The sequence below is a fragment of the Daldinia childiae genome (assembly GCF_008694065.1).
Source record: "Daldinia childiae strain JS-1345 chromosome Unknown Scaffold16, whole genome shotgun sequence".
Taxonomy (NCBI): Eukaryota; Fungi; Ascomycota; class Sordariomycetes; order Xylariales; family Hypoxylaceae; genus Daldinia; species Daldinia childiae.
This window is the reverse complement of record NW_022984657.1, coordinates 263803-388429: the sequence shown is the minus strand read 5'-3', so window position 1 is coordinate 388429 and position 124627 is coordinate 263803. Positions and strand designations below refer to the sequence as shown.

At 43.8% G+C, this 124627-nt stretch overlaps 39 protein-coding genes across 39 annotated transcripts; 15 read left to right on the top strand and 24 right to left on the bottom strand.

Annotated features, from left to right (window-relative positions):
- Positions 1 to 3770: 3770 nt before the first annotated feature.
- On the top strand, positions 3771 to 5900 carry GL218_09204 (uncharacterized protein; the record flags this gene model as incomplete). Its single annotated transcript, XM_033586030.1, has 1 exon — positions 3771 to 5900. One exon carries the CDS (start codon positions 3771 to 3773, stop codon positions 5898 to 5900), a length of 2130 nt encoding a protein of 709 aa, XP_033439943.1.
- Positions 5901 to 16088: 10188 nt separating this feature from the next.
- Positions 16089 to 18280, bottom strand: GL218_09203 (Aorsin; the record flags this gene model as incomplete). Its single annotated transcript, XM_033586029.1, has 5 exons — positions 16089 to 16620; positions 16683 to 16805; positions 16875 to 17107; positions 17184 to 17742; positions 17802 to 18280. 5 exons carry the CDS (start codon positions 18278 to 18280, stop codon positions 16089 to 16091), a joined length of 1926 nt encoding a protein of 641 aa, XP_033439941.1.
- A 1163-nt stretch (positions 18281 to 19443) lies between these two features.
- GL218_09202 (Tannase) lies at positions 19444 to 21177 on the top strand (the record flags this gene model as incomplete). Its single annotated transcript, XM_033586028.1, has 1 exon — positions 19444 to 21177. The coding sequence occupies one exon, from the start codon at positions 19444 to 19446 to the stop codon at positions 21175 to 21177; it is 1734 nt and encodes a 577-aa protein (XP_033439942.1).
- A 649-nt stretch (positions 21178 to 21826) lies between these two features.
- Positions 21827 to 22800, bottom strand: GL218_09201 (Protein RTA1; the record flags this gene model as incomplete). The annotated part of the gene is made up of 3 exons (XM_033586027.1): positions 21827 to 22254; positions 22314 to 22562; positions 22638 to 22800. The coding sequence occupies 3 exons, from the start codon at positions 22798 to 22800 to the stop codon at positions 21827 to 21829; spliced, it is 840 nt and encodes a 279-aa protein (XP_033439939.1).
- Positions 22801 to 27201: 4401 nt separating this feature from the next.
- Positions 27202 to 27551, bottom strand: GL218_09200 (uncharacterized protein; the record flags this gene model as incomplete). Its single annotated transcript, XM_033586026.1, has 2 exons — positions 27202 to 27447; positions 27498 to 27551. The coding sequence occupies 2 exons, from the start codon at positions 27549 to 27551 to the stop codon at positions 27202 to 27204; spliced, it is 300 nt and encodes a 99-aa protein (XP_033439940.1).
- Positions 27552 to 29158: 1607 nt separating this feature from the next.
- GL218_09199 (uncharacterized protein) lies at positions 29159 to 30300 on the bottom strand (the record flags this gene model as incomplete). Its single annotated transcript, XM_033586025.1, has 4 exons — positions 29159 to 29184; positions 29241 to 29635; positions 29685 to 29845; positions 29899 to 30300. 4 exons carry the CDS (start codon positions 30298 to 30300, stop codon positions 29159 to 29161), a joined length of 984 nt encoding a protein of 327 aa, XP_033439951.1.
- Positions 30301 to 32831: 2531 nt separating this feature from the next.
- GL218_09198 (putative ca2+-modulated nonselective cation channel polycystin protein) lies at positions 32832 to 33866 on the bottom strand (the record flags this gene model as incomplete). The annotated part of the gene is made up of 1 exon (XM_033586024.1): positions 32832 to 33866. The coding sequence occupies one exon, from the start codon at positions 33864 to 33866 to the stop codon at positions 32832 to 32834; it is 1035 nt and encodes a 344-aa protein (XP_033439952.1).
- Positions 33867 to 34649: 783 nt separating this feature from the next.
- On the bottom strand, positions 34650 to 36217 carry GL218_09197 (Demethylsterigmatocystin 6-O-methyltransferase; the record flags this gene model as incomplete). The annotated part of the gene is made up of 6 exons (XM_033586023.1): positions 34650 to 34715; positions 34772 to 35034; positions 35101 to 35558; positions 35613 to 35736; positions 35787 to 35916; positions 35972 to 36217. 6 exons carry the CDS (start codon positions 36215 to 36217, stop codon positions 34650 to 34652), a joined length of 1287 nt encoding a protein of 428 aa, XP_033439953.1.
- A 4736-nt stretch (positions 36218 to 40953) lies between these two features.
- GL218_09196 (uncharacterized protein) lies at positions 40954 to 41919 on the bottom strand (the record flags this gene model as incomplete). The annotated part of the gene is made up of 1 exon (XM_033586022.1): positions 40954 to 41919. The coding sequence occupies one exon, from the start codon at positions 41917 to 41919 to the stop codon at positions 40954 to 40956; it is 966 nt and encodes a 321-aa protein (XP_033439950.1).
- Positions 41920 to 42929: 1010 nt separating this feature from the next.
- GL218_09195 (uncharacterized protein) lies at positions 42930 to 43990 on the bottom strand (the record flags this gene model as incomplete). The annotated part of the gene is made up of 5 exons (XM_033586021.1): positions 42930 to 43016; positions 43075 to 43380; positions 43434 to 43490; positions 43559 to 43681; positions 43739 to 43990. The coding sequence occupies 5 exons, from the start codon at positions 43988 to 43990 to the stop codon at positions 42930 to 42932; spliced, it is 825 nt and encodes a 274-aa protein (XP_033439948.1).
- Positions 43991 to 44837: 847 nt separating this feature from the next.
- On the bottom strand, positions 44838 to 45392 carry GL218_09194 (uncharacterized protein; the record flags this gene model as incomplete). Its single annotated transcript, XM_033586020.1, has 1 exon — positions 44838 to 45392. One exon carries the CDS (start codon positions 45390 to 45392, stop codon positions 44838 to 44840), a length of 555 nt encoding a protein of 184 aa, XP_033439949.1.
- Positions 45393 to 47142: 1750 nt separating this feature from the next.
- GL218_09193 (Transmembrane protein 19) lies at positions 47143 to 48315 on the bottom strand (the record flags this gene model as incomplete). The annotated part of the gene is made up of 1 exon (XM_033586019.1): positions 47143 to 48315. One exon carries the CDS (start codon positions 48313 to 48315, stop codon positions 47143 to 47145), a length of 1173 nt encoding a protein of 390 aa, XP_033439946.1.
- Positions 48316 to 48782: 467 nt separating this feature from the next.
- Positions 48783 to 49855, bottom strand: GL218_09192 (Cutinase; the record flags this gene model as incomplete). Its single annotated transcript, XM_033586018.1, has 3 exons — positions 48783 to 49263; positions 49341 to 49565; positions 49623 to 49855. The coding sequence occupies 3 exons, from the start codon at positions 49853 to 49855 to the stop codon at positions 48783 to 48785; spliced, it is 939 nt and encodes a 312-aa protein (XP_033439947.1).
- Positions 49856 to 50732: 877 nt separating this feature from the next.
- Positions 50733 to 54527, bottom strand: GL218_09191 (uncharacterized protein; the record flags this gene model as incomplete). The annotated part of the gene is made up of 7 exons (XM_033586017.1): positions 50733 to 51408; positions 51467 to 51780; positions 51892 to 52194; positions 52286 to 52987; positions 53075 to 53326; positions 53380 to 53496; positions 53682 to 54527. 7 exons carry the CDS (start codon positions 54525 to 54527, stop codon positions 50733 to 50735), a joined length of 3210 nt encoding a protein of 1069 aa, XP_033439944.1.
- Positions 54528 to 56717: 2190 nt separating this feature from the next.
- GL218_09190 (C6 zinc finger domain-containing protein) lies at positions 56718 to 58527 on the top strand (the record flags this gene model as incomplete). Its single annotated transcript, XM_033586016.1, has 2 exons — positions 56718 to 56774; positions 56836 to 58527. The coding sequence occupies 2 exons, from the start codon at positions 56718 to 56720 to the stop codon at positions 58525 to 58527; spliced, it is 1749 nt and encodes a 582-aa protein (XP_033439945.1).
- Positions 58528 to 59623: 1096 nt separating this feature from the next.
- GL218_09189 (NAD/NADP-dependent betaine aldehyde dehydrogenase) lies at positions 59624 to 61325 on the bottom strand (the record flags this gene model as incomplete). The annotated part of the gene is made up of 3 exons (XM_033586015.1): positions 59624 to 61076; positions 61148 to 61189; positions 61267 to 61325. The coding sequence occupies 3 exons, from the start codon at positions 61323 to 61325 to the stop codon at positions 59624 to 59626; spliced, it is 1554 nt and encodes a 517-aa protein (XP_033439897.1).
- Positions 61326 to 64667: 3342 nt separating this feature from the next.
- GL218_09188 (Ankyrin-1) lies at positions 64668 to 67823 on the top strand (the record flags this gene model as incomplete). Its single annotated transcript, XM_033586014.1, has 6 exons — positions 64668 to 65905; positions 66035 to 66377; positions 66443 to 66686; positions 66815 to 67074; positions 67140 to 67424; positions 67503 to 67823. 6 exons carry the CDS (start codon positions 64668 to 64670, stop codon positions 67821 to 67823), a joined length of 2691 nt encoding a protein of 896 aa, XP_033439896.1.
- An 815-nt stretch (positions 67824 to 68638) lies between these two features.
- GL218_09187 (putative oxidoreductase DltE) lies at positions 68639 to 69524 on the top strand (the record flags this gene model as incomplete). Its single annotated transcript, XM_033586013.1, has 2 exons — positions 68639 to 68806; positions 68865 to 69524. The coding sequence occupies 2 exons, from the start codon at positions 68639 to 68641 to the stop codon at positions 69522 to 69524; spliced, it is 828 nt and encodes a 275-aa protein (XP_033439893.1).
- Positions 69525 to 70704: 1180 nt separating this feature from the next.
- GL218_09186 (Peroxiredoxin-1) lies at positions 70705 to 71490 on the bottom strand (the record flags this gene model as incomplete). The annotated part of the gene is made up of 2 exons (XM_033586012.1): positions 70705 to 71257; positions 71384 to 71490. 2 exons carry the CDS (start codon positions 71488 to 71490, stop codon positions 70705 to 70707), a joined length of 660 nt encoding a protein of 219 aa, XP_033439892.1.
- A 1444-nt stretch (positions 71491 to 72934) lies between these two features.
- GL218_09185 (uncharacterized protein) lies at positions 72935 to 74014 on the top strand (the record flags this gene model as incomplete). Its single annotated transcript, XM_033586011.1, has 1 exon — positions 72935 to 74014. The coding sequence occupies one exon, from the start codon at positions 72935 to 72937 to the stop codon at positions 74012 to 74014; it is 1080 nt and encodes a 359-aa protein (XP_033439895.1).
- A 1383-nt stretch (positions 74015 to 75397) lies between these two features.
- Positions 75398 to 77635, bottom strand: GL218_09184 (uncharacterized protein; the record flags this gene model as incomplete). Its single annotated transcript, XM_033586010.1, has 3 exons — positions 75398 to 76951; positions 77033 to 77242; positions 77306 to 77635. 3 exons carry the CDS (start codon positions 77633 to 77635, stop codon positions 75398 to 75400), a joined length of 2094 nt encoding a protein of 697 aa, XP_033439894.1.
- Positions 77636 to 78705: 1070 nt separating this feature from the next.
- On the top strand, positions 78706 to 79993 carry GL218_09183 (Mannose-6-phosphate isomerase; the record flags this gene model as incomplete). Its single annotated transcript, XM_033586009.1, has 2 exons — positions 78706 to 78999; positions 79070 to 79993. The coding sequence occupies 2 exons, from the start codon at positions 78706 to 78708 to the stop codon at positions 79991 to 79993; spliced, it is 1218 nt and encodes a 405-aa protein (XP_033439889.1).
- Positions 79994 to 80762: 769 nt separating this feature from the next.
- GL218_09182 (uncharacterized protein) lies at positions 80763 to 81651 on the top strand (the record flags this gene model as incomplete). Its single annotated transcript, XM_033586008.1, has 2 exons — positions 80763 to 81304; positions 81366 to 81651. 2 exons carry the CDS (start codon positions 80763 to 80765, stop codon positions 81649 to 81651), a joined length of 828 nt encoding a protein of 275 aa, XP_033439954.1.
- A 200-nt stretch (positions 81652 to 81851) lies between these two features.
- GL218_09181 (Purine-cytosine permease fcyB) lies at positions 81852 to 83506 on the bottom strand (the record flags this gene model as incomplete). Its single annotated transcript, XM_033586007.1, has 3 exons — positions 81852 to 82545; positions 82603 to 83166; positions 83247 to 83506. 3 exons carry the CDS (start codon positions 83504 to 83506, stop codon positions 81852 to 81854), a joined length of 1518 nt encoding a protein of 505 aa, XP_033439891.1.
- Positions 83507 to 84140: 634 nt separating this feature from the next.
- GL218_09180 (Fumarate reductase flavoprotein subunit) lies at positions 84141 to 85853 on the bottom strand (the record flags this gene model as incomplete). Its single annotated transcript, XM_033586006.1, has 3 exons — positions 84141 to 85249; positions 85323 to 85509; positions 85563 to 85853. 3 exons carry the CDS (start codon positions 85851 to 85853, stop codon positions 84141 to 84143), a joined length of 1587 nt encoding a protein of 528 aa, XP_033439890.1.
- A 623-nt stretch (positions 85854 to 86476) lies between these two features.
- On the bottom strand, positions 86477 to 87709 carry GL218_09179 (uncharacterized protein; the record flags this gene model as incomplete). The annotated part of the gene is made up of 1 exon (XM_033586005.1): positions 86477 to 87709. One exon carries the CDS (start codon positions 87707 to 87709, stop codon positions 86477 to 86479), a length of 1233 nt encoding a protein of 410 aa, XP_033439899.1.
- A 639-nt stretch (positions 87710 to 88348) lies between these two features.
- On the top strand, positions 88349 to 90001 carry GL218_09178 (DNA damage-binding protein cmr1; the record flags this gene model as incomplete). The annotated part of the gene is made up of 3 exons (XM_033586004.1): positions 88349 to 88844; positions 88904 to 89889; positions 89960 to 90001. 3 exons carry the CDS (start codon positions 88349 to 88351, stop codon positions 89999 to 90001), a joined length of 1524 nt encoding a protein of 507 aa, XP_033439900.1.
- Positions 90002 to 91018: 1017 nt separating this feature from the next.
- Positions 91019 to 92524, bottom strand: GL218_09177 (Cell cycle serine/threonine-protein kinase hsk1; the record flags this gene model as incomplete). Its single annotated transcript, XM_033586003.1, has 1 exon — positions 91019 to 92524. One exon carries the CDS (start codon positions 92522 to 92524, stop codon positions 91019 to 91021), a length of 1506 nt encoding a protein of 501 aa, XP_033439937.1.
- A 792-nt stretch (positions 92525 to 93316) lies between these two features.
- On the top strand, positions 93317 to 97230 carry GL218_09176 (Condensin complex subunit 1; the record flags this gene model as incomplete). The annotated part of the gene is made up of 4 exons (XM_033586002.1): positions 93317 to 94172; positions 94228 to 94493; positions 94541 to 97009; positions 97060 to 97230. 4 exons carry the CDS (start codon positions 93317 to 93319, stop codon positions 97228 to 97230), a joined length of 3762 nt encoding a protein of 1253 aa, XP_033439938.1.
- Positions 97231 to 98017: 787 nt separating this feature from the next.
- Positions 98018 to 98713, bottom strand: GL218_09175 (NADH dehydrogenase [ubiquinone] 1 alpha subcomplex subunit 13; the record flags this gene model as incomplete). Its single annotated transcript, XM_033586001.1, has 4 exons — positions 98018 to 98066; positions 98183 to 98335; positions 98424 to 98530; positions 98663 to 98713. 4 exons carry the CDS (start codon positions 98711 to 98713, stop codon positions 98018 to 98020), a joined length of 360 nt encoding a protein of 119 aa, XP_033439901.1.
- Positions 98714 to 99475: 762 nt separating this feature from the next.
- GL218_09174 (RNA polymerase II subunit A C-terminal domain phosphatase) lies at positions 99476 to 101995 on the bottom strand (the record flags this gene model as incomplete). Its single annotated transcript, XM_033586000.1, has 1 exon — positions 99476 to 101995. One exon carries the CDS (start codon positions 101993 to 101995, stop codon positions 99476 to 99478), a length of 2520 nt encoding a protein of 839 aa, XP_033439902.1.
- Positions 101996 to 104786: 2791 nt separating this feature from the next.
- GL218_09173 (Sterol 3-beta-glucosyltransferase) lies at positions 104787 to 109390 on the bottom strand (the record flags this gene model as incomplete). The annotated part of the gene is made up of 5 exons (XM_033585999.1): positions 104787 to 105116; positions 105178 to 107901; positions 107953 to 108390; positions 108445 to 108542; positions 108625 to 109390. 5 exons carry the CDS (start codon positions 109388 to 109390, stop codon positions 104787 to 104789), a joined length of 4356 nt encoding a protein of 1451 aa, XP_033439933.1.
- A 1823-nt stretch (positions 109391 to 111213) lies between these two features.
- Positions 111214 to 112098, bottom strand: GL218_09172 (60S ribosomal protein L27a; the record flags this gene model as incomplete). Its single annotated transcript, XM_033585998.1, has 3 exons — positions 111214 to 111432; positions 111578 to 111776; positions 112067 to 112098. 3 exons carry the CDS (start codon positions 112096 to 112098, stop codon positions 111214 to 111216), a joined length of 450 nt encoding a protein of 149 aa, XP_033439934.1.
- A 713-nt stretch (positions 112099 to 112811) lies between these two features.
- Positions 112812 to 115597, top strand: GL218_09171 (ATP-dependent RNA helicase chl1; the record flags this gene model as incomplete). The annotated part of the gene is made up of 4 exons (XM_033585997.1): positions 112812 to 112961; positions 113009 to 113470; positions 113520 to 114227; positions 114293 to 115597. The coding sequence occupies 4 exons, from the start codon at positions 112812 to 112814 to the stop codon at positions 115595 to 115597; spliced, it is 2625 nt and encodes an 874-aa protein (XP_033439935.1).
- Positions 115598 to 115994: 397 nt separating this feature from the next.
- Positions 115995 to 117026, top strand: GL218_09170 (Thymidylate synthase; the record flags this gene model as incomplete). The annotated part of the gene is made up of 2 exons (XM_033585996.1): positions 115995 to 116080; positions 116168 to 117026. 2 exons carry the CDS (start codon positions 115995 to 115997, stop codon positions 117024 to 117026), a joined length of 945 nt encoding a protein of 314 aa, XP_033439936.1.
- Positions 117027 to 117498: 472 nt separating this feature from the next.
- On the top strand, positions 117499 to 118746 carry GL218_09169 (uncharacterized protein; the record flags this gene model as incomplete). Its single annotated transcript, XM_033585995.1, has 1 exon — positions 117499 to 118746. One exon carries the CDS (start codon positions 117499 to 117501, stop codon positions 118744 to 118746), a length of 1248 nt encoding a protein of 415 aa, XP_033439879.1.
- A 961-nt stretch (positions 118747 to 119707) lies between these two features.
- GL218_09168 (uncharacterized protein) lies at positions 119708 to 120370 on the top strand (the record flags this gene model as incomplete). The annotated part of the gene is made up of 1 exon (XM_033585994.1): positions 119708 to 120370. The coding sequence occupies one exon, from the start codon at positions 119708 to 119710 to the stop codon at positions 120368 to 120370; it is 663 nt and encodes a 220-aa protein (XP_033439878.1).
- Positions 120371 to 120654: 284 nt separating this feature from the next.
- On the bottom strand, positions 120655 to 122212 carry GL218_09167 (Polyamine transporter TPO5; the record flags this gene model as incomplete). Its single annotated transcript, XM_033585993.1, has 2 exons — positions 120655 to 121460; positions 121537 to 122212. The coding sequence occupies 2 exons, from the start codon at positions 122210 to 122212 to the stop codon at positions 120655 to 120657; spliced, it is 1482 nt and encodes a 493-aa protein (XP_033439883.1).
- A 1166-nt stretch (positions 122213 to 123378) lies between these two features.
- On the top strand, positions 123379 to 124231 carry GL218_09166 (4-formylbenzenesulfonate dehydrogenase TsaC1/TsaC2; the record flags this gene model as incomplete). Its single annotated transcript, XM_033585992.1, has 2 exons — positions 123379 to 123879; positions 123974 to 124231. 2 exons carry the CDS (start codon positions 123379 to 123381, stop codon positions 124229 to 124231), a joined length of 759 nt encoding a protein of 252 aa, XP_033439882.1.
- Positions 124232 to 124627: the final 396 nt, after the last annotated feature.

Below are 124627 nucleotides of genomic sequence, written 5' to 3'. Positions count from 1 at the left end.
ATGACATTAAATTTTTTTTTTTTTTTTTTTTTATATTTTTATATGTTTCGATTTTTTTCTTTTTTATTTTTTGATATTTATTTTTTTCAATTTTACATCCTGGTTCGTTGAAAAATGACTAAAATTATGCATTAGTCCGGATTTGGTCTAATCTAACGGTTGTGGTGTACGGGTTGATGGTACGTGCGACCCCATCAAAATGAAAACCACCAAAAAACCTCTTTTGTATTTTCATCGATGCACCTTTCAATTTAAGTCGTATAAGGAATCCGAGTATACTGTTAGAATCGTCTTTTCGAGGGCTTTATTTCAATATATTTTAGGTCTAAATTGAATCTGATATATGGGTAGAAAGTATTTAAAATAGTCGTAAACGCTTTCTACCCCCGGCATTTTTAAAATGGGGCAAAACCCTCACCAAATTTAAATGCTTTCTATGTAAAAAGCTAAAAGACTAATAGTTAGGTTAATTCATTAATAAAAAAATAAAATAATATTAAAAATTATAAAAATATTAATAATAAATATTATAATAAAAAAAAGAAAAATACTAATATAATTATAAATAATTTTAAAAATCTTATTATATAATATTTATAAAAAGTTAACTTATATTAAATTTATTATTATTAAAATAAATATTTTATAAAGGTTATTTAATATATTTTTTTTATTATATTATATAATTAAAATAATAAGGTTATTTAAATAGAAATAATATTTTATTTTATATTAATATTTTACCTTTTATAAAATTTTATTATTTTTATTTTTAAATAATTAAAATTATTTTTTATTAAGTTTTTTATTTTTTTAACTTTTTTTTTTTTCCTTCCCAACCTTTTTTTCTTTTTATACCTTATCTTTATCCCCTTTTCTTTAACCTTTTCTTTTTCCTATACCCTTTTTTCTTTTCTATTTTTTCCTTTATTTATTAAAATTTTCTACTTTACTTTTTTTTTTTATTGGTTTCTTATATTTTTCTTATTTTTTACTTTATTTTTCGTAACCTACCAATTTCTTACCCTACCTACCCTTTATATCTACTAACTTCCTATATTTTTTATAATTTTACCTCTTTTATATTTTATTTTATTTATATTATATATTTATTATTTTATTTATAATTATAATATTTTTATATTAATAAACTTTTTTATATTTATAATATTAAATACGTATAATATTATTAGGTTTATTATTACGTAAACAATTTTTATTTATGTATAATTTATAAAAATTATATAATATAATCTTATTTTATTATTAATTATATTAAAAATTTTAAAATTAATAAAATTTTAACGTTTAAAATATTATTAAATTAAATTTACTATTTATTAATTATTAATAATTTTAAAATTATTAAAATTATTGGCGTTTAAATTTGAAATATTATAAATTATAATTATTAATTGTTAATAATTTTAAAAATTAAGTATATGGTAAAATGTTAAATAGATTTAAACTAAAAATTAAAGGTTTAAATTTAAAATAAAAATTTAAAATAAGAAAATAAAATAAATATTTTATATAAAAAAATTACATAAAACAAAAGCAATAAATAATTTTTTTTTTTTTTTATAAAAGGTTTAATATATATAACATTTATTGTAATTATAAATAAAAATTAATAATAATTTTTACCTTTATTTAAAGATTTCCTTTTACAACTATAAACTTTTGGAAGTAAATTTATATTTTAATTAATTTTAATTAATTTTCTATTTGAAATTAAACCTATTTTTATTACTTTATATTAAAAATAGATTTATTTACTTTTAACGTTTAATTAATTATTACTAATATACGTTATATTAAAACAATATACCAACAAATCATTTTCCAACTTTTTATAACAATTATAATTATTAATATTAAATTTAATAAATTAAAATTTATTAAAGCTTTTATTAAAAGAAATATATAATATATATTATTTATCTATTATATTACATATATTTATATTAATTATATTAAAGTTATTAATAAAAAATATAATAAACATATACCAATATATTAACCTCGATTTAATTAATAATATAACCAATACCGCCGGTTTTATTTTTGGCAAATTTAACCTTTACTAATTCTGGCTTAAAAACGAAAAAATGTTTAATATTTATAAAGTTATAATAAAACTTAATTACGTTAGCTTACATTTTACTAGCAAATCTATTACCCCCATTATAATAAAACATTTAATTTAAGTTATATAAGCTTAAAATTTACAATTAAAAAAATTATACGCATACTTAAAAATAAACGAAAAAATATATATACCGGTAATAGAAAAATATACTAAAAACAAATTTACTTAATATTTGCCAATTATAGAAAACCAAAATAATAATAACAATTTCGATAAAATTGTTAAAGATATATATAAGACTATTTTTTGCCCTTTTATTAAGATATAACTACGTAAAAATAAGTAAGTAATAAAACGTAATGGAATTTACAATAGTTTTTATATTTAAATTAAAGCCATAATTAAATAAAAAACATTCAAATATTATTTAAATTTGCAATATAATCTATTATATTTTATTAAAAATATATATTATATAATTAAAAATAATTTATAAAACATACTACGTAATTTATATATAATATAAAAATTACATAAATAATAAATTGCAATAAATTATATAGGTTATATAAATTAGAAAATAATTTCGAAATAAAAAATAATTACTTTATAAAAAATAATTTTTTACATTATATTTCCTTATATAAATTTAAAATTTAGGAAAACGCATGCACTCGCAAGCTCGCGCAAGCGTTTTCACGTGCTCGCAGGCTCGCACGGTAGAATCCGTCGGAAACTTTTATCAATTTCTTATCATTTATTGAACATTTATTTATCAATTATTTATCAATTACTTATCAATTACTTATCAATTACTTATCAGTTTCCCATAATAATTTCCAAAAGTTTGAGCGTAAAAAATGTCTCCGACGGATTAATGCGCTATTTTAAAAAAAAGAATAATTATTATAAAATAAATGGTAATTGTAGAAAATATTATTCTACCTCTTAAATATTATATCTCAAAACCACATTTTGCCGATATGGTAGGTATACAAATAAGAAGTTATCGCCTATTATTTGAGCCAAATGTTATCAGAGGTCCAAGTAGAGGGTTGGTACTGCTTCGACTACGTGTGTCAGTACGGCGTACGTGACGATAGGAGCAGGGCCGTTGAAGGGTCCTGCAAACATCATCAAAGCTGTCTACTAATCCGAAGACCGCTAGTACAGGTAAATTATAACATCCTCTGTTGTGGTATCAAGCAGTCGGAAACAAAGTAAATATAGCAAAACGTAGCCCTACTTAGCCCAGTATCAAGAGGGAGATAGATACCTAGGTAATTAATAAAGTATCTACTTACCAAAGTTAACCTTGTGCATGTTTCCTGATGTAATTGTGATCGACGCCATAAGTTGGTCTTAGGTAGTGTCTAACTCTACCGATGAGTCGGCGGTGCTCTCTAAACGGATAGGTATGTCAAAGTAGGCAGTTCATAGGCGTTGTTAAAATGAAAGGTACGAAGATATACTTAGTATTCAGGTACACAACAGACAAGTCTACCTGGGTTACCCAGCAGCTGTATTCCACCCCGCCAGCACGACCTACATCTTCGTTCTGTTTGCCATCTGACAACTTTACAATTCTCTATTTCTCACACATACATATACCACAAAACATTACAAATTTCCGATTCTCTTCTCTCTACATTCTACTTTCATCGACCACACTTCCAAGATGTCAAACTATCAAAGCCATATCCTACCTACTCTTCAGGACCTATCATCTTCCACTTCCGAATCCATCAGAGTTGCCTACGTTACGGCAGAATCAGTCGGTAAAAGTACTAGACTTGTTCCTGATCTTTGGAATCACGTCAAGGCTACTCGAGCCGATGCGCAAGGCCTATACATCTTATTCGACCAAGAGGAAATCAAAGTAACAAGCTATAATATCAGATACCGCGAAGATACTGATATCACCAACGGGATTCCCAGCATTGAAAATGCGAGAAAACTAGGTCTCATCTCGTACGAGAGTTTCAATACGCTCATGGAGGATACGGCTGATCCGTCAACCTTGCTACGCCACCAGGACATGATACTATTTATCGACGTCGAGCATATCCCGACAGTGGACGGAGAATTGAGTATAGGTATTGTCGTAGATTGGATTCGCGGCCTAAAGAAACTACAAGAAGTTAACCTTACCGTCGTCCTCCTCGGCGGTAAAATTAGAGAGGACATCGGAAATATATTACATTTCTACGATATTCATCCTTTCCATCTCGTATGGGAGGAAGAAAGGAAATACAAGCAGGAGACCCTCGAGGATACAGACAAAGTCATAGAGGTTATTCGCTTATCTCTATTCGAATCTCCGCAGTGTGGTTTAGCACCTTACGTGGTCATCTGCACCCCAATCGCGGAAGCCTACGATATATTCATCAAACCTATCAATAATATCACAGGCCGTAATATACGTTGCCTATCCATCGGGAGAGATAGCAATATGGAGAATATCACAAGATCCATCATCCAGAGCGAGCCTACAGTCATCTTTCTCGAAGAAAATCTAAGCAGCTACGTATCAATACCTAACTTGAGATGCGTCATCTCCATCGACCATAAGCGGACGAGGATATTCGACCCTTCTACCAGCCAATTTCCTATTGCAGCTATCCCTATATCAGAAGGCGATATCTTTCGCCAGAAAGCCTGGGTCGGTAAAGGTGATAGGGCGGATAGCGAGCGTCCTACATTTTACACCTCATGGGATGACGAATGGTTACAAAACAACAAGTCAAAAGACGATACGCATATCGAAAGCGATTCCGCACATCTTCTCCTCGCGGTCAGCAAAATATTCAAATGTCTCGCATATCCCGAGGTACCGGTACCAGCGCTGAATGGAAGCTTATCTGTTCTAAGGGAGGTTCGTCGTCGGCTTGTCATATTGGGATGCTTAGCTGACGACGCTCCTACATCTCAGATCACTCCTCTGGGTATTAGAACACTTTATTATATTAAGCACAAGACATTTAATGGCTTAGGAAACTTCCACGTCGCTTACCTTCTCGCCCGGATCGAGAACGACACTACGCTTTCGATCCCCTCAAAAAGAGTACTTATTCGGATGGTAGCGTTATCAATCTATAGAAATGATAACAATTTGTACACTTTCACAGAAGAGGCTGCGCAGAGTCTCAAGGAGGATGATGGGTTGGCCTTTGATGTCATAACAGAAGACTGCGCCGGAATCGGGAAGCAGAACTCACACTACGGTCAGCTATGGTGCGAACTTGGTATCTTGGATAAGATGAACGTTGAGAACTCCGTCGGACACGCACTATTTGGTGGTAAAACCATTATCGAGAGAGGAAAAGGGTCTATGCGAGTTAAAGCAGCAGTTTTACTAAAGGTTCAAATCTATATTCGCGGATTAGAAACATTATTCGGCATAGAGCCTTCTAAAAACCTCATCGAGGAGACGATGCTTAACCAGGATGAAATACGTGACGTATTTCACATACTCGCGCTGACGTATTTGTTCCAAATGGTTTTCTTCAAAAAGTGGTTCTCCACATCCTTCACTACAGCATCGCCTTATGATATGATCTCATTGCAGCCTGTCCGCTTAGAACTGGAACCGACGCTCGGCGAGCTCACTCCGCATATGGCGACAGGAGACCAAGAGAATGGTGGAGTCTTCGCCATCTACCAGGAGAGCTTCATATACAATGAGAAGTTCTCACCGGTGTACCTCACAATCCTTCCGGTAGGGACCTTACAAAGGATAGTCGACAGCTTTGGGGCGCCAAACCTTTGGGCTCTCGTCTCAACACAGTATCCCGTACCTACCGCGTAGGAAGTGTAAGAGAGGACATTGAGAAACGAAGAATAGTTCACGATGATAGATAGGTACCAATACCATCGTTGTAGATAGCTTAGGAATCCGTTGGCAGGGTATCATAAATATTCATCATCCGTATTGAACAAGGTCATAAAATTTCATCTCGTATCTGATACCATAAAGCGATCTATCCTAATGTATTCTACAGGTAGGTCTATTTAACCTTCTTCGGTATGACGAATTGGGGCCAAGGTGAAAGTATACAGAAAGTTATGGGGGTTTATGGGTTAATATGTTTATCGTTCTCCTCCAATTTTTCGTATTTATAGTTCCTTGCTTCCTCTTAGAAGAAGTAGAGAGGCTGAATATTATATATCATAATTCCAATGTCTATCTGCGATGTCCTTTCTAGTATTACTAGCGAGGAGGAGGATAGTCGAGATATATTTAATATTAATAAACAATACTAGCTGGTAGGAGAGTCGAATATCCTCGCCCACTCATAGGAGATGGAGATGTGTTTTAAGTTAGGTATTGGTATATAATGATTCAGACTTTTTTCCAGAAACTAGAAAGAGTACAGTAGGTTTACCTTGGATAATAGATCTTTCAATATCCCCTATATTATCATTTCTCTTGATGGATAGGTTGGATAAATACTTCGTAAGCTTTTCGCAGCCTCTATCTATATGATTCCAGGACGCTTAGTCGTCCTTCTCTAAGCTGTGTTGAACTGAGCGGTCAAAGGACTCTCAAGTACCGTACATGGTATCTTGGAATGGAATATATACCTATATAGGAAGGACCCCCCTCCTCACTCATACAGTTGGTGGGTTAAGTCAATTTATAACTATAGCTCATATACCTTATCTTTCAGGAATACTCTTAGTTCAATCATGATGATATGAACTTGGAATATTCCCATTCTGCAACCAAATAGTATGGAAACAGTGTTTTTATTCCGCGGGATATTCTAACCATTCTACGGAAGCCTACGACTACACATACTAAACATATTCCTTCTTTTAGATATCTCGGCTATGATTCTTGACCTAACGTCTTTAGATAGAATGTAGATATGCTTCTTAGGTCTAATAGTAAAACAGAATATTACCATTTTCTTGGAAGCCTCACCTGACTGTTCAACTTGAAAATATATTGTCGAGAATATATTGATATCATAAACATCGGTATGATGAATCATCCCTATACGGTGTTACTGAATATGGAATTATTCACTCCCGAAAGATGAGCCAAGTATAAGTAGATATCGAAAGCTAACTGTCATCAAGTCTTTAGGAAAGTCCAATGCCTCGATTCCAGAATGCTCTACATTAAGTACTGATCCTATCTCAATGTTTAAGTCGAATCTAAACCTAATGCGTTTGGTACTCTACAAGTCTGGTATCCTGTACTATCTCAGTAAGCTCAGATCCCATGCTACGAAAGTCCTTTGTAGTTTGAGTCAGCTGTAAAGAGTTATGGTAAAAGTAAAAAAGCCTGATGTACACTCAGCAATGATTTCGTGGGAAATGACTTTAACACAAATCTAAAAGTTCTCGAAGCTAGAATGAGGGATTCTCGACCTCCGAGGACTTTTAGATTTGTCTTGCGGCCATTATTCGGAAATCTATTGAAGAGTGTACATTGAAGAGGGGGTTTCCTTTTTTTTCTACTTCATTTAAACTGGCTTGCAATTGACGGCCGCGCTTCATACCACAGTTCTGATGAATTATTGAATAGCGCGGTCTAAGCTTTTCAAGATAACTACTCGTAAGTTAGATATAGATTCCCAGTAATAGGTACGGAGTTGAGATCCTTCTCCTATTAGCAAGCGTAACCGATAGACGTACTGATCCGTCTTCCACTACGCGGGCAACGAAGCCAAGACCCTTGGACTTTAAGAATAGAAATCTAAACAACATGGCAATAGAATTCATAATGCTGAAATGAACATACGTCCATTCTCACATTGTGATATGAGGTCAGAATAGCCCTCAGACCAAATACGAATTATTAACGAAATATAAGCTCTGCCCCGAGCCCTATTCTCTTCTCTCATCTACGGGATATAAGGTTGAATGTAAGTACACTCGGACTTAGCCAATAGGGAACACACGAGAGCTATCTAAAGTTTGAATCTATGACTTGGAAATTAAAGAGGACTTATGTCAGGAGGTTTACAACCTTACCCACTAGTACACTGACAGCTTAGCTGGGTTGGAAGTTATATACATGATCAATTTCGCGAGATTGAACCGATAAAATATTAAAATAATTTCGTATCCGACTTTTCGAGATTCCTAAGTCCAGGATCCTCACAGTTCTTTCTATTTCTAATAGTAACCAACTCGCTAGACCTATAGATCCATTTCTTCTCCTTAGCTACGGTAACTTCAGTATCTGATAAGTATCTCTCATAGAATAGAATGAGTTATTATATCAGGTTCATACTGTAATATATAAGAAATCATGTCCGTAAGGTTGGTTGCGGCTAATTTCGACATTCAGAACTGGCACGTAGACGTAGGTAAAGTGACCGCCGAGCATTCAAGCAGGGTATTTGTGAATTGAAAATAATCGCAGACGTATATATATGTATGTATCTATATCTGAGGCGCTGTTTCTAAATATATAATGCTTTGTTCGTTCATATTTTCAATATCATCTGGCCTTTGCGTAACGATGATAACCTCGCTTCGTAGCATTCGTACGTGGCATAACTTGATTAGGTGACTATGACTAACTACTGTAAGCTATCATTCTTAAAAGGTCACCTTCTCTTGATATTTTAAAGATTATATCAAAATATCCCGACTCTTTGATGCACGGGAAGACATCTCATCTTGGCGAAATTTACATTCGTCATATCAAGCCTTGAGAAATGTATCCCAGCTATTACTCGCAGTTTTGAGATATCCATCTATGGATGTACCTATTGATAAACCTTGATGCGATCCATCTTGATAGAGAGGCATTCTGTTCCTAAACCCCTTGTCAGCTGCGTAGGACATCAACATCGATTATCAATTTGTCCTGTGGTAAAACTTCACATCAATACCGGTCTAATGCTCCTGGAATTCAATCTCACGATGCCGCGAATTATTTTATCTATTAAAATAGTCTTCTTTGGTATGTCAGGGTTGTAGGGAATGTCATCGTCAGGTATCTAACCTTAGAACTACATGCGCGTACTTACATCAGTTCTATTAATGATATTCTTAACAGTAAGCTATTTTACGTATTAGGTATCAATAGTTCTTAGATGCGTATCTACTCAATTTATGTTTGGGTTACTATCCTGGGTGCGCAATCGAAGGCTTCTAGAAAACAGAGTCAAAAAGACTTGACAAGACAATGCCTAAAAGCCTACCAATCCAACTCCCTCCGAAAAGGGCTGGCGATAATATTTCTCTAAAAAACGACAGAGATATTGGACGAAGCTGCAAAGGTCGATACAACCCTATCGAGCGACTAGGACAATGAATCAAATGAGTCAATAGCATATCTACAAGATACTTGAAAAGTACACAGCGCCTTCGCGAGAATAGGAGGACAGGCGTTGAGACAGGCGTTGACAGTTTAATTCAATTCAATCCAGTTCAATTATCTTGACATCTACTCTACGTATAGCCTCCGTCGCGGATGTCAATCTGACAGAAGACCACGGTCGGGGAGAAGTAATATCACACATAAGGCAGGACTGATTCCAAATCTATCTTAATCTACTGTAAAACAAGATCTCGACTCAATTTCGCAGACAAGTGTTTGCGCGCATGTACATCTAATGCATACGTATGGGAATGGTTCTAAAGTTAGGGCCTTCTGTGTTAGACTGCTTGCCATAGCTAAGTGATACTGTTTTACTGTGTAAACGATATTCCTCTGCGACACCAATTATAAATATAATGGGATGACTTAATATTCAATTGCCCGTCAGAATTCAATTGCCATTTGGCATGTGTTCTCGCTATCTGCTTCGCGCTCGCCGACAAGTTCTGTATACGAGTTAGTCGATGGCCTCGACAATTGAAAAAGGCCGAGACACTTAGTGAGTGAATCCCCCTGTAACGCCAATTCTAATATATTTCGATATCTCCCGAATGACTAGCTCGTAATATGAGACCTGTATTATACCGGACGGTTGGTCGGTTGGTCGGTGTATTGGTTGGTGTGTCGGTCGATATGACATGACGGTTGGTTCGTGTGTGGTACGTCGGTATATGTGTTGGTTAGGGTAGCAAGATAGCAAAATAGCAAAGTAAAGAGAGCGACGCAAATTTGGAAACCTAAAAACCCCCAAAGGATTAGCAAAGGCGCCAAGTAAGACTCGGAAAAATTACAAACCAAATGCCCTCTTCCTTACCCGTTTCTCTGCGCATCAACCCGTGGAAGGCCCAGATGAGCTGAACAGTCCATCACTTCGCCTAGAGCCTTCGCCTAGAGCCCAGTTGGAGGACAGCTAATTAAACCTCTGTTTTTCCCGCAAACCGGAAACCTAACTCCGTTAGGATATTAGAATTTCGAGTTTACGAGAGGGTCAGAGTATCGTGGTCCCAGCCAACAAACTCTGGCAAACGCAAAGGGTGTTCAACCAGCGACGAAATCCAAAGAGTGGATGTGATGTGGAGAGAAACATGATTGCTCAGATGTAAGAAGACAAAAAGATGCGGGGTTATGGAAATAGATTGTACATAAGAGAGGTGCTTTAGGAGGTATGTACCTATTATGTAATAACCTTATTTCTATGCCAATGTCCAGCCCAGCCACTCGCACCATAATCTATAAGCCACAATCCACAATGCATGTCTTTGAGTTAGCCCCAGAGATACATATTCTCACAAGGTTTACGCCGTGGGCGGTTTTGACTTTTAGGGATATTTCAAACCAAGATACTCTTAGAGACACTGCATGGATAATATTGAAATGTAGCATACCTATACATCGATTCCAAATAACATCTTGCGTTTTAGATGATTCGAGAAAATAGCAAGCATTAAGCATCGTAGCTATCTATGCGTATGAACCTGCTATTCATTCTCTTTCACGCCATTATTGATGTTCTAGTATTTCGTCGGATGATAGCTGTTATCGTCATCGAAAGTCTTAGAAGTTATATAGCTACCTATCATTTCAGTTTTCCATGTCGCATACATCATACTGAATGACTGGATATCTGAGATTCGTGATAGAGGCGGAGAGGCGGAGAGGCGGCAATGTAGATATCTCTGGGTAGAAGATAGTTATGGACGGTCCATTAAAAGGTTTAGAATATATTCGTCATTGTCACTGTTAGGGTATAATTGTGTCGGGAACTCCTCTATGGCGATATTATTTTTCTGGTTTCGAAAATCTCTTGTGCTAACGTATCTTTCTTAGTTTCACCGTTGACTAGCCTCTGTAAGATGTCTGTAGCTTTCTGTCATTTTGAATTCTCTCTCGTTAATTTATCTTTTGGTAGTTACCTGGTCTTATTTCTGTTTGAAGTGTTTCCAACTCGTATTCTCGATAGCCTCGTTGAATTGTTTTCAGTCTTTTTATCTGCGAGACTTGCTCCTACATGATTCATCTTTGATACCTTTTTTTGTCACTGATAAAAATGATGGTAATATGGATGACAATTCCACAACGTACACTGAAGCTGACTTGAAGATGGTTCTGAATTTTCATACCAGCTTGTTATGTTCGTTAAGGGCTTCATTCGTATCATCTTTGGGGTCTACGCTTATCTTTACGAAATCCACTACTGCTCAGCTTTGATCGAACTTGACGGAAGTTTAACCTTGGATTTAAAGCATTTCTTCATTTTCTGTTTGGTCAAACCAAGGTAATGAACTGGCCTTGAAGAATTCATATTAGAACTAGCGGTTTGATAGTTGTTGTCAGGGGGTTTATACCCAGGTGATTGATGTCATACACAGAGTGAATATCTAGGATAGGTAGACCAAAAGGACGATATATTGAACTAGTAACGCCTGATTCTACTCTCTTTCGAGGGCGCGTAGCGCCCTTATATAGTAGATAGACCCCTGTAGGCCTCCGTACCCACTTATACCCTGACAGTTGTAGTTGGTCTTTTACTTCTTGATCCTGTTTAAGGACCTGACTTGAACCAATCCTTATGGTTTCCTGATATATTCGTGTCTTAATCCTCAGTCATCCCGAGTAATTCCTACGAGCGAGCCTTTTCAGGAAGCTATGATCATCGTAGATGATGACAATCTATTAGTGAAAATGAAAATATCGAAATAAAATCATCAAGGTACAACTTAACGACCGAATTCAAAATCATGGTTTAACTATATTCAAACAATTCAATATGCCTAAGGCTTACCTTAGGATATTCTGTCAAACACGACTCAACATCTCCTATTTGGGATATATGCGTTATAAGAAGTAGTAAGAAAACACAAATGACAAGGGAGGTAGGATTCTATTTAGGTATAAATAATTTAGGGGTAGATTTAGGGTTAGATCTACTAGGAATGGGTATATAAGATCTGTGCAGAGCTCTCGTGAGAGGCATTCATAGTTTAAGCTATCTTAATATTCACTAAAGCTACAATACCTGATAAATATCAAATATCAGGTATGGTGAGGTGTAATCCTTAGGCTTCTATGTTCCCCAGGGGGTAACCTCAAGTGTATTCTATTCGTTTTCTCTTTATCCTTCTCAGGTCTAGCATATTACATTTCGGAAACCGATCCATTTCGAGGCTCAGGAAGATATGAATACCTTATTATATACATCCGAACCGCCCGGTACATCTAAGACGTTGAAAAGCCTTCCCAAAATCAACACCACGATGGTATTATTATTGACCGGAACTTATGGATCTATTTAATCCACGATAAATACCGTGAAACAAATCTCTCCATATCCGTTGACAGATATATCTCGCTTCGTCTTGGTTGTCTTCTCTATTAAGCGGTACAAGAGGTTAATTTTCTTGTACTCTCCCTCGGATGCTCTCAATATTGGAAGATGATACTTCTGGGATTTCAAATAGTCCCAGCCGAGTCTCTGACTATGATGGACAAATCCGATCTGGGGATATGCTCCGGTTTCCTATTCTCGTCAACCTTGGAGGGACTTATGATTGCCACGGGAATGAATTATCCATAGATATCTAAGCAGTCGAGTTTAGAGTCGGACTTTATGATATTTCAAAGATCTCTCAGCATTATGACTTTGGATCGTTAAGCAGCATAATGCAAAAGGGGCGCAAGTAAGCACATCTATTCTAATTGATGCAGGTAGCCTATGTAAGACCCTATTGAAAATGATACGAGCGGTCATAGAGGAGAAATGCTGTGGCTAGAAGTGATCTCATATGCTCAATTTCTTGGATATATCGCCCGACGTATGATTTTCATCAGAAATCACAATCGGTTCCAACTTGATTGGTGAGGCTACGGAATCAGATCCTACGACAGACGATACGCCTAGAAGAAAAGTCAATTATCGCGAGCGAGGGGGGTGTATTCTAATAACGCTGTGCCAGAAAAGAGGACTGATGTACGGGAGTCTGTTTCCAATGATTTGATTATGATGCTCTTAGATCAGATTTAGCAGGCCAGTCTATCAAAGGCGTGTCTCTGAATTCAAAGAGACAAGTTACCAACAAGGCTACAGCAAAGGAGTATGCAAATTCTGACGAGTTTCCCTTGATGGACTTCTATATAATTGGTTACTCGACGATATTAGATTGCACCTCAAGCCTCAGCAGACGAAACTTGAATAACGTAGATACGCGGTAGAACCCCAACAACTCGTTGCCACGAAGATCCTGCCGTGCGTCTATGTCTGGATTGATGTTCTGAATGGGAAAATGTATCCTCAGTAATGGAAAGTCGCACTTGCGAAACAATCATCTATAAACCTGCATTCGAAAGTTCTTCAGACCATGTATGCTGCGAGAAGCCTGCGACAAGCCTGCGACGGGAAGTATGGGGAGGCTGTGTATCCAAAGCAATTGAAGAACTGATCTGTATTCTCAAGACATTTGAATAGATATATTCGGACCTTACCGGAGGAGGTATGCGGGAGGTTATGTATCTAAAACAATTCAAGAACTGATTTGGATTCCAAAATCCTTCATGTAGAGATATCCAGGCCTTGCCAGAAGTATGGGGAGATCGTGTATCTAAATCAATTGAAGGATTGATTTGGATTTCAAAGACCTTTGAATAGAGATGTTCAGACCTTACAAGAAGTATGCGTGAGGTTATGTATCCAAAGCAGTTGAAGAACTCGTCTGTATTCCAAGGGCCTTGGGGTTCTTCAGACCATGTATTATGGAAGAGCGACGGGGAGGTACGCGTTTCGAAATAAAAATGTATGTATTGAAATGGAATCCTCGAATTGAACTTCTCACGAGAAGCCTGCGACGGGAAGTGTATTAAAGGCTACGTATCGAAACGATCGACAGGATAATCTTTATTCCAAAGGCCTTCAAATAGGGTTCTTCGCATCGTGTCTCGTTGGAAAAAACCTCGAACGCTAGGCTTGGTCTTTCGGTCGCGATGGAGATTCGAGAGTGGGAGTTGGATGATTGAAGAGGCAATATATGCGGTGGCTGCGAAACGTATGTCGGGGAAACTAGGACGTAGGGAATTTGGGTACGAATCTGTCTGTCAATGATGAATTTGTATGGGGTGGTAAGAGCCTTGATACTACCTCATATGCTGGTTAGTATGTGATGGAGATTGAATGATAGACAAGGTGCCAGTAGTTCTCAAGTTGGTTTGTTGTATCCTATTGAATTGCGTAATAAAAATTAGGAGGGGACAGATTCCTTTTGCTGCCAAGCTTAAAATAAAATAAAGTTTAGGCTTGAAAGCCAGTGACGTATGCCCTCATGAATTTAGCCCTCGGTTGCAAATCAATCAAAGTCGGAAAATACGTAAATGAAATCGATGGCGCCCTTCCTATTAACAATGGCGAATATGTCCAACCAGCTCAAAAGGCAACGCGCTCGGTATTTGGTTTCAGCTTCAGCTATCTGATTGACGGCCCATCAATTCCAATCAATTCAACAAAAAGCTACATAACATGCGACACAGGTTACAGAAGCTGGAAAAGAACTTCGGACTTAGTGTAATAGACAAAGCATTCGTTGGGATATTGAAATAGTTTCAGCTTGCGCAGGTATCATTGAAATTTCCTATTTACAATACTAACAGAGCTTCCATATGTTCCTCGAATAGAACGGCAAGGCGACCGGCAATCGCAACGGCAACCTATTACCTATTGCGTTCAATGACACGTAACACATCTCGAGCATTTCGATTCGTATGCAGCAATCCGAGATCCCGCCCGTCTGACAATTCTTAAATTATACTCGGTGAATTGAAGTGTGAAGGGGTTAGCTTTGATTCCTGTTGGGGACCTCTGGCGATTTGGCTTACACTTCACGTCGACGAAGGTAAACTTCTCTGCGACATCACCACGAGCGAGGATATCATAGGAGGAATATTTTATGCGGCATGAAGGGTCAACATTGCGGATTCTCAAGAATTGGCGCTCCGTAGCTGTTTTTCACGAGCTTTTGAGGGAGCTTAAAATATAATGTAGCTATTTTCGTCTCGACGTCAGGCCCAGGTAATCAGATAATTTATATTATACACCATGCTATTGGCAGGCATACACGTTATTTTTGATGCAAGTTTATCTCGTAGGCTATTGTATTGGTTTTAGCTTGGTCGTTAATCAGTTACCTTGTTAAAAAGGGTTGGACGTAATACCTATTCCTTCGGAAAGATTATGGTACGTCAATCTATCTATGTACATTGGAGCTTGCCCTGAAATAAGCTTTGCGGCTCTTTCACAAGCGTTCAATATGGATACCCAATCTCTAAGATGCACGCCTTTTTATTGGCCAACCTCACCTGACACACAGGTTAAAGATCACTCAACGACCTCATTTTCAGCCCTTTTACCTCGACCTTTTACCTCAAAACAGATGCATGTGACCAAGTAAATTCATGCATCTAATAAAAATAGAAGGCCTTGCATCGTCATTTGAGTTGATTAAATAGAAATTGATAAGATGTTGTATGAAAAAGAAAAAGATAAGGATAAGGATGCTGCCAGGTGGTGGGTACGTATCTAAAGCTTGTATCTATACCTTCTTTAAGTGTATGTAACTACCGATATGTACTTTCTAACATGAATATTTCAGTGATATGCATTTATCAATATCACTGCAAGGCCATAAAAGTCTCCAGTAACTTCGGATAGTTTGGTGTTCCCAATCCACTCGCTGGATCCCACCCTTCCACAGCTTTGAAGGCTTCCATATCGCATATAGAATTGTCGCCGGTTACAATATCATCGAAGATTTCGGGATTGGAATAGAGAACAGGATTGACAAATCCCACAGTCGATTTACCGACCGCGAGCCTCTCCTCGTTGATACGATTAAACATGGCACCAACCAGCGGAGTAGCGGCCGAAGTCCCATCGGCGACGTCAAGCTCGCCCAGAACAGCGACTGCAACATTCTTACCTAGAGCCGAGATATCGGGAAACCCACGACCAGAGCTATTATACATACTTGAGCGACCTGGGTTATGTTCTGCGAAGTAGGTGGAAACGGCAGATTGTTGGTATGCTGGTGTTGGATAATACCATGAGAACCCACCAGAGGAGGCCCAATTAGTATCTTTGGCTACGGTCTGGCTATTATTTGACAGCAGCATCGTGGCACCGACTGACGTGACGTACGGACAACTATTCACCGGGTCAGCCTCCAAGTATCTTCAAAAAAATCAAAAAGCCAACGCTATACATACTTTCCGGGATGAGAAGCATAAAATGAACCAAAATTAGACGCCATACACTGGCGGGTTGCGAGAGGACCGCTGTTTCCGGCAGAACCCACGACAGTGACGCCTTGGAGGCCTAGTTTCATCCACCTAAGTATTGCAGTTAGTTCCCCGTTTTTTTCTTTTTTTCACAAGATGGGTTTATTCTGAATGACTAACTCATTGCATTGTCGCATTTGGTAGTTTGTACTAAAAGTTGACTCGGCTCTCGAATACGATATTGAGATGACGTGTGTCGGTTTGTATGTACCACACATGCGTTCCCCCTTATAGGTCCCCGGATCGAAAGGCTCTGGCCGGCCGGGAGCGGTAACATTTCGGTGATTGGGGTAGCTGGGATCGTACTGAGAGTTATCACCTGTTTCGCCATAGGCCGAGTAGTTGCAATATGTCTATCCATCACGGAATACTCTTAGTAAGTTCCCCTTAAAGAATATATACTGCATATAAAAAGCGACAAGGACTTACTCCATCTATAGCATCAAGGAAAGTGTTGAAAAGGCCAAAATACGCATTCGAAGAGTGGAGCGTGTAATAGTCATCGTCTGTCTGATAGACTGTGGTGGTTTGAGGATAGATGATTGGATACGCAATATCAAGATCCAGGTCCGCTTCGTCAGGCTGACTAACATACCGATCGTCTTCGTTGTAATGCCAGACGGCTTGGTTAATGCTCAAATTCAGAGGCCGAGTACCCTGTGGTATATGAGGAGCGTACGATTTGAAGAACAGATCGAGATCCCCCTCCTGATACCAGGATCCCTTTTGGAAGAACCCCATGGAGTTGTTGGGGTGTGCCTTATCAGCAGGTGGGATATCATAGAGTTTAGCGATGCATTCTGGCGTTGCTATTTCGGAGCAATTGGATTGTTGACGCCTCTCGTTTATATAACGGGGTGTTGATCTTGTCTTTCTGTCCTGGAGTCCAGATCGCCTCCTCTCCCTACGTGGCCCCTTACTCTCGGCCATGACAACCCCTGGGTATATAAAGTCGATGTGTTCACTAAGCTGAGCTGGGACATGATATCTGTTCGATTTCGTATAAGCATAACCGAACGCAGGGATGGTTTTATAAAAGCTTCTCACTTATCGCAACCGATCGAAACTCCCTCAGAATCGTCCTCGTATAGCCAGTAGTTCGTCTCAAGCAGCTTCTCGGCTTCCCTAACTGTCGCGTTAAAGACTAGCCACCCACCACTCGAGGCGAGCCCAACGCGCTCGTTATCAATTCCCGACGATATGATCCAGTCCCGAGTTTCTTCCACTGTTTTCCGATCCGGTTGGAACATGTTGGTAACATCTTTAGGTTCCCAATACTTTCCATATCTAGGGGACTTCGGATCTGATACATCCATGAGAAGCTCGTAACCTCGATCTAAATTCTGCTGCTTTAGGCCAATGCGCATCTCAAAAACGTCATCCGGAGGCGCTCTTTTCCGCTTATTCCAGGTATCTTCCTGATTAAAATTACGTCGTTCATGAACCACTGTCCGGCGAGTTGGCGCGGGGGACGCAAGTACAAGACTCGCGCCCAATATGGCAACAATCGCCCTTTTCAACGACATGGTAAAAGAATTCAAATCCAATCCAATCCAATCCCAGGTCTTAAAGACTTACATAGACTATAGAGTCGAATAGACTGCTAGCTACTTTATATAGTTATATTATCTAGTCATCTATATATTCTCAATGTTTATATGTATGCACAATCGTATTCATTGGGAATACGGGATCATGCTCGTATTGAATGTCTTGGCGGGATGGCCAGACGGTTAACTGGTAGTTTGAGGTTATGGCTCCGGATCGCTAACAAGGGTCTGCGTGAAGGTATCAATCCTAATGAAACCCCGTAAAGATGTCCTGCATTAGTATCTACCTAAATAATTACCTAATTATGCAGAAACATGCATTATAATCAAAGATGATTGCAAGGATTCCTCAATCTTAGGAACTAATAATTATCATTGGTGGATTATGTAATTCCATGTTTACATACAATAACTAATGGCTCCACGATCAGCGCACGTCAGGCATTACACCATTAAACAATGCGATCATCAATTAAAATCGATAATATTCCAGGTCTAAGATATAATTGAACTAGAAAGGCTTCCGTTATAACCACTTTTAGATCTATCGTCTTAGTACGTAGTACGTACTTCTCAAACGGTCGTTGGGTGTGTTAGATTAGATGCGATCAGATTAGATTAGATTAGGTTGGATCTTGATAGAATTGAAAATGTATGACCTACAGTACCTAGGTACCTAACCTAAAGCACAGGTACCTACTAATATCCTTAGAATACCTACTTCGTGCCAATGCATCCTTTTCTTCAATGGGAACCCTGAACTGCACCATGAAGAGTTATCATTTATTATCCTTAACGAAGTATTATATGATGAACTCGCTACCTATTCGATGATCTCATTCTCATTTTAGCGGTCAAGTACTTGGGTACAAAACCCCACCGGCTACTACGTCGATGTCCCAGCGTCTCCATCAGAGAACATGGATGGGGAAAGTGAAGTTCTAAAGGACGCGCGGCTCATTATAACGGTAGTGGTATATCGCTAAGGATGTAGCATATTTCATATTTATTTATATTAGGCGGAATGGCCCCTGATGTTTGTTGCCCTCAATCAGAATCCGTTCTCATAATCTGATGGCCTTCTAATACCAATCCTCCCTAACACCTCGCATCTAGTCTCACGTCTAGTCTCGCTTCTAATGATTTCTCCACGAAAATTATTAGGCTTAACCGCCTTAATAGGTGCTGCGAGAGCTGCCTCGCTATCCGAATACTGCACACCTGCTTTTGCTGCGAGCGTATTGCCGGTTCAGGACCTTGGACTAGGTGTCACTATCGACGTCTCATCGGTATCAGCCATTCTTACATCTAACAAATCAGTTAGCTCCGAATGGTTTGGGACTACTGCGATTGATTACTGCAATATCACCTTCGCCTATTCTCACGATGGAATTGCGAACGATATCGTCCACGTGTCGTATCTTGTCCCGCCACCCGACAAGTTCTTAAATCGATACGTCTCTACCGGAGGAGGCGGGCTTGCTATTAATTCGGGATTATCGTTCAGTCCCGTCGGCATCATTTCCGGTGCTGTGTCAGGCATTACGGATGGAGGATTTGGCAACTTCAATACTCAGTATGATAAAGTATTCCTCTTGGCGAATAATACGGTCAATTGGCAAGCGACATATATGTTTGGATACGAGGCGCATCACGAGCTTGCTACACTTGGAAAACAATTCACCAGAAACTTGTTCAACATATCTGATGGCGAAAAGATTTATTCTTACTATCAAGGGTGTTCCGAAGGTGGCCGTGAGGGATGGAGCCAAATTCAACGCTTCGCAGATCAATTCGACGGACTTGTAACTGGTGCACCTGCTTTCCGATTCAGCCATCTGCAGACCAACCATCTGTCAGGAGCGGTTATAGAAAAGGCAATCGGTTACTTTCCGCCACCTTGCGAGCTCGAGAAAATCGCCAACTTAACAATAGCCGCTTGCGATGGCTTAGATGGTAAAGTAGACGGAGTAGTTGCGCGGTCCGATCTCTGCAAGCTAAACTTTGACTACAATTCGACAATAGGTCAGCCGTACTATTGTGCGGCATCTAATGGTCCGTCTCTGCGCCGGCGCCAGTTTCCGGGCTCCAGCCCTACGCCTGAACAGAATGGTACCATCACTGCCGAAGGTGTAGCAGTGGCCTCCGCGTTTACGAACGGTCTGATAGACTCCAAAGGGAAACGCATCTATATTAATCCCCAACCCGGCTCTTCCTTCACCGACGCTACGACTCAATTCAATGAGAATACAGGCGAATGGGGGCCCAATCTCTCCGGCTTAGGGCCACAGTGGATAACACGTTACTTGTATCTCCAACAGAAGGATTCGCTTGATAATCTCGAGAATGTGACCGCCGATACTCTGCGGGATTGGATGGCGCTTGGCATGCAAAAGTATCAGGACTCACTTCAGACGACCTGGCCCGATCTTAACCCCTTTAAAGCGGCCGGGGGTAAAGTTATTCACGTCCACGGAGAAGCAGACTCTTCAATCCCAGCTGGATCTTCAATTCATTATTACGATTCTGTTAGGAACACCATGTATGACGATCTAAACTACGAGGAAAGTATATCCGCAATGGATGACTTTTACCGCTTATATATCGTTCCTGGCGGATCTCATTGCGGAAGCAACCAAAATCAACCAGGCGGTGGTTGGCCCGCAACTACACTTCAAGCAGTTATCGAATGGGCCGAGAACGGAGTTACCCCTGATACACTCGATAATACGGGGGATATTGATGTATTGTGCAAATGGCCTCTCCGCCCGCTATGGTCTGGTAATGGGACCCATTTCGATTGCGTATATGATTCCAGATCGACAGAGTCCTGGACTTATACGTTTGATGCTTTCAAGTACCCCGTCTATTAGAAATGAGAGCCTTGCTCTGTGCTGTAGCTAGAGTACTGTACTTATGTAGGTACGTATGTTAATAAAACTATAGCTCTGATGGCCACATTCATAATATCCCGTATGCTTAGAATTTAGTAAAGAAATAACATTGCATATCAGCACCAGCAGACATTAATCACATCCAAGGATGATAGCCCCGGAAGCTAGAGTGATAGAACCTATTGAATCCAGTGAGGTACTATATTTGGCTTTAGAAGTGACGATGAGATTGATAAAGAAGCGAAAGGCAGAAAATCGACCTACTTACTTGCCTGTAGGAATAGATTTTTTATATTTTTTCAGTCACGTCCCTCTTTAGTTATTTAGGAATATCAAATTCGGATTTTGAAGTCAGTTGACGCAGCTGGTAAACGGTCACTGTAATAGAAGGTACATGATGTGACGCCGGTGAACTTTTCTCTATTATAAGGTCTATTTGAATTATCCTTTCCAGTTACTCAAGCTTACATCTCTATTCCTTTATATTACGCCTTTACCCTTGAATGACGAAAGAGACGATGTAGATGCCTCTGGCCATTTGATAACCTAGGCCTGTTCCAAACCCTTTCACGTTGTTGTCTATGTACCGATTAACAACCTCATCTATTTACCAAAGCGATAATTTATCTCAACCCAAAACCTCCAAGCTTGTGACAGACAGGCGCTGGTGTCTATCTCGATTAATTACCCTGCTAGGATGGAACCAGTTGTAGGCAAGCGAGACGATAAGCATGGGGAGCGCATCTAAGCAGTACAGATAGGCCTCTTTAGATTGTAACTCTCCGTCGGACCCTAAGACGTACTCTGCTACACGATATACAGATCGAGCCATGATCAGGGCGCTGGATAGGTATAGAGCCATAATAAGCATCCTCCATGGAGTAGGCAGTGCTAGAGCATTTCGAGTAGGGTTCTTCGCAATACGCCTGTGGAATACGAGCGTAACGACTATGAAAAAGCCGAAAAAGAGGATTTGTATGCACAGGCCGCCGATGATGATGTTTTCGCCCCTCCGAACGTCATCCACAGATTTCGCTTGCGTTAGTATGCCGCCGCCTACAGAAACGAATATAAGTATATCGATTAGTCTTGGATAACTCGTTAGGATCGCTTACCTCCGCCTTGAGCAAAGAAGGATAAGAGATCACCCAGAACGAAAACCTTCGTCAACCACCGTGGCTTGATGAGCGAATATCTATCGGCTTCGAGAAGAACGACTAAACGTCCTAGAATCATGTAGATGGAGGCTGCGAAGAGGGTGGGTCCAAGAAGAAGGAGTATCGATTGAATAATATATGGGTTCTTAGTAAAGTTAGGATATTCCCGTGACGACATGGCTCTTCCAACATAGCCGACGGTTTCAACTATACAGATATTGATTAACGATCGGATCTCATGAATACAAAGACATAGATCAAGATACAAGCGAGATTACTTACAGAGACATCCAACGACGAACGGAATAAAATACCATATTCTCTTCTGGAATAGTACTTTAACATGGAGAATAGATGATATGGCGAAGATGATAATGAATATAACAGCAGCAGCCATAGACGGCTGATACCGATAGAAGACGAAGCTAGGAGTCTCGGCAGCCATGTTGTAGATTATTGGTCCTGTATTTTAAGGATTAGGGTGTTCGAAATGAGTAATGACCAGTCTAAACTGAAAATACTGTCTTTAGCTGATGTATACGATAAGCGGTGCTGCGAACAAGCTTTTATATTCCCGGGAATGGAGATCTGCTTGACCGCCGAAACGGGTAAGTTCTAAGATATATGATTCCTCTATAAGGCAAGGTATCTAAGTTAGCATATTTGAGGCTCTGCGATATATGGTTTTTACCCCTGCCCATCTATGCACCAATACCCGTACTCTCACTTAGGCAGCAGAATAAATGGCGCCCCCCCGTTTTACTACTTGTACGTCCGCTCGTACACATTCGCATATTCGTACTCTGAGGAAATTAAGTAGGGATAGTCTATACCGCCGATACTTTGATTCGGAGCTAGTCATAAACAGTTACTACTTATAAGTATTAAATACGATTTTGTCGTTATAGGTACCTACATATCAAATGGGATATGTAGATGCACTAACGTCAACGGTTGCTCGGCTACTTAAGGAAGGAGTCTAGTTTGTTCAGGCCATAGGTTAGAGATACACTAGGTACTGATGATCTCCTTTCACTCCAGTAAGCGCAGACATGATCTTGGCTCACATTGATACTACCTATGTAAGGTCACTGCATAGCGGAACATCAAGAAATACTAGGAATACTTTAAAGGAGTGGATGAGAGAATTTAGAGATTCACAGTGGTTCCATCACATTTCAAGCTCCGCCACAAATACTATTTCAAGAGCCGACATAGAGAAGCTTTGTAGTATTCTACCTTCGTTACAACCCCACTTATATTTCGTACTTCGTATAAATACGAGAGATACGAGCGTTTGCGAAAATGTCGTATCTTGAAGCTTAACGCGTAAGCCAGCGGCGTACCGGTTCAGAAAGTCCACAATATTAAGGTAAATATCCGGCAGTCTCAACAAGTTAGGTTAGACAAGCTATATGTAGGTAATTATCTGGCTTAATGTAGTAGGTAGTATTAATCCGAGACTTCTTTTATATACTAAGTATGTATGTCAAAGCCATTCAGCCACAGATTATATCACTGGAATAGGTATAGAAGTGGGTCTGAATGCCCTCATTCAAATGATCTTTCAAAAAGAAAGCTCCTTAATTTTTCCTTAGAGTTGTATGGATCTTCTAAAGATAGTATGCTAATGACTAGGCTTCTGCTATATGAATTCGATTGTCCGTTATTTATACTCTCGGAAGGAGGAAGGATACCCAAAATATCATCATACTCAAAAGACTACCCAGCAGAGCTATAATCTTGATATTCTCTCGACCTCGGTTCTGAGCTGGTATAGGAATGGTTTCAACAGGATTCTGAGGTTGCCGTGGCGTGTCTATATGCGCTCCACCATCAAAACGCCTGGTCAACCATTCCTGAGGTAATAACCGGCGTCCCTCTCCCTCCTCTGGTAACACGCTGTCTTGTATTGGATTTACCTCCGTAAAATCACCTTCACCGTTTACCTGCCATTCCCAATCTGGCCTCTCCGGAGGAATATAATCCTCATGCGTGGTTCGCCACGTTGTTGTCGATACTGATTCCCCATTGCGGAATAGGTGAAAGACTATAGCTGCTCGCCTGCGTGAACCATCGTTACCGGCATTATCATCGTTACCGATACTATTGTTGCCTTCATTACCTTCATTGCCTTCATTGCCTTCGTTGCCTTCGTTGCCTTCATTGCCTATATTACCGGTATTTTCGGTACTACCAGCATTTTCGTCATTGCCAGCATTACCAGCATTATCAGCATTATCAGCATTACCAGCATTACCAGCGTCAGCGTTCTCCGGCTCTCTTTCCTTATTATCGACATTTCGCTCTTCCGAATCTCCAGATAAACCCGGGAAATCAGGGTGTAGCGTGATAACGATCGTCTGTTCCAAATTATGGTCTGGATCAGCGGCACCGTTGGGTCTCACACGTAATATGGTGGTAACCGTACTCGGATCCGAGTCCGCTTCTGGTTCTACCTCATCTACCTCTCCGTCGTCCGGACTGCTCCAACCTTCGTCCTCTTTGTCGTTGTTTCCCCCTAAGCTAGGCTTGCCATCCTGATCCTCTTCTTTTGGGACAATTTCTGAACTAGACACATTTGAGGGGCCAGCCATTTTGATTTTGTATCCTATTCAATCAAACAATAGAGGTTGAACAGTGATAAATGATAAATATTACATGATCATCAAGCAGTAAGGGGTAAGAATATCCCTAAACATTAAGTATAGGTGATATAATTTTGATGCTAACAGATCTACTAATACATTCCATTTACTTTCAGACATAGTTTTGTGGTATGACCCTTTGTGTTGGTTAGTATACGCGAGATTCATTGTTGCTACTACATTACTGCTTCCGGAATTGATGCTTAGGGTTTAGACTGGAACAGATGAACTAGAAAATAATAAATTTCACCGAATATTATAACAATCTCACCTGCCTTGGTCTTATTAGTTGACGAAAAGGTGTTGTCGATATTTAAAGATCGCCAACTGGAGTTGCGTTACATGGAAAAAAAAGGAAAAAATAAGAAAGAAATTGCGGAATCCTCCAAAAAGGAGTATCTTTAAATATTTGATCGATAAACCTTACTAAAATCCTGGAGCTACAACACAGAGACTTATCTCTAAGCATCTTGACAAATACTACGATAGCTTCGCAATAGAAAAGCACAAAAATGAACCCCCCTCCCTGGTCCCTCCTCCGTCTTCAGGTATCGGAGGGGCAGAGTCAAGATATCGCATTTGTTTACCATGGAAACGCTGAGGAGGACGTACGTTTCACACCATCCGCAGAACCACTCTGTTTGCATTTGGGACGTGAAACACGATCGTGGCGAGGCGATGCGGGATTCGATTTAGGACAGTTGAGAACCGCTATCCATGCAGTCCAGGCTCGTCAAGGCGTTGACAATCCCGAGTTCTTACGGGCCCCATCCGTTAGAGATGGAATTGATCCGTTATCTCTCGTCGGGAGAGTCAGGAGAGACGTGTCACGAATTCCATCTAACTGGCGTCAGCGTCTCATCGCCGTACTTCAACCTCTAACCATAATTGCCGGTATTTTAACTGTAGTCATGTGGGCTACTGTAGCGTTTAATCCATATCTATTTACAGGCCGCTCAAAACCACAATCCCAAAGTACAGAGTCAGCTGAAGGATCGTCATTTTTAAAACCACATACTCTCATCAAAACTATTCCGATGACAAGGAACTTAAGGAGTCTTCTTCTCAAGTACCACAAGCCTTTACATGATAGTTGGGCTGCACTCGATGAGAAATTTGATCATGAGGTAGAGACAGCAATTAATAAACTGAGCATACTCCTTACTCCATCGTCAGCATTAAACCCACCAAGCAATATTTACTCCGCCGGCGACTACGAAGCGAGTCCGGCAGAAATTCTCAATATGCTAAACGGTTTACACACTAACCTTCGCGCTCACGGGCAGCATCGTAAGTCTTGGGATAACGAGGCATTAGCTAAATGGATAAACATGGCAACGTGGTGGAGCTGGGGGGAGCCCGACTTTGATCCCTGGAACCACCTACCGGAATCAATCTCAGGCAACGATACCGCTATCATCCTGAATACTTTTACATCAGTCATAGGACCTCAAAACTCTCGTATTTATCATCTAGCCGACGAGATTCTCTGCTCCGGATACGGAGGCTTACTTCCCTGGCAAGGCATGCGTGCTCACTACGCTCAAGCCCACGACAGCTTGGCCTTGCTTGTCCAAGATATAAGCGGTATTCTATCTCCGCTAACTCGTAGGGAGGAACAGCGGTTTAGTAAGAAAGGAGAGATAGATAACCTCGTCGAGGAATTTTTATCGGCTGCTCAATGGGCTTATGATATAGTCCGGGTCGGGTTGAGCGCTGCGAGGACTCTTGACGTAGAGATAGGGTCTATTTGCGCAACAATCACGGAAGCTGCCCAGCTCGAATGGCGAGTTCTAGCTCAGGATAACAACGTGTTATTTGAGAAATTTGCACCGGGGGGTGATACAAATGATGTGATAGAAGTATGGCTCTCGTGGCCACCTACTACTGAGGCTATTTCTGATCTGACAGATGCAACAAGTATTGTTTGGGGAAGTCGTTTCCGGAACCGCTGACGACATTCAGACGGTACTCGTTTATCAGGAGGTGATGATAATTAATTCCACTAACTTATTCATTATAAAATAACCCCTGAGATATATGTACTACGCTATAAATCAACGAAACGAATGAGCTCTGCTGAGGCGATGGCTTATTGCAGTTCCCCTTTGAAATTGCAATCTATATTGCAATCTATACTCCGCCAATCAAACTATCCTCTCTGTATTCCTCATCACCCTCCCAGAATAGCAATCCTCTCAGCCGCAAACTTGGTTAATAGCCAAATCCCTGCAGTTGTTGCCGCCGTGCTGCCAGCATTGAGACTGAATACCGTTGATCGTTGAAAATACGCTATATAGACAATCCTCGTAAGCAGACGAGCCTACACACTTTGGATTACATCTAGGACAAGCGTCGGCGTAAGTACCAGCCTGCTTTTCGCAGACTGACAAGTCTGGGGGTCCAGAAGGTGCCGGAGCATCGCTGACGACAGGGGTGGATATCTATCGTTGAGGTTAACACATTGCTCGAGATAATTTGTCTAAACACATACCTGAGCTAGCGCTACTGTCGGTAGTACCAGGGTAATGATTGATGCGAACTTCATGATGATGGATAAATGCTATGGAAGCCTTGAGTAGGTATCGAATAGAAAGGGTCGGTAGTTATATTTGAGAATAAAGCTGGTAGTAGTCTTTGAAGTCTATCTTATAGAGAATAGAGTCTACTTATAGTCAATCCTCAACATCCTCCTACGTAGGACTTGGCTTGATTGATGCCTGTTCAGAGTATTCGGCTGGTAACGGCGATTGATGCCTAGTCGGGCTCCATAAATTTTTGATACGGTGAAGAAAAGAAATGAATCCATGTTTATTTCATCCAACGAGATCCACGTCTAATCCTCTGCTCCGTTTGTTCTATGTATTATGGCCAAACGTGATTAGTAAACGACAGGAAGGTAGGAGTAGCTGCTTTAAATAATGCGATAACTAAGTATTGAATAGTGCTAAGTGATTATATAGATGCCCAAGGTTACTAGAGGTTCTTTCTACACTATTCCGTAAAGATTATCCTATCTAGTTGGGCTTCTTCATGCCGTGTTACTTTATGTATGTGACACAGCTATGAATGGTATTTGAGAAAAGGCTTGATTAAGTATCTTCACCGACTATTCAACATGCGCAGCTCCTAACCAGTAAGGATTTAGTGAGCGCGCCGGGTGGCCGAAATCCGCAACCGGAGACTCCGGGAGGACGTGGAAATATTAAATAAAATGCCTAAGGTAAACATTAGGATATTATGTCAAATGCGAATAAAGATTTCCTATTCGGAATATATGCCTTGTTACCTTATCCGAACTTTTCTTACCTTACTAGTAAAATGATATGGCCACTTTCCACTTTGGCAATCTTATGGAAAGTCAACAATATTCAATGAGTTCAATGGAGATAAGGACTTTATATATACCGTTAGAATCGCATAATTGAGCTGAATTGATTCGTGGAAGTTATGATAGGATGCGACACTACTCCACAGGGTTATCAGAAAATCTTTAAATAGGGAAACTGATCTCTGAATAGTGGCATGTAATCTGTTCTGTAAGTATTCCCCAGCCAATACAACGCATTTGATAACTATTACTTATATCAACATAATCCTTAAAATGAGACGGATCTAATGGTATTAAGATTGTATAGATAGGGGGTATTTTAAGAAAGATATTGTTGAGTGACAACCTTACTAGGAGGGAGTCTTTACTAAAAGACCTTAGAGCCACATATTACGTAAGAGGTCTTGAATAGAGGACTTGAATTAGGGACCTTAATATCCTGGCAGCTGCCTGGAATGCTGGGTTTAGTGTACTAGTCCCCTAAAATTAACGAGTGTTCTAGGAAAGTTATAAGGCAAAATAGCACCATGTCATTTTACTAATAATTTTGGTTACCAGCTACTTGCACCTATTCTGTAAGATAATCTATCTGGAAGAGCTGTCATCGTAATCTGTAGGTAGCATCACTCATTTATTAACGTTAAAATACTTAATATATTTGTCTTCGCTTTATGAAACTACAGACTTTATAGGCCCCCATAATGTAATACGCCAATCAGTGCTGGTATAACAGTCTTGAAAGGCCAACACGCGATATGAGCGCCAGGATTAAGGAAAGCCTTCACGACAAATCGGAATATCCGTCTCTTGCAATTCAGATCCATTTACATACCAGGGAGAGAGGTGAGCCCTAAAAGATAGATAATTAGCATGATAGTTCTGTAAAACAGAAGCATGATAACTTACATCCGTCGATGTCCTCGTCGACTGTGCTCTTCACCTGGCACTGGTTCATCTGGGTTACACCCTGAGACTTCAACGGATTTCCGTTCTCGCAGGCGTTAAACATGCAGGAAGAGTCCATAGCACGCTGAAGCGCGTCACCCTTCCAGCCGAATACGTAGTCCGCGTGAGTACCGTATCCTGTGTTGTCGCCGTAGCTCAGCGTGAAGGGCTGCGAGCCATCGCTGGGCCATAGGTTGTTAAACTGAGTCGTATCCCATAGGGTCTCGTAAGCTACCTGCGGAACGCGGATGGGGTGAGACGCGGGGCAAGGTCCGGAGTTTTGGAACGCGTCCTTTACGGTATTATACATGTGAGATTGATGGTCAGGGCTATCCAGATTCTTGCCGTCCCAGCACCTAAATATGGTCAGCGAGTAAGAATATGACGGCTTGGAATGGTACTAACGCGGGGAAGTGGTGGACAGTCATGATACCACCCGCACAAGGCTTCGTGGGGAAGTCGTCAAGTTCGGGGAACCTAGTTCCTTTGTTTTGAAGACAGACGAATTTAAGACCTGGTCCGTATTTCGAGGTAGCAGTGGGAGTGCCCACGGTCATACGGAAGCCCTTTCGTACCTAAGTTAGCATCGTACACCGAAGAGACATCACGCTCGACTTACCGGCTTAAAGGCGGTGATCTTTTGGTTGCCGTTCGAAGAGAAGTCCTGTTGCGTGTAGTAGATGGTCATTCCACCGTTGATGCCGTTCGGCAGAGCAGTGTTCTGCATGATAGGTACACGCTTGTAAGTTCCGTTCGCGTGTTTGAAGAACATGACCGCGGTCCAATAGTTGGAGAAATCCTCGGAGAATGTGCATGTGGTACATGTTCCCCTGTCACCTAGGTCATCACCCATAGTAGCGTTGAAGGCATTCCCGCCGACGATCTGGTGAAGATGGGCTGATGGAACCTTGCCGGGCTCGACTAGGGGATCGAGACGTTGGATGCTTACGGTCGAACATCCAAATCGAAGCGCGGCCTGAGAAGGCACGGCGAGTGCTAGAGTGATAGATAGCCACTTCATCTTCGCGGTTGGTGGTAGAGTTTAGCGACGAGTTTCGGCGACGACAGAGATGCCCACAAGTATGCGATGCGGTTCGGCATGGTCGTAGATATGTATTAGCATCAGAAGCAGACGTTCCCCTGGCGTCTCGATATGCCGACAGCCGGATACCCACGGCAGGATCTTAATAGATTGACTGATCGTCATTCTTTAATAGGTTCCTGGATTTTTCCGTCTTGTTTAATTTAGGCGAGTTCTAAAATGTCCAACTCGGGGGATGCGCCCCCGCATTCTTCATATTGGTCGAGCGCTGTATCGCTTCGGCATCGAATCAGACACGAAGGCGGACGAAGGCAAACGAAGGCAAATTCGGATTTGGAATCATGATCTAAGCTGGTCAAAATATAATGAATTCGATCTTGAATTTAGGACAGGTCGTTACAAGCTGTGATAGAAACGATAGAAGCGTCATCGCAATAAATTGAGCCGGAGCCATCGCATCGGGATAGTGTCATAAATCGGGAGCATAGCGATGATAACGGGAGAATAGCAGCATAGAAGCATAGCAGCCTTACAGAGTTCTAGTTTCAATCTGCCGAATCGGCAGTCATGGTGACATGCTTTGCTACGCCTCTTGGTCGCAACCTTGATTTAAACTTTAAGGCTTGGCCAGAACTTTTGGCCGAAGATAAATTGAAATAATTCCAAATTTTGCCCAACATAGGTACCTCTTTAATAAATCCCTTTCTGTAACTGCAATTTGTTTATTTCTCTTCTAAAAATAAAGCGTGAAATAGAAAGAAAAAAATATCGCATCATCATACATAGGTTACCTTTATCAATTTCAAATGTCTTCAAAGTTAGATGCGGATGATCGACACTGTACCCCACCATGACTTTTAAAATTTATCCGTTACCTTATTTCAACATTCCTCAGCTACCTGTGTAAGCACCATTGCGATGCGATTGTAGAAACGTGTCTATCATTTTACACGTGATATATCTCATACAAGAGTAGATCTGTGTCTTTCAACGATATGCCTATGGTGTTAGTTGCAATTAGCAGTATTCAGTCGTTCATTGAACATGTATCCCCATACAAACTTACCTTATCACGCATGTATCTTTCATGATAACCCCGCCAAAGATCATTTATTATAAGCCCTTTTACTTGGGGATGCGCCCATCCGATTTTTGAAACATGCGACCGAGTAGAATCAATAAAAGCCTTATATCGTTATTGGATTGATTGAATCAAATGTATAGTGTGAGATAAAGATAAGGGTAATGATAAGGATAAGGATTCAATTGTCAATTCAATCTTCAATTGCCTTATACTCAACACATTCAAATAACTTTACAGGCACAACAGCTTAAGGCTCATTAGTAGTATCATTTTATATCCTTAATACGAAATGTATGGTCCAAGTTGCATGACTGCCCGATAGATATTGAATATTTTATTCAATGTTGAAATATTTAGTGCCTTTTAAAAAGACCTTTCGAGGTGTCCTTAAAGGGTATCACGTGCAAGCCTCTTCAAGCAAGGACAACCTTGTTCATATAGTTATAACATATCAACGACAAGGCCGATTTAAATGCAAGTTGGATATTTACTTTCGCGTCAATTAAGGCTATAAGATGATACCAACTGTAGTGTGTTGATGCTCGAATTGGTAAAGTTAAACGAATGTATATTGTGTTGTATAAGGTATATTATTGAATTTGTGTACGTATTTGATATATGCTCTTGAATTAATATGGTGGGGTAGGTACTTGATTTTGGCGGGAATTATAGGAGTATGCCACAAGATCGGGTATTTAAGTACTTACTACAAACATGTCAATCTACTGAGTTGAATGTGAGACTACCTACTCTTATACATTTTACCATTTGACCGCGAGCGCACTTGATTACAAGTCTACGAGGTTACGTGTTATGATACATATTTGCTTGCCATTGCAATATATATCGTGCTTGCTGTATAGTGTACCTTGTAATTGTTTAATTGAATTGTATAGCTACAGGAGATTATAGGTGTTCCTCGCTAGCCTATGTAACAGCGGAATGACTTATCGAAAAAATAAGTTAGCTACCCCTATACTTAAAGTTAGTAGATAACGGGGGAATGACGTAGTTAGATTAAGTTTCTACTCTATCTAGCTGATAAGTTCATTCTCGCAATGTCTTTGAGCAAAATGAATTTTATTAATGCTCAAAGCTACTGATATACTAAATAATTCTAGTTTCGGTATGCCGAAATTAACGATCAAGGGACTACTCTTAAAGGAAGGTTACCACCAACACTCTCTTATTTTGGAAACTCGGGCTTTTAACCCCTAATCCCGCCACCACCGAATAGACCGCCACAATAACTACGCGGGGCACAAATAAGCTTTTACTTAGTGTATACATAGCGGTGAACCTTAATAACACTGGTATCATTCGATAAGGATCTACGATAAGGCTAGTCATTTCCCGCCATAGGAGAGATGTTCAATTCCTCTTATTCATCAGACGTACCTAAGGTATGCTACATAGTGTATCCGTATCATCCCATAAATTCAATTTCACCACACCCGGATTGCACCCAGAGACCTTGTCCCGGGAACCTACTAGCTTCAGTTTGGTACGAGAAACCAAAATCACACGCCGGACCACCGTTCGGAGCGCCGACGTAGTATAGAGCACAGTATCCCGAAGTTCCTGCCATCATACCGACACATCCATCATTATCCTGGCAGAGCTGACAACAAACGCCGGGATCATAGTACTTTTCATCGGGAACATACGTAACCGTAATATTTTTCGCATATTTTCCCGACACTATTCCGAACTCTCCAATACCCTTAATGACATTCGTCGGCTCACATTTAGCAGCAAACGTTGTAGTAGTCGTAGCCTCACACGCTATACTGCTGGTCACGACGCTCGTGGCAACTCGGTACGTTGTCGTGACGCTTGTGATCGTAGTTTCGTATCTCGTAAAGGTGTAATACGGGGCAGTAGACGTAAGAGTCGTAGTAGGAGCAAATACCGTACTCGTAGGCGTCACCGTCACCGTTGTCTCTCCGGACGTCGTGGTTGGGAGCAGATACGTGAACCACGTTACCCCGGTCCTGCAAACGACCTGCGAAGGATACGAAGCCGGCTCAGTAGTTACTTGACCCGGTACAGGAATATAACTACCGCTGTACTCTGTCACGGTGGTCGGAGTAACATCGTTAGTACATATCGTAGTAGGCCACGAGGCTGTGGCTACCGTCGATTGAGCCCCAACCCAACGGGTTGTCGTAGGTATAGTAATCGTCGACTCGGACCACGTCCAAGAGGTTTGTTCAAGTACCGTCGTCGTAACAGCGTCGGCAGTAATAGTAGACGTCGAAGGAACCGTTACCACATCATTTGTGAGCAAAGAATAGACAGTACTAATAGTCGTCGAAGTTGGAAGAGACATCGGCACTGTCCCACCGCTACCCCATGTCGTCGAGCATTTTCCTGCAGTCGTGAAGGAATAGCTTGTTTCCGTAGACGCCCAAACAAGCGTCCCGAAGATGGTAACGATATATACGAATAGACTAAGCATGGCGAAAGAGATAGCAACCTCGTCGGCTAGTTGAGAATGATCTGAAGAGCGACTCTATAGCCTCACGAAGAGTAAATAGCGAGTCAGGAGGAGCGGTCGTATTTATAAAGGTATTAGCGCTTCTTTTTTATATCCATCCTCATACCCTGCAGGAAATGGTAGCAATGTGGGCGGATGATCGTCGTGCATCATGCTTCATCACTCAGCATCTGCAGCAATGACCAAAGCAACTCTCAAAGGTTTGTCAGCTAGTATGAAAAAAAGAATGAAAAAAACATGCTACGACTCGAAAGAATGGACAGGCCTAGAACTGGTCCCTCACGGTAACCAGACCGGATAGATTTCTGGTACCAATGTAAGATTATATTATACAAAATCTTGATTAGGGAGAAAAAGGCAGGAGGAATTGCGAGAATGAACCAATCGTAGTATAGCCTCCAGAAAGGAATTAGGTAACCCGCATATAAGTAAGACAACCGAGGCAACGATCCTAGAGCGGCACAGCTTGTTAATATACTACTAAATGCACGAGACCATATAAAGCCCGAGATTTAATGCATCCGATAGGACGTAATAGGTAACTGTTATAGAAGTCTCCCAACTTCTTCGGTCCGTATTATTCCCAATTCGCCAGGTCGTAGTTATATAGCTTACCTGGGTTGATATTTTAATTTGTACGTGTCAACCAACAGTTGAATACAGAATACAGAATAAACCTTCTGATAGCCTCGGTAATTCATAGCAATATCGCACATATACATAGTAACTAGTAGCAAACAAGTATTAAGAAAGCTCTTTCGTATCCAACTCGCACTCGATGAGACTTTCCACCCCGTCATCGACAGTCCACTATAATATTCAGTGTCAGGATCATATTCATAGGGAATAAGCATATGATATCTTACAGTCTTGCAAATACGTAGTCCAGACGCCTTGATCAGATCTTCCCATTCATGTTTCGTCCTTTCTCTAGATGAAAAGCCAGTCATCATGAGGATATCTAGAGCTGTAGCTTCCCAGTACGCATGGCGTAGAGGGATCACGTTTTCGTTGATGAGCAGCTTGCTATATCCAGGTTCCATAGACTTGGAAAGTTGAGTTAGAATTTGAACGCATTGCTCATCAGGCCAGTCGTGTAAGACGGAGTGCATGTAATAAGCCCTACTACCTGAGTAGAAATACCGAAAAGTTAATAATAATAATTAGATAAGACAGAAGATTACGGGGTAGTTACCTCTAATTGGTTGTTCAGTGAAGAAATTATGCTCCATCCGCTCTATTCTCTCATCCAGAGTATCAATTTGCTGAAGCACATCTGGCAAATCTTGTAATATAAGACGACCGGGTACAGACGGATGCTTGGTTAGAAACTCTGCTATATCATGTCCAATCGAACCCCCAATATCGACCAAGAACACGGCTTCCTTACTCGGGTCTGCCCCATCGACTAGCTTCTCCTGAACTGGGAAGAACTCGGGGTCCATCCAACTTGCTCGCCCCTGGCGATACCCCGCCATATGAAGGTTGAACAGATCGCCGTACGGAGGATTGGCTTGAAGATGCTCGAACAAGTTCTTATCTGTGCCATAGGCGTATTGGAATGGCCCGGACAGCATGTTGCTAGGAACCTCATACCCAGCCTTTTTTATATACTCGTGAAATTTGATATTCGAACCGAGAATACCGCCCGACCTTTAATTCACATTAGCAAGCTGCCAGATCCTAAACTCTAAAGAGGATTCTTACAATAGGGGGTAACCAGCACCGATTATAGGTATGCAGAGGGATCGTGTAAAGTTTGTTGGCGCATATTCGTCGGCATCAGTCTCCTCCACATATCCCATGGCACTAAGGTGACGGAGGAACCGGGCTAAGTAGATCAGCTTAGAAAATGTACAATATCTTATTAGGTACACCTACCTATGAGAGCATGATCGGCACCGACAGCGCTAGCAAGCTCGACAGACGTTTTACTTCTCCCGCCATCTTTAACCATGGCGTCAAACAGTCCCAAATCAACCCCAGTAGTGATAGCAGTCATAGCAGAAGGCTAAAAGAAAATAGAATCAATATCATACTCTTTCTAGCTGTGAAAGGTTATATACTTGTGCCCAGCAATGCTTTATCATCGTCTCGCGGGGAGTTTCTAGGGCTCGTACTAAGCGTCTGGCAGCTTCTGCTAGTTCAAGTCTTGTACCATTATCACTAGGAGAAGCGGCAGCTGCTAGCTTATTGATTTTATCCACGTGCATACTGACGCTGGCGAGGTCGCACGGCCTCGATGCCATGTTGAGATCTGGTGGTTGTATACCAAGGAGAGAATTCCCGTTCGAATGTTGCTGGTCAGACATCGTTAGGTGCGACACGGTGGGTACAATACAAGACGAAATTATATAGATGAAGTAAATAAAGAAGAAGCCAGGCGGCTGAGTTGAAAAATCAATATAAATCCTTAGTTATGGATAAATATGGGAATCGAGGGATGTAATTCATTCCTCAAGTATTACTTCCGACATTTCTTACCTTTTAACGTATCCCTTAACGTAGCCTGCTCACTTCATACTGACGTATTACCCTGATGATCGGTAGTATTCTGCATTACGCTCGCAAATACTTACCGATAATCCCTCCATAGATACGAGCATGGCGCGTTATGAATGGTACATACCCACGAAAGCACACCATTGGGAGTTGTGATACGTCAATTGAGCCAATAACGTGTTCACGCAAGGTGGTAATCCCACATGGACGTTCGACTACTTGCATATGACATATTGCCTTTGCTTATCGCCAAGGACTAAGGTGTAGTCTTACAATCTGTCCCTGTTAAGTAGTTGGACCCGACATCATAGTTTTGATATCGAAAAGTAATAAGACCGCAGTTCCTATTTTACGACTATATTATCATAGTGTAGACCTAGGTATGGGGGTAGCCTTTTTATTCCGACAGGAACCCTGCCCTTAGCTACCAAGACCGGTAACAACTAATAATATATTTACAGAACAACTCCCACATACTGATGGCATACAAGTTCAGTACCGGCCAGCGGAAAGGCATTATTTATCACAAGGCTAAATTCTGATGTACGAAAATAACAAAATTGTTCCTTAAGAAATCCTGTTCCTAACTACGGAAGCTCGTGATTAAAGTACATAGCGAAAACGTCTTTTACCCTAGACGTCGCGTTTATAGTTGCAAATCATTGCAGATTTCCGACTTGTGGCCGCTGTAGAATCCAATAAATCGAACGTACAAGTGATGCCATATAGTAAGTTGGTCGAGGATTTCTCATGTGTATTGTTACTTATCGATGCTTCCCAATGTATGGCCAAAACGAATCAAGATCAACTCGCCCCACAATGCTGTCGCTGTCACTGTTGCTGATATCGTCATGCTCTCCCCATCTGCTTTTTAGGCGGATATATTCTCTTCGACTGTCACGAAATGATTTCACCGCTTCTGTAGCAGTATTATACTGATAGCCAAGTCTTAAGTAATACAAAAGCATCTGGGAGTGATCCCACAAGGGTATCCAACGCTTTTTAAGCATCAGCTTAGGCTCGCGCCCTTCTTTTATCTCCTCATTCCACGCTTTGAGATCTTTTTCCTCCCTTTTAGTAAAGGGGCGGTAGGTACAAGGAAGATTCCAGAGGATGAACCGGCCGAGTCCTTCATCACCTGGAGCAGCTCCGTGGAGAAGCGTGTGGTATGCTTGGCCCCTATTGAGGTGCTCCTCAATTACCGCTCTGACAGAGCTGTCATTGCCAAGATCCGGCCCAGGACTAAGAATGAAGAGACATAAATGATTTCTATCTTGCCGAATCTCGCTTGCCGTATCTACAACGACTGCCTGGACGAGTACTGTGTTATTGAAGGAACAAGGTTCCCAGTCACCCCCAAATAAATGGCCGTTAGATAGAAAGTATGATTTCTTTCCGTCACCTTCAAGAGGCTGGATGGGATTGGCACGATCCTTAGAGCATCTACCGCAAGAATAGCCGTGGCCTTCTGATTCGGCCAACGATGCGAATTTGCTTGACCTCCTTGTAAACGAGCGATTGGCGGTCCTGCGGCGGTACTTAGAAAACCATGACTCCCTCTCCGTCTGTTTTTGGTTGATGAATGCTTCGTATCCTTTACGTCCCTTTCGTCCTTTTCCACCTGACCTTAAATACTGCGCGAGAGATATCGGCTTCAACGGCTTCGAAGGCTGGTTTCGAACGCATTTGGAGTATTCTTCGACTACGTGACCGATTCGAGAATGATCTTGGCTGCAAAAAGTAAAGAAAAACGACTGCAGCTCCTTATCCTTTCGAGCGGTACTTGGGCATATCGAGAAACGGGTGCTTGAGATCGAGGCTTGGAGGTTTTGCAAGGCAGAATCCGATAAAAGACACTCTATCGCTTCATACAGCGACGTGCTAGGACACGCATTGGGTACGTTCTGCAACTGCCTAGCGCCGCGATCATCTTTAGGATTACCACATTCCTGTAAAACGTGAAGAGCTGGTTTCGAAACGGCAAAACAGGTAAGCTCCTTGACGATATCCCAAGAAGGACTCATGAAGCAAGAATATTCGATAATAGCATATACCTCGACGTCAGACGCAGAAGAGAAAGGAGAATCGGTCTTTCGCTTCTCCCCAGTCCACATAAGTTCGATTTCGTCCAAGGTATGTTGGGTGGTGACGATTAGATCGCTGCAGGGTTGTAATTTATCTGCTAGCTTTTTCGCATGAGCGGAACTCATGGAGAGCTTGTCATCAGGCCCTTGGCTAATAATTAATAAACTCTCTACGTTCTCTTCGGTGAGGTTCAGGCTGTTGAAGTAGTACTTCACATGCGAAGCGGATCGAAACGAGCCAATTTTAGTGTTTGGCAAACCCTCTAGCAAATCGACTTTACTCGCCAAAGGGACAGGGCTAGTTCCATCTACCGGTTCTGGTTCTTCGACGATCGCCTCCAAATCCTCTTCGCATTCGGGATTGTCAGTTGCAGGTCCGATCCAGTCAAATACTCTATCGCGTACAGAGTAGATATCACTTTCGAAGCCTATACTGACTTCATCATAGCCTTTCCCAAATGCTAAAGATTTGAGCTGTCGTAGGACAGAAGGTCGATATATATCTCTTGCCCAATCCAATATATAATCAACAATGAGTATGAGCTGCAGAGCTCCGTCTTGGGTCATCAAATCACCACCCCACAAAGGGTGAATGTTCTAATTAGACGTAAGTATTCAACTAAGTATTCAACTTAGTAGGCAAAAGACCAAAGTCGCTTACTCACATATCGAGGTTTGCCATCCGTCTCATCTATATAGCAGCCGTACACTTTCCATTCGCTTCCCCTATTGCCAAGAAACCAGACCAGCGGCTCCTCGGCAACGCATTCAGTCTTTATCTGTAGCTGCTTCTGTAGGTTCAGAAACTTCCAGATAGGGAAGGCAGTTTGAGTTTGAATATCATAAAATCCATTCTTGCTAGAATCCGATTTGGCTTCTAGGACGAGGAAAGGGAAAATCGGCGGGTTCGTCGCTAACTTGAACGGGGTAAATTCGAAAGCCTCGGTGGATGTCGCCATTCGAACTGCTAGTTTTGCAAGAAGGTCGTTTACTTTCTCCGTCGTTTTCAATCCAAAGGTTCGATCGGGTATTTTCTTCTTGGGTAGGTCTTTCAACGCGCTATCAAGTGTCACGATTTCCTCTATGCGATCATCGAAAAGTAGACTGGTGCCTAACTCGTAACTATAGCCACCGTAAGCTCAAAACCCAGCAAGCGGTCGCATGTTCTCATACTAGTCTCGAGGGCCGGTCTCGAAAGGACACTGACACGGCTTTCGGCTCTTTCTACGTTCTTCAAGCTCTTGAACCCATCTACTGTCGGCTTTATAGTCGGACGCTTCGATTTCAGATCGCCAGATGCGAGCTCGGCACTTAGGACTTGTTTTATGTTAGACGAAGCAATATCATAGAAGAAACATCAGAAAACATAGATGGGAGACTACCATACCATGCAACCTCGACCAAGAACCTGTGCATCACATCATTCTCGAGTCCTAAACGCCACCCACTCTCTTTTGGTTGAACGTTCATAGCCAGGTCGCACGCCCTACTCACGAGCCACTGCGTACGAGATTTTATCTGCCGCGTCCAGGGTTCCTGAATCGACCGAACAGTGACATTTTCCGAATAGGTATGGAATTTTGTATCGCCTAGCTCACGGATATCGCCAAATCGCCTACGGTGACACTCTGGCCACTCATCAGATGGCCTCTTGAAAGAGATACCATAACTTTTAGCAAGTCGCCGGAGCAGCCTCAGCTCATCTTCTCTGTCATCTGCCATAACAGGTGAAAATAAAGCAGTCTGGAAGTTCGCACTACCATCCAACAAAAGGGTCAGTCGCAATCCACGATTTCTGCACTATAGAAAAAGATTACAAGGTCTCCTGTCTAGCAAGTGACACTAACTTACATAAACTGAGTGTATCTATTCGATTTAATTGTACTGGGGATTATACTCAAGTTGTAAGTCCCATACAATCACTTTCGACAGAGTAGGTAGGAGTGTAAAGAGTAGCTAGCTATAGTACGAGTAAACAGAAGAAATGGGCGTGTTGGAGTATATGGAAAGGATCGGGTCTATTTTGATTAATGTCGGACCGAGTTGACGTTGCAGCCGAAAGGTTTCAACGTTGCGTGATAAGACTTGGGTTGAAGTAAGGGAAATCTCGTCACATTTGAAATAACCTTAGGATATTCTATATTTAGTTGAGTTTGTTTTAATTTTAATATCTACCTAAGGTACCTAATTAAATGGGCCATAGCCTCAGGTAGGCGATTTATCCCTTCGTTAATAGTCTTCCAGTTGGCCTCATTAAAATCCACATTTTGCAATGACAAACTCCGGGAAGCTGAAAGCAAACTGATTCGTTTGGGACATGATCATCTCGATGGAATCTATTACTTGGGTTAGCAAGTTGATCACATCAAAGCAGTCTTGCGAAGAATACCTATAACGACCCTCTCCGCTTCGTCCTCTTGTCCGATCTGCTTGTGATAAATCTTCTTATGGGCCATAACAGATTAAGTCCTCTTAAAGTAGAGGTTGTCATACTCCTTGGAAGCTAAATTTCTCTCCACAGCTGCCATAGGATCTTGTCGCTTAGCAAGGGTCTGCCAGAGGTATTCCTCGTTGCACGTCGCGAAGTTGACGTCTTCGCCCAAGGTCAATATTTTACCTAGCCAATACCATACCATATTCCACGCCACGGTAATGGCATGGAGGAACAAGATGTCCGTGATATCAACTACTCTGTTAACCGGCGAGAGGACGATCTTGAAGCCAGCGAATTGGCCGTGCTCGTTGCGAGTGGAGATCCAGACTATGTGGAGGTAGCGGCTGTCGACGAGCTGGTTGCTACGACCGATGCGTTCAACGATGCATTTCTGGTGGCTTCGCTCTAGGGGTAGCATTACGGAGAAGCTAGGTTGGTTGCAGACCTTCTTGTGGCCCTTGAAGACCTTGTCCCAGACGGCGTCTGCCTGTTCTTGTGACCAGACATATGTTCCAGTTTCCTCGTTTGCTTTGGTTTCGGTCTGCCAGACTTGTTCCGATTCGGCCTGAGCGAGATGAGACGGCGCTGGTGCTGTGGCTAAAGCCTGTGCTCGTCTCTTTTCCCATTCTGCGGCTGGAATAAGTTGTCCCGTATACAGGTCGCACAAGTCACTGTATTCTTCCGACTTTGGCTCGGTGCAGAGGCCGGGCTTCTTAGCTAGAAAAGGGCATGGTTCAGCACCTTCTAACTTGGACATATTATTCCACATAAGTATATCGGCGCGCCATTGGAAGTAGTCGACGCCAACCCCAGAGCCAATCCCATGCTTCTGGAGGAACTCGGCGGCTTTGGATTTACAAGCTTCCAAGAGGCCTTCAAACTTCTCCTCGGGTTCGCCAGTTATGCGAGAGCAGTACTTAATAGTATCACGTCGTCTAGTAGCGACGTCATCCTCCATGTAATCGCGACGGGATTCTCTGTAAATATCGTCCATCGTAGCGCTGTATGTATGGATTAGTTTGTTTGTGTGTGCGCATATGTGTGGTAAAGATGGGTTTGAAGTTGAAAAGAGTGCGCGTAATTTTGAAATTGTGCGCATCTATGCAATGACATTAAGTGACATTTGAACAAGTACCTCGGGGAGTCAATGTTCAGTTACCAAGGTACCAGGTACCGAATCGACGACCTACCTACCTATATACAACATACCACCTAAGTAATTGGTATCTATCATCACTTGCGTGCTAACCCAACACACTATCCCGCACCTACCACGGAGGAAGTGTAAGGGAGGGCATTGGGCAACGAAGAATAATTTACGATAAAAACATCACATTGTAGATAGTTTGGAAGATACGGTAGTTAGGTTGGGAGTCCGCTGACAGGATGTCATACAACCCACATGTACATAAATATAAGATCGGCCTCATAATAATTGAGATGATGATGATGATGATGATAATGATAACGTTTACGTCTATTTATCTGCTATATGCTACCTACCTAGGTAGATACAACGCGCATCTGTGGCGCTCTTAAACGTCTAGAGTACTCCCTGAGAGAACAGAGCTAGAGTGTCATTCTGGTGATGAACCTGATTATAAAGGAACAACACAGCGTACGCGTATAGAATTCTAAATATTCAATGTCTTATTGCTATCGGACAGGGCAACTCTCAATCTGCTTTGGTGTCGTGAGCGCAATCGCTAGCATCGGGAGCAAGTCTCCTACGAGATATCACTTACCATATGGCTAATCTTAACATCGCCACTTTTAATGGCGCGTCTCCGAAACGCTTGTCAGCTCAATCACATAGAAATCAAAGACTCTAAAGTTGCAAAACTTAGTCATATTTATAACTAGTTATGCTACTAATATCATTACTCCCAGTGACAAATTAACTACAAGGGCTCCAAGATACATGAAGTAGAGATGAGACGAGCCAGATCGGACAGAAATGTAGAAACATGACGGTCATGTGGAAATATGAAGGCAACGTAGAAACTAGACGTTGAAACGAGAATAATAAAGGGTATTTACATGGTTCTCCTTGCGGGGGACCTTGCTGGGACCCGCCACGGATTCCAGGGTCTGTAAATGTGTTAGCAAACCAAGAAAACAAGACGCAAAGGTGAGCATATAAACATACCAAATCGCTCTCTCGTCTCCGCTTATGATATTGTAAATCAGAAGGCATGCCTATGTCTCGGGCGGGAACCTCCTCGACTTCCGAAGCGTGCTGATGATGAGCGTACTGAGGATTGCCGTGCTGATGATAAACGTGTTGATGATGAGCGTGCTGAGGATGATGCTGAGCGGGAATGAAAATCTCCGGTTTCTCAGTACTCGCCAGCGGGGCATAGCTCTTTGGTTGAGTAGCGATGGCCGGCTGGATAAGGTCTGACTGCGGACTGATGGTCGACCGAACAAGGATACAATCCAGTTCTTCGGCGAGCTATGTAGGTTTAGGTCAGATATAGCGGGCGACGGGGAAGCAAGATGACTTACAGCAGTTGTTTGACGCCTTGCCGGAGTGTGACTGAACTGGGAACGACCTCCAGAGATCTATGATAGATACAGATTAGATATAGCATTACAGATGGAGACGCAAGAAAGGCTGGGAGGTAACTTACAGATGTGTCCGATTCCAAGGATGGCAGGGGCGCATTTGGATCGGTAGTCAAGGATTTCAACACCTCTTCGAATCTGGAGTAAGGTGTTGCTACCCCGTATGATCCTGGGAGTCTTAGGGGAGGCTGCGTGTCAAATTAGATTACAAGTTGACAACGGCACGAGGGATTAAGAGTTCTCACATTTACTTCTGGCGGATCCTCTCCTCTCATGCCGCGCAGGACTTTATTTCGAACAGCCACCTGCGCTGATAAAACAGCCGAACTAGCTCTATTACGATATCCCTTCATCTGTTTTTTGAGGTGTTCCTCACAATAGAGGTACTGGTTCTGATAAATGATCAACTCTTCTTCTGCCAGTCTCAATTTGCTGATTTCTCTGAGAAACTGAGAGCCCGAAATGCTGACGGCGGTATTCTCTACAGTCTCGGCCATGGTAGAATGAATGAATGGTAGAATGAATGGATGGTAGAATGAATGAGTGGTAGAATAAAAGATGGGATAGATGGAAGAGATGAGGGGGGGAGGCGGACTAGAAAAGGTTTTTCGTTAGCAATTGCAACTCGAAGGCACGAGTACATGAAGAATAAAGGTACAGAAAGAATGAGGTTGAAAAAAGTTAAACTATTCGCGCAACTGCTGGAAAAAAATCTGTTGGGAATGCTAAACGTCGCACTAATGCGAGTCGTGATCAGTTGATCGATGCAAGAGACTCGTACTTACCAGATGCGAGGTTGAGATATGATGTTCGAGGAAGTTGATACTGTCATTTATGTATTAGTACAAGCCCGATAAGAAGGTGCAATAAGGTGGACTTGCCGTAAACTCCTAAGAGGAGGATGATGGGGGGGGAAGGAGTAAACTACCCTTGTTGTAGACAACGGACGTCTGGCGTCATATTAAGAAAAAGAGAAGTAGAGGGAGGAGACAAGAGGTAATTAGTGACGTATGAGGTAGACTCCTTCCCGAGCAGTTTTTCTCGTCATGCTCAGGACGCTTACGATTAGATTGATTAGAAGGCAAATGCTAGAAGGCAGAAGTCAATGTATTATGAAACAATCAATTCTTATTACCGGCCGAAGAACGACCAAATGAAAATGCGCGAGAAATGCCAGCTAGCTAAGTTATCGTGATGTGTACATGAGGTAGGCTCTGCAAATGAATATCATAATGAGCATGAGCATGAGTACGAGTATGAGTATGAGTATGAGTCTCACCAAGTTCATAACCATAACCGCAAGCCTGTGTAATCCCAACTTCCGACTTATCCTATCGATTCCCATTACCAATCATCAGATGAGAGATTCGAGCTACCCCATTGAGTATCTTTATCAGATGTGCCCCATTGAGTATCCCCATCAGAGGTACCGGCCTGGTTGACATGTTGGGCTTCAGCGATGGTCTCCAGGATAGCATGCTGTTCCTCAGGAGTAGTTTCGAAGCCAGCCTCCTCCTTAGGCCAGGTATCCGCAGGTCCGCTCTGCGACTTGCCCGAACTACCCGAGCCATCCCTAAAAAGACCTCTGATTCGGCTTACTAGCTCAGCAGTGGCATCCGAAAATAAATCTTCCGTGCAGTCAGATCCCTTGAGTTCTGCTGTCGTCTTCGTAATCATAAACTCAGCAGACGGCTCTCTTTTGCTCTGGCCAGCTTGGCGGGCAGCGCGGTCCCGGCTTATCACAGTTCCTGCAGATAACCTTTTGCGGACAATCCTTCTACATGTATCCGGCAGATTGAAAGCGGTGGCAGAGGATTTAGAGTAGGAACCCGTACTTTCGCCAAGGCTGCAATCCGAAGTGCATGCAGCGACTAGCGCCGCTGCAGAAGCCTTCCTCATGTCTAGAGCGAAGACAGTTCTAGCAAATGATTGTCTTCACTACGGGGCCTTTATTCAGGAGCATCGACTAGGCAGATCGGGTTGTAACCGGAATTGATGCTGAGAGGCTTTCCGTCGAGCATGACCGAGGATCTTATGGTTTGGGAAACTGAGGTTGCGGCACCTTGGGGAAGGTCGGTAGCATCATCGATCTCGAACTCCTGTTCCTCTTGCTGGAATAGCTGTACCTATAGAGCTTTGTCAGCGAGAATTGGATATGGAAAGGCTTCCACGAGACTTACCTCGACCTCATATCCGCCGCCGACATATACTTGCTGGAACTCGGCCATGAATACTAAGTAAGATTCCTAGATAACGCGGTTAGCAATCAGGGCTCTTGGGTAGTTCTTGATCGGGAAGCAAACCACGACAAAAGAGCGAAGGAAGCGAGAGAAAAATGGAAAGAGGAAATAGACGAAAAACTCGTTCGAAAAGGAAAGTAAAAATAAATGAATGGGAAGAGTGAAAAGGAAGAAAGGGGAAAGGGGGGGAAAGGGGAGGGGATGGAGTGGAGACTCGTATAGCATGAGGTGGTTGCATAATACATACCAAACCGAGGGCTACTAATGCTTCAGCAACACCAGTGGGTAGTTTTCCGAAACCTGTTAGGGTTTCCATTTGCCTTTGGCACCTAGGTATATTGTATATTTTGTTTAGTTGGGTCATGACATTGCGGTAGGGAGCGCTGCTACTTGGCTGGCCGTAAGGTTCATCTTTGCTAACACGTTGACAACTTTCAGGGCTTCAAGCCATGGTCTCGGTCCGATTATACAAACCGCATTGCAAAATAAAATAAAAATACCAAACCTGAGAGAAGATGATAAAAAATGTAATAGCGACGCGAGATGACAAGGGTTCAAAAGTGTAGCGATAGAAGGAGAACGGTTATATGATGGAACGAGGAAGAGCGAAAACGCATTGACGATGTGATAAATGCGCGACGGACAATATGAGATAAAAACATAAAACAATCAAGAGAAGACGACTTGGGATGGAAGATGCAAACTTACCTCGAAGTTAAGTGCTCTAGTTTAGAATTGATGACGTCCGAGGCTGTCGAGATAGTTCGCATTGTTGACGAGATGTAAACAAGTCATCACAATGATACGCGTCTACTTAGCTTGAAGACGTCGCATATAAAATGATAAAGAAGGTTGCGACGGTTTGTCGCAAGAGATAAAAAGTTACGCGAAGATGAAAGGTTCGTAAAGAGAAAGTAGGAAGATAGAGAGTGACGAAAAAATGTGTAATGAAGGGAAATCTGCGCCTACGCGAACCGAATAAGTTAACGAATGGAATTCAGTAGTGCGGTAAGATGAGGTTTGATAGTTGCGCGATTGAGAGTTGAAGGAGATATTATTTGGTGTTGAGTAAATATTCCTTGGCGCTGTGGAGAAATTGGAGAAGTGGAGAAGAAAGGTTGCCTAAAAGGACGTGGGGAAGGAAGTAACAGATGGGGAAGTGGGGTTGCAAAGCGAAGATCCGGAGTATCCAGGTATCTTATCAGATTTTGGGTTGGCATGAAAGATACGTATTTGCACTAGTAAAATTGTATGGGAATACATGTAGTTACAATGAGACTCCCGCATGACTTGCAATTGTGGCTAGATTTTGTGGCTACTGCCGCAGAATACAAATTAATTAGGCGCCTAGTCTGACACAAAAATTCAACTGTAAATCTACCATCAAAACTATCTCTTTTCCTGTGCATTCAAGGCTTCAGGATATCCTCCAGAGGTACTTGCCAATACCAACCAGCGAGCACGATTGCACCGACGCTCATTGTAAAGGCCATTAGGAAGTTGACGTCATTATTATCTAGTAAATCAAATCCGCTTTCAGCCACTCGAGTAGGCCTCCGGTCGCCAAAATGAGAACTCCGATGTCTATCCTTTGGGTCGTAAGGATCCTTTGAAGAGTTGTCAGCGCCGGCTTTAGAAGAATCTAATCGGCTCTCGACAGCATCGCCTCCTTCTCCGTGAAGTATACTTGCTTTAATGTTAGTAGTAACGTTCTTTTCGGTATTCTGGTGCGTATGGGGCTCGGCGTCCGATGGAGAAGTTAAGACACGAAGTCCTCCTTCGCCCTCGACAATTTTTCCCGAACGCACGTCTCGAACGCTCCTCTGAAACCAACCTCCAAGAAAGCTGTCCAACAGGCTGCCCAACGCACCCCATATACATAATCCCCAAGCCAGCGTAGCTTTCTGGCCGGTAGTCCAGCTCTCGCCGCCGCCGATCTTGTCCTTTGTATCCTCGCCGCAAAAGGGAAGAAACATTAGACTAGTAGCGACGATAATCATAGACCCTAAGAGTCCAGCGACTAATCCCCATATTGTGACACCTCCGTTGGTGCCTGGAGGAACCTTTCGTAGTGAGAAAGAGGTGATCAGTCTTGGGGAGCTGCGCGATAGGATGCCTAGCTCGGAGGAGAAAGTATCAGCGCAAACGGCGGCATAATTGGCGATTATGCCGAGAACTAATATATCTCCGCCCCATCTATAGCAGAACGAGCCCTCCGGAATCTCCTTATGAGTAACTACCGTATCTCGCCGCATGTGGAGCTGGTAGGCATGCATAAGGGTCAGGATTGAGGCCATTAGAGAGTTTGCGAGCACTTGGACATGAGTCCTTGGGCCTTCGCCGCCAGCGCTTCCCTGAGAGTGCAACGTAAGGCCCGATTTGACATTTGCCTTTATCTTGGTGACACGAGTTCCGGCTAGAAAAAAGACGCAGAGAAGCACGAAAGGTAAGTTCCAAGGGTGAACAGCATGAGCGGCAGCGGTTAGTGCAGCAGTCAAGATGCCGAGCGGCGTAAGCGACTTGTGAGAATAAGCCCGGTAAACGAGGGCGAGCGTCGCAGGGATAGCGATCACAGCTTTCATCACGAGAGTCTGCAACAATATTTTTTGACGTCCTGTGACTAAACTGAATTGTGCAAATATATCGCAGATGTGGGTTAAGTAAAGTTAAGTAAACTGTACGATGTTGTAAGTTGATCGAAATCCAGTACACAAATGATGGTGTGGAGAGGAACCGACGCTTACTTAAAAGCCAGGCATGAGTTATCGGTATCTTTATCGATAACTAAAATACTTCCCCAGGCTGTCAGACCAAGTTTAGTTGAGTTTAGTTGAGTTTGGGACCTACATGTACCTAACCTTATATCTTAAGTACCTAAGCCACATGTTAAACTCAAAGTCGGATAGTGGCCTGTCTACCTACTAAATCTAGGTGGCTTAGTACTATGTATAGCGATACTAGCCACTATAGTTTAAAAAAAACCCCAACCTTCATACTGAACGATAAATGTTTACAACATTATGGTTTCTAATATTCCTCAAGTCTTCAGCTACGTTTGACTATTATATACACGAAGAAGATCGTCTACAGCTATCTTAACCTTCCCGTCGATGCCGTACCAAAAGTGTTGCGGACTCAGCATCCAGCGTCGTAAGTGACCTTGGGAGATATCCTTCGCGAGCTGGCCGAGTTCTTTAATGGCCTGTTTAGGGAGCTCAACTAGAAGCTCTCCAACAGCTTCTTTTTGGGCATCGTTCATATGCGTCGTATCTACCTCTTCCCAGATAGTCTTGAGTCTGTCGATGAACGCTTTGGGACTCTGTGGGAAGTCTTCCATCGGATCAGTACAAAGAGGATCCGAAGTTATCTTCTCGCAATACGATAGGAGCGTGATGCCTTCTGGTATCGTAGGATAATCTACGCTGTCCTGCCAAACGCTAATCGGATCGCCGAATACCCCCAACGCGATAACATTTGTAACCGCGCTGCCTAGTTCGCCCAACGCTTTGTGTGCGCACTGAGCACCTTGGCTATTATCAAACGTATTAGTCTCGGGCTTGGAACGATAGCAAGTCTCGAAAGAAGGGATTTAATAAGTTTAACTTACCTCCATCCCCAAATGGCAACTTTAGCATCTGGGCAATACGAGACATATTTCTGTACGCTCTCTCCGATACTCGTAGCGCAACTGCTTGATCCTCCTTCTTCAATGTAGCCAGCTAAATCGGCCGTGTAGTTATTAGTGCTGACGCCTTGGATCGCCAGATTGACGCCCGTCGATCCAGTAACCAAGGCATCACGGAACGGACCACCAACCCAGGGTCCTAGGTTTCTATAAGTTGAGTTTATTAGAATATCTTAAAACTGAGAGAATATTTAGTTGTCTTACCCTTTATCAAAGGTACCGCGAGCGAAGATCACTGCAAGGTCGGCACATTGTGCGCCTTCGATTTCCTGAAGCACGGGGTCCCATTCGTTTACAGAGACAGCCGTGTCCCGGTGACCTATGATGGCGGCCGCTAACACTGGTGACGTAGACACAAAATATAAAGAGGCAATAAAACCGGATAACATGACATGTTTCAAATTCGCATGTACATGCATACCAGCAACGGATACCATCGTCGCAACCTAAGATAGTCAAAACGTCGTGAATGTTAGAATTTAATAGTTTTCCATATAATCCTAAGCATTATACAGAATAGATAGAGATGCCTCACTGATATATAAATGCTCGGTTTTCACATTAGGATGGCATTATGTCTCATATTGAAGCAGCGTAATCTCTCCAATGAACGTGAGGCGGCCATTTTCTAAACAAGCAAGTCAAGGAGCCAAATGCCTGTAAAGGATACTATATTAATTGGTAGGAATTGGAAGTAGAAGGAGTTTCGCGATAGCCGAGGGATAATCCCTGCTATCCTGTCCCAGGTAGCTGGTTCGCTGTTTGAGCTTAATTACACGTGTTTGCGGGTTAGAAACACGATTGCCCTTTAATCTCCTTGTATTCTTCAGTGAGATGATATGAGCTATGGTCTCACGTATTATCTTTCTCTGCCAACAGACGACAGACGGTAACGAGTCATTGAAGATTGATGAAGGTAATTTTCTATTCCTGAATTGCGAAACAGCCTCAGTCTGTTCGTCAACGTCTCTCTGCCGGCGTATATCAATGGGATGTATCATAAAACGGGATTCTTTACAAGATTGCCCCTTCAAAACTCAACTTATACTCAACCAGCAAAAACTAAGGAGTATCCTCCAAGACAAAGTCAATATTGAAGAAAGGATGAAGCTAGCATCGGTGGAAAGGATCGAGGGAGGGATTAAGGCTTCATAGAAACAATAGTGATGTTCGCAGGTATAATATAATTAACTATCTTAGGTATATACCTAGTTTCAATCTGATAGTAAGTATCTTTCGTTGAGCTGAGAGTATCAATACTTTTGACGGATTAGCCCACTAACGCCCCGGGCATTTTATGAATGATATACCATCTTAGTCAAACACGTCGGTAGCGTATCGGACATTTCTCAACTCGTCCCACCATATTTTCGCATCTTCGTCGCTTAGATGCTCTCCCTTTAGCTTCGATTCTTCTTGACGTATATTCTTAACCACCTTTTCAACCCCCTGGCTGACCTTCCGTGAGCCACAAATATATAGCTGTGCGCCATCTTGCCACAATCGGAGAAACCCGAGTCGATCTGCCCATACGATGTCTTGTACGTACTTGGATCCGCCTGACTCCTCCGGCTTTCGACTGAATGCTCGCTTAATTATAACAGCTCCGGCCTTTTCCCACTCGGCAAATTCTGTAGAATACACGTCATCCTTATCCGGTTCCCGACAGCCGTGATATAGCACAGCTGGAGCTAGTTTACGGCCTGATCTGATCATCACAGCACGATGTTGAATAAAGCCGCGGAAAGGCGCTATGCCGCTCCCCGCTGCGATAAGAATCAGTGGCGTCTTCTCCGGAGTATCTGGCAGGTGAAAGGCCATATGAGACGGCCGCACAGACACGCGAAGTCTATCGTTGGTTTCAAGACCTCCTAGATAGGAGCTCGTGACGCCTATGTAGTCTCCTCGGCCGGATTTAGCGCGTCCCGAGACTAAAGAGAAAGTAATAGAGGCCTTAAGAGGATCCTCTAGGGGAGACGACGAGATAGAACTGAGCTTCGCTGTTACTTTGTATTCTTTTCTTAAGAAGGGGTGGGGGGAGAACCTACTATTGGCGAAGACGCATTGGCGGTAACATCGCCAGAAATGATCCTAGACCTAAGTTGATAGAGGGAAACATTTCTAACAAGTCTAATACCGATGCTCGCTTTGCAAGTACTTCTGTATCATATTTTTCGGCGGCTAGGTTCTTCAATGCTCTACGATCGTCCTCGTTATCGGTTACATCGGCTAACGCCAGGATATTCCGTTTGGTAGCTGGCTGGGCGAGCTCTACGAAGTCGCCCAATATGCTACTAGCAGGTACTGATTCGTTGGTAGGTAGCCTTATACCGGTACCTGTGATTTTAATGCTTGTATCCCACTGTCAAAATGTCAATATGATTAGTAAATACTCGAGGGATGAGATTCCGAAGACTTTATCGGAAGAAAGACATATTTACGAATAATAAATCAAAGAAAATAGAAACTTTACCGGTAATCCAAATCTACGCATAGCTCTCTGAACCGTTTCCTTAGGATTGATTGGCAAGACAGACAGATAATCCCCGGGCATATAAGTTACGCCGGCCGGGAGCTGAATTTCCACATGTTTCTTCGCAGGTTCGCCATCTGCGGTTAGAAGTTTGGTTGCGAGTACGCGTCCTTCTTCTACGCTCTGCTTAAGTATAGATGGGCGCGTATTCGATACATCTACCGTCAAAGATGCGTGGTGTATTCCCGGCATCTCGTTCGATCCCTTAGCAACTCTCAACGTATTTAGGGCTGGCCAGAGAACCTGTGCAAGTCAGCGTAAAGAAACTATATACCTATAAATAGGCAGTGTCTGCCTTCAACAGGTTCAGATAATAGTTTATGATAGTGCTTACATTATCTTCCCACGTCTCAAAAGCAACAAATGGATCTTCCAGGGCAGCATCCGCAAGGCCTAGTTCCGCAATCCTAGTTGCGCCGAGGTCTTCTAGCTTTGTATTTACGAGTGTGGGAATTCGATGAAACGTCTGAGACCAATCGTGATGACCACATCCAAAGACTGCGTATGATGACCCGCGGAGAGCTGACTTGTCTTTGATGCTGTTAATCCAAGAAACGAAATGAGCCGCGTTATCTGGAGGTTGTCCTTCGTAACTTGCTGTTATAAAGATAACGGGCTGATCCTCTGGGAGCTTTTCTACTGCAGCATCCATACAGTCCAGAGTAGATACTCTATACCCGTAGGATGCAGCATCAAAAGCCAACCGCTGAGCCATAGACTCGCAAGTGCCGCTATTAGAGCCGTATAGTATAGTGATGGGCTGCTGATCATGACCTATATGTTTATGGTCTAGACCATTGGTACGCGTCTTCGGCTTATCCAACACTGATTCGATTCCCGAGAGTCGATGTTCAAGCTTGACGGGATCTAAGCTGTCGCGTAATATGGCTCGTATGAAGAAATTATCGGGTTTGATAGTCAGGGTCTGTTTATTTCGTAGCTCATAGTCTGCATCTGCTAAGACGAAGTTGAAATTCTGGAAGAGGATAGCCATAGTAAGGATGGCCTCCTGCATCGCGAATGGTCGACCGATACACTATATTTTTTCGTTAGTTCCATATACCACCAAGCTTCTTCGAAATGAGAAGACGAGAAAAGGGGTAGAACTTGGGAGGTTTCTTACGGCTCTAGCACCATTGCCGAATGGTTTCCACGCGTTCTTTGGTAGTTTACTGAAGTTCTCATCAAGCATCCTTTCCGGTTTGAAAGTCATGGGATCCTCAAACACTGTTGGATCGAGATGCGCTTTAGTGAGAAAACATTGGATAAAATCTCCCTTGTAGACTTGGTATTTTCCAGCAAGCAACGTATCCTCCACGGGACTTACTCCAAATATCGGGATTGGTGAATCTAACCGTAATGCTTCACGGAGAACCTATTTCTATATAAGCCTGACGTTTTTGCTGTTCCGGAAGGATTGTAGCATACTGCTGTGATATATGGAAGTTTCTGCATGTGCTGTACTGTCACAGGACCTTTGCCGATAACTTGATCGACCTCTTGTTGCACTTTGCGATAAGCATCGGGGTTCTTCAATAATCTATACTATAACATGTAGAATAAAGTGTTAGCAAGAAGCTCAAGAATAGCAGATATTTGATTCGGTAGTATATTAATGATTTAGTTCCATATCGGATACGCAGCCAATAACTTATGACAAGTACGCACAGCTCACCCGGTCCGGGATGAACTACTTAATAGTAATAGATTAGGGATTAAGATGAACTTACCATAGCATAAGACAACATCCCAGATGTAGTTTCGTGTCCAGCAACCAGAAATGTGATCAAGTTATCAATAATAGATGCGTCGCTCATCTTCTGTCCGCTAAGCGAATCTCGTCCTTTAAGCATAGCTGAGAGGAGGTCTTTTCTCTCGTTTCCGGGATCCGCAAGACGCTCATCCAAGACGGCTTGAGCTGTCTCTGCGAGGACGGCGATGTGGGATTCGTATATTTTATCTCGCGACCGATAAAGGAACGAAGGAAATGGTAGCCGCTGCGTCCTCCGTCCGCTCTCAAGAAGGAATTCTACCATGGCGTTTACGAATGGGTGTAAATTCTCGGAGTAGAAGCTGTTGAATCGGAATCCCATAGAACAAAGAGCAATCGTATCGAGAGTAAGGCGTGTGAAGTCTTCGGGTGCGTTTATTTTTGCATGTGATCCGTGTCTGGCCCATTTCAAAGCAAGCTGCGACGCTATATCTTTCATCTCGTCGAACATATCGCGAATGCCTTTCGGTCCAAAAGCCGGCATTAAAACACGATGAGCGATTCCCCAGTTCGGCTCATCGTTTGTTGCCGTAAACAATCCGTCGCGTAGACCTGCTCTGAGTTGCGTTATAACATCGTTGGGCTTCTTCTGAAACCTCTTTTCATCGCAAACCTCATCAACCAAGGCATGGGTGCTTATAAATACCAGGCTAGCTCCCGGAACGTGTGCTCGGAAGATCTCGCCATAGTTTTCTGATATTCTAGCAAACGATATGAGAGTATTTTCCGGATCGACGCCGGTAACGTACCCTAAGAACGGGAGTTGCGGCGGCTCGGGAATTGGGACTATAGATCCAGTCGCCATAGTCTGAAGATAGGCAACTCTTGATTCTAGAGTAGATGATAGATGCTGAATATTTAAACTTATAGACTAATCCGTAGTGACTATTCCAAGATATCTATTTCAAGATGATACTAGTATGTGGTGTTTCAGGAATACTTATAGCATTTTATATTCCATCTTGAAGATATTATATACCGTTGAAGCGCGGCTACATTCTTTATAATCCAGTGGCCGGGTTAGTTTATACGGCAGCCGGTCCCCGTGTCGTCGGACTGTAATTCCTCCGCATGTTTCCCAATTTCATAACACTCCGCGATAATGTATACAATATGTAGAATCCCGCGGATTCTCGATTATTTTCTATTTTGATTCGTTAACCCGGCTTATATAACATGCCTACGGAAGAACGAATATATCTATAATATGAGTTTATAACATATCCAGACCCCCGGTTTATTCCTGGATTATGAGAGCTAGAAACTTCAAAGCCAACGGATATCACGTATGGTCGGCGTGGCATTTGTACGATTGTACCCACATGAAAAGTAATCAAAAGAAATCCCAGCGTTAGGGTTATCCGAATACCTTTCGTCGCCACCAATTCTATATAAGGTTAATGTATTGCTTAACAATTTATAGATATTATATCCGACCCATACTTGAGGGATACTGGTAGAATGCTCAATGTCAAAGATAATACGTAGGCTATCAGAACGAAACGAAACACGGGTACGGTGGACCATTATGACATTAGTGCCAAAATCAAGAAAATAGGTGGCACTATGTCTAATAAGGTAATAGTAAGGCAAAAATACAGTATAAGCTCAATTAACATACGCTGTATACACAATTAACACCCCTTTTAACCTTATACCACAATAACTTTACGAATATATATCCAAATATTTTTCAAAATACACCAATATTTTGATTTAAAAATAATAAAAATTACTATCCAAATCGCATGTAGTTTGACCCAAGATTTGTAAAGATATTAAAAGTCTTTCCTATTCCAAAAGTTTAAAAGATTAACCAATCAGATATCGCCTTTACCTTAGCCTCAAAATACCCAAATTCAATAACAACACTTACACATACTCAAATAACTTTACCAATATACCATTTCAAAAAGTATAATTAGTATCATTTTATAGCCTTGATTAATGCGAAAATAATGATACAAGTTGCATATATATATATCTTTTGGCTGGTGTATTGTATAGCGTATTATATCAATATCCAGTAAGTCTTATACGGCACGTGATACCCTTTATGACCACCCGTACACATAATAGCCCTCCTTTTATACTACACATTATCTTTACGAAATAAATCAGCAATATTATGAGACTATTTTAATAATTTTTATTATATCTTAAATAGAATATCAGTATTTTATGTCAATTTATATCTCAAAATTTTACTAATTAATAAAATTAATATAAAAATTTTATATTTTACCTTGTATATACCCCGCATAGTATACTGTGCACTTGATATATTACCCTTTTTGGACAGTCCTGACCTATTTTCTTGATTTTGGCACTAATGTCATAATAGTCCACCGTAACGGGATCGGGTTCGGAGTCCGTCTCGGGTTTTAGTGTGGATCCAAGCGAAATATGGATGGGTGAAGGGTTGGTTCGTCTTTGATTCGCGTCAACATTACTCTAGGTATCACTCTAGGTTACTTATCTACCAAGTCTGACTTATGAATAGCGTTTCCAGTATATCCAAAGTATGGATTATGAGCCTCCCCGAATAAAACCGCGTCCCGGGAGAGCGCTCGCTTGTTTACCTTGTCGGAAAAAAAAGCTCCGCTGCGATCATCAACACCCCTGCAGTAATTGCATGCGTTCGAGGAGTAAAATATGCTCTTATCCAAAACCGAAGGACGGTTCTACGTCAATTATCTCTACATCGGTTAGTTCTAGAGATGACGAGACCGCTAGAAACTCTCCTTCAAACTTGGCAAACGGTAAAGAGGAGGAAGAGCAAGAAACCGAATCAACTCGTTGTGAAGTCTGGCATTCAGGCGCGCTAGGATCAGTTTTGGTTTCCATCCCTCCTGGAAGTAGGCTTAATCCCGATACCACATCCTGTCTACCGGTAAACGATAGTCCTCTGCGTGACGATGGACAGTCGAGTACCGGAGATATTCATTCTCATTCCAACCTCACCACGTGTTTGGATAGTTATCCAATAAGAGGCATGATAGTCAAAAAGCGCTACATCTCTCCTACTCATTGGATGTTCTCGTTGACATTGGTAAGACGATAGTAAATCCAAGATAGATTTTTAAAAATCATTATATTAACCCCGCCAGTAGTCGCCGCATGCTTTGGATTGGCTTGATGAACAGATGAGAAAGCAAGGAAAGATATGGCAAGAATTGATGACTTGCAAATTGCTAGCGAGGTCGATTAAAACTAAACGACTCTTCTCTTGGACTCCGGGTCGTTATGGAACGTATTTACCAACCAAGGGAGTAGCAGATGCTCTATTTGGTGCATACTTACGGACTTTCGAAACGATATATCGAATCATTCATATCCCTACTACGAAGCGTGTTTATGATACCTTATGGGAAAGTCCCGGCCTAGCGAGTCCGGCGCAGGTAGTTTTATTACAGCTTTGTTTTACTGTCGGCGCATGCTTCTACGACGACGTCTTCTCGCTTCGGCCTCACGCTCATCAATGGATCCGCGAAGCCGAAAACTGGCTCGAATATCCGGGAAAGCTTCGAATGACGGTGTTTGATATTCAAATAATGTGTCTCTTACATCTAGCTCGGCAGACAGCCCATTATCTCCGAGAAAGCCAAGTCTGGGCCGTCTCCGGCGCCTTAGTTCGGGCTGCGATGTCTGTCGGTTTACATCGCGATCCGACGAGACTGCCAGCAATGCCTGTTTTTGAAATTGAGATGCGACGGCGCCTATGGACGACAATTATCGAGTTGGTTTTAGAATCTAGCATAGATGCTGCGGGACCTCCGATGTTCTCGTCTGATGATTATGATTGTTCTTTACCCCTAAATCTAAACGATTCCGAGCTAGGAGATCTCGGCGAAGACAGCAAACCAACCTCTCATGATATGGCTGAACTTACCGATACATATCTTCAAATAGCCTTAGGCCGGACCTTTGCTGTGCGACTCTCGGTTGCAAAATATTCGAACGGTATAAAGGTTGACATTTCCTATCGTGAGACATTAAGACTCGGTTCGGATTTGATGGCTGAATATCGATCTTTAATGAAACACCTACAAGTTTTGAATCCGCAACCTACAACATTTCAAAAGCGATACTTCGAGTTGGTATTTAGCCGTTACATATTCTCTCTACATTTGCATTATCTTCCTCGGGCTCTAAAAGACCCAGCACAGTTCAACTTCTCCCGAACCATCTGTATTGATACCGCTTTAAGATTAACTTCGTCATTCTTGCCGCTCTCATCCTCGCGTCATGATCCTGTTTTAGTAGCTATGGATAGCATACTTCCTTTCGAGAGCTACTGCTGCGACTATGAGCATCTGCTTACCTGCGGCTCGGCTCCGTTTAGGTCTGTACCTTGGCAAGCCGTCATGGTCATTGCTGTGGAGTTAGCTGCGACACTACACGAAGCGCATAGCACATCTCCGTGGGCTGGTGTAGTTTCCTTTAATCAGAAACAAAATGGGAGCAAATTTCGCAATGTTGAGCTGCTAACGTGGCTTCGAGAAGGAATCAAATGGACGAAACAGCGTATCAAAGCTGGTCACCATAATGTCAAAGATATTGTCTATATAACTGTGCTACTTGCTGGAATCGAAGCGGCAATGGAAGGTACCCCTCCTGAACCAGCTATGGATGCTAAAGGGAGGGAGGCCTTAGCTGAGGCTAAGTCTATTCTTGAGGTGACGGCTGGCACAGGGACCACTGCTTGGGACACCGTTCCCGATATAGAGGATCAGGGGCTTGGTGAAATCAACGAATTTTGGTCCATGGGATTTTCTGGTATGGAATGGGACAGTTTCTTTTAAGACTCAAGTATAATAATGTTTTGCTGTTATTACAATCTATCTCAGGGCAGAAGATCATACCATACCTTAGCGGGAATATTAGGGATTTTATAAGGCTTGCAGGCCTTGTACAGGTGTAGCTATAGTGATAAGCCTTGTGCAAGGGTTCTGTAAGGCTTATTTTTATGACAAGGTTTATAAAGAGGTGTATTTCCCTATATAAATTGGGTGGCTGAATATATCAAAAAGCATTACAGGGCATTTCTACTATTAATTCAATCTTTCATTACCGTATACACCAAACACTACACACTTAAATAACTTCATGAGATCAACAATTCAGATAATACAATTAGTATTATTCAGTAGCCTGAATTGATGCGAAAACAATGATCTAAGTTGCACCTAAATCAGCCTCTTCGTTGTTGTGTTATAGTAATAGTAGAATCAAATAGCGATTGTCTGGAGAGGGAGGCAAACACGTGACACCCTTTACAAGCACCTAGACCATCTAAGGCCATTAAAATCGCTGTATCACCACCCTCACTGTCGAATACCCCCTGAGTCCCTTGAGGCCGTATAATTCAATTAAATACCGCAGCAGGCACGATATACCACAATAGCAAGCGTATAACCTATCGTGTAGTACGTAATATTATGGACTTGTAATCAGATGCCCTCATAGTCAAGCGGTATGTGTAATCTCGTATCTGATATTCAACTCTGCAATATAACATGTCTTTCAATTGTATACTTGTAAATAGACTCGAATAGTAAGGATAACCTAATTGTTTCTTTTGCGACCGTGCTTCGTACATAAATCGTATGCGGTGCAGCATATTACAGATGGTGTAGGTATATATTTCCAGTTGATCTAGTGGTTTATTTACAGTGGTTCTAAGAAATAATTACAGGGCATTTATAGTGGACTGTTTATAAGGCTTATTCTATTTGCAAGGCTTAGATGCCTTGTACATTATTGGCTTTATACCCTATCCCAGACTTTTAAACCCTTTGAGCTGCCTGAAATATAAGGCCTGCGTAAACTTTAAAGTCCCTAGTATTCCTATTAAGGTATCCTGTTAAGGTAATATATGTACCTAATCTATTGCGAGATTCAGCCATATCTTATAGGCCCTGTACCATCATTAAACCAGTCATCCGTAACGAGTGACTCTTCACTTGAAGCATAATTGATGATGGTACTCTTAATCGCTGTGTACGCATTATAAGCATCTACACCATTTTCGCTTCCAACACCACTCGATAACTTAGTACCACCCCACGGACTACTTGGATCGTTTCGATGATGTGTGTTTACCCAAGTGATACCAGCGTCGATTTGTTCTGAAACCCGAAAAGCCTGCGCCAGATCTTGGGTCCAGATTCCAGCTCCGAGACCGAACTCGCTATCGTTGGCCAGCTTAACAGCCTGATTTTCTGTATCAAACCCCACGATCACGATTACAGGACCAAAGGCCTCCTCGCGCCAGATGCGTGTCTCGAGAATGCTATCACCTTCGCACGAAATAAGAATCGTGGGCTCGTAGAAGTAGCCCTTAGAGAAGTCAGTCCCATCAAGAGAGCTGATACCATGCATCCTGCTTCCTCCTACAATTGCTTTTGCTTTGCCACTATTCACAGCGTCGTCAACTAACGTCTCGACGCGGTTGAGCTGTTTTGCCGAGACCAAAGGCCCCATCGTTGACTCTGGGTTTGTAGGGGCACCTATGCGTTGCAGAATCGAATTCGTCTTTACCTTGAGCTTCTCCAGCAGTTGCGATAAGATTTTATCGTGTACGATAATCCTCGTACTCGCAATGCAAGTCTGACCGCTGGCGATAAAACTACCAAACGCGATCCCGTTAACAGCAACCTGAATATCCGCCGTATCAAATACAATCAACGGCGCTTTACCCCCGAGTTCTGCAGTATATCTTGCTAGATTTCCGCCTACGATCCCGCCGATTGCCCTACCCGCTATTGTTCCCCCCGTGATATCTACCTTTTTTACTAGAGGGTGCTGTACGAGTGCCTTTCCGGTTATAGCACCGTATCCGGGCAAAACGCTGAAAACGCCATCGGGAACGCCGGCCTCTTTCAGAATACGACCAAGCAGTAGTGTCGATAACGGCGTTAACTCGCTCGGTTTTAGGATGATGCTATTTCCAGCGGCAAGTGCTGGTGCGAGCTTCTTTACGGCGATAAGCAACGGATGGTTAAAAGGAGTAATCTGAACCACGACACCGAGCGGTACGCGTTGGAGGAAATTGTGCAGCTTCCCCGCTGTTGGTAAGACAGGCTGCTCTTCTACACGCAGAAGCGAGGCGTAATATTTAAACCAGCGCACCAACGAAGGAACCTGAGCGTTCATCTCACGAATCGCGCGGCCAGTCTGTTGCACCTCGAGCGCGATGAGGCTTGGCAGCGACGCTGTAAGGAGCGCGGCAGATTTGTCCAGGATATCAGCGCGGTAGTGGCGCGAGGATCTAGACCAAACGCCAGACTGAAAGGCCGCCTCAGCGCGAGCAATAGTGCGTTCAACATCTGACGCTGATGCCGTATGGCAACTAGTTAAGAACAATAGTACTAAATTAGGTTACGTATACTTATTAGTGTCTAATGTATGGGACGGACTCACAAGGCAAAGGTCTCTCCAGTCGCAGGGTCTTCTACCGGTAATCTATCGTGTTTATTAATAAAATATACGCTATGGTAAAATTATTGAAATATTAAAATTACTGCGCGATGTTAACTTACAATTCCTCTTCTCCAACCTCTTCTTTCCCAGCAACCCACATGAGATAAGTTTGCGCCATTTTGGAAACGATGTCTTGTCGATCTAGATTGTCGGACAATCCGAGTACACATTCAACGGCGCAAGAATTTAGGAATCGGGCCTCTAATCTATCCGCGTAGCTCCGCATCTCGTGGACGTAAAACTTATCGGACTTGGCCGTAAATGTACCTAGTGACCGGCATGTAACCCCTAATCTGATTGCCGATACCTACAGTGGGCCTATGAGGTCCCCGCCGGAGTTAAGGAACCTAACGATATGACCATGTTAGGCTAAGCAGGTAAAAGGTTGAAAGGCCTCTAAAGTAAGCAAGTAAGAGATAGTTATCTGATTACCTAGTACTTATAACCATGTTCGTCTCAACGTTGTAGGCTTCTGCTGTTAGACTGCAGCAGTTAACAGCTGGCGAACTCACCAGCGTTCTCCTTGTTCAGGAGTTTCTAAACCAGATTAAAAAGTACAACTCAACGGGATGCGCTTTAATATTATATCCGTTCTAAATCGTAGTTTAGCTTTACAGACAGCAGAACATCTCAACGACAAAAAAAGGGTGATATAAATAGTTTATATGGGATACCCATAATAATGAAGGTATCGTTATATACAAAAAGACTTTTTAAGAAAACTATTCTAATACGCGTATGATTTAGGATTACATTATATAAAATGAAACTCACTCTAGGTTTAATCTCAACGAATGGAGTTTTTAAACCAAGCGGATCATTTGACAGTATTGGTGTTCTAGACAGTACTCCTACTGATCTCGCTCTGCTCTGAGATTATTATGAAGCAGGAGATTTTGTCGGAAAAAGTACTGTACAGTCTTACGTCAATATTAGTAGAATCATAGCCAATGATTGGTGTAACTATGGTGTATCACACGCTGCTGAGAAGTAGTGTCGAGAAGAAGTGGTACGTCTCTCACCCTTAACCCCTTTTCACGTTCTGTTCAGGTTCTCAATGGTTTATGAAATGTCTTTCTAATTTATAGATAGGAATCCGTATATAATAACGTCCCTATCGTTATTAAAAACAAAGGGGCTAATGTAGTATATCCCCTAGATATTGCCAACGGTAACAGCTTGAGTGTAGAGGATGATAATCTCGGTACCGTACGGAAAACATAATTATCACAGTCTCCTAGAACAAGTTCATATTTATTAACAAGGACTAGATCATGAGTTCCCAGAGACTGAAGGAGTTTATAGCGAATTTTGAGCAAGTACCAGGTGTATAATCACTAGCTGATGTTATCAAATAGAACGAGGAACATGGCAATATATCCTTACCAAGTCGTTAATACTCATTTTCTATCTATATATATATCCTTAGTTTTCTTCCGTATTTTATTATAAGAGTGCCGGACTAAATATGATACCTACATGCTCAGCCTATAGCAGATCAAATTAATTAAATCTCGTGATAACAATATGACGGAGTTGGGCAACCATTTGGACTCTTTGCGCTGGTTCGTGGAGGGAAAGAAGACATGTTATTGAGATTCATAGCTCTCTTCGAGAAAACGTACGAGTATTCCTGAGGACTTTCCCTTTTGAATAATCACATAAAATAGACATTATGTCAAGATCGTATATTTATACGGTTAAGAAACCTACAACATCTACTTTATACCTATTCTTTCATCAGAGGCAGCTCTCGAGAGATATAAAACGAAACACCAGTAAGTACTAGCACTAGGTTTAAATAACTTATGACTAGAATAGATATCCTAAAGTAGAATAGTCAACTTTGTGTCTTTTGGTACGGTTCCTTCAGTTGCCTTCCATCCCGCTTTTAGTGGGTATAGAATCACTCCAGTATCAAACTTATAAAACATTAACAAGATATATCATGGCTTTCCGTGTTTAGTTAAAGAAATGCGATTAAAGTAAGATATAGTACTATCAAATATCGTCTCGTTTAATGAGACTCATTCTTTATGTTGCTTATTTGACCTTCGAGTTGTCTACCCGGTATATTACCTTATGCAAAAGCGGCCGCATAATATTGGAAACGTAAAGTGAGAGAAACTTAAGCATCCTCTTTACGGGATCTATCGACCTAAGCCTCGGTCCAACCTTAGGTCAAAAAGAAGAATCCTCATAAATACTAAGATCTTCGACGTTATTCTAAACCGGACGTAGCTAGTAGAAACTTCACGAATGAAGAACCCTTATAGAAATAACGTGGCATAGCGCTTTGACTTTAACTATACACTAGGGGCTTCAAGATGGGGGTGGGGGGATGGAGAAGCTATACCAATGGCCTGGACAAAACTTCCGTAATTAGTAAATAATTACCGAGCCTTCTAGGCTGCCAAGGCACCGGCGCCGCGAGGTCTGGATCCGGACCCAAGCCGGTGCAGACTTAGCGTGATAAAACCTTGCGAGCCTCGGGGCTCAGTTCTCTTTAGCTAGGATTTGATCCGAAGAACCGGGTATGCTTTCTTTTTTTTCTTCCCCGTAATCGATCCTGATACATCACGGCGGAAGGGCTTCTTGGCTGTACTGCGATCTGGATATGGCAAGGTTGCCTTGCCCCATATAATCGCAAATCCATCTATTTTGCATGAGTTAGGTATTCGAAGGCAGATAGATAATTTGAGACTTAACTACTCTTTGAAAGTAATATCTCTACAGGGTCTATTAAATACTTGGATTCGATACTATTTTACTTATATGAATCTTATATGAATCATTTAAGCTACAACCGCTTTTAATTAAGGGGTCTTCACAATAAGATAAAATATGAGCAAATGCTAAGCGATTTTCACATGCAATAGAGAGCTGCTAGTCTATCATAACGGTGGAATGTCCATATACATACGCGCTATAGGCGCTATATGCACTACTGCGTAAGTCAGGAACGAAACCACCTATGAGGATCCTCTCGATCTGTCCACCAGATAAACGAAAACCATGCAGGGCTGATCCTTGACGTGGAGTATACCCGTATCGACAGCCTACTGGTCGACCGCATTGACTGATGCAAGCGCAAAATTAGGAACAACATACTATATGCAAAATCCGAAGGCAAGACTCGTGCTAAGTTGGGATTTTTCTCTCTAGCGACTTCTATCCTTACGCAATACGCTTGTACATTTCTTATAATGTCCAAGGATCCACCAAGCTGAGTTTTAGATGGTTGGCAGCCTTTCACATAAATGCCTTTGGTCCAGCCGTCACTTAATGGGAATCTCTTAGTTCTGTTTCGAGACTCTGCCTCTTGAGAAAATACTTGCTACTCCCCGAAGCGATATTACAGACCCATATCAAGAGATATCGTCTTTAACAATCATCATAATCATATCGCACAAGTCCTTGCGCTTGGATCGAGGGTTACCCAAAATCCTTCCTCGCGATCATGGGCCCCTCCATCGAATCGGTAGTTGGCCTGTGCCACAAGGCCACGGTCCTTGGCAACAAGATATCCATCCACATGCTCGAGTATGTAGGAACCGTCGAGAAGCATGGTCATCAGTTCGACGAGCTAGCACATGATTTCCTAGAGACATGCCGGATAATGTGGTCGCTCGAGGCTGGCTTGGCTGAATGTTCTAGGAGCAATCAGAGGTTCCCGCCCGAGATGATTACGGAACTCGACAAGAAATTCAGAGCTGCCAATAACGACTTCCAAGTTCTCGATCATATGCTAGGTCGGCTTCTAGAGTACGAGAAGAAGGGTACTATGGGAAAGATCCAAAAAGGATGGCGCAAGATGTTCGCCGATAACGACGTCGAAAAAATGAAAGACAACCTCTCCAAGACTCGCGAGGCCTTGAGGATGAGCGCTCTCGTCTTCCAATGGTCCCTCGGGGATGCTAAGATAGATGAGTCTGTTGGGATTGGATACACAGGTCTTGCTGCCGCTCTAGAACGCATGACCAGGAATAAGAGTGCGGGGAGCATTACAAGAATAAAGACTCACAGCAATAGCACCATTGTTAGTCACCAAGTAGACGAAGTTCCACCTATCTGGCCGCTCCCTCCCAATAGCAAAAGTTCGGTTACGGATCATTCATCCTTGAGGGCGCGTGAAGAGGCACAAAATCCAACAATGCACCTTCTCCCTGAAATACATCGCGAGCCTTCAATATCCAATTATACCATCGGCAGCGGGGCTTCTTCCTCTCGTGGCGCCCGAGAAAGAGTGGTATCTACACTTGAAGCTATGGACCGATCTACTGCGCATAGTACAGTAGCTTCGGGGGGCATCACTGAGGTAGATACGCTTATCGAAGAACTAGATGCTTTTGAGCCGTATAAGGTTATTCGATTGAAAGCCGAACCTCATAATATGCCCCGATGGAGCCCGCGGAATACTGTTGGAGCAAACACACCTGCGTTGAGAGAAGCATTACTTTCCGCGGTAGATTCGGGAAATCACAAACTGGTTGAACAGCTATTAGATCGAGGAGTTTCTCCCGACAGCAGTCCAGAGGCTCATATCCTAAATCAGGCCATCATGCGTCACGACGCAGAAACTGTCCGTATCCTGCTACTCTTTGGGGCCGATCCAAATGCTCCCGACAACCGCAATATGACACCTTTGCTTTTAGCTATCGAAGAATCTTTCAGAGATGCTGTTATAATGCTACTCAAGTAAGTGAATCAAGGGATACCGATATATCTATATCTCTTCATCTCAGCACCCGGTCTCCCATTCTCCAAAGCAAAGAGCATAGAAATAGAAAAAGCAAATTACTAACGATTAATGTTATTCTACTCTAGGTACGGAGCAGATCCTAACCTTGCGGCCGGTCCGGAATTCGAGACTCCTTTTGCCATGTCTGTCGTAGAAGACAAATCCGATCTCACTCGCATCCTCCTCACTTATGGAGGTGATGTTAATCATACTTTGACAAGTGGAGATACCGCATTAATGGCAGCCATAATCAAGAAGAGGACGAAGAGGGTTATTGATATGCTTCTTGATTATGGCTCTGATGCCAACGTGAAAAACAGAGAAGGACACTGTCCCCTTTATGAAGCTATTCTATCGAACCGCATCGAAGTTGTGATAAGCCTGCTAGACCACGGCGCCAACCCCAACCTCCCCGGACCAAAGCACATGGTATATTAAACAGATTCCCCTATCTAATTCTTTTTTTTTTTGAATAAAATACTAACTTGTAGAAGCTTTGGCCAGCAGCAGGACTGCCTCGAATCCTCGAGCTGCTCCTAGCTCGTGGGGCTGACCCGAAAAAAGCCCCTGGAGTCATGGAACTAGCGACATCTATCAACAACATAGAAGCTGTCCGTGTACTGCTGAAGGCTGGAGTAGATCCAAATGCCAAGAAAGATGGTATTTATACGCCGCTCTGCTCATCTATCCGCGACAACAGAACCGATATCTTTGAGCTTCTGCTCGCAAATGGTGCAGGTGAGTTTTAACCGTATTCCGCTCCACTTGGGATTCCTTCGTGATTCTCTGATTCTCTGATTCTCTATGGATATCCAAATATTATACGTTTAGGAGTCATCTAATTTTCGTTTTCGTTTAATAATTAGGTCCGAATGTGCCCAGCGCAGAATATCCTACGTTCAAGTGCGTCACGCATTACCGGACGCAGTATCTAGCACCTCTCGTAGCTGCCGGTGCCGATCTCAACTCTCCAAAGGGTATACTCGAGACCGCCGTCCAATTTAAAAATGTTGAAGCATTATACTGGTTATTAGATACTGGGAAAGTCAACCCTAACGACAAGGCACCCAAGACCGGTGCTACGCCGTTAACTACGGCAATTCGCGAAAATCGTGCCGACTTGGTGGTAAGTACATTTATTCATCTAATTTCTCCGGCGTATCTACGATCAGTTCTTAATGTATTTAACAGGACCTTCTACTATCCCGTGGTGCCGACCCCAACGTCAGAGGAGAAAACTGGCCAGTATGCATGGCAGTACACCAGCCCACTATCTTGAAGCGCCTGTTACCGGCGTTGGCGGAACCACGTGCTTTCAAGGGCGTGATGGAGATGGCTGTCGTAGCTAATCAGCTAGAGAGCATTAAATTATTACTCAAAGCTGGCGTAAGCGTAGAGGACCGAAACGGAGGTGTTTTCTCTCCGTTGACGACGGCCATCCGCGAAGATCGTAAGGAAATAGTACACTACTTGCTGGTAAGTTCATTCTAAACCCCCTATAGAGACATATATATACAAATTGCCATTGCTAATTCTATTATCGTGTCTCTGTAGGAGGAAGCTGGCGCCGATGTCAATGCACCCGGCGAACATCTTCCTATAGTGAAGGCTCTACGACGACTTCACGGAGCTGATACCGAAGTTATCGAGTTGCTTCTAAATCATGGCGCCGACCCGAATAAAATATATCGCGGTCACAACGCCTATATTCAAGCTATCGAGAACGGCGACGCAGATATACTTAAACTCCTCATTAACAAAGCCGGCGTTGACCTCAACGCTAGGGATGACTCCGGAATGACGATAACAGAGATCGCAGATCACCGAGGTTGGGAGGAAGGCCGTCAGATACTACTGGGCGGAAGGGCACCTTGAAGGTACCTAGATAAGATGAGACTTCATACTAACACACTCTTTTTGATTAATTTTCCTTTGTTAGCTTGCAACGCATTTTACCTCTGGCGACGAGCTGGGATGCTTCATGATTTACGCGAAGGTCGGCCTGGATGAAATATATTATAACCCTACTAGATGTTTTCATGTATAATGAATACGTCCATGATTGTATAATTACTATTTACTATAAAAACAATCCAATGGGTTACCTACCTATCTAATATAATATCCAATCTCAACTCTCCCGTCTCGTTACCGAAAAACCACCACGTCTCTCCGGGGCGTAGAAACAATCCGAGAGTGGAGCATTTGTATTAGACAAGTTGAACTGTAGATGAGATGAGCTGGAGTTAGAGTAACCCCATCGGAATTATTACTAAACCCATCCTAAACTCCATTATGACCAACACTTTTCTTGGAAATCTACATCAATTAATCCTTCCGCGTATATCATAGTAGTATCTCCCTCCGAGAATAAGGATCCACCAACACCCGACTTTACGGCAACGTTTCCACTTTTTAACAATGTTAGAGAAGCCGTAACCTAACAACTCTTACATCTAAAGTACCGTAGGATCTATAGAGACGGAATTTATAAGCATTGTAATATTTTGACTAAGTTTATAGCAATGACAAATTCAAGACAACAGTAAATGAATTCGTCATATTGCTACCTACCTCGGACATAAATAAGAGGGTTTGTTCAGGTCGAGTTATTCTTTTTCTCAACACCTAAGAACAAACATTATTCGAAAAACGCAACGAAATTATTACCTAGTTAACATTTATTAAAAATGTCTTCAAGAATCAACACCATCCTCATCATCGGGGCTACTTCGGGTATTGGAGAGGCGTTTGCCCGGCGCTTTCACGGTCTAGGCAAAAAAGTCATTGCTACAGGTCGTAGAAAAGACAGACTCGATGAGTTAGCTCAAGAGTTACAAGGCCTTGAGACACGCCAGGTAAGTAACTGACGCCTTGTGCCCGAGAAGACCTTTTTGACGCTGAACTATTTAATAGTTCGACATTGCCGATTTAACCAACCTTGCAACCAACGTAGAAAGCATCCTGAAGGACTTCCCCCGTCTAGATTCTGTCATAATCAATGCCGGGATCCAAAAAAGCTATAGCCTTTTTGATCCATCAACTTCCAGCCCCGAAGCCATTATCAACGAGATTAATACAGACCTGACGGCTCCCTCTCTTCTCGTTCGTCTGTTTGCTCCGCACCTCTTTGAGTTGGCAAAGGCAGGAAGCAAAACGAACTTATTCCTTACTACCTCCGCTTTAGCCTATGTCCCGCTAAGCTTCTACCCGGCCTATTGTTCGAGCAAAGCTGGTCTCCACACACTAGCCAAAATCTTACGACAACAACTGAGTTTCGCTCCGGAAGAGGCTAAGAAGAATCTGAGTATAGTTGAAATTATTCCACCATATGTCGATACAGGACTCGATCGCGAGCATCGCGAAAACCTAAACGTTATGCAAGGCGGTTCGGAGAAGGCTTATCCACCTATGCCACTAGATGAATATATAAATAAATTCTTCGAGAGCTTAGAGCAGCTTGAGCAAGATGGTTCTTTCAAGAAAGAGATTGGAGTAGGACTTGGAAAGCTGGCTGAGGAGACTTGGAGGGGTAGCTTTGGAAAGGTATTTGAGCAGATGGGCCTCACTGTGTAAACTCAGCAACAGATAAGAATAAGAGGTGAAGCCACAAGGCTGGTGATATGTTCATACTAAATCGAATGATGTCGAAATATACAAGTATACAAAGTTTAAGTTGAGTACAACTCCTCGATTCAATTCAATTCGTTAGATCTGCTTATGTTAGCCAATTACTAAGTAACTCGCTAAACTGATATATTCTTATCTTCAAGTAGTACCTCCTCTTAGCAACATATTTAGATAAGGGTAGTTAAATATTCACAGGATAAGCTCGATATGACACTAAACAGCAACCCCCTGCCAAAAAGAAAAAAAAAAGAGGTACGTAATTCCAAGACTCACGACAGCTATATCAAGACTTTGCGCAATGGTGCAATCTACGAACTATAGAATCTACACGCTGCGTAAATAAAAAAGGCGAGATCAAGTGTAGCAGAATAAACTATAAGCCTATAAGCGAAGTCTAAATATTAGGTAGGGCTTTTATCAGTTGAAAAATCCTATGGTCAAATAGATATGATTATCCGACATGTCCTAGGCCATAGTTCCTTGCTAGGTTCACATTGTACGAACGCCACGATGATAAGTAAAGACATGCATGCTACGAGAAAACCTACGAGAAAAGCCACGAGTAAAATAGAGCAAGGCGCTTCTGGTGAATTACAAATAAGCTCGAGAGAAACATCGCAACCGATACCTTAGAGAATGTTCAAATCCATAAGTTAAATGCTTCGAGAATTGCTAGCAATTGTTTCAACAAAATAGGTCCTATTATGATCCTAAATAAATGAAGGATAGGTACCTAAGGCTCAAACCTTTGAAACACCATAAAGATGGATAACTAAGGAAGAACTACGTATCTCGGTTTAAATGACTCCGACTGCGATACGGCATTGTCAATTCTCCACTTACTACAGTTGGAGATCATGAATGCATCTCCAAAATAAATATATACCTGAGTAGTAGAGCATGCACCATGACGACACCCAAGACTAAAATAATAATATTTGTTATTATGTGCTTCATAGAAGAATTGATGCTTCCTTGAAGGATAGAATGCACGATCTAATTACTCCTGTCCGGTAACAAAGGCATCGCCAGAGTCTGATTCGTAAGAATCTAATATACACAGCCATTTAGACCACTTACGTCAGTGGTCAACTTCTCCAATTTCTCCACAAGCTGTCCTTCTGGTCTAATCCACTCTGGCTCGTTTCTTAGACTCGCCATTTCCATTGACATGACCATTCTCAGTTGAACCATCCTGAGCAGCAAAGTACTCTAGACTACCCTTGGGATCAGCCTTCATTCCCTTGCTGCCATTTTGCCAGCCTGCCGGGCAGACCTCGCCGTGCTCATCGGTGAATTGGAACGCCTGAACGAGTCGGATTGTCTCTTCGACGTCGCGTCCGACGGGAAGATCATTAACGGTGATCTGTCGGAGAACACCCTTAGGGTCGATGATGAAGAGACCGCGTAGGGCGACGCCTTCGTCCTCAATCAGAACGCCATAGCTGCGAGAGATCTTGTGAGACTTGTCTGCTACCAAAGGCAGTTCCAAGTCTGAGCCTAGACCACCCTGCTTGCGAGGTCTCTCAGTCCAGGCCAAGTGGGAGAAGTGAGAGTCGGTTGAGACGCCGAGGACGGTAGTGTTGATGGCACGGAAGCGCGGCAGGGCATCGTTGTACTGGATGATCTCGGTCGGGCAGACGAATGTGAAATCAAGAGGGTAGAAGAGAAGGACGACCCTATAAACGAGGATTAGCACGGGACAAGCTCATACGCACACACTACGTCGGGAAGACCGAGATGAAGACTGAGATATAGAGAGAGGACTAGGTTCAGTGACAGGAATGATAGGAGGGCAGACAAACCATTGACCAAGATAATCCGACAAGGAAATGTCCTTGAACTCGCCGCCAGGAAAGACGGTAGTAGCAGTGAAGGCCGGAGCCTGACGCTGAACGAAAGCAGAAGACATTATCGGCGATGATGGGTCGGCGATGATAGGTTATGATGATGATACGCGTATGTCTTACGATTGGAAAGTTGTTAAAGTAGTAAGTTAAGATTTGGAAAGCCGATTTAAGGAAAGAAAAATATTTAGCAGTTCTTATCTGATCTCCGTTTGCAGTTTCCCAGGTTGCTAGGTTAACACGGTTAACAGGCAGACGGGAAGGTACTAAGCAGCTAGTACTTTAAAAAAGAAGCAAACGACGGGAACTACGGGCTGCTATGGGGGTTCGTGCATGCTGCTCGGACCAAATCTCCACAAGCAACTCCTTATCTTCATTTCGCTAACCCAAACTAAGACTCTTTCTCTACATCGCATGATTGTCGCACGTCAGGACTTGTGAACGCGTTTGTGACCCACAGATGCTTCCTACTCTTACTCTAAAAGAGATATATCTCATTGTAATCTAATTGACCAATCTAAAGTTCGAATCACAGTGAATTACAGCAGATAGCACTTCTCTAGAAATAGGAAGAATTTCAGGTACCTATGTTAATTATATAAAGGGGAATCTTAAAGAGGTTTCTAAGTGTGGGTCAATCGCGTCTTACCTACCATGCTACTAGGTAATCACTTAAACAAGTCTTTAAATCTTCAAATATATCTCCGATTTCGGACTCAATCCAAGGTTGTCGTTCCCAGCTGAATGGAGCCGCTTTCCTCTCTTATGCATCTAGTGTATCTAATGCATCCATGTCATGCATCTGTGCATGCATATGACAATCACTACGACTTCAAATTAACTATCATAAATAATCTCTAATAAAATAAAACAACCAGCACAGCAACTTGGACACACTCCAATAACTCGTCTGATACATCTAATACATGGAGTTAATATATTAAGTATATATAGCTCTTAATGTCTTCCATTATCTCACAAACAAATAAGTCTATCATCCCGAGCCAATAAGAATCGTGAATGGTTCATGATCTAACATGTATTCCTCTATCGTCACGTATTATAAAGTTCTGATTTCTTGACCAGCATTTAATAAAAACCCTGTAACACAACGAGTAGTGTTAATTGGAAAGCTTTGCCGACGAAGCTTTTTAATTAAATGCGTTGAAAATAAAAGCCAATGATTTCGGTTTTTTAAAAGAGTACGTACCTAGAAACTATAACTATCTGTAAATACAAAGTCGTAAGGTTTTACTAGTGTGAAACTCCGATCCCTCTACAAACTCTATAGACTAAATTTAACTTTGGAAAGTAAGCTTTCCAATCAATTCTATAGGTACATTGCTATAGGTATCTTGGATACTGATACACTGAATATATCCAGTCTCAGCTTACACGTAGTACTACCTTAACCCCGCGTCGGGGGTTATCCTTTTGTATAACCCACGAAAGACATTCAACCAGCAGACATACAATTAGATATCATAGACAACATACTTATAACCTAAAATGCCTTCAATCATAATTCCAAAAGCTTTAGACACAGGTGCAACAATTGCCTTCATCTCGCCCTCAGCTCGACTTAATGACCAATATCCCGCTGTCGTATCCCGAGCCACCGCCGTACTCAAAGGACGAGGTTACAACGTTCGAGAATTCTATAATAAGGATATAAGCATTCAATCATCTATCACCAACCGCATATCCGAGCTTCGCGCCGCATCCGTAGATCCCGAGGTTTCTGCTATTATCTGTACCGTCGGCGGGCCATCCTTCACGGAGTTGCTACCAGGTCTGATTGCCGATACGGATCTACACAATATCATCCGCGCCAATCCCAAGATAGTCGTAGGCTATTCCGATATTACCGGGTTACACTGGTTTTTACGCGCATATACGGGACTCCGTACCTTCTACGGACCAGGGATCATACCAGAGCTTGGCGCTTCCGAATCAGTTGACGATGAAACATTACCACTTGCGTTCTGTGTTAAACACCTTTTCCGTGCCATAGCGGATCGTGAACCTATTGGCGACGTCCCGCGATCGCCAACGTATGCGCATAAGCACCCTTCCTGGTTCCACGATTCCGCATCTATACATAAAACAGAGCTCGTCCCTACTCCAGGTTGGATATGGCTCCGTCCAGGTAAGGCTCAGGGACGGCTCTTTGGTGGCTGTCTATCCGTTATGGCACGTCTCAACGGAGTGCGACGTATCGTCCCAGATTGGCGAGGCCGGATTATATTCTTCGAGACTGCTACTGGGGAAAAGTTTGGATCAGGAAACCCAATAGATCGGGTAAAGGCTGGCATTGCAGATCTTATTGCCCAGGGTGTTTTTGAAGAAGCCGTAGGCTTAGTAGTAGGGCGACCGTTCGGTTACGACTCTACGAAGCAGAGAGAAAAATATATCAGTGTTATCAAAGGTCTTTTATGTGATGGTCCGCTCTCTAAGAAAGAATTCCCCATTCTATTTAATGTCGATGTTGGACATACAACCCCGATGGTCACCTTGCCATTCGATGCGCTAGCTATATTAGATTCTGAAAAGGATCGGTTTGCTATTCAAGAGTCGGGAGTTGTATGACTGCTATAGAATCTGAGAAGCCCGAGTTTCCAAAGCATTTGAATTAACCCATTATTATATTGCAACACTAACATGCGAGTATCAGATACCCTAAACATTAAAGCATCCAGGATTAAAAGGCTTCCATCTACATCAATAGTTCATGGCTTAACTCTAGCCTACAGGCTTTATTCCATCAGATCATCCTTGCTCCCTAAAATACATATATACAGATCCGATCTCATAGGTTTCTTTATTATTCTTCCTCCCCTTTCTACCCTTTCCCCCTGTAATCTCCTGAGGCGATTTCGTGACTTTAGCTATAGTTGCCTTCGGCGTAGTAGTAGGAGGGGAGGGTGGAGGAGGACCTGTAGCGTCGTCCATGCAATACCAGTCACCATGACACCAGCATCCCTCATTACAAGCATCACACAGCTCTTTGCTCGGTGGGTCATGCGTCCATGTGTCTCCAACATTCAGAAAGCTGCACGATGAGCTTTCACGCCGGCAGTAAAGGCATCGATTACAATCGCTGCTTACTAGCGGTGCGCTGCAGCCTTGGTTACAATACCAGCCACAAGATTTGCAGTCCTCCGCACAGCCAGATTGCTGCGCAAAGGCGACAGGAAGGATGGTGGTTAGAATAAGGAGATGAATATGCATTTTGATGATTATTTAGTTAGAGGATAGATGGTATGGCGTGCGTTGAAAGTAGAGATGGAACCAAACATCCCTTCTTATAGACCTAAATCAGCATTTCATGTTATTATCGCATATTTCCAGCTTCTGTGATCTTCAGGCTTTACGACGTTTCGATGTCACTTTACTTGCATAGCCGTCGTGATTTTAATTTAGCCCGCATAGCCGATAGGTAAGATACTGAAGATCCTATTTTAATAAATTTGGTATGGTTCATGATAAGGCTTGTGTTTATCCTACCTAGGCTGGAGGGCTTCGTATAATTATAAGCAGTCAATAGAAAATATAGTATGGAATTGAATACGTGAGCGATCTGTTCAGGAGAGGACCCTAATACCGTATTCGAACGTCATCCTTTTCTATTAACACTGTATAGGCTATCCTACCTAGGTAGGTTCTAAACTGAAATTTAGATAGTGGTCCGTACGCTAAATTTAGGTGGCTTACTACTATATTTATAACGATATTAGCCACTACATATAACTCAACTAATCCTTTTTTTCTTTAGATGTGCAAGACTTTTGGCCCGGACCTTCGTATCGCGTCTACATAATAAATTAAAAACACCATATGCTTTTATCCTACACGTTCTCTACTATATACAAAGAAATAAAACTATAGCAGCCAATCACCTGGACATGCTTTTGCACTACCCCTTTCTGTTAGACATGAGATAATATTGGGAAGTTTGTGATCGTGGGCCTCTCACCAGGCCTCCCATTTCTGTCCTCCGATTGCCACGAGACGGTTAAATAGTTCGTCTCTCATGGGCAGCGCGGTGATGCGCCGTACATTTCCAGTCCGATCCGTAATCTCCAACCCGTCAGCTACCTCTCTACCCAGAGACCAGCCCACGACAATTTTGGCCTTCCATCCGTATCCGCCAACCTTCTTAATCTCGGCGATATCGTTTATTGCCACGGTCCATAGCGGGTGTAAATCTTCTCGCTCCGCCGATCCGATCTTCTCGATTGTCTCGTCCGTGCTGAAGGATACCGCTGGGATCGTGGACTTCGTAGTAATATATACATGTCCTTTCTTACCGTTGTAGCGACCCTTAAAATCGACAGGTCCAGAAACGTGGTTAGTATTCGACCGTGGAACAGCACCCAGACGATTCCTAGCATGATGAGATCCCGCCTTCGCTCGAGCGTGATCGGATCCAATGGCTGCCTTAACTGCGCCCTTCGTTGTCCCTTTGAAGAAGCCTATGATCTTACTCCCACGCTTACCGTGCTTGGATGAGCCCTTTGCGGCATCTATATCCGAACCACCAGTTTCGTATGCAGTTTGTGGATCGTGCTCCATGGCCTCTTGAAGCTCTTCGTCGGTCGCATTTAATGGGGGTTCGGCTCCAGTAGCTCGCAATTCGGCATCGGTGACTTCCGTAGGTCTTTCGGGCGGCGGCTCGTTAATGGATGGAGGCGGCGGTAGGGGTGCCTTATTCGCCTCGCCTATCCGAAGTAGGGTAAGTGTCAACTGCGCATTGGTTGGTACGCCTTTGAGGACCGTATTGCGAAGCTCTAGGAGCTTCTGCCAGTGAGGGAATGTGTTGTTAAGCCACTTCAATCCGCGGGAAATAATAGGATCCCCGAAAAATCCAACACCTACTCCAAATGTCACTCCTTTCATAAACATATATGACGTGACGAATAAGGATATGAAGAAGAGGGGTGCAATCAAAGCAGCAAGCCTAAGCCTATAGACCTCCTTTGGGAACGGCGACGTAGGAGAAAGAGCATTTGCGAATCTCTCCCACGTATCTGACACATCTGCGATGCCGTGCATGATAGGTCTCATCTTTGTCCACATTGCCGTCTCGACAGGAACTTTAGTCTTATCATGCTTCGGGCTGGCTTTACCTCCAGCTGCAACGTCCTTTGCCTCGGCAGCTGCCATAGTCGCCCTCGTAGGATCGGGTATAGCATCGTCGGGAGAACTTGACTCTGTCGAGGGTGCTCCTTGTGGATGTTTTCCCGTAGCGCTAGTAACTACGATAGAAGTGAAGCTATTAACGAAGTTGCTAGCTTCCTGCTCGACAGCCTCGCCTTTGAAATTCTGCGGTGCCCCGGTTGAGCTTTCAGTACTACCAAGAACGCCAGCCTTAGGTTTCTGTACGCCGCCGGTTTTGGTATCTACTAAAGCGAGGGGTGCTGGTGGAAATAAAACCTCCCTCGATCGCGGATAGACGATCAAGGTTATGAAAGTCAACGTTAGAAGTGGAACAATCATATCAAACACCCAAGCGATAAAGTAAGCCTATATTTTCTTATCAGTATTTGTCATGAGAGATATGATAATCATACCTATGTAGTTAGGTATCGTTCAGCAAAAGCTTACCGCGCAAAAATAGGAGGTCCGTCGTGCCTCACGCCACGAACGTAATCGTGCAACATGCTTCACGGCTGCGAGTAATCCTACTACGACGGTCATATAAAAACGTTCTATATTAGCGCGTAATTTATCGGGAGAGAATTCCTCCTCGTCGGCGATGTTTAGATCTAGATCTCCAGGCACAGCAGTGGGAACTTCTTTGACGTGGTATACTTGCTGTTATGAGTCAATGCTGTCAGTACTCTCTATTCATTGCCAATCTAAACGACATTATCGTACCTTGTTGAACCTACGAACAAGAAGCCATAAATCTTCGTTGCCTAAGCCTCCGACTAATGGCGCAGGAATATCATGCTTCTTCTCGTTCCAACCTAAATCAACTACCTCCTCGTCGTGTTGTTGTTGAGCCAATCCTTTCTCTTCATGGTTACTAGTAGCTAAAGCATGAGAGAGTGTTGGTTCTTCAGTTAGACTATTTGCCTTTACATGCTTCTCAGGTTCGCTAACAGGCTGTGTCGTTGGCGGAACCGGAAGGATGTCTGCGATTCTGGTGCTGATCGGGGTTTGATCCGAAGGGCCATATCCCTTTCTTTCTTGATTAGTAGACATTGTGAAGGTTGTGCGTAACAGCCAGTCAACTCTTAAAGAATTGATTCCGTCGAGTTGAACGAGTCCTCCAACTTATATATGTGGATATAGAACTAGTACAAGCCTGTCGTCTCGAATTTTCCATGATTTCTTGTTCTTATTCAAAAGGCGATATTCGTACTTGACCAATTAGCTATTAGCTAGACCGATGACGTCGATGGCTCTCTAGAGAACCTGAGAACCTGAGAACTAAGCTTGGTGATGAAGATCTAGAGGCCGAACTCCTTTTAGCGCAGAGCCGGTTTACTATTATCTGGGGCTAATATTCAATTGACATTTTATTCTTAGAAGGTTCATTTTCAAGAAGCTCAGTCTTGATTAAAGTATCATGAAGCCTTAATCAACCCTAAGATCAGTCGCCAAGAAGCAGCTGTTTTCTATGCTTCCTTTAACGTGAATGTCTTATAAAAACCGGTTCCATGACAATGTCCCTAGGTTAGCGCTCAGCCGCATTTGGATGATCGATCGATCAATCTACATCTAGGTGATCATATCGCCTATAGATGATAAAGCCGTACGTACCTCTTACTCCTACATAGGCCTATATGTATTAGGTACCTGATAACTGGGAGGATAGATGCCATACTAATGAGCTAAGAGTTGACATCAACGTCTCTATGATTTTTCTCAAGTAATTCGTATTACTTGAAGGACAACTGTTAAGTAAACAGAACTCTGGGTTAAATTGCCACACGTCGCAGCGGATATCGATCGATTACTGACCTCTATTAAATCCATCCAATCCCCCAAACCCCCACATAATTATGACATGCCCGAGGTTTAACACAAACATCTTCTATGACGACATACCAACATCACGGTGGCATATTTTAAGTACTATGTAAAAGAAGGAATATAACAATTGCCAGCAACAATGTCATAATAGAAAGTAGTTATCATTTCATCCACATGATATTATTATAGATATTAAAAGATTCTTCTAGTTAAATTCTCCTTTAGATATCCCATCAGACGTATTATCTTTTTCAAAGTAAAGTAAATAAAATCTAACGCACATTGCAGTCATAAAAATGACTTCTCAACTCGTTTTTCAGCTGAGCGGTTCTTGCAATAACTACCCCTGGGGCAAGAAGGGGAAGCAGTCTCTAGCAGCACAGATGTGTGCGCAGACCCCTGGAACTGATTTCCATATCAAAGATGACGAGTTTTATTCGGAAATGTGGTTTGGCGATTATCCAGATTTCCCTGCTCGTAAGCTAGATACCGGCGAACCGTTAGCCGAAGTTCTCCAGCAGAATAAAGAGCAGCTTCTGGGGAAGAAGGTCATTGAAAAATTTGGCGGACAGCTACCTTATTTACCCAAGGTAAGATCCGCGTCTTGCTTAAAGAAGCCAACCTCGTTAGTTAGTCGAGAGAACTCACGAAACGCTATAGATCTTGTCAATAGCAAAGGCCCTTCCGTTACAGATCCATCCCAACAAGGAACTTTCCAAAAAGCTTCACGAGAAAGATCCGAACAACTTCACCGATCCAAATCATAAACCTGAAATTGCAGTAGCGCTATCCAAGTTTGAGGTATTCGCCGGTTTCAAGCCGCTTGACCAAATAGCGCCCCTTTTTCGGTTACAGTCACTTCGGCAGTTCAATCCAGAGCAGCCGGAAAAATGGACAGATGAGACGCTACGAACCGTAACCAGAAATCTACTCAAGTCCGACCTTAAGACGGTTAAGACAATTCAGACGGAGCTTGCAAAGACTCCGAGAGATCGACTAGGCGATGCAGCCTATATTCTAGACCTGCTTCCTCGTCTTCAAGATCAGTACGGCCCAGAAGATGCAGGCAGTTTAGTTGCGCTTCTGTGCATGAACTTCATGATCTTCAATCCCGGAGACGCGATATGGATTCCTGCGGACGGGATCCACGCGTATCTAGCTGGTGATATCGTAGAGTGTATGGCTCGGAGCAACAACGTGCTCAACGTCGGCTTCTGTCCACCTGGAGATCGCAACAATGCCGACCTGTTCGCGAATACTCTGACCTTCAAGGCTCATAGTAGGGATGACGTGTACCTCCCTAGCCAGAAGTCGGACAAAAGCAAGAAGGGGAAGACGGTAGTATACAGGCCGCCAATGAGCGAGTTTGACATGCTCAAGACAGACCTAGGCGCCGGCGAGAGTGAGGAGCTTACCGGGAGCGATGGACCCGGCGTTATGATCGTGACTTCTGGGGATGGGGTAATGCATGCCGACGGTACAGATTATCATCTTAAGGAAGGGTTTATTTTTTTCGTTGGTCCAGGCGTCCCGATTAAACTAGAAAGCCAAGATGGGATACAGATACACATGGCTATCGTATGAATAACACACTGGTATAATTATTAATTATAAATTATAATCTAATTAAATCCACGTAAACTTCTAATATCGCCAAGTACAACATGTTTTTATTTACATGCATGTTTATATTTATATGCACATCTTTACATACACATCTTGCTTAAGATATGTACTTGAATTGCCTGTCATGATTATTTCCTTGGTAGGTATAGCGAATTATTGGCGGCAATTAACTATTCGAAAGCCACCAATTATTAAATTTTGCTAAGAATACGACTCTATCTTGCCCATTGAAGAATAATACGAACCGGCCAAGTCTACCGTTTAGGCAATTGACCGGTGGGAATTTACGGAGGGTGATCTCCCGGTAAATGTCTTATTTACTCCGGTCCCCTCATCCCGCCTTGTTCGGGGTCTCGCCGTATATAGGCCTACGTGCGGAGTTCAATAATAAAATACGGAATAATTAAAAAGGTAAGCTAGTAAGTTTTATACAATATACGTCTGTTATTAACCGGGATCTGTAGGCTATCGTTTCATTATGATGCGAGCCTCGGTCTAGATCGTGTTGTCTTAGAAGCGGAATTGAATGCCCAGCTATTTATTTAGATCCACCGGTGGGTACAACTTATGCGGTGTCAATAGACTGATTATCTAGTCTATTAATATCGTATTGATATATATAGATACCATTGGCATTCCTCGTTTTAAAAATTGATGGGAACTCGTAACTGAGGCGAACTTCAACTCTTCCTCTTCGCGTTTAAAAGACACCACATCAGCTTTGACTATGGGTTTCCGCGGGGTTTGGTGGCTTTTAGCCTTAACTGCTACAGCTGCACCGACAGCTCCTACTACTATCCATCTATGCGGCGATTCGACAATGGCAAAGGGAGGCGGTGGCTCGGGAATCCCTACCGAGGGTTGGGGCGAATATCTTCAGTACAGCTTCGGTTCCGATTATGTCGTGCGCAACGCTGCGATCGGTGGGAGGAGCGCAAGGTCGTATACTCGTGAAGGCCGCTTCACGGACGTGGCCAAAATAGTGAAGCCGGGTGATTGGGTCGTTATCGAATTCGGGCACAACGACGGCGGCAGTTTAAGTACTGATAACGGCAGAACCGACTGCCCGGGAGATGGTGCTCAGACCTGCCAAACGACATACAATGGCGTTCAGGAGACAGTACTGACGTATCCGGCTTATTATAAGAATGCTGCGAAGTTATTCCTTGACAAGGGGGCAAAAGTTATCTTAAACTCCCCTACCCCAAATAACATTTGCGAGAGTGGCAAGTGTGTTAGCGAGACGGCTAGATTCGATTATTACGCTTGGTGAGTACCTATCTCGAGTTTATGAGGCCTTATTTATTACTTTTTACTAACCATCTTAAAGGCATGCGGCTGCCGAACTAGCAAGCCCAAATGTTTATCATGTTCCGCATAAGCAGTATGCAGTACAAGCCATGATTAACTTGGGCCCGTCAACTGTCAATGCCAATTATCCAAAGGACCATACGCATACAGGAGCGTATATGGCTGACGTGATGGCTGGGAGCTTCGTGCTTGGTCTCAAGTGCGGAACAACTGCATTAGGTGCAGCTGTTAAGAATTCAACCGAGTCTCTAACGAAAACCTTCTACGGGGCTTGTATACCTCAGAATAGCACCGTACCCATTTAGAATAGCTTACCCAGTATTTGAGATAGGTTGTGCGAAAGGCTAACGAGTAGAGTAGCCAAATTTTATAAAATCAAATCATATATATTTACTCGTCATTTAATAATAATTTCCATACCCATCTATGAAATAGTTAATTCATATATGCTCATACATCCTCTATCTATACGGATCAGATACTCGAGCATCTGACTCGGTTCTCCCTATCGTCCGCTTAGCTTTTTCTCTAGATATCGGAGAGGGAGGTAGAGAATCGCTGTTACAGCAAAAGCCATCTCGAATCCAATATCGCCAGACTTTTTCGCAATTGGTCCCTCAAACCACACTTGCGACATGCTAGGGATCACCAACGCAAAGCTTAGAGCACTTGCCGCCAAAGCAGCGATTCCCCATGGTAAGCGAGACGCCACGTTCCAACTATCGTGATCATACGTGTCGTATTTACCACCCCTAAAAACATTATGTTCTACAATCACCACCGCCACAAATGCCGCAGACCAATACCCGATGAGTGCGACAAAGTTCTCAAGGCTGGCGAAGAATTCCACCGCTGCTCTGATACTAACCGGTATAACGATGGCCGTGACTACGATCGAAAACATATACCGCGGCACCACGACAAGCTGTGGAATCAATATTTGGAAGTTGAGAGTAATCGAGTACATCGTCGCGGCGATGTTCCCAAGTAGAGTTAGCGAAAGTACGACTACGACGAATTTCCCGAAGCCGCCAGCTCGTGACAGCATAGCTGCTAATACGCCGCCAACTTGCGTCGACTCGTATCCCGCTTCCCACTCGGGAATGCTATTTATAGCGCCGCCGATAGAGGCACCTAGAATCATCAGTAACACCGACGGGAATATGAGACCTGCATAACCGTATAAGAAGAGTCTCACGCTTAGGACCGATTAGTTTAGGGGCTAAACAGCTTTACGGGATGTAACGATAACTTACGAAGAGAACTTTGGATTTAAATATGTCGTAAAATCAGATGAGAGACAAGCATACGGTATCATATACGACGCTATGATCATCCCGAAGCTAAGGACACCACCGGCTGTCGCAGGCTCTGCTGGTGCTTGCTGACCGAGGCCCGACCCTCCGCAACCTGTAGTGATGATAATAGCTACCAAAGCCGGAATCCAGGCGAAGCGTTCATATTGATGTAAAACGTCGTATCCGCAAAAAGAAATGAGCAACGCCATAACACCCATGATAACAATGCCAACTGCAGGAGTCAGAGAACCGCCAGCTACAGCAGATAAGCATTGACCCCCAATGACGCAAGTGACGACGCAGAAGCCTGTGAGAGTAGCCAAGTTTAAGATGACCGGTACCGAAACTAAATATCTTCCAAAGGAGAAGCGAGCCTGTATCATCTGGCGTAATCCGGTCTTAGGGCCGAGAGTACCAAGGTAGGCCGGTATGGCAGCGGTTAAGATGCAGAAGAAGAGGATAACCAGAGAACAATCTCTTAAACTTAATCCATAAGTTGGACCTAGCATACCAAATGTGATACTTATTCAGATGTTAGTTAGTAAAAATAGCTTTACTCTTAGTTGATAATACGTACGAATCCGTATTTGACGTAGACTTACGGTAAGAGATTTATATTCATGCATGCCCATATCGAAAAGTAGCTGCTATAGTTGGTAGCTGTTCGATCTTCCAACGATACCGGCATAACTCCTCGATCTTCGATAGGACTGGCTGAGATCAGTTTCGCCAGAGTCTCTTGAAACCTTTTCAGTGAGGTATGACTTTTCGTTTCAACAGTATCGTTTTTTCCGGCAGTCTTTTCGACATCCTTGCTGATTGGAATTGTTTCATTCTGCCTGCTATATTCTCCTTGCCACATCATGACAGAGTTTCTTCCGGGTTAAGATATATGTACCCCGTAGATAACAAGTAGTTACTCGACCAGAGTAGGTAACTAACAAGTCTAAATCGTTCAAGATTCGCTCTATGAATCTAGGTTCCAGGCGTTCGGATCCCAAAAAGCTTATTTCTTGAACGGGAATTCTTCCAAAGGATCGACGAGAATTAGTTATATCATACTCCAAAGTTCTAGGCCCAAGAAATATATACACAGAATTTATTCGCCAGTAGGAATCTGCAGGGGTCTGGGTTTAGCAAGACTGTGAATTAAGTGATGTAATTGCCACTAGAAATAAAAACTTTTCTGTCATCTTTCATCTAAACTAAAAGCTCATAGGCTCCGTACAGTGTATCTTATATAAGCGCTACGTGAATAGTTGAATTTAACACTGTATACCCCCCTTTATCTTACCGAATAGAGATTGACATCTGAGAAGTCATCATTAATCATATTATATTCTACTTAGGAGACAAAGAGTAAATAGTCTCATATTTTGAACCGTTTTATGTTTGATAAGATGTTGACTTTGAATCACTTTATATTATGAGGTAGACATAAGATCAAGTTCCCGAAAGAGTCTACCACAATTATTTGAGTAGCCTTTTTCAACAATTTACATCGAGCCATCAGCGCCACGAGCCTTTGCCCTGCTAGCAGCTTCTCTTCCCGCTATCCTACCCATCACAGTTCCCATAGTCAACCCGCTGCCGCCGGGATAGTTATCCCAAAAGAGCCCCCCTAGCAGCTCACCCGCACAATAGAGACCATCGATTTTTCGGAAGGTTGCTTCGCTCAAGACCTCCGCGGCGCGTGTGACCGCTAATCCACCGAACGTAAACGTAACGCCGCACGTCACCTCTACAGCTTGGAACGGGCCATGTTTGATGGGTATGGCCCAGTTGGTTTTTCCTATTCCAAGCGACCTCGAGGTGCCCTGCGTTGACATGCCATCTTTCACGGCCGGGTCAAACCTAACCTCGGGATATTCCTGTTGGAAGCTCATGCAGGCGGCGTTGAATTCGGCAATCGTCTCAAGAAACTGTGTCTTGTTCTTTAACCCTTTTGTCACAAGTATGTCGGCAAGCTGGTCGAGGGTTTCAGCTCTCATATTCGACGTCACATCGTCTGCATATTCCTCCTGGCGCAGAAATCTACTACCATTTGCGTCCCAAACTTGGAATGCGATACCCTGCGGTTGCTTCAAAATCTCTTTTCCATAAACAGCATAAGTAAAATTGCGTAGGTCGAAGCCTTCGTCCACGAAGCGTCTACCGTCGATATTTACCATAACACCGAGAGGATAACCCGACTTGGTGTATCGGTTAGTTAAGACGCGATTCCCAGATACAAGAGGTGAGTTGGCGTCCCAAGCAACGGAATGACAGCCTGAGTAGTTTCCCTCTAGCTTAGCCCCGAGCTTCCTAGCCATCGTATGGCCGTCTCCGGTATTGTATTTAGATCCTCGAACATGAGCTAAATCCCAACCGGGACCCAGATATTGGGCGCGTAATGCCGGAGACGCTTGAAACCCTCCACAAGCCAATACGATACCTCCTTGAGCGCCAATAGTTCTTAAGCTCCCATTCCTGAATACCTTTACACCAACTACTCCGTTTGATAAAGGATCGGAGATAAGATCGATTGCTGGGGAGTTGAAATAAATTTCCACTCTATGTTTCCTCGCAGTATTCATATGAAATTCGAATAACTCCTTGCCTTGGCCTATGCGAAGGTATCAGTATCAGTATTGAGAACAAGGATAGGCTAAAGAGACGAGATTAAGTAGAGATCTTACCAGCCATGCTCATAACCATTCCGCCCCAGAATTTATACTTTCCATCAACAAAGAACGCTTGTCTATTAAACGAAAGTATGAAGCGGGCACCATTATCCATCAACCACTGAACTGCTTCTCTCGAATTATCCACAAGGATATCAGCGAGCACTGGATCTGCTCTTCCTTTGGTAACCCTATTGATATCCTTTGATAAAGTCAGAAATAGTTAATTCTTCAGAATTCAAAATTGAAGCTTACCGCATGGAAGTCAGCTTCTGTGTAAGGCACCATCTCGATCTTATCAATCTGACTTTGCGACAAACCTTTCGTGCCGTCTGGCTGGAAAAGGTTGGGTAACAAATCTTGCAATCCATCAAAGCAACATCTGAACGCAGCCGCAGTATAGAATGTATTACCCCCCGCGTCTTCATTCGGCGCTTTCTCAAGTAGACAGACTCGCGCACCAGACTGTGCCGCAGTAATGGCTGCGGAAAACCCGGCATTACCCCCTCCAATCACTACGACATCGTAGTTCTCATCAAAATTCATGGTCTACTAAGAAGATAATTGAACGCCGGAAAGGCTATGAGTTTGATGTTCTATAGTACCGATCAATGAATGGGGAAATTCATATCAGCGAATGTAAAAGTAACCAACTCCAACTTACTCCAACTAAGATTGTAGGAGGGGAGGGATAACAGTAAATCGGCAATGAAGGGTTTGAAATCACGGGGCTGAATGCTCCTTTACTACTACCTTCGTAATTATTAATTAATGTATTTCACTCACAGATACATATGTAGAAGGGAAATATCAAGAATCATAGTGTTAGGCCAAAGATTAAAGCATCTAGATGTTGTGTTAGATACTAAAAGATCTCGGAAACTATTTCTTCGGCAACATGGATATAAAATACGGTATAATGTGTTAGTCTAATCAATAGAAGGCTTCGATATAGCCCTAGAGCTGTAGCCTGCAAATCAACGAAATAACTTTATCTAAAAAAATATAAAAAAATATCCTGTTCGGATAAGAAGAGAAATATATTCAAGGGGTATCAGTTATTGTAGGTTATCAGCATAAACCTAACAGCTAGATAATACATACTACCTATTATGTCGCGAATCAACAGCCACTACTCTAGCTCAGCTATCTTTTTACAAATCTTGATATCAATCTATCTCTTCGTTGATTGACAAGTCCACAGCTTCGTGCCAACGCTTTATGCGATGTCGTACAGACCGGTCGTATTCAGGCATGTTCATAAGGGCCCTTGCAAAAGAACCAGAGGCTTCCCTAGTAGCTAGAAGAGTTAACGCCGTATTTACTCTTCCGAGGAAAGACGCAGTCTGTGCGTCAAAGCGGAGACCACAATGGCGCATTTCCTCTAGCAGGTTCAGCACTCCGGATAGATCGCCACGGCGGGTCCAGTAAATTTCTAGGAGCTCGTTATAGAAAGGTGTTGATATACCAAGGATATATGACTCGAGTCCTAGCTCCTTAATCCGAGGTAATATGGAGAAGGCGAGAGGTGATGGCGCGCGAAATGCGGTGTCGAGACGTCGTAGTGCGAGTAGGAGATATTCCGGGTATAGCGGCCCATGTATGTAGAGACTCAATTCCTGGGATGAAGTGTTGTTTTCGGTGGACGTGACGTCTGTTTCTGCGTCTCCCTGAATACCAAGTCTGGCAGGCATTACGAACACTTCCTTTTCTAGGACATCCCAAAGTTTGAAGTCGGTCTCAGCAGCAGTGATTAATCCTTCGACACGGGTGCGCTCAGGGTAACGCTTAGCCTCTAACTCTGCAGTGCGGTCGACGGTATTTGCGGGTACTTTCCAACCTTCATCACCATCAGGGTCTTCTCGGGTAGCGGTAATAGAAGCTTCATCATATGCGATATCATCACCGCTCGGAAGCCTTGGGTTTGAAGGCTGGATTGTATCAAATGCCTTGCTAGCAGCAGCGCGCAATTCGGGTGGAAATCGTAGAAGAGCCTTATGACGATCTTGGGTAGAATCATCCGGTATTCCGGGGGTGGTAAGGGTAACGGGGCGGATATGGCTAGCATCTTGGACAGCTTGTTGCATTATAGATAGAGTAGTGCGAGTAGCTGAGGTTGCTGATGATTCTTCGGGAACAAAAGGCTTAAGACCGCGAGATTTTATATCGGCGAAGATACTTTCAAATACGCGTCTCTCCGACGGAGTGATGGTACCACGACGAAGAGGTTGTTCCGGTGGAGTCTCATCTTGAGGAACGTAAGAGGCAAATGGTATTTCATCACCCTCTCTTAATTGTCGCCGTGTGGCGTGTAAAGAACGAGAAAATGTAAGGGAAATTCGAGGATTCGTTCGTAGGATTGTCCTCGTATTATAAAGAAATGGTAACAAGGTCGATATCATTTTGAATGAGACGAATAAGAAGATATATATTTCGGTTGATAGGGGTTTTCTTTTTCTTTTTTTCGTTGTAACTCAAAGTTGGAGGGATAATTCTTTTGATTTCTTATCGATAAGATATTGGTTTTCTGAACATCAGAGATAACAGCTTAGCGACCTACCCTAGATGACGTAATAATATGTACAGGGATACGCGGTCATAGTGTACGAGCATCGCGTCTTCGGTTTAATGTTCTTAATTGATTTTTTCCATTCCTCTATTCTAATTTAATCATTTCAATCATCATTCATGCTTGCGCTTTTCTCGTACAGCTTCGTTTAATTTTTCCTTAAAAAAATGACCTTGTGATTTGATTACTATTTAATTATCATTCTCTATCTTTTCCTTTTCCGGTGTCCTATTCCGTGACAAGTTAAAGCAAGAAGAAAATAGCGTCTCTATCCGAGGAGACTGAAGCCTAATTCACCCCCGGTCACTTTCATCGCATATACAATATCTAAACATATCTTAGAGTCCTCTCGTGTCAAATCCTCCTTTCCCTTTTTATCTACCTATCTTGAGCGATAGTTACGCAATTACCCCTTTCTCAGTCTCAACATCAGCATCAGCATCAATCTCACAACTCATTGGATCTAATCATAATGGCTCCCGAGCTAAGCACCTTCGAAGCTCGAAGGAGAGCAAATGTGGTTAACAATGCCAAGTTGCTAAAAGAATCGGCCGAGGTCGCAGCAAAGATGCGCAAGGCCGCAGCTCCGCCGCCGAGAGCAACTACATCCAAGAAGAGAAGAGCTGTCGAACCAGCCCCTCGTACCCGTATTATGCCTACTCGTCAGAGCGCAAGACTCGCCGGAGCTGGTGCCGAACCAAGTCTCAAACTTGAAGATGTACCTGCTGAGTTGAAGCCGCCCGAACCCAAACGTATTCGCACAAGTGGTGATTTGCAACTGTCAAATCTTCAAGTCGAAGGCCAGAGATGGTCAAGTACCAATGCTCTCGCTTCGTTCGTTCAAGGCGCTCAACCAGGTGTTCGAACATTCACCGAGGATGATATCAAAGATACCTCGGACAGCAAGCTGAAGGACCTCAGAAAGGAGATGGGCGATCTTACGCTCTACGATGGCTGGGTCCCGAACGGTAGGTGTTTTACGTAAAGGATCTCTCTACCGTAGAATCGTAGTATTAATCACACGCAGATATCAAAATTACCCCTGATCGTGTATATTCTCTCACGTTTCACCCCATACAAGATAAACCGATTATCCTCGCAGGTGATAAGAAGGGCACGTTAGGCTTTTTCGACGCATCGCAGGAAAAGCCCACCTATCCCGATGAGGATGACGAAGATGTCGATATTCCTCTACCTCAAGTAGGTGCCTTCGAAGTACATAGCAGGACTATCACTTCCATAAAAGTGCCCATATTCGATCCAAATTCAGTCATCACTAGCTCTTACGACTCGTCAATACGTTGCCTAGATTTACAGTCGCAAGTTAGCACCCAGCTATGGCAACCCGATGACGACGATATCGATATGGGTATCTCGTGTATTGACCTATCGCCCGAAGCTAAAGACATCATCCTCTTCTCAACTCTGGAAGGTACTTTTGGAAGAGTTGATAGGCGTGCGAAGACCAAAGCAGAAATCTGGAGCCTATCTGATAATAAGATCGGCGGCTTTTCCCTAAACCCTCTCCTACCTTACCTTGTAGCGACAGCATCGCTTGATAGGACATTAAAGATATGGGACTTGAGAATGATCAAGGGCAAAGGGGATCTTCGTCGTCCCTCATTACTAGGCGAACACCAATCTCGATTATCTGTATCGCATGCTTCATGGAGTCGAAGTGGCTACTTAGCAACATCATCATACGACGACACGGTTAAAGTCTACGATATGACAGACGCGATGAAATGGAAGTCTGACCAAGACCTGTCCGCCAAGCAGATGAAGCCGGCACACGTAATTCCGCATAATAATCAGACAGGCCGCTGGGTAACTATTCTCAAGCCGCAATGGCAGATCAACCCGGCGGACGGTGTAGAGAAGTTCGCCATCGCCAATATGAACCGGTTCGTTGATATTTACGACAGCAAGGGAAAGCAGCTCGGTCAGCTGGACGGCGAAGGAATTACCGCAGTGCCTGCAGTCGCAGAGTTTCATCCTACATTGAATTGGCTGGTATGTATTTCAAATGTGTTTGGTGTTTTGTTACGCTGGTTCATAGTAATACTAACTTATTTTGTGGTAGGCTGGCGGGACTTCCAGTGGAAAGTTATGTCTCTGGATGTAAGAATAGATAAATGAACAAAGCAGTGTATGATGGTTAGGGAGTTGAAGGGCGAATGGACAGGGATTTGTAGCTATAGCTTTGGCACTTGTACAAACTACGATATTGCATCCTATGGTAGGAAAGCCATGGGAATGATATACCCAGGGTATCGGCGTAGAGACGCGATTGGCTAGTTCTAATCTATGTTGTCCGGGACGAAGTCCGTTATTTTAATAATAGACAATGAATACCCATCTCGTACCTACGCATCGAATAGCAGGCACACCACGAAGTAACTAGTAATAATCAAATCCAGCAAATCTAATTATTGCTATCACAATTATAGTCTAAACATAAATGCCCGATAAGATACGTTTTGGTTACTACGTGGACGAATACCCCTTCACCCTTTGAAGTATAAGAGGAGTCGTAGAAGGATGATGATCAATAACTGTATTCCAAGCCCTAACGTTATTTAGAATTTGCTAAGTAATCTATGCATTTATAATAGCACACACTTCCTTCGCTTGCCTTAGAGTCTTTAGGCAGTATAAGCTACGTATAAGTACGATAACGTGAAATAAGGAGTTGATCAGGCATTTAGATATGGCCATCCGACCACGCATCTACCTCTACTAGCTATCCAATATAGTACCTCTTATCTCGTCAAGATATTTCCAGACAAAAGTAAATCTAAAGTTATTCACATTTGTATTATATTATAGTATAAGGTATTTAGTATAAACTCTGAATGGTGGCATACCGACCAGGCTTATTACCATTATATTCCATCCGATGAGAACTTGGCAACCAACTCCCTTAGCACACTCCCGTGTCCTTTTTATCCCCATAGCCGAGTAAGCATCTGATATCACCCCCACACACTATGTTGTACGTATAGGGTTCACCATGCTCATGATCCTAAAACTCATAAGAGTACGATTATGAAGCGGGTTGGCTTCTGCTCGTCCCGGATTCGAAGTGATATTACATCCCTTATAGCGCTCTAGATAAATTCTAGGATCCTATTTAGAGCTATCATAACAACATCACATCATCTTCTAGTTCCGGCTCCGGCTCCGTATCCGCATCAATCTGTAAAAATTCGTGCACCAGCGCCTGCTTAGCGCTGATCCTCTTCGTCGGGTCTAATTCCATACACCTTGTCAAAAACTCGATGGCGCCCTTCTCCTCTTCGGTCAATGTGCTAGGTCTGCCGTCCTTGCTCACATCGCTCCTACACGTGCTCCATAGCATGATCTTTTCGAAAGTAAAGCCCCTCTCACCGATAGTGGGTATATTGGTGTCAAAGACGCAACCGTGCAGTTGTCCTGCCATCTTCATCTTTTTTGCGCCGAATATAGTAGCGATCTCAATTAGTGCCTCGACGTCATCTGCGCTATTGAAAAAAGGGAACCGTTTGCAGAGAATAGTTAATAAGATGACACCAGCAGACCAGATATCTATCTTGGTCGTTTGTTCCGTACATTTGAATAAAACCTCGGGTGCCCGGAAACCACGGGTGCCCGCTCTGTTGGCGCGACGAGAAGGACGGGTATCATTTACTGGGTAGCCTGGTTGCGGACCAGCTTGGACCGAGCTGAACGCGACAGACTGTTGCAGCTTCTGCTTCCTCACTTGCCGATCATCATGGCAAATACATGGTTTGGTTTCTAAACCCTCCCGCTCGGCCAATCCAAAGTCTACTAGAACTCCGCGCTTCTTATCCGGATCGTAGAGAAAGTTGGTGGGCTTAATATCGCGGTGTATAATGCCTTTTTCGTGTACGGCAGCGAGAGCTGTGAAGAGGGATCGAAAGTACACTCTCATATCGTAGACGCTCATGTGAGGGTAGTATTTTCTGAAATCTTGGTGGCGAAAGTAGGGAAGGATAGCGAGAACCTGGTCTGCTTCGCGGAAAGCCGTGATGAGGGGACAGACGGAGTGGGAATCTCGTAGATCGTGGAGGAGTTCGAGCTCGTTGAGGATGCGAGAGGGTGAAGAAGTTACGTAGATTTTCTTAATCGCCACAAACTTTGGCTTTTGGCGGGTGCGAGAAGAAACGGAGTTGGATCGAGAATTTCTGAGGGGTGGAGGTCTCCATTGGTTTTCTAACGCGTCTATATCCCAACGGTTCTCGTACCGATGATATTGTATATCTTCTGCTTTGTAGACGGTAGAGAAAGTTCCTTCGCCGATACGCTTTATTAGACGATAGTTATCTTTGAAGTTGGGAAAGGCAGTTTGTAATTTGTCCATGTCATGCTGAACGCTGAGGTCGATCTCGTCGCTATCATCAGAGGAGTCGGTTTCGCAGTCGTCTTCTTCGGCTGGATTTTCTTGTTCTTCATCTTCACCCTCTTCCCCTAATAAGTAGTCGTGGTCATCGTGGTCGTCATGGTCGTCATGGTCGTCATATTCCTCGTCAGCTCTTCGTGTATGGCTCTGTATAGACTCTTCGGTATCTGAAGTCTGGCCCTTGGGTTGGTCTTGATGAATTTGGAAGGGCGCCTTGGCCACTCGACGATGGGTGGCAGATGCCATATCCCAATGCTGTATATTTTCTTTTTTATTGGTCGTCCTCTACCTTCTCCCTTTGAACGTAACCCAATGCGATCCAGTAATATCGTATTCTAAATCGTGAAACTTCGAGAGAACGAAGGAAAGGCATATGATATGTAGACAACAATTGAACAGCAATTGGCAATTGAAAGGAGTAGGTATTATAAATTTAATTTCAAGTATGGTGGATAAGGTTACGGTGGTAATAGTTTCAAGGTTCTATGACTTGAAATTCTATTTCTATTATTCGAGGTTAAAGTTAAATGGAAATTCCACAGATACATAGTACAAAGTAATCCGTACCTGAATCTCCGATTTCTTATCAAACGCGTTTTTATTTAGCGGGTTGATAGGGATTAGGCGCGGGGTTCTGCTACAGAAGAGATTGATTGGCGGTCGCGCCTTATCAGAAACTAAACAATAACAAAACGGTTGCTAAAGCAGCTTAAAACTTTATTGTAGGTACTATACAGCTTATGCAGCCTATGGCATTAAATTATTTACATACACCCAACGTCTCCACACAATCTCCAAAACATCTTCATCCATGTCGTTATAATCTTCTAAAAAAGAATAACAACCTTTTAAAGATACCCGGGATATTCACCCCTCTCTTCTTCCCCCCCTATTGATTTTATTGAATGTCCCTGGAGACCAACTTTTGTTTTTTCCTACAAAGTAATTCTCTCCTCTGGTTAATATAATCCATCTACTTCGACCTCTACTTCGACCTTTTTCTATCAGCGCTCGTCAGCGCAAATACTCCCGGCCACGATGGATCCGGTCAACTTCGATATAAATGAGGCGCTCATGCACTACATGAGTGACCCGGCAAGTATCGCTACTCCCGAAGCCGACGGCGCCTTAGTCGATTGCGAGTCCGATCCCGAATCGCTATCCAACATCTCGCTTCTTAACTCGGTCTTGAACCCTATCGTCGATGCTGTCGCCGGAAATCCCGACGCTATCATGCGCAGCGCTTATTTTGACTCGCTGCAATTCCTTCTCAAGTGTGCACCCACTTCCATTGCTCCCCCTGATAATCTCCAGTCTTCACAGTCTTCCGTCTCGAGATCGCGAGAACCTATTTCTAAGCTTTTCCTGCAATCCAGATATACGCAATTCCTGCCCACTCACGCCCTAAGCAAGATATTCGACCTTATTATGAGCGGCCTAGCAGCCGAAGCTGATACTATCAACCACGACCTCGAAAATCCCGACGAGCAGGAGATAATCGCCCATCACAAATCTCTACTCGAAATATACGGCTTCCTATTACAATGGACGATCGCCTGCGTCGAGACGAAAGCCGCCGAAAAGTCTTCTACAGCCCCCGTATCGCGCGCCAGAGGTAAAGGCGCCAAGTCCAAGACTACGAACAAAGATAAGGACGGCACTTGGGATAGCGTAGCCCAGCTTCAGTCGGCATTGGATGTTATGTCCAAAGTTCTTAAGTTGAAACTGGGCAAGATATTCCTAACGACTAGCGAGCGCGATAACTTCATAGGCCTTCTCACTAGGCCCGTCTATCTGGTCTTAGAGAGCGAGCAGAGAGTCAAGAATACAGCCATAAAAATGCATGCCTTCAAGGTTCTTTGCATTGCCGTAAAACATCACGGCCACGGCTACGGTGAGCGGACTGAACAGTCAAATTAACTTGGAAGGAATGCTGACATAGTCATTAGCGGCGCAAATATCCATCGTCCAGAATCTAACGTACTTCGAACATCTATCCGAGCCGATGGCCGAGTTTCTACATATATTAGCTGAACAATACGACTACCCGCAGTTGGCTGATGAGATCCTAAGAGAAATCAGCAATAAAGAATTTAATACCAATGATACAAAGGGTCCGAAGTCGGTTTCCTCGTTCATTGTCAAGCTCTCCGAGCTTATTCCCCGCCTAGTGATCAAACAGATGACGATGCTAGCTAAACAATTAGACAGCGAGGTATGTATGACCTATGAATTATAGTCAGTCAGCCTAATGTGTAATAGTCGTATACCCTGCGATGCTCGCTGATCGAGGTTTGCGGTAACATGATCGCACATCTAACTACGCAGGAAGAGCGTAGCGAGAATCACAAATCTCAGATCAATGCTTTCTTCGACGTGTTGGAGGAGCGTTTCCTAGATATCAATCCCTACTGCAGGTGCAGAGCTATGCAAGTCTATACGAGGCTCTGCGAACTTGAACAGAAGTTCCCTAAGCGTAGGCAAAAGGCCGCCGAACTTGCCTGCAGAAGTCTCGAGGACAAGAGCAGTCACGTCAGGAGAAATGCGATAAAACTTCTCGGGACTTTGATCAAAACCCACCCTTTTACTGTGCTACATGGAGCTCAGCTCTCTCGCAAGGATTGGCAGGAAAGGCTTGAGAAGGTCGATGCCCAGCTGGACGCTTTGAAGCCGCCAGCTGGTGAGCCTGGCTTAGGAGAAGACAAAGCTAACGCTACGGCGTTAGTAGATGAGCCGACTCAGATAGAATCACCTCAGAAACCCAGAGAGATGACCGATGAGGAAAAGGTGGCGGCAGTTCAGAAAGCTCAGGAAGACGCCGCCACGTCGGAGGCCATCGAGAAGCTGACTTTGACAAAGCGATATTACATCGATGCCCTTAAGTTTATCGAAGTTTTACACGAGGCTACCTCCACTGTTTGTCAGCTTCTCGGATCCAAGAATAAGTCCGAAGTTATCGAAGCAATGGACTATCTAGAAATCGGAAATGCGTACAACATTGAAGACAATATGGTTGGAATTCGACGGATGATGCGCCTTATCTGGACGAAGGGCAACAGTGACGAGGGTAAAGGTGTACAGTCTCATCTCATCGACTGCTACAGGCGACTATTTTTCGAAGCACCGGATAGCTTTAGTCCGAACGATGCTGCTATCTATATCGCGAGGAATATGATCAGTCTCACGTCAGGTACTACGCCGGCCGAATTGACTAGTCTAGAGCAACTCATCGCAACCATGATGAAGGGCGGTATGATCTCCGACCGAGTAGTAACGAAATTGTGGGAGGTATACGGCTTTCACAAGAGAGAAATATCTCGATCTCAGCGAAGAGGTGCTATCATCGTATTAGGCATGCTTGCTACTGCGTCGCCGGAGATTGTCGTCGGCGAAATGGAAACGATGCTACGAACTGGGCTTGGGTCGCACGGTCGAGCCGACCTCCAATTAGCCAAGTATACGTGCATTGCTCTGCAAAGACTTAACCCTACAGGCCGACAAGCCAAGGATTCGACAGTCAAGTTCAGTCGCCTTCCAAACGAGCATGCCGTACTAGCAAGACTAGCAGCAATTACCGAGGTGCCAAGCGATAGCAAGGAGTGGTTTGGAGTTGCTGAACAGGCCATCAACGCAATCTACACTCTCGCTAAACACCCCGATACGCTATGTTCCGAGATAATTAGACGCAGGACTAAGGTCGTGTTTTCTGCACAACAGAAATCGCCTTCTACATCTCGTCCGGGGTCGAGAGATCAAGATTTCACTGTCACTGCTACTGTTGACCAAGGCATCACCATGGGCCTCGACGCTCCAACTCAGACCGTCAACCGGCTAACTTCAGAGCCACCGGCCGAACCCAAACAGAAGGCGGCGATTGCGCTATCTCAACTTCTTTTCATAGTTGGCCACGTAGCCATCAAACAGATCGTCCATCTTGAACTCTGCGAGCTCGATTTCAAGCGACGGAAGCAAGAGAAGGAGAAGGATTCCGCTGCTAAACCCGCCGCCCCACGGCCATCCGTAGGCCGAAAGGGCAAGACGCCTGCCCCTGCTGTGGAGGAGGAAGGCGACGAGCTAGACCTGATCGGTGGCACGACAGAAGATGATTTCACGGAGGCTATGGCGCATATACGTGAGCAGGAGCTTTTGTTCGGACCGCAGTCTTTGCTATCCAGCTTCGGCCCATTGGTAGCCGAGATCTGTTCACGCAGCGACATATATAGAGATAAAGGTTTACAAGCTGCTGCAACGCTCTGTCTGGCGAAGCTTATGTGCGTCAGTAGCGAGTACTGTGAAGCTCACCTTCCGCTACTCATCACCATCATGGAGCGGTCGCCGGATGCGACAGTGCGGTCGAACGTAGTCATCGCGCTCGGCGACATGGCCGTCTGTTTTAATCACCTCATTGATGAAAACACAGACTTCTTATACCGACGGCTGGCTGACCGAGACCTATCTGTCAAGCGCACATGCTTGATGACGCTGACATTCTTAATTCTTGCGGGACAGGTCAAGGTGAAGGGACAGCTGGGCGAGATGGCTAAATGCTTAGAAGACGAAGATAAGCGAATCGCCGATTTGGCTCGTATGTTCTTCACAGAGTTAAGCACTAAGGATAACGCGGTGTATAATCACTTCGTAGATATGTTCAGTCTGTTGTCTGCGGATCGCCGGATGGAACCAGAACCATTCCGACGGATTGTTAAGTTCTTGTTAGGATTTGTCGAGAAGGTGAGTTTCATGTGCACTATATCCAATATCTTATGCTGACGATATAACAGGACAAACACGCAAAACAGCTTGCAGAGAAACTGGCTGCTCGTCTTCCGCGCTGCGAAACGGAACGACAGTGGAGCGATGTTGCGTTCGCACTGGGATTGCTCCAACATAAAAATGAGGATATCACGAAGGTGGTTAGCGAAGGTTTCAAGGTGGTACATGCTTCTGCTTAAACTAACGACAATGTCCGTGATGGCGCATAGGCTAGGGTAACGAATAACTAGCCGTATTTAAGACACGTATGAATGGATTTATGACTATGGAAGGAGTCTGGCGTTTGGCTGTCTAGAGGTGGTAATCCTCGTGATAGGGAAAATGCAGTTACTAGAATGAAATTCATGATAGAATTACAGTGATGCTCTGGATAGTCCTATTCCCGTACGGGGCTATGTATAAAACCGACAGCCTAGATATCTTCACAGTTGTCTTACGTATTGATATATATAGAGGGTATATCATATAGCTAACTCGCCTCTTACTAATGAGACGTGAGCTAATATACATGTATATGTTTTAATAAACGTAAGCTTCGGGTAACTATTCCTATAACGTACCCCTAATTTTGATAGCTTGATAATGAAACTATTGGTTCGTTGTAGATGTCCTGGATATGACATTCCAAAGTCTTATACCCGTGAGTTGCTCTGATGCTAGTTCTACCATTGATCTTATTCATTTCTAGATAGACACTCAGCGTAGAAATCCAAGCTTGGATTCCCTGGTATATCGCTTTCATGGCATTGTCAGTAGCACTTCAAACTACCCAAGGTAATAATAGCATGAGCTATAGACTCAACCGAACGACTTTGCTAGCTTATTTCTTTCTTTATATACACGCTTCGCACCGTTGCTAACTTCGGGGAGCTCTTCCGCTCGTAGCTAGCTGCGTATTGTATTGCGTCTTAATCTGTGTAGAGTTGCATGTGCCACTGCCACTGCCACTACCACTACCACTATTCTTTATTTCGTCACGCTAGACGGCGTAACGGCAAACGTCGGCCTCACGTATCTACAAGCGTACATATATCAATCAGCATTAATCAATTCTTTCCCCCGACCCTTCTAAACAATCCGCTCGGGGTAGGAGAGTAAAAATGTAAAAATAAATAAAGAGGATAAACATACTTTCCAGAGTTATAAACTTGCATGTTCTCGCCCAGCAGCTCCTTCTCGCGTGCCTGATCAGCCAGATGTCTGCGGACGAGATCGCGGTCTTCCTCGGCTTGTAGGAGAGGGATCAGATGGATACGCGACCACATCTTTTCTCGGGCAAGCTCACTACGAGCAAAAGAACAGACGGTTAGCCACATCGAATCCTATCTTATATATATGTCCCATCCCGTCCATCCATTCGGGAAATACGCACTTCTGCTCTCGGATACCCTGTCCCAACTTGTAGAAACCGAAAGTCATGACGGCGCCCATGGCGAGGAGTAGCGTCGTCGGGCGGAAGCCTGGAGCGGGGAGGTTACGCTGTGGTTAAGAGAGAAGAGAAGTCATATGTTAGCCTTGAATTTACTTCTCGTCCTATTTATAACCCTCAAGCACAAATAACCAAGATACCTAAGATAAAGTAACGAGTTAAAAAAAAAAAAAAAAACTAACCTTGTACTGTACAGGGCCATAGCCCCCGATGGGGGGAAGATCCTGAGGCATTATGGAAAATGGGTATTTCTTGATTGATATTTTGTTGTCGTCGTCGGGAAATCTAATGGACCAATTGATCAAAGCTCCCGATTGATGATTTGATGATTGATGATTGATGACGGCTGATAGGTTCGAATCATGAGACTTTTTATTGGACCGGAGCTTTGAGAAGAATGGAGATACTATTTAACTATCTTATATAAGGATATCACGTGTACAAAGTATATATGCATATATCTTAGATTAGGTACCTAGGTACTCTAACGTTGTAAGTGGATAAGATTATGAATCGCCTCAACTGTGTTCTATCAACAAATACTCAACTAATATAATTCGTAATAGATCCACATAGATAAACTTCCTTTACTAAATTACCCTTCAGCAGCTCAACTAAATAAATCGCTATGCAAAACCTTCCAAACAAAGCCAACCCCCCTTTAATTCCGGTAGGTATCACACCTAATGCCCGCCTTCACTCCCAGACTCCTATGTGTCTGCCGCCTACGACAAATAACTCCTCTTAGAATAAATATAAACACCCATCAAAATTGAGCCAAGTATATCATGTCCGAGCGATTATAAAAACAACCCTTACAACATGATGATGATGATGAAAATGATTATGATGATGATATGCCTATTTTTTTATGCGCCGCCAGAGTCATGCATTCGTCCACTCGTGATACAGACGGACAATCCTATCAAAACAAACGCTTCCTCTTGCCTCTACTAGCCCCAGTTCGCATTGGGGATATAGGTATGGTCAATAAGTCAACCACCTTCGCCTGCTGCTTGTAATTCAGCTTCTAGTTCGGCTTCCAGGTCGGCAAAGTCGTCGTCGTCATCGCCGCTAGCTTCTCCATTACCCTTAACATTTGCTTCGCGAGCCGCATCTTCTTCGTCGCCCGTACCCATCGGCGTAGGCAACCCACTATCCTCTTCGTCCTCCTCGTCTGTAGCGTTTCTAACATTCCGAAGACCCGTAGTTCTCGCTTTCGCGATGCGCTGTTTCTTGGCTAACACACTTCCTCCAGCTTCCTCGCTACCATCATCTTCATCATCCTCATCGCCTAGCTTACGCTTTTTACTCTTAGGCTCCTCCGACTCCGTATCCGTACCGTGGTCCGTCCCCTGCGTGCTTTCGAAATCCGAGTCATCCATATCCGATCCCATGAACTCCTCGAGCTCCTTATCGACATCTCCCCACTCCATTCCATCGAGATCGTCTATAGGACTGTGCTGACCGTCTCCGATATCCGGCGGCATTACATTGTATCTGTCGTGGAACTCTTCGTCGTCGTTTTCGTCATCGTCTTCTTCCTCATCGTCTTCATCCTCCTCTTCGTCGTCATCCCCTGAACCATCCGCGTCGCCATCATCGGCAGCGTCGTTCATTTGCTCTTCGAATAGTTGGCGACCTGAGGTGACGATGGTGATTTTCGGTCGGGGAGGCGAAGCTGAGCCTTCTTCTAACGGTGTTTCGGCATTTCGATCGGCAGGGTGTATTTGTATGAGATACGGCGTCTCATCAAGCCTCGCCCACTGTGCGATGGACTCTGCAAGCCAGTTTTGGTTGACTATTTTGATCGTAGGGATGCGTGCCGCCTGGCGGACCTTTTGAGTCCGCGGGCGTGTGATGTTAATGATCAGATGGGTAACTTCATCGCTCACGCGTGTCCGGATCTCGGCGCCAAAACTTTCGGCTTGCATTCCAATCTCGCTTCTACGAACGTCGACGTCTAACGGGACTAGTCCAGAAAGCACAAGCTTCGTGCCTTTAAGAATTTGCGACTTGAGAAAGTTCAGGGTTGATCCTACATCTGGAATCACATCCGGTACGATGTCACCAGGCCGGCGATTCGCACATCGAGCGTCGTATTGTTCGTAAAACGAATGATGAAGCTTAGCTAGATGCCGTTCGAGAAATTTAAGTTCTCTATCGTCATCGCGTAAAAGTTTATGTCGTTGGTGTGATGGACTTTCCGACTCTCCATTTGTAGAGGGTTCTGGACTATCACCGTTCTCTACCGACTTCTCGGTCTCCTCATCCACTTTATCCAACTCTTCTTGCAGATGAAGTAAGGGACGATCCTTGAGCTGTTTCTCAAGGGTGCGTTCTTGCTCTTCTGCTCGTAATTGTAGAATCGCATTTTCGTCGTTGCCATTAGCTAATGCTTTTTCGTGATCTGGTACGGGATTTGTTGCTGTATCGCTTCCGTTCACATTTGGTCGCGCGGTGTTGCCATTGACCGGCTTCGTCTCGGGGGGTGGTGGTGCGGCTATTATATCTTCACGTTTAGGTAGGAAGCTGGAGTTGATATCTCCAATGCCCGTGAAGAAATCATATGGAGTGACTTTGATTAAGTTCGACCTATTCCGTGGCCAGACGTCGGCTCGATCGTCGATAACCACGACCATGTTGGTACTGACGGGAAACAATCGTTGTAGACTCTTGGCTGTTATGCTGTCGTTCTCGTCTCGGCTAATGATCCGGTTACCGAAGAGTTTTTGTGTCGGATCAACAATCTTGGCGATGTTGAGAGCGTATGCGCGCGTGCCCATTGTATAAACATGTAGCTCGAATAGCTGGGATATCCTTTCGAGAAATTCGGCTAAGCCTGGACGCATCTTAATGTAATACCAACAGCCACTGGCCACACCACGGGGGCCGTCGTCGAGCTGAAAGCTGCGCACATCTTTAACAGCTTCGTAGTTGGGATTGGATGGATCGCGTTGCCATTCACCTACGGTAGGGTCGATGCAAGCGTGGATAATCGTCTGGTCCAGGTCGACAACAAGACTGAGTTTGCGGTCTTGGAGCAATCGACGTTGCAATTGCATTTCGGCGCGTGCGGCTTGGTCCGCGCTGACTGTAAGGGCGATATTATCATGTACCATGGCCACTGTAGCGCGTTCGGTATCGAGAGATTCGCTAGCGTAGGTAGCCTCCTTCATATCTTTACCGCATATGGCGCAGAGGCCAGCGTATTGTACTTCGTGGCCGCAGGACTCCTCGATGGTGACGAGATCCTGATCTTTATTAATCACATCTCCTATCTTAACCCGCCATTGTTTAACCTTGCCCTCGGCAGGGCTGTCCCAATCTGCGACACCTGTTTCTTCTATCTCGTGCTCTTCGTTTTTACTCGGGTCACCAACGCTGCGCGTATACTTGAAGGTATATCGAAGGATGGGCTCTTGCTTAGAGACATCGTCGCCGTGGTTTTTGAGAAATTTGGATATGGTAATGGGATAACGGAGCCGAGCTCCGAGTCGGAGCGTCTTTGCCATGACTAGCGGTGTTGGAGGGTCTAGAGACTTAAGGGACTAGGGTTCTAACAAAGGACACAATGTTAGCATTTGTTGGGTCGTAAGTTGTTGGAGCTGAAAGTTAATGAGTAAATCAGACTCCCTTGTTCAACTTGAGGTATTTGAGGCAAGTTGACAGGGAGAGCCGAGAAAAGAGCGAGACTTTGTAACCGAAGAAGTATGCAAACTGTAGACGGAACAAAGAAAGACTATTGTACTATTGTATGCGATAGGGACATAAAGGTTAGGTTGACGGTTAAAGAAGTTGGGAGACCGACCTCTGTGTGCCACTCTATCGATGGCGGAAGTTGTAAAAGTGGTCTAAGTTGAGCTGAAGAGCACCAGTTTTTCCCATTGCACTAGGGATTGGAACAAGTCTCTTGACAGACGACAGCACACCTTATATGCAGGTTGGATGTTATCGCGATAGAAGAAGAATACAAGTAGGACTTTCGGCGTATAATTCGTTTGACTTGAGGTAAGATCCAGTACGAGTACTGTAATGACACTATCGCGTAGTAGTTACGGTGGTTGCCTTGAATATGAAGATGTGAAGTTGTTGTATGTTGTGAATGTTGTGAATGTTCCGAATATGGTGATAGTCTTAAGGAGAAGGTATGAGCTTATTGCTTGTGCGCGTTGCAATAGCTTCCAGGTTTTTGGTCTGAAAAAGCCAAAGGAGGTTAGTGAGTTTGATTTAATAATGGGAATAATGAACTAGACTGATGAATACGGAAAAGGTATGGTGATACATGTAAAAAGAACCAATCAACGTGTATGGGATATCCCGGTCTTGTGTAACGCTGTCAATTGGGGAAATAGCTTCCAAGCTTCTTCGGTAAGACGAATTGGAGCCAAGGTGAGAGTGACCTGAGAGTGACCTGAATAAATAGAAGGTTATGGGGGTTATAGGGTTCATAGGCTCATGGGTTTATGTAAGATGCATGTAATGTACGTATGTACGTATGTACGTATACAACTTGTGGAACTCCGGACCTCGGGAGCTTCAGATAAGTACCGCCAAGCAAATGCCCGGTAGAAGTAGAACGGCGTTCGCGCAATACTTATAAATGGTATGACAGCTTGTATGACAGCTTGGTCCTGTGGTTGATGCGACGGAATAATGGGATGAGATAAACAGTTTAAGTTAAGTAGATAAGCCGGCACTTGCATGCAGTAAAAAAAAATAGGGTGATGATGGCATTGTTTTGTACACGAGTACAAAAATACTTCCAATCATATGACGTGAAGAGTCGGGTGCTTCAAGCCTCAGCTTAAAAGGAAAATAAAATAAACTAAAGAAAAATAACCCACACGTACCTTAATACCTTAACACTTATTGGTTACAACAGTAAAATGGTTGAACGGGACACTCGATCTTTTTATTCAATGTTGCGTGGCGGAGGATTAAGCAATGGGAGCTGCTCTAATTGGTCAATACGTTGTAGCTTGGTTAATAGCAGGGTCAAATATACCGCTAAGTACCCTGACCGGCCACCTGAGGTAGGTAATGCGTTACGCGTGAACTTCCGTGGTAGTGTGTAATGGTTGGTGGTGGCGTAAGTAAAAAAGTAACCGTTAATTTGTATGTATAAGTAATCCTTTAATCCGTAATTATTTATTTTGGTTGACGGTTATGTATGATGTAGTTTACCCCTACATAAATAGATGGGGATAAAATTTGAAAGGAATTGCGAGATGCCAAAAAAAAAAGTCAAAGATAAAATGTAAAAAGTGATGAGAAGAATACTTTGGTAAAAATAAAGAAATGTTCGTCTGGACATAAGCCACGGAACAAAACGCCTCTTTCTCCTAAAATTCACAAGCGAGATGGTGTCCCCTTAAAAATCTCACTTGGGGATGAGGGGCCTTTTTGTACCTGCTGGCAAGAGCCTGGCCTGAGCTGCACCCCTCGCAGCCCCTTGTCCGTTTGCGGGGAAAAGCTATACCATATAGTCACTTTGATTGGATACTTAAATGACGTGGCTCAAGCTCTGCATGTGGCTAGTGCTACCTATTCTAGTGTACTTCCAGTAAGTACCTATCTTCATCATCTTGATATATCTACAATGACATATCAAATAGGAGGTCAAAATAAATGATGATTTTGGAACAAGCCTAAGTAAATAGCATGTTGTTAAAATATTGGCTATTAAAAATCCAGAAGTGACATTTATCTAAACACATTTACACACATCCAGGGATTTCATCCGATTTCAAGCTCATAAATTTCAAAATCCATATCGCAAAACAGTATATGTTCCCAGGTTGCGTGAAATCTTAAGCGGAAACAATATCCAAATCATCCATAATTCCCGTGGCAATAATTACCTATTGATATCAACTATTGATAATAGTATCACAGAGAAATCAGATCTGTCTCTATCGTCTTGCTTGCTTGTTCGCTTGCCCGTTTCCTTTACCCCCATAAACCCAATGTGTAGCCCGCTGCTGATTACCCCTTAACCCTTATACGTCCTTGCAAGATATTTAGGCAAAGTTATTATGAGATAGAGAGAAGAAGAAAAAGACAAAACCAGACCCGGGCGCCCGCGCTGGCAATGCAGAAAGACCAATCTATGCGCGCACAGCTCCATGCGTAATGTAAAGTCCGTGAATCCTATCAAGTTTTAGTCGGCATCCAATATTCCGATACGGTATTTGTCCTGGTTGCCCTGCGTATTAAAATGCAGATATTGTCGAAGGCCCCTTGGAGTAGAGGCTTAGTTCCGACCCAGAGGCTACGGTACTAGCCGACCGTGCAGGAGTCTTCCTAAGAACCCGTCGTAGTCGACGCAGACCTGATCATCCCAGAATTTGTCCCAACTCTACTACCGAGCAACCTCGAGCCCAACGCCGTGGACCCGGTCGCTCCGCCCATACTGGACTCCATCTGAGAGAGCGCGCTTTTCTTAACAACAAGCTCCGGATCTATGTCGTCCCCTCCAACAAACGTCCAACTCTCTTCCTCCGAGTCGTCAGCTATGGTGCCATCAGGGCTGCTAGCCGTAGCGGCGTTCTTCCCAGCTTTGGATTTGATCAGGCTCTTGGCATACTCAAGATCGCGGTAGATACATTGAATCGCCGTATCGACACCATTTTCCTATAAGAAGTAAGTATGATTAGATACCTATAATCAAAAATACGTTTTTGGTTAGACTCACCTTGCGTATGGTCTCTCCTAATACTCTAGCCTTGACTATCATCCTTTCGCTGTGCGTCGTCTCCCACAGCGCCCTTGCAAAACTGTTGGCGCCCCATTTTTTCAAGCAGATACCAACGCCCAAGTCCTCAACTCGACTTCCGAAGAAGAATTGATCGCCGAAGAACGGACGGATAATGGTAGGAATACCAGCACGTAAGCTAGCGCCTGTGGTCCCCGAACCGCCGTGATGAGCAGCGGCGTCCATTTGCGCAAATAGCCAGTCGTGAGGCGCACTTTTAATCTGGAATATCTCGGGAGGAAGGGTTTGTTCAGGCACCGCGGCATCCTTACTACCAAGTCGGTCTGACCACCCCTTGGACAGAACGCATCGGACGTCAGCTTTCAATACCGCGTCGATGACTTCTTGTGTCATCTTCGCCGGGTCAGGAACAATTATCGAACCGAAACCAACATAAACCAGCTTCTTGTCGTCTTTGCGTGCTTGTTGGATGAAGTTCCTAAGATCATCGGGTGGACTCCACTCGGTCCCTTCGTCTAAGAACCAGTAACCTGTCACGCGGATCCAGTCGCTGTAGTCAAGCGGAGGTGCGACGACGGCTGGGGAGAAGTTATAAAGGAAAGGCACCTTGTTCGGCTGTAATTTTTCCAAATTAGTATTAGGCAAGCCAAGAATATTATTTCGCCAACGGTTAATTTGGTGCGCCGTCGCTTTCCAAAATACGTTGTCAAACATAACATATGTAACGTAGTTGTAAGCACCACCCATCTTATGCTCAGGCATGACGAAAGCGTGAGGGTAAGCGCGCGTTCGGGTCCAGGGCATCGTGAAAGCTCGGAAGTATGGAATAGCTAGAGCCTCGGCGATGTGAATCCCGGCCATAGCGCTAGGACTCTCGATAAGCAGGTCTGAACCTTGGCATGCCGTATAAGCAGATGCGAGGAGCTCGTCCAGCCAGCCTCGGAATTTTGAGTTGGCTTCTCTCAAGAAAGCCCACGTAAATGTGCCGTTTTGGATACAAATACGCATGAGTTCGCTGGGATCCCCCTCCACCGGTGCGAACTCGATACCGTGTCCCTCGATCCAGGTCTTAAATTCAGCATGTGTTGCTATTCGAGGCTTATGTCCCTCAGCCATTAATCCTTTGCAGAGCGCAATATAGGGTTGAACATCTCCTCTTGATCCGATTGTCAAGCAGGTGATCTTCATCGGCTCGGAGGGCTTGAAATTTAGGAACGATGCCCTAGGATCGTCGAAGAGAATTGTTGGCGACGAATCGCCGAGACAAGATGTTTCGTGGGGTAGCTTTAGTTCGTGCTCTGTATTTCCTTGAAGTCGTGCTTTGTGAAGCGCGTCGCGTTCCGCCATCGCTTCGTCCACATCTTCGTGTTCTTCCTGATCTAGCATGCCAATTTCTCGGAGATAACGAGTAGTCTCGAGACTTCGTAGCAGAGTAACCGCGCAGTCATCCCGTATTTCTGCTTTGTTGAATTCAAAGAATATCTCTTCGTGACCACGGATAACAATTACCAAGCCAGAATACCCAAAGCGAAACCCCTTCTCCTTCTCGGCAGTCTCGATGTCCTTCAGAGGCAGGATTAACTTGGTCCGGGTTCCGAGTAGCAGGCTACGGAAGCAGAAATACCGTTCGCTTATGTATACCTTACCATAGAGCGGCAACACTCGGACAATGTAGCCGTAGTAAGTTGCCTGGAGTTTCTCGGTTTCCGGGAGGGCAAAATGCGCGCGGAATCGATCCATATCGACGCCGTCGTCGTCGTCTAATTCGCCATCAGGTTTGAGGGCAGGGGCCTCGTGATAATGCTTGCGGCCACCTTTCCACATGCCCGATACTTTTTCTACGTAACCCATCGACTCGGTAGCTAATAGGTTACTCATATGGCGGCTGGTTTGATTTAAGTAGTTGGCAAATAAACCTGCTCGTTGTAACGGATAAGCTCCCATTTTTGCAATTTTGTTTAGTCCCGGCGTTGCTGCAGACGTTTGATCAAATTTCTCATTAGCTCTAAGGTCATTCACGTGTCCCGTAGTGACGGCGCGATGCTTATCAAAAACGATTGACTCGTCTGATTTGTCACGTAAACGGCTTGTACCGGTTGATCTGTCGCGCCTCGAAGCTCGAGAGGCTGAGATAGAGCGCCTGAGAGTAGGTCTATGAAAGACTTCGCTGCCTCGGAGGATCTGACTGCCAGAAGGATCCTCATTCGACGAAGACGCCATAGCGGAAGTGCTCGGGTCTTCTAGAGACTGTACATATGACTCGGAGGATTCTAATTTGTCCTGCGGCACTGTGCTATCGTGCATACGGTGCTTGCTCAGTGACCTGCTGGTAGCGCTAAAGCTTCGACGGGGCGACGCATCCCGCGTTAGGGTATCAAGATCAAGGCTTCGCCGCCCGAACTGACGAAATGCGTCAAAGCTGCTACGAGTCACGTCACCACTGGCTCGAGGGCTCAGTTCTCGCGGACTGTGTGGCGACATGGGAACCAGTGTCGCTCTCACATTTTCGCGGATCGTTTGGGATTTGAGATCCAGCGTAGCAGGGCCGGGTTTCCGTTTTGGGCTCGCGGAACTGTGTCGAGAGACTCCTCCTTGGCTCTGTTGCTGAGACGAACTTGACTTTGTTTGCTTCGATGCATCATCAACTAGGATTTTGAGGACGTTGATAGCCTCTTTGCTAAAGCTGAAAAATGAGAAGAAATACTATCGAGGTTAGTATATAACATATTTCTGTACGAATAGATTCATCCTTACTTCGTCAATCGCATACGTCTCATCGTTATCGATGACACGGATTTTGCACGTGTCAGCAAATTCGATCATCTGGCTATCTTCGACATCTATAACGTTATCGATCGGCAAGGAAATCTTGACGCTGTCGCCGTCATTGTGGGATCGAAAAATAACTCGTTGCAAGCTCTTGACCCATTCTTTGGCACTCGGGGCGCTATCGGCTTTAAGGTGATATGTTCGGTGATGTGTCACGACGGAGAAGGATAAGCCATCCTTTTCTTTCTCGTCGATACTAGCTGAGATGGCGTAGCTTAGATCAATCTGTCCATGGGGAAAATAGAGATTGGATGGATCGCGATAGTATGCCAACACATCTCCCTTTAAACGAAACCAGTAACGGCTGTATTTAGGATTCCTTTTGCCGCTCTTCGATAGGTATCCAGATTTGGCAACCTCATGCTGCTTAAGTTGTTAGCAGCAAAAAAAAAAAACATCTAAGATAGAGATTCATACAGCTTTCTTCGGCAAGTAAGCATAAAAGCAAATGTGTTTTGCAGTGATGTACATATAACCCTGTAGAAGGACACTTTGTAGTAACCAACAAGGGTATTCTAGTAGAGGACGCAATTAGCCAAGTTCATAATTCGCAGCTTATAATTCAAGGCTGAATAGAGAGAGAGACTGGAGTAATACCTTCGATGACTTCTTCGGGCTCGTCAAACTCGAATATACGTTTCAATTGCCGAGAAAGCAGGCTGGGACCGACTTCTTCTCCGTCGCCCCTACGATGATCCCCAGATAGTCTCTCAATGTCAAAGCTTGGCCTCGACGACATTTCCTCTCTCGCCTCTAGCATCCTACTCATGACTGGGGCAAGTCTTTCTTCGCGGTCGTTTTTAGCAGCATCAAGTATAGGCGAGCTCGAGTCTATTGTTGGGGGTCCTAAACCGTCACCTTCGCCTTCTGCGCTTGAGTCAGAGGGTTGGAGACCGGAGGTTTTAGATTGCTTGAATTTAGATCGTGTCGCAAGGCGCGGAAGTTGAGGCAACGAGCGTAAGAGCTGTCCCGATAATCTCCTACGCTGCTTGTCCCCCTTTTCTCTTCCCAAAGGAGGCTTTTTTAACACTGTGGTCTGCGCAATTTGTTCCCGTCCCTTACCCTTCCTCTGTCTTTCGGTCCGATCAACATCTTCATCTTCGTCGCTCGATTGGCCCTCGAACCGGTCGTTAAAATCTACGTTCGAGCCGGCGGCGGCAATCAATCCGAATATCGATTGATTCATGTTCATAAACATCTGGGCGCCTTGGTTAGGTAATAGAACATCCTCATCTACATCGTCGCCGTGATCTTTCAAGCGTTCGGGAAGCTCCATTGTCGGCTGGTGATCATCTTTTTGCTTCTTATGAAGCTTTTTGCTGACGCGATGATGCGTAGTACTCTCTTCCGATAAGGGTGCCATAACTGAAAATAAACTAAGGTTATATGTTATATTAACCGCTACTGGCTTCTCTATACCGTTCTCGGGGCTTAAGCTCTCGAATTAGTTTCGGTAGGTCTGTCGTACAGGTATAGGCTACACAAACGAGAGGCGAATGGGAGATAGACACGGCTATTCAAGCCAGCGTTGCCAAGGTTCGTCCGCGACCTGCGGAGGTTTTAAGACAAAGGGACACAAGTTGCGCCAGACTCTAAACTATCGAATCAAGAGTCAGCCTTTTAACTTAGGCGTCAGATTCAGAGATGGTTTTGCATCATCGGAAAGGTAGGCGATGGTGAAACTTAGGCAAAAGCGAAGTGATGGACAGGCGGGCAGGCAGACAAGCAGACAATGTGAGGCAGATAATGATAATAGTATTATTAGCTAGGTACTAGACCATAACAGTCAAATACGACTGCTCAGACCGGGGTGACGGATGACTAGATTGGAATCGGGAAGGGATCAGTTGATTGGATGAGTAGGTGACTTGAGAGCGTGTTGCATGTGGATGGATCTTTTTTTGAATGTGAGTGTAGCCTAGAATAACCTGGGATAAGTCCGCATATACATAGGATAATATCACATTGCAGTGGAAGCAAGTTGCAGCACGTAGGTACATTGTAGCGTATCTTTGTAGGTACTACCTACCTGTATTAATAACGATAGGCTAGGTCGTTAAGCAGTCAATATGTATTATCGATAACTTTAGCGCCGAAATGACGTGTTGAACCGCTTATATATGGATACATGTAGGTACATAATGTATTGAATTCCAACGGTCTCAGCACATGCAAAGTAAAACTCAACAATACCTAAAATACCTAAAATACCTAAAATACCTAATAGCCTTACATCCTAGGTACCTTACCTAGGTAGGTTCCTAGGTAATTAGTCCTTACCCAATTACAATTACAGTCAAAGCGGGAAACACGGACCTACTAGTGCCATGTTTATTCGTACGGCTTATCCGGTCGTATCGAGTCACTTGATCCAAACACAAATAACAAAAGGCACACAAGACCATAATCACATGCCAGATCTAAAAAATGACGAAAGAGGTAGTTATATTTAACTTAGAATGTAGATTTAAGTCCAGCATTATATCAAACCGCAGTTGTTTTTATATCCTTCATAATTAGTTTGTTCAAGATATCCACAAGTTTAACAGTTACCTAGGTATTGTCTCATAATATTCTGTCTTTACATGACCGACTCAGATATACAAGTCCCTCCGAAACTTTAAGATTATAACAGGGTCTTACAAAGGACCCTTTATATGAGCCATCTCAATTTAAGTATTCAGGGTTTATAATATCCACAAGGGAAAAGTCTTACTAGCTCAGTACATGAGTTATGAATAGTAGGATCCATTGTTAAATTACGATCCCCAAGCATTTAAACGGTGTTCAAGGTGTTCAAGTTATCTCACATTCGGGACACCGGGTATCAGAAGCAGTTCACTACGGTCGAAACTGCCATCTGCAGCAATTTTCCACCAAAGAGAAGAGTACATACGGCCTTGGATACATAGCCTAGTACTCTACAGGACGGAGGCACCTTCGGCAAGCCTCTCTGCCCAGCTCCTGAAAATCGTAATTAGGCGCTAAGGTCGCCTTCTGAATTGGGTAAAATGCATTTTTTGTATTCAGCTGAACTCCCTTTCGTAGAATCCGATCATGCCATGCGATGCTCGAGAAAGCCGAAGACTACCTGCTATATGTGCAGGTCCGTGAGTTACAACCGTCCCAAACGTCAGGTATCCGTTCCCTTGTTCCGCAAATAGAAACCATCCCGCCTACGCATTCTTACGCGACCAGCTCAACAACTCCACCAGCCTCCGTGATCTTCTTCTCCGCTAACTTGCTGACCCATCTTGCTCGGACAACTAGAGGGACTTCGGGAATTCGGCCCTTGCCGAGGACCTTGGAGTAGCCTAGGGGAAGGAGGTCGATGACAGGGACGGTGTCCTTCTTCTCGCCGGATAGGTAAGCCTCGCGGGTCTCAGTAGGGATGAGCGACCACAGCTACAAAACACCACGTCAGTAAATATATCCAGATATGAATTATAACAGCTACGAAACCCTCGTCTCGACCAGGAAGTGACATCCTAGGAGTATTCGGTATTTCGCTGTATCTGGAGAGGGCAGCATGTATATTTAATCAACGTACCTTGTCGAGGTTGATGATAGGCTTCCAGAATTGGTTCTGTTGCTTGTGGAAGTATCGCATACCAACCTTACCGAAGTAACCAGGATGGTATTTATCGATGTTCGTTCGGTGGTGGTGCTGACCACCGGCCATACCACGACCACCGGGATGCTTGCGGTGCTTACCAACACGACCGTGACCGGCCGAGACGTGGCCACGGCTATTAAATCGTTAGCACACGAACAAAAAAAAATCAATTGCTGCTCAATTCGTCGCGCCGGATGCCATAGATATGCCTTTAATTATCGTCCTGACGGATTTATCGCAGTAGTATCGTGAAATTTTCTTGAATTCCATTTTCGCATTGCTTTTGGTTGTGTTGTTCTCCTGTTATCCCTCCTCTTTCCTACTACTCGATTAAAATATCCAAAATTCATGGCATAATAAAGGCGAGCCGGCGCGACGATAATTGCAGCAACAAGTAATAAATTGGATTCGGTAATAACGTACTGCTTCCTGGTCTTCGACAATCTGGTAGGCATTTTGTCGGATGAGTGGCTTGGTTGTGATGTGTTGAAATTGCCTACTCGAGGTGGGTTGCGAAGATTAGGGCGGGTTTTGAATGTTGTATTGAGTTTGTGAAATTCTCTTCGTTTAATTTTTTGGGTAGGGTTTGGCGCTGTGGGGTCTAAGCCACATAAATTTAGGAATTGTCACTAGCCATTTCCACTATCGATAACACCACAAGCCACACATCAAAATAAGGTAAATGTTTATGTACCCCAATACTTCGTACATGCACTTCGTCTCAAGCCAATTACATTTCACCATTTCACAATTACAACTCACCGAATAATTCCCAGGCTACCAAAGACGGCTCATACCCCTTATTCATTCCTATTGGAATTGTATAAGAAGATCCCTAAGGTGCCTACTTGGGATATAAAATTACATATTATATCCAGGGACTATCCTGAAGAGCGCATATACCCTGGTGAACTTGTAGATGGCTTTTAGCATAGATGTACCCGGACTTGAAGCAAGTGTAGCTTTTGTGCAAACGGTGCATGAGTACGCTCTCACTAGTTTTGCCATCGAAGACATAATCAACGCTCTTAACCATCATAAGCCTATCCGCTGCATTTAATAATTAAACACTGCATGTTGAGAACTTGCTCTAACCAGAAGAGTTGCACGAAGTAATTCGTACTATCCAGGGACAACTAGTCAATAAGTTAACCAGTCAACCTCCTATATGGAAGAAATAATAGGAGGAGTCGAGAGAATCGACTTCCATCATCCATATACGCCATATGACGTACAAGAGCAATTCATGAACACCGCATATGAGGTCTTACAGCAAGGAGAAGGGCAAATTGGTATTCTCGAGAGCCCAACTGGCACCGTATGTTGATGTTTATATCTAAGTCTTCTCTACGCTAACATATTTAGGGGAAATCTCTCTCGCTCATATGCGCTGCTCTTACTTGGTTACGTAACCACAAGAGATCGAAGTTTGAGACTTCGGTTACTGAAGCCGCCCAGGAGTTTAAAGATGAGCCGGACTGGATTGTTGATCAAATGCTAAAGCGGAAGAGAGACGAGATAATTAAGCAATGGGAAGAAAGAGAGGCGCGGTTGAGAAAAATACGAGCCAAAGAAAAGATGACAGAAGAGAGAGGATCCAAGCGAAGGAGACTGGAAGATGGTAACGCTAGAAAGAGTAAGAAGACTGATAACGACGATGATGACGATGAGTGGCTATTGGATGAAGGTCAGGACGAAGATGCATCTCAGGACAGCGATAACCCATTGGGATTCAGCAAGGAGACACGGAACCTCATGAACAAGTTAGGCTTAGGAAGCCTTCAAACCAAAGAAGAGAGCGAGGAGATGGGCGAAAACGAGATTAAGGCGCGTTCGCTCGCGGGTACTTCTGATGGCTTAAACTAATTCATCATAGATCTATTATACATCGAGAACGCATTCACAATTGACACAATTCATCTCGGAGCTACGCCGACCAAATTTCCCAGCATCGTTACCAGATTCTCTTCTTGGCGATAACTCAAGCACCGAATCGGAAGGCATTAAGCACCTCCCGCTATCTTCACGTCAACGACTCTGCATCAATCCGTCGGTCTCTCGTCTCAGCTCTCTCCCCGCGATCAACGATCGCTGTACCGAGCTTCAGCAGCCAAAGTCAAAGGATAGGTGCCAATTCGTACCGAATGCGGACAGCCTAAGTTTAACACATCAGTTTCGAGACAGCGCCCTTGCTACTCTTCCGGATATTGAGGATCTCTTCGAGCTTGGCAAGAAGCTACACGTGTGTCCTTATTACGCCTCGCGAACAGCAGTGCCTAGCGCAGAGATCATTACGTTACCCTATCCTTTACTTTTGCAGAAGACCGCTAGGGATGCTCTCGGTATCAAATTAGAGGGCAACGTGGTTATCGTTGACGAAGCCCATAATATCATGGATGCGGTAGCTAACGTATACGCCTCGGAGATCAGCCTCAACGAACTAAAGCGAGCCAGGCAAATGCTTGGCGTATATGTTAAGAAGTTTGGAAAGAAGCTCAAGGGTGGAAACCGAGTCATGGTTGCGCAAGTCGCTAAGGTTGTAGATGGCCTAAGGGTATGGCTAGAAAGCGCGTCGGAACTAAAGGTGAGGCATAGGCTTCTCATTATTATCAAATTCTTAAATTAAAATACTAACATATATGCTTCTAGAGCGACCAAGGAATAGTCGACCCTAATGTCCTTCTAAAGTCCAAGGGCATCGATCAGATTAATATGTATAAACTCATTCAATACATACAAGACTCGAAACTCGCATATAAAATCGAAGGATATGTTGCGCAAGCCGAGTCTCAGGGCGCGGGAGATGCTTCATCCATAATACGGTCAACACCTGTTCTTCATACTCTCCTCTCATTTCTTGTCTCTTTGAACAACCTGAGCTCTGAAGGTCGTATTTTCTACCACAAAGTTTCCCAAGACGATATCAAGCTTTCTTACCTCCTCCTTTCACCTACACACGCATTTTCTTCTATAGCATCAAGTGCACGAGCAGTCATCCTTGCCGGCGGCACTATGTCACCATTTGAGGATTATACGGCACACCTTTTCCCGGACTTGGCACAAAATAAAATCACGACTCTTAGCTGCGGCCATGTGATTCCATCATCAAATCTTTGCGTTTGGACATTGTCATCTCCGAGACCAAAGACTGATACCAGGAGCGTGGAGTTCGAGTTCAGTTTCCAGAAGCGTAGTGACAAGTCGATGATCTATGAGCTAGGAATCGCGATCCTCAACATTTGTACGGCTGTTCCGGACGGCGTTGTTATTTTCTTCCCTAGCTACGGATATCTTGACGAAGTGGTATCTGTTTGGAGCGAGGTCAATACCGGCCAGCCTAAACCGCTAATGGAGAAACTACAAGCCAAGAAGGCCGTATTCCGCGAGACCAAGGGAGCATCGAGCGACGAAGTGCTAGCGCAGTATAGCGAGGCGATCCTGGGTGATAGTAAACCCGGCCCTCCGCTTAATAGAAACGGAGCCTTATTATTAAGTGTGGTTGGTGGAAAGATGAGCGAAGGAATCAACTTTTCTGACCGACTAGGCCGTTGCGTGGTGGTGGTCGGGTTACCATATCCGAATATCCATTCACCGGACTGGAAAGCTCGTATCGAGTACATCGAGTCGACCACACTCGAGCGCATAAAAGCCACCAATCCGTCTATACCTAAAGGCGAAGCTCTCGTAGCAGCAAAACAGGCGGCTCGCGATTTCTACGAGAATGCATGTATGCGTGCCGTGAATCAGAGCATCGGGCGCGCTATTCGTCATCGAAACGACTACGCCGCCATTGTGCTAGTTGACCGACGGTTTGCAGCCGACCGCATTAAGACTAAGCTACCTGGTTGGATCCGTGATGGCTTGGTCGAGGGAAGCGAAAACGGGGGATTAGGACAGATGATGGGAAAGCTTAGCAGTTTTTTCAGAGGCAAGAAAGCATTGGCGGACGCTTAAGAAACTTGACGGCAATAGAATAGAATAGTCATAATCATAATTATAGTTCTGGCAGATATGTAGAGTCCGGATGATAGTCAAGATGTGACAATGTGTATAATAGTAGGTACCTAGGTACCTATGTACCTACGTACCTCTAAAACATCCCACTATGACCCCGCGATAGGATATGCTTATCGATAAGTAGATTCTAATTAATTATTATGTACCTATGTACCTATGTACGGAATATTAAGCATCCCATTAAACAAGACGCGTTCCCCGTCGCGTCACTAATAAATATTTTCTTCATTCTACGTCGTCCATCACGAATCCGCAAATTCCCCCTTCCTCTGCTGATTCACTTGCCAATTAGTCTAATAATTTTAAAGAGGCTGTAAACATAATATCATTCAAGATGGCATCCTCACCACGACACGAAGAGTACCAATACCTCGATCTCGTTCAGGAGATCTTAGATCACGGAGAGCGTCGACCAGACCGGTAAGCTATAGCTTTATCCTCTCTATTTATTACCCAGTATATCAAAAAGACTAGAAAAAAGTTTCTAAAACTCGACTTCCCTTGTAGAACCGGTACCGGGACATACTCCATCTTCGCCCCTCGATCGCTCAAGTTCAGTCTCAACGATAACGGCAAGCCGATTCTACCATTATTAACGACGAAGCGCGTGTTCCTGCGTGCTGTAATAGCCGAGCTTTTATGGTTTATCGAGGGAAATACATCATCGACATCGCTCAGCGCGCAAGACGTCAAGATATGGGATGGCAACGGATCACGCGAATTCCTCGACAACCTAGGACTCAAAGATCGTGAAGTTGGTGATCTAGGCCCCGTCTACGGTTTCCAATGGCGCCACTTCGGCGCTGAATACGTCGATGCACGCACAGACTATACCGGCCAAGGCGTCGATCAACTAGCTGATGTTATCCACAAATTGCGCAATAATCCCTACGACCGCCGCATGATTCTCTCCGCTTGGAACCCGGCCGACCTGAAGAAAATGGTGTTACCTCCGTGCCACATGTTCGCGCAGTTTTATGTCTCGTTCCCGAGACAGAATAGGGACGAGGAGAACAATGGAGAAGAGAAGCCAAAAGGTCATCTTCACTGCCAATTGTACCAGCGGTCCTGCGACATGGGTCTCGGTGTTCCTTTCAACATCGCGAGCTACGCGCTGCTGACGCATATGTTAGCACATGTCTGCGATCTAGTCCCTGGTAGTTTAACACACGTTATGGGCGACGCACACGTATACATCGACCACGTTGACGCCTTGAAAGTACAGCTAGAGCGCGAGCCACGTCCATTCCCCGAACTACAGATCAAGCGTGATAGTGGTGGCTCAATCGACGGGTGGAAGGTAGAGGATATATCGGTTCTAAATTACGAACCTCACAAGACGATCCCGATGAAGATGTCTGTTTAGCCTAAGACATAACAATTACTTAGATGCTAGAAATATCTTGATTATTAGATTCATAGAGAAATAGGTAGGCAGCTCGAGTCAAGATATGATACGATGATGAATATATTACGTGGGAATGATATGTATTAGGTATGGAGGGTTGAATTTCGTTAGAGGCATAGCCAAGAGACGCGGCGCTGTGAAACTAGAAGAGCTGAATATATTACCTTTACAGTATATAGAATTGGTAGCAAAGGCAAAAAGGCGCCAGGTGTAGTAGATCATGTCTAAACTGATATATCGTTTAAACATTTTTTTTGTGATTTTCTCATGTTGATTACTTGTAAATAATATGTCTTTCAAAATATGATAAAATCTCGATCATATCCACTTTTTCCAAGTGTCTTGATATCTTAGGTACCATAAATATTTCAATACTTACCTCCTAGAGGTAATTACACAATTTCTATTTCTATACCAACTTCTCGCCATAATGTCTGACGAAAAACCCTCCATTTCTACCCTTGCAAAAATAGCAGAAAGCGAGCCCCAGAACTTACAAGCTCATGCCGACAAAGTTGCATCTCTAGAGTTTTTCGGCGATGATGCTTCTCATCATACACTATTCAAGGATTTAAAATTCCCCAACCTTGAGACTCTTTGGCTAGATGCCTCGGACCACAATGACGACACATCTCTGGAACCGTATCTTCAACCTAAGCTGAAGCGCTTTATCTTCTACGGAGGGCCCATCTCAGATTCCTTCCTAGACAAGCTGCAGACTTCTTGTCCGCTCCTAGAAGAGCTACTCATCGATAACCCGCGGGACCTCATCTCCCCTGAGGGTTTCCTTCAGCTCCTTAACGGCGCTAAGAATCTAAAGCGAATATCAGTTATGTACGGCATGAGCCGAGCCGTAACAGACTCCGTCATTATTGCTCTCGCTACAAAGCCCGGCCTTGAAATTCTAGAGTTCCAGGAACTCATTACTGCAGAACTGGCCTCGAGAATCGTCACAGAACAATCCCGGAACGACGTCGAGGAAAAGCTTCTTCCGCAATTTCGTGAATTCATCTGTGTTGCGGAGCCTGGAGGACTTACGAGCCTACTGCCGTATCTATCTAAACTTACTCGCCTAGAAGCGAATATCGTATATGAAGGTTTTCCTTTAACCACGGTGCAGGACCGCGTAGTCCACAGTATCGGCTCGCAATGTATTAACCTACAGAATTTAAGGTTGGAATACAGAGCTATAGAGGGTCAACATATTCATATCCCCTCGGAGGCTCTCGTCAAGCTAGCGCAGGGGCTTGGCAAGTTAGAGGAGCTCAGCATTTCTGGCAATAAGGTCGAAGCTCCAGAATTCGGTGATTCTCAATTTGCCAGTATAATACAAGCCCAGCCGCGCCTCAAGGTCCTACATTTGAAATTCATATGCTACCTTACGGAATCTTCATTGATAGAGGCTGCCAAGAACGGCGGCACGAGGCTAGAGGAACTCGAGCTCAACGGGACTTACAATCTTCTAAATCTAGCAGATAGTCATGTTTCGCTTCCCCAGTTGTTGTCGCTCGAGCTTGGGCAACTGGCGTCCCTTTCTTCCGCAGAAGATGCGATAACTAGAGAAGCAGCTAATATTGCTCAACTTCTAAAGAAGATCGCGCCTAGATTGGAATATTTTGACGTGGTGTCTGGGAATACCGTTAGTGATATGGTATCGTACGAGCTGGATGAAATATAATTAAATTGTTACTTATACTTAGGAGTATGTGCTTCTATTCGTACGCGAGGTATTTCACTTATGGTCGCTTATATGGATTTATTTCATTGGCTCACGAAATATCACGCTACAACAGAAGTTGTCCAAGTTCAAGCTACAGCCTCGGCAAGTCATAGTAGAACTAATTCAGAAAAATATATGGCGTTAGCAAAGAGTATCGCATGGATAGCCTAACAAATGTATGTATCTGGTTTAAGTAATAAGTAATCTAATGCTACTACTATAATTCTATATGCTTAGGTTAATGGTCGATAGAACCAAGTAGATAGACCGCCTTTTCCACCTAGCGTCTGGTCTAGAAACTTGAGGGTGCCAAGAGATGCCGGCTGTCCTATATTCAAACGATGTTAAAGATGTCAATTTACGCATTAATTCCGCCATCCTATCGTCCTTTTTTCGAAGGAACACGATCCCTGATCTTACTGTTGCTAGAGCTAGAGCTAGAGCTGTCAGAATTCCTTCTTCAGAGCTGAACACCATATAACGGGTGAACCTTGTTATCCCGCACCGAATCATCACCAAAGACACTCGGGATGAATACTACATTTGGAATCTTTTTGGGATGTGATGGTAAGACGCCTAGCGAAACAATTAAAAGTCCTAGTGCTATACTCAACTTCTCTGACGTAATCGTCGTCGAATCCATCAACAAATCACCTACCTAATACAGCTACAAGGTATATATGTATAATGCCCGTTCAGTCGTGGCCTTTCGATACCCCCGTCGAAGAGCCACTAGCAATATCGACGATCCACATAGGATAGGATAGACATACAGGCTAGCGCCATCATACCTAAAGGGGTCAGTCAGAAAGCAACTGTATAAATATCCTCATTATTTCCCCGCCGAATTCTACATATCATGGGCATGCATCCATACTAGTAGCAACCGACCAACCTCAACAACTAGAATCAATAAACCATGGCTCCCGTAACCGAAATCGTCCTCCACAGCCTCAAGCCAGGCACAGACGTGGAGACATTCTACAAGCTCTTCTCCGTCATCAAAGAGCAATCGGGCGCCCAAGCCGTGCGTGCTTCCACCGTGCACGAGAACCCCGAGCAGGTCGACCTCTTCATCGACTGGGACAGCATCGAGTCGCACCAAGCCCTGCAGGCCCAAACAGAAGCCTACGGCGCCTTCATCGACCAGGTCAAGCCCCACGTCACCAAGCTAGCTACCGTGATCCACGCAGAGCTGACTCCGTTCCCGCCCACCGTGCTGGATAATGCCGATGGCAAAGGCAAATCCCCCGTTGCCCAGCTCATATTTACCTACTTCGCGCCTGACACCGACGCGGCCAAGACGCTTACCGAGGCGCAAAAGTTCGTCTCTAAGCTGTCTGGCACGAGCCTCGCGGGATTGACGGGTGAGTCCTCTTTCGGCTGGACGGTCGAGAAGGACGTTGATTTCAAGGGCGAGAAGACCCGCGTGTTAATTATTATCCTGGGCTGGGAGAGCGTTCAAGCTCATTTGGAGGCGCGCGAGACAGATGCTTGGAAGAGTATAATTGGCGAGTTCCAGGGCGCTGCAGAGGGCCTTAAGGGCTTCGAAGTCACCCACGTTAGCACCAAAGCTGTATAGGGTATATATATACTAGTTAGAGAGCTCAGGGTCCTCATGTTAACATATAAGTATGTTGATACATAGATTAACGATTCACGAAGAAAGGCAACATTTGCTTACGATACTGTACTGTTTATCTTGTATCGTTCTGCGTCGATATGATTTGATTTAGGCAAGTTTGGCTCTATTAGTGAAAGGGGGCCATTCAAATTGACCTCTAAATGTCTAAGTTAGACTATTAATACAGAAATAATAGTTTACCTTTCGATTCGTCAACTTTAGGTAGCTAGACCTATAAAATATCATACAATCTTCGAATCAGACCCTTCTTTGGTGCTTGCTTCCTTTGCTCCCACCTCCTCGTCTAGAGATTGTCCCCTAACAACCCCTACACCATGATCAACCATTTCAGACTTCAAGACCGGTGGTCCAGAGAAGTGTTTGCGGCCCCATGCAAAATACCAGATGATACTAATAGCAGCGAAGCCTGCAAATACCACACTAGCATAATTCATGGAAGAAGCGTTCAGCCCGGTGAGATTAGTCGGCATGCAGAATAAGAAGATGGCAAGGATAATCCATAGCAGCGTTGTCACATTGATAATAAAACCAAAACGACCAAGCGAAAATGAAGCATGTTCTAGCTGCTTCCGACCGCGCATAACGGAAACTAGAATTGGTAGTCCGTACGACGTCGAGAGACATATCGTAGCAACTCCCGTGAAGCTGCTGAATGCTGCCGATGAACCGAAGTAAATGAGGCCTAATAAGCAATCTACGATCGCTGATAGAGTGAGAGCCCATAACGGGATATCGAACCGCTTATCGACTTTACTCCAGAGACCAGAGCCAGGGATAGCGCCGTCGCGTGCAAAAGCGTAAGTACAACGACTTGAAGCCGTCAACGCACCAACGCCGGCAAATAACCAAATACCCAGGATAAGGAATAGTAATCCGAAGCCACCCCCGGCACTTCCTGTTGCCGTCTTGAAAATGAGACCAATTGGCTGACCGTTCGCGACCTCAAGGAGTGTTTGGACATCCGGTAGCACGAAAAGGACCGGAATTAAATAGATAAGACCTGTAAGACCGGCCGCCACGACCGACACTATAGTATTCAGAGTTAGTCATTATAATTCATAGTTATTATAATTCAAAGAGAGTTAGTTATATAGATTACTTACAGACGATAGCCTTGGGAACTTCGCGCTCAGGCGACTGTACTTCCTCGCACATGGCTGCGACCATACCGTATCCCGTCAACACATATGCAGGTTGCAATAGTCCAACGAAGAATGACCAGCCGGTTGGCCAGCCCGACGCCGAGGCATCATAATGTGCAAACACGAACTCGCCACTTCTTTTGCTCGGCGACATGACCAGGAGAACGATCAAGATGATGAGGATAGAGGCACCAGTCCAGTATATACAGACGGTGTTGATAAGATCTAAATATTTAGAACCAAAAATATTAATCAAGTAGCACACGAGCATAACAGCCCAAAACATAAGTATGGTCTGCCATGCGTTGGCAACAAACTCCTCGTCCCATAGCGAAATGGCACTGAGAATCAATTGAGCACCACCGAAGTTGATAGAGAGGGTGACGGTCCAGTTACCAACCAGCGTCAGCCATCCTGTGATCCAACTCGCAATCGGGGCCCATCGAGGCGTTGATAATAATGCGGCCCAGTAGTAAACGCCACCCGCGGTAGGATATACGGAACAGATTTCGGCGAGCGAAGCAGCGATGGCAGTCGAAAGAAGGGAGAGTAATACCCAACCCCAGATAACAGTAACTGATTGTCCGTTTGCTAGCGATATGTAAAATGTAGTACTAAGACCGTATGGAACGGCCATCTATTATGTGTTAGTAACATTATATGAAGCCATCTAGAAGCTATCTAGGAGGTAGTTATATAATGGCTATTGATATATGAGTCACGAGATGTCATTGGATAGTATACTACATACTATTGACTAATTAGTATTCGTCTATGCTAGAGCTAGTTTATGATTTCTTTTTTTCATACGTACCAATAGCAAAGGATAAGCCAAGAACAGAAAGCATACTCAGACTTCGAGGTAACTCGGCCTTGTAACCCATCTTGGCGAGTGCGTCATCTGCTGCTGTCATCTCTACAGATCTGCGCGGTCCAGCGCTGGTAATAGATTGCCTCCCCATCGTCAATAATATCGGTATGAATGATGAGACATAAAAGAAGACATAAAATATGATGATACGAATAAAGAATGGTAGATGAGCGCTACGAAGTTTGTGAGTTTGTGAGTTTGTTAGTTTGTTAGTTTATTAGTTTATTAGTATATCAGGCACACTACAAGGTCCCCTGTCGAGATACTGATAACATAAAGTTCTTATCTCTAAACTAGATCCTTTTCATTAAATACAAGGATACGGTAACTCGATCATCCTAGTTGGACTTATCAGCAATCTATTCCCCAGAGCTGAAATATTAAATTACCACCCACTAAGCTTAATATGGTATCGCGTACGGCCTCACTTCTCATCTCAGCTAGCAACCGTCTCTTTATCTTCTTTATATTACATAGTATAATTATGAATATATACTGTACATATCTATTAGATATCTACCTAGGTTAGATGTATTAGATATATCTAATGATAATTGCAACATAATCCATTTCCATTACAACATCTCATAATACATCAATGATTATACGAAATATGAAACGTACACGAATATTTCTTGTTCAACATTAAAAGTGACAAGGCAACGACGGCAATTAAAGATATACGAACCTGCAGGAATCTCATAATGAGGGGAAATCTGAGGGGATCTTCATTAAAGAGTCCCCAAGTTCCCCGCACGCTATTCGCCTCCATCTCACAGGCGCATCATAATATGAATTCGACAGCTCGTCTTATACGTCTACTCGATGGCTCGACTTAACATAAATCGAATTATCGACAAATTTCAACGAGACTCTCGCACGCGTAGAAAATAATAGTGTAAGAGCTTCAATAGGCAAAGAGAATCACAATCATGGCTCCTCGACCCCGTCTAGAAGGCAAGGTCGCAATCGTGACGGGAGGCGCGTCGGGGTTCGGCAAAGGCATCGTAGCTAAATTCGTCGAAGAAGGGGCTCGAATTATCATCGCCGATCTCTCGGAGGAAGCTGGTCGAGCGGCAGCCCAGGAGCTGGGATGTAATTTCGCAGCAGCCGATGTGACGAAACGCGAGGACTGGGAACGTCTTCTTCAGACGGCTCTGGATACGTCTGGCCAGCTCGACATTGTGGTGAACAACGCCGGAGCGACGTACGCTAATAAGCCTACCGAAGAGGTGACGGATAAAGACTTTGACCTCGTCATGAACGTCAATGTCAAGTCTGTATATATCTCCACTAGCGTTATCGTACCCTACTTCCTCGAAAAGAAGAGATCGGGGAATTTTATTCAGGTTGCTTCTACCGCCGGTGTTCGACCGCGCCCGAGGCTTACCTGGTATAATGCATCAAAGGCAGCTGTGATTAATGCTACAAAGGTATGAGGAATCGCCGCCACCATCCCTTTTCCTCTGGCCCGGCACTATTTTATCTAAAATCTAAACTGAAAATGTTAACCGTAATATATGATAGACGATGGCAGTCGAGTATGGACCTCAGCAGATCCGGTTCAATGCGGTTTCTCCAGTCGTTGGAAGCACAGGGATGACACACCTATTCATCGGCAAGCCCAACACAGCTGAGAACCGCAAAGCGTTCGAGTCTCTGATACCGCTAGGTAGAGGCTCGACTCCGGAAGATGTCGCTAACGCTTGTTGTTACCTAGCTAGCGACGAAGCTGCCTTCATCACCGGGGTCAACATCGAGGTAGATGGAGGGAGATGTGTTTGAGAAATTCCCTCGAATGACTTATGAAGGCATCTTTGAACCTGCGTATAACGTGATAAGAGTTAATGGACTGTTCGGTCCGAAGTTATTGTACGGGAATTCAACCCGCGGTGATGGAGTTAGGTATTTGTTTTGTTATTGGCTATAGCATAAATTTTCAGTCGATATACGATATAATCCGCATGAAGTGACTTAAAATAGAATCACATCTTAATTAACTTCCCAAGCATTAGACCATTCCGCCTAGCGAAGCACATCTTGTTTCCAGATACTACTTCCCAATCGCATCTTTAAATCAGAAAAACTAACGTGAGAAACAGGGTATAACTTGGCCATTTCTGGTTATGATGAGCATATAGGACCGTTGTCTTCAAGGTTCTCGGTTCTCCTATTATTGGT